The 144,179-nt window shown below is 42.9% G+C and overlaps 3 protein-coding genes across 3 annotated transcripts in view; 1 reads left to right on the top strand and 2 right to left on the bottom strand.

The window, feature by feature from the left end:
* The first annotated feature begins 14,665 nt into the window (after positions 1-14,665).
* Positions 14,666-14,995, top strand: LOC120056489 (fasciculation and elongation protein zeta-1-like). The gene has a single exon (XM_039004664.1). It carries the CDS (start codon positions 14,666-14,668, stop codon positions 14,993-14,995), a length of 330 nt encoding a protein of 109 aa, XP_038860592.1.
* A 24,248-nt stretch (positions 14,996-39,243) lies between these two features.
* LOC120056488 (endothelial cell-selective adhesion molecule-like) lies at positions 39,244-114,885 on the bottom strand. The gene is made up of 7 exons (XM_039004662.1): positions 114,670-114,885; positions 52,721-52,866; positions 50,489-50,690; positions 47,652-47,807; positions 43,182-43,304; positions 41,234-41,363; positions 39,244-41,026 (listed from the first exon to the last, which is right to left on the bottom strand). Exons 1-7 carry the CDS (start codon positions 114,734-114,736, stop codon positions 40,528-40,530), a joined length of 1,323 nt encoding a protein of 440 aa, XP_038860590.1. The 5' UTR covers positions 114,737-114,885; the 3' UTR covers positions 39,244-40,527.
* A 24,464-nt stretch (positions 114,886-139,349) lies between these two features.
* The window catches only part of LOC120056487 (myb/SANT-like DNA-binding domain-containing protein 2), a 10,227-nt gene continuing 5,397 nt past the window's right edge, over positions 139,350-144,179 (bottom strand). The window contains exons 2-4 of the mRNA XM_039004661.1: positions 141,556-141,811; positions 141,146-141,212; positions 139,350-140,942 (exon numbers count right to left, since the gene is read on the bottom strand). Of these exons, the coding sequence (XP_038860589.1) occupies positions 139,991-140,942; positions 141,146-141,212; positions 141,556-141,811 (1,275 nt within the window). The 3' untranslated portion in view covers positions 139,350-139,990. The remainder of the gene's footprint in view (positions 140,943-141,145; positions 141,213-141,555; positions 141,812-144,179) is intronic.

Genomic DNA, 144,179 nt, shown 5'->3' with positions numbered 1-144,179 from the left:
GATGCAGTTGGTTGCCCATGCAAAAAAACATATCTCTAGCTTAAAATGACAGATTTTGATGGGAATATTTTTGTGGGGCCACGGACATCGACTGTAGTTTTTTTAAATATATAACCTCCCAGGAAAACGTTCAGGGAACCATAGTAGAGTGTTCCCAGAACCTTCTTGAGACCTCTAGAACAGGCCAAATTTTCACTTCCTTTCTCAGAACATTTAAAAAACATTCGGTTTTACCGGTCAGGAAACTTTGGCTTCGTTCCCAGCACCAATGGGAAACCAAAAACTTACATTCCCACAACTTCCAAGGAACCAAATGTGCTAGCTGGGAGGTCTCTGACCTCCTCTCTGTACGCCGTCTCATCACCGTCGGTGATCAGGCCTATCACTTTCATGTCGTCAGCAAACTTGATGATGGTGTTGGGGTTGTCCGTGGCCATGCAGTCGTGGGTAAACAGGGAGTACAGGAGAGGACTAAGTACACACCCCTGAGGGGCTCCCGTATTCAGGGTCCGCGTGGTGGAGGTGTTGTTGCCTACCCTGACCACCTGGGGGCGGCCAGTCAGGAAGTCCAGCATCCAGTTGCAGAGGGAGATGGGGTTCCAAGCTTGGTGATGAGCTTGGAACAGGACTATGTTGGTGAATGCTTAGCTGTAGTCAATGAACATCATTCTCACATAGGTATTCCTCTTGTCCAGGTGGGAGAGAGCAGTGTGAAGTGCAATTGAGATTGTCTCATCTGTGAATTGTTGGGGCGGTATGCAAATTGGAGTGGGTCCAGGGTCTCTGGAATAATGGTGTTGATGTGTGCCATGACCAGCCTTTCAAAGCATTTCATGATTACAGATGTGAGTGCTGTGGGACGATAGTCATTTAGGCAGGTTACCATGGAGTTCATGGGAACAGAGACAATGGTGATCAGCTTGAAACATGTTGAAATTACAGACTGTTACAGATGTTTTTTCCATTTCGTTTTATTTTATTAAAAACCAAGCATTGCCTCCCCTCTTCTCAATTAAGGCTTATTTTTTTGTCTGCCCAATGCAATTGTGAAGTAGTCAAGACTGTCGATAACGGATTTGGCTCATGAGAACGCTTGTAGGAGAACAATCAACATTATGTTCAAAGGAAGTGTTAAGTCAAGATACACCTTAGTTTAAGGAGAATCTCAATTGCATTTACTTGATTCCTCGAAGGGTTGCAAAATTCCATTAACTTTCCTTAAATTCCCTAGTTTTCCACAAATCCCAGTTGGAAGATTCCCGGAATCGTGAGGGAATAAGCAAGGAAATCCGACATTTTCCGACCAGGATTTCTGGGAAAATGTATTGGATTTTCCAACACTTATTCCTTGTATCGTCTCCTCTCTGTTCTCTCCTCGCCTCCTTTTGAAAAATGTAAAAGCTAAACGAGGAGAGGAGGCGAGGAGAGGAAACGTGGAATCAAATGTATTCGTATGAAATTAGATTCTCCTTCTCCACTAGCGTTATCAGGCAAATTACGTTTACAGAGGAGGGTCCCAAAATGCAAAAGAAGTGTAGTTAGTTGTGCTAGATATTTTATAGATAGAAGGATAAGTAGCGTATCGTTTTTAAATGTGTGCATGCTTTCCTCCGACAAAACCACAGCTGATTCAAAGGGGGTGTGGCGGATTTCAAAACTCTTCTGTGGTAGGATACATCTGTGAATCCTCCGCCGGAGGAGGCAATCGAGAAGAGGAGCCAACTCCTTTGTTCACCTATTAACAAATGTATTGTCACGATCGTCTTGATATGAGAGATTGGACCAAGGCGCAGCATGATATGAATACATCTTCTTTTTTTATTATACGAAGACGTAACACGAAACACTTATACAAACTAACAAAAACAACAAACGACCGTGAAGCTACAAACGCAAGTGCACACACAAACTACTTACGTTCAACATAGACTAGACATAAACAATGACCCACAAACAGCTAAAGCCTATGGCTGCCTTAAATATGGCTCCCAATCAGAGACAACAATAACCAGCTGTCTCTAATTGAGACCCAATTCAGGCAACCATAGACTTTCCTAGACACCTACACTGAACACTAAACCATCTATTCTACTAAACCCCCTAAACCAAACAACACCCTAGACAATACAAAAATACATACTTCACCATGTCACACCCTGACCTAACTAAAATAATAATGAAAACAAAGATAACTAAGGCCAGGGTGTGACATAACCCCCCCCTTAAGGTGCGAACTCCGGGCGCACCAGCATAAAGTCTAGGGGAGGGTCTGGGTGGGCGTCTGTCCACGGTGGCGGCTCTGGCACTGGTCGTAGTCCCCACCCCACCATAGTCACTACCCGCTTACGTAGCCTCCTCCAAATGGCCACCCTCCACATTAACCCCACTGGATTAAGGGGCAGCACCGGACTAAGGGGCAGCACCGGACTAAGGGGCAGCACCGGACTAAGGGGCAGCACCGGACTAAGGGGCAGCACCGGACTAAGGGGCAGCACCAGGATAAGGGGCAGCACCAGGATAAGGGGCAGCACCAGGATAAGGGGCAGCACCATGATAAGGGGCAGCACCAGGATAAGGGGTAGCTCCGGACTGAGGGACGGCAGCCCCGGACTGAGGGACGGATCCTGGCTGGATGACTGCTCTGGCGGATCTTGGCTGGACGGCTCTGGCGGATCCTGGCTGGACAGCTCATGGCTGGCTGACGGATCTGGCTGCTCATGGCTGGCTGACGGATCTGGCTGCTCATGGCTGGCTGACGGATCTGGCTGCTCATGGCTGGCTGACGGATCTGGCTGCTCATGGCTGGTTGGCGGCTCTGGCAGATCCTGTCTGGTTGGCGGCTCTGGCAGATCCTGTCTGGTTGGCGGCTCTGGCAGATCCTGTCTGGTTGGCGGCTCTGGCAGATCCTGTCTGGTTGGCGGCTCTGGCAGATCCTGTCTGGTTGGCGGCTCTGGCAGATCCTGTCTGGTTGGCGGCTCTGGCAGATCCTGACTGACGAATGGCTCTAGCGGCTCCTGACTGACTAACGGCTCTGACGGCTCGGGACAGACGGGCGGCTCTAATGGCTCGGGACAGACGGATGGCTCAGACGGCACTGGGCAGACGGATGGCTCAGATGGCGCTGGGGAGACGGATGGCTCAGATGGCGCTGGGGAGACGGATGGCTCAGATGGCGCTGGGGAGACGGATGGCTCAGATGGCACTGGGCAGACGGATGGCTCTGGCCGGAATAGGCGCACTGTAGGCCTGGTGCGTGGTGCCGGAACTGGAGGCACCGGGCTAAGGACACACACCTTCAGGCTAGTGCGGGGAGAAGGAACAGGGCATACTGGACCCTGGGGACGCACATTAGGCCTAGTGCGTGGTGCCGGAACTGGTGGTACCGGGCTGGGAACACGCATCTCAGGGCTAATGCGGGGAGCAGCAACAGGATGCACAGGACTCTGGAGACGCACAGGAGGCTTGGTGCGTGGTGCCGGAATTGGTGGTACCGGGCTGGAGACACGCACCATAGGACGAGTGCGTGGAGGAGGAACAGGGCTCTGGAGACACACTGGAAGCCTGGTGCGTGGTGTAGGCACTGGTGGAACTGGACTGGGGCGGGGAGGTGGCGCCGGAAATACCGGACCGTGCAGGCGTACTGGTTCCCTTGAACACCGAGCCTGCCCAACCTTACCTGGTTGAATGCTCCCCGTCGCCCGACCAGTGCGGGGAGGTGGAATAACCCGCACCGGGCTATGTAGGCGAACCGGGGACACCATGCGTAAGGCTGGTGCCATGTATGCCGGCCCGAGGAGACGCACTGGAGACCAGACGAAAACAAAGATAACTAAGGCCAGGGTGTGACATGTATCCTCTTCTACAGTGACCAGGGTCAGGGAGGAAAGGAGAACGGAGGAGTCAAGGAGAGGACAGACTTTTTCACAATTGAGAAAAAGCCATAGCTTTCAGATGAATTTGGATTGATGTTTGGGTGTCATGGCGTTTGGAAATATATTTGAACTTTCCTTCCTTCCTTTTGAAACAAAGTATATTTCATATGTTCTGGGGTGTATTCATTAGTGAACATCGTAGTAAAATGTTTTGCAACAAAAATTAGAGTTTCTTATTGGACAAATTCAGGAAGGTTCCTCTCCGTTTTGGTCCATTTGTTTCTGTTTGTTTCCTAGTGAAAACACCCCAAGTCATATCAGGGAAAGAAACTAAGATATATATTTTGCTCATATTTGTCTAGTGTCAAATAAGCACACTAAATCACACAATAAGAGCTCATTATCACTTGTATGACTTTGCCACAGTGGGTAGGGGAACATTGGAACTGTGTAACCTAAGTACCGGACCGACCATAACCAGGTTCTGATCGATACGTTAAGGTGATGATGTTACGCTTAGACACTCAACTCCATAACATTACATCAAGTCATCCACAAAACGCACTGCATTAGCCCCATAATAGATTTATGCTAATCTGCTATGCGAAACCTGCTAGCGCAGCTAGCGGAAGAGTATAGCCCAACTGTACCAGGGAGAGATCATGGCATGGCCATATGTGTCTGTATCACTATCTGTGCTGCCATGGTGTTATAATAGTGCGTGAAGCCGTTACATGAGCACGTGTTTATATTCCTATGTTGGCTATGAGCCTTCCAAAGGGGATTTCACCTCCACTACAGAATCAGATTAAACCCAGTCAGGGATTAGGGACAGGAAGCAGGCCAGGGACTGACGAGGAGCTGAGTGGGTTTACGTTGTGTGGGTGTGTGTAAAGCCATCTGTAACTCACAGGGTGACAAAAACCAAGTTGGCAGCAATCCCTCTACAACCGTCTTCTGGCATGGTGAAATAGAGGTGTATTGCTGCCTGTTTGGCATTCTCTCAATCTGTCACTCCCTTTCAGTCTCTACCTCCCTCTGTCACTCTCTGTCGCTCTGTCTCTCTCAATATTTCTATCACAGGACCTATGATAAATACATATATACACTAAGTGTACAAAATATTAAGAACACCGTCCTAATATTGAGTTGCACTCCCCCCGGGGCATGGACTCTACAAGGTATCAAAAGCGTTCCACAGGGATGCTGGCCCATGTTGATTAAATTGCTTCCCACAGTTGTGTCAAGTTGGCTGGATGTCCTTTGGGTGGTAGACCATTCTTGATACACACGGGAAACTGTTGAGCGTGAAAAACTCAGCAACGTTGCAGTTCTTGACACAAACCGGTGCGCCTGGCACCTACCACCATAGCACCTTACCCATCGGGGTGGCAGGTAGCTTAGTGGTTAGAGCGTTGGATTAGTAACCGAAAGGTTGCAAGATCGAATCCCCGAGCTGACAAGGTAAAAATCTGTCATTCTCCCCCTGAACAAGGCAGTTAACCCACTGTTCCTAGGCTGTCATTGAAAATAAGAATTTGTTCTTAACTGACTTGCCTAGTTAAATAAAATAAAAAAAACACACATCTTTTGTCTTGCCCATTCACCCTCTGAATGGCACACATATACAATCCATGTCTCAATTGTCTCAAGGCTTAAAAAGCCTTCTTGAACCTGTCTCCTCCCCTTCATCTACACTGATTAAAAAGTGTATTTAACAAGTGACATCAATAAGGTTAGTAATAACCTTCTTCCTTCACAGGCTAGCAAGCAAGCTAACCACCACCACCAATCTCAAGGTACCTCCTTTCAGCTCTTTTCCGTTCCAGCAGCATTCTGTCCCTGTCAAAATGCTAATCAGCCTAGCTAACATATTCACAGGCTCTGGTCAATGAAGCTAGTTTTCCTGCCATTCTACACATAGAATGATAAGTAGCAGGTTCCAGGACAATCTAATAATGTAGCCATTGCGGACACAGTTAGCCTGGTCTCTACAGTACACACATGGTGCAGCTGCTTCTCCCTTCACCTCCTCACCTTCCCCCCGCCCTTTTCCTCATTAATATTGAGGGCTTTGAGCCTTGGAAGGAGGGAGGAAGGGAGGTATGGACAAAGGGAGAGAAGGAGGAGGGGAGGGGGGATGATGATTCCGTTAGGCAGGCAGGTGATGTAGCGAGCGAGCAATGCACAGGCTCTCTCTCTTTCTCTCTCTGTGGCTGAGGCTGCTTACTAATTCGAAAACAACACGCTGCTAGCAGCAGAAAGAGATAAGTGAGGGGGCTGTGTGTTAGTGGAGTAGAACGGATGGACAGAACAGCACCGGACATTGTCATGGTTCTTTCTCTCTCATTCTCTTTTTCTCTCCAGTCTCTGTAATGACTGTAATTGCTGTTGGTTGGTCAGTGTTGGGATTTGCAGAGGAAGGTGCCGTAGTGCAGATCTGCGTTGCCTAGGACAAGGAGGGACCGTCTCTCTGTTTCTAAGCCATATTACAGGAGGCACAGTTACTGCAGGTAATCTATCATTCTATCTATCCTTCTCTACCTCCACCTCTCCCTCCATCATTGTTTTCCATCATCTCCCTCCCTCTTATGTAACCATGGTCTTGTCTTCCATCTCTTCGTCCCCTCATCCTCTCCCTCTCTCTGCTCTTCCTTCCCCAAATCCATTTTCTTCCATAATGGCTATGGGAACTGACAAGCATGTTCTCATGTAGCCAATGAAAGTACTAGATGTAAACATATTAATATTCATGTTTACCACAGAGAGAGACTTTGGCAGGCAGCCACACAGCCATATGAATATGAATAGCAGAAGACGTGTTTGTATTGTTCTGAGATAAATGCAGCCATATGATCCACCCATCGCTATATCGATTGAATTGTCCCAAATATGTCCAAAAATGATTATATATTTTTATTTTATAGCCATAAGATCTTATGGAATGCAATTATGGCAATGGATTTGGCATAACAACAAATATTGATTTATTCTCTAGTCACTGTGCTAGCGTTTGTTTTTGCCAGTGTAAAATGGGGACAGCTATTTGGTTACATTGTATTAAATGACATCTGATGAGATTCTGCGATAGTTTTTTTTGGTCTTGGTGGTGTGTGGGTGTTTTGGCCCTAGGCAAGGAGCAAAACATTGGTAGGTTAACACCACCATTACCTGGGTCCATTGGTTAACGTGAAGGTCAAATGTCCCATTCACACACACATGCGTGCATACCATTACACTCACTGCATATACATTCACATGGGCATACACATACAAACATACACAAACACGCAAACAAACTCATATTGTCACTCTAAGCCGTGATTTCACGGCAGCCTACCAGAACAAAATAATGTTCTGCTATTTTCAGTCTTTTCTTTGTATCTACCTGCAAGATGTTCATTAGCACATGGACTAAGAACTAACAAAAGTTCAAAGCTTCTCATGTAGCCATGAAAAGCTGCAAATATCTCTTACTATATTTAATGTATCTCCCATACGCCGCCTCCAATGTCATTTTAGAGAACTTGGTAGTACATCCAAACTGGCCTACACAACCGCAGACCACGTGTAACCACACCAAACCAGGACCCCCACATCCGGCTTCTTTATCTGCGGGATGGTCTGAGACCAGACACCCGGACAGCTAATTCAATTGTGGGTTTGCACAACTGAAGAATTTCTGCACAAACTGTCAGAAACCGTCTCAGGGAAGCTCATCTGCATGCTCATCGTCAGAGATGTAACCGACTTCAGTGGGCAAATACTCACCTTCGATGGCCACTGGCACACTGGAGAAGTGTGCTCTTGACGGATGAATCCCGGTTTCAACTGTACTGGGTAGATGGCAGGTAGCGTGTATGAAGTCGTGTGTGCGATCCGTTTGTGTATGTAAACCCCATGGTGGTAGTGGGGTTATGGTATGTGCATGCACTACGAACACAATTGTATTTTATCGATGGCAATTTGAATGCACATAGATACCATGACGAGATCCTGAGGCTCATTGTTAATGCACAGCCCCATGTCGCAAGGATATGTTCAAAATTCCTGGAAGCTGAAAATGTCCCAGTTCTTCCAGCCTGCATACTTACCAGACGTCATCCATTGAGCATGTTTGGAATGCTCTAGGTCGACGTGTATGAAAAGGCCAAACTTATCCTACATCAGCATTCCAACTTTGAGATGCTATATGAATACATACTCAGAGGCTTCTCTGCAGAAAATAAGGGTGGGTATGATGGGAGAAAGAGACAGAGAGACAAAGAGAGAGAGGAGGGGCTAAAGATTAATATCTGTCTTTTGATTAATCAAATCAAATCAAGTTTATTTTATATAGCCCTTCGTACATCAGCTAATATCTTGAAGTGCTGTACAGAAACCCAGCCTAAAACCCCAAACAGCAAGCAATGCAGGTGTAGAAGCACAGTGGCTAGGAAAAACTCCCTAGAAAGGCCAAAACCTAGGAAGAAACCTAGAGAGGAACCAGGCTATGAGGGGTGGCCAGTCCTCTTCTGGCTGTGCCTGGTGGAGATTATAACAGAACATGGCCAAGATGTTCAAATGTTCATAAATGACCAGCATGGTCAAATAATAATAATCACAGTAGTTATCGAGGGTGTAGCAAGTCAGCACCTCAGGAGTAAATGTCAGTTAGCTTTTCATAGCCGATCATTAAGAGTGTCTCTACCGCTCCTGCGGTCTCTAGAGAGTTGAAAACAGCAGGTCTGGGACAGGTAGCACGTCCGGTGGACAGGTCAGGGTTCCATAGCCGCAGGCAGAACAGTTGAAACTGGAACAGCAGCAAGGCCAGGCGGACTGGGGACAGCAAGGAGTCATCATGCCAGGTAGTCCTGACGCATGGTCCTAGGGCTCAGGTCCTCCGAGAGAGAGAAAGAAAGAGAGAAGGAGAGAATTAGAGAGAGCATACTAAAATTCACACAGGACACCGGATAAGACAGGAGAAGTACTCCAGATATAACCAACTGACCCTAGCCCCCCGAGACATAAACTACTGCAGCATAAATACTGGAGGCTGAGACAGGAGGGGTCAGGAGACACTGTGGCCCCATCCGATGATACCCCCGGACAGGGCCAAACACGAAGGATATAACCCCACCCACTTCACCAAAGCACATCCCCCGCACCACTAGAGGGATATCTTCAATCACCAACTTACAATCCTGAGACAAGGCCGAGTATAGCCCACAAAGATCTCCACCACAGCACAAACCAAGGGGGGGCGCCAACCCAGACAGGAAGATCACGTCAGTAACTCAACCCACTCAAGTGACGCACCCCTCCTAGGGACGGCATGAAAGAGCACCAGTAAGCCAGTGACTCAGCCCCTGTAATAGGGTTAGAGGCAGAGAATCCCCGTGGAGAGAGGGAAACCGGCCAGGCAGAGACAGCAAGGGCGGTTCGTTGCTCCAGAGCCTTTCCGTTCACCTTCACACTCCTGGGCCAGACTACACTCAATCATATGACCTACTGAAGAGATGAGTCTTCAGTAAAGACTTAAAGGTTGAGACCGAGTCTGCGTCTCTCACATGGGTAGGCAGACCATTCCATAAAAATGGAGATCTATAGGAGAACAGCTGTTTGCTTAGAAATTCTAGGGACAATTAGGAGGCCTGCGTCTTGTGACCGTAGCGTACGTGTAGGTATGTACGGCAGGACCAACTCGGAAAGATAGGTAGGAGCAAGCCCATGTAACGCTTTATAGGTTAACATTAAAACCTTGAAATCAGCCCTTGCCTTAACAGGAAGCCAGTGTAGGGAAGCTAGCACTGGAGTAATATGATAAAATTTCTTGGTTCTAGTCAGGATTCTAGCAGCCGTATTTAGCACTAACTGAAGTTTATTTAGTGCTTTATCCGGGTAGCCGGAAAGTAAAGCATTGCAGTAGTCTAACCTAGAAGTAACAAAAGCATGGATTAATTTTTCTGCATCATTTTTGAACAGAAAATTTCAGATTTTTGCAATGTTACGTAGATGGAAAAAAGCTGTCCTTGAAACAGTCTTGATATGTTCGTCAAAAGAGAGATCATGGTCCAGAGTAACGCTGAGGTCCTTCACAGTTTTATTTGAGACGACTTTACAACCATCAAGGTTAATTGTCAGATTTAACAGAATATCTCTTTGTTTCTTGGGACCTAGAACAAGCATCTCTGTTTTGTCCGAGTTTAAAAGTAGAAAGTTTTCAGCCATCCACTTCCTTATGTCTGAAACACAGGCTTCTAGCAAGGGAAATTTTGGGGCTTCACCATGTTTCATTGAAATGTACAGCTGTGTGTCATCCGCATAGCAGTGAAAGTTAACATTATGTTTTCGAATGACATCCCCAAGAGGTAAAATATATAGTGAAAACAATAGTGGTCCTAAAACGGAACCTTGAGGAACACCGTAATGTACAGTTGATTTGTCAGAGGACAAACCATTCACAGAGACAAACTGATATCTTTCCGACAGATAAGATCTAAACCAGGCCAGAACTTGTCCGTGTAGACCAATTTGGGTTTCCAGTCTCACCAAAATAATGTGGTGATCGATGCTATCAAAAGCAGCACTAAGGTCTAGTAGCACGAGGACAGATGCAGAGCCTCGGTCTGACGCCATTAAAAGGTCATTTACCACCTTCACAAGTGCAGTCTCAGTGCTATGATGGGGTCTAAAACCAGACTGAAGCATTTCGTATACATTGTTTGTCTTCAGGAAGGCAGTGAGTTGCTGCGCAACAGCTTTTTCTAAAATTTTTGAGAGGAATGGAAGATTCGATATAGGCCGATAGTTTTTTATATTTTCTGGGTCAAGGTTGGGCTTTTTCAAGAGAGGCTTTATTACTGCCACTTTTAGTGAGTTTGGTACACATCTGGTGGATAGAGAGCCGTTTATTATGTTCAACATAGGAGGGCCAAGCACATGAAGCAGCTCTTTCAGTAGTTTAGTTGGAATAGGATCCAGTATGCAGCTTGAAGGTTTAGAGGCCATGATTATTTTCATCATTGTGTCAAGAGATATAGTACTAAAACACTTAAGTGTCTCTCTTGATCCTAGGTCCTGGCAGAGTTGTGCAGACTCAGGACAGCTGAGCTTTGGAGGAATACGCAGATTTAAAGAGGAGTCCGTAATTTGCTTTCTAATGATCATGATCTTTTCCTCAAAGAAGTTCATGAATTTATTACTGCTGAAGTGAAAGCCATCCTCACTTGGGGAATGCTGCTTTTTAGTTAGCTTTGCAACAGTATCAAAAATAAATTTTGGATTGTTCTTATTTTCCTCAATTAAGTTGGAAAAATAGGATGATCGAGCAGCAGTGAGGGCTCTTCGATATTGCACGGTACTGTCTTTCCAAGCTAGTCGGAAGACCTCCAGTTTGGTGTGGCGCCATTTCCGTTCCAATTTTCTGGAAGCTTGCTTCAGAGCTCGGGTATTTTCTGTATACCAGGGAGCTAGTTTCTTATGACAAATGTTTTTAGTTTTTAGGGGTGCAACTGCATCTAGGGTATTGCGCAAGGTTAAATTGAGTTCCTCAGTTAGGTGGTTAACTGATTTTTGTCCTCTGACGTCCTTGGGTAGGCAGAAGGAGTCTGGAAGGGCATCAAGGAATCTTTGTGTTGTCTGAGAATTTATAGCACGACTTTTGATGCTCCTTGGTTGGGGTCTGAGCAGATTATTTGTTGCGATTGCAAACGTAATAAAATGGTGGTCCGATAGTCCAGGATTATGAGGAAAAACATTAAGATCTACAACATTTATTCCATGGGACAAAACTAGGTCCAGAGTATGACTGTGGCAGTGAGTAGGTCCAGAGACATGTTGGACAAAACACACTGAGTCAATTATGGCTCCAAAAGCCTTTTGGAGTGGGTCTGTGGACTTTTCCAAATGAATATTAAAATCACCAAAAATTTGAATATTATCTGCTATGACTACAAGGTCCGATAGGAATTCAGGGAACTCAGTGAGGAACGCTGTATATGGCCCAGGAGGCCTGTAAACAGTAGCTATAAAAAGTGATTGAGTAGGCTGCATAGATTTCATGACTAGAAGCTCAAAAGACAAAAACGTCATTTTTTTTTTTGTAAATTGAAATTTGCTATCGTAAATGTTAGCAACACCTCCGCCTTTGCGGGATGCACGGGGGATATGGTCACTAGTGTAACCAGGAGGTGAGGCCTCATTTAACACAGTAAATTCATCAGGCTTAAGCCATGTTTCAGTCAGGCCAATCACATCAAGATTATGATCAGTGATTAGTTCATTGACTATAACTGCCTTTGAAGTGAGGGATCTAACATTAAGTAGCCCTATTTTGAGATGTGAGGTATCACGATCTCTTTCAATAATGGCAGGAATGGAGGAGGTCTTTATCCTAATGAGATTGCTAAGGCGAACACCGCCATGTTTAGTTTTGCCCAACCTAGGTCGAGGCACAGACACAGTCTCAATGGGGATAGCTGAGCTGACTACACTGACTATGCTAGTGGCAGACTCCACTAAGCTGGCAGGCTGGCTAACAGCCTGCTGCCTGGCCTGCACCCTATTTCATTGTGGAGCTAGAGGAGTTAGAGCCCTGTCTATGTTGGTAGATAAGATGAGAGCACCCCTCCAGCTAGGATGGAGTCCGTCACTCCTCAGCAGGTCAGGCTTGGTCCTGTTTGTGGGTGAGTCCCAGAAAGAGGGCCAATTATCTACAAATTCTATCTTTTGGGAGGGGCAGAAAACAGTTTTCAACCAGCGATTGAGTTGTGAGACTCTGCTGTAGAGCTCATCACTCCCCCTAACTAGGAGGGGGCCAGAGACAATTACTCGATGCCGACACATCTTTCTAGCTGATTTACACGCTGAAGCTATGTTGCGCTTGGTGACCTCTGACTGTTTCATCCTAACATCGTTGGTGCCGACGTGGATAACAATATCTCTATACTCTCTACACTCGACAGTTTTAGCTTTAGCCAGCACCATCTTCAGATTAGCCTTAACATCGGTAGCCCTGCCCCCTGGTAAACAGTGTATGATCGCTGGGTGATTCGTTTTAAGTCTAATACTGCGGGTAATGGAGTCGCCAATGACTAGGGTTTTCAATTTGTCAGAGCTAATGGTGGGAAGCTTCGGCGTCTCTGACCCCGTAACGGGAGGAGTAGAGACAAGAGAAGACTCGGCCTCAGACTCCGACTCGCTACTTAATGGGGAAAACCGGTTGAAAGTTTCTGTCGGCTGAATGAGCAACACCAGTTGAGCATTCCTACAGCATTTCCCTCCAGAAGCCATGAGAAAGTTGTCCGGCTGCGGGGACTGTGCGGGGGGATTTATACTACTATCTGTACTTACTGGTGGCACAGACGCTGTTTCATCCTTTCCTACACTGAAATTACCCTTGCCTAACGATTGCGTCGGAAGCTGGGCTTGCAGCACAGCTATCCTCGCCATAAGGTGATCGTTCTCCTGTATATTATGAGTACAGCGACTGCAATTAGAAGGCATCTTGTTAATGTTACTACTTAGCTTCGGCTGTTGAAGGTGCTGACGAACCATGTCCAGATAAAGCGTCCCTAGTGAAAAAGTTGAATGAGGGAAAAAAGTTGTGAGGGAAAAACTAAAAATATAAACGGTAATTAAAAAGTAAAAAGTAAAAAACATAAAGTTGTCAGCTTACTTGGCACTTTGCTAAGTAATGTGATGAGAGAAAGGAAGAGGCTTACACAATCTTGTTTTAAATGAATTCCTTTCCACGACACTCCCTGACTATATGCAAAGATCCAGGAAAAACGTTAGTACATTTAGCTCTCACTCCTGTAATTGCACTACATCAGAACTTGGACTGAAACACAACTTTCATCCAACAGTCTTCCACAAGAATCAACTGTTGTTGTTAATTTCGTACAGATCACTCCATACTTACCAGGATAGTAATAACAAGAATTACATACAGAGTAATTCATCATTGAGGATGTCTGATAATTATAGCTATATGACCTCATATACTGTAGTTTTAAGTGTTTAGGATTTGCACTTAAGTTGGTTAGTGTCCATCTTGAACAATGTTTCCCACATTTCATGGTGCTTAGTACAATCTTGCTGTGAAACAGAATTTGCCACAGCGATAAAATCTATAATTAGCACATTGTCTAAATTTAGGGCTAGCTATGCCCTTTCTTTTGTTGAGTATCGCTCTTAAGACATAATGGGTGGACACTGTAGTGTCTTTATAATGACTGTCAGCCCCTGAATCCCTTTCCTCATCAATGAAATCCCACCAATATTGCTTAATTAACCATTTTGGCTCCCTGGGGGACTGGGTCTTTCCTGGTCCAGCTGAGTCCCTTCCTCTTTGTCTGGGAGGGACTTTGTCATTCCAGACTTGCTACAAAATTTCTATGTGTATTTTATTGGTAAATATCCATTTGAAATTACTCTAGATAACTGATGTGTGAATGTATCATGTAATCAGGTATTTTTACTCCAGCCCAGCACTAACACACCTGATTCAACTAACCACCAAGCCTTTGTTTGTTGAATCAGATGTGCTACTGCTGATGTAGCAGATGGCCGAATTAGCATCGCTACTGTCTTCCTGAGACCTGAAGTACTGGTGCCGGTGCTGGGACCCAGAAATTCTTAGTCTTTTCTGGGTCAGTGGTATTGACAGTGTTTCTGGAGTATGATCTAATGACACAAATTGAAAAAAGCAACCCCCTGTAAAGTCCATGTTGTTTTCTAATTTTGGTCTCTTCCTTCCCTATGCTAGGGCTTCTTTCTCTGTCATTGACTTGTGATTGGGGACACCCACCATGGAGGCCCCGCTTGTGTGCCTGGATGAGGAGTTTGAGGACCTCAGGCCCTGCCGGGTAGAGGACATGCCCCTCAGCCGAACCCCTTACAGCACCGTCCCCCTGGCCCCCATGGCCCCCCTGGTCCCCATCACCCGTGAGGACTTCTCCGAACTGGAGAACTTCTCTGAGATGATGAGTTTCAAGTCCATGGAGGACCTGGTCAACGAGTTTGACGAGAAGCTGAATGTCTGTTTCCACAACTACAACACCAAGACGGAGGGCCTGGCCCCCGTGCGCAACCAGTCTCACACCGAGGAGGACGAGGAGCGGCTGCAGGATGAAGAGTAAGTGTCGGCCACCACCTTTGTGGTTTTTAAGCTTAAGTCTGACCTCAGCATAAAGGGTCTGTGCTTTTGTGATAAGAGTTTAAGATACAAATGGTGTATCACGGGGGAAGTGATTTTTCACTTCAGCGGCTTACCTTTTGGGTTGTACAATGCACCCCAGTAATCTTTTTGATAATATGGCACATTCTTTGCAGCAATCTTTTGAACAAAGCATTGGTCAATGCTTACTTGTTTAGGTAGTCCATCATGTCTGATGATGTCTTCCTCTTCTGTCTTCATACTGCATACTTTTGTGACTATACAATCCTATTCATAAGGCACACTATTTACTGCAAACAGAGCATGTAAAGTCTGGGTATGGTGTGAAAGGAGCAGCTATGAACACTACACCTATGCATTCATTACAGTTTAGATATAATACCACAAGTCATCACAGCTATCAGCTAAACAGAGCATTGGCTGATATACCACTACTATAGCTCATGACTCAGCACTCAGATCCTGATACTCAGCTCACCTCACAGCGACCAAATCACCCTTCAGCAGAAAAACACAAAAACACAAACCACCCGTGTGACCCTGCCCACCCCAGCAGTCCACAGCCGGTATAGGCCTTGAATTATTAAATGTATTTTTGAATGCTCTTTTGGTCTGTCGCCGCCTCTACCAGCAGGCAGCTAGCACTCCCATTCGCCAACAGCCTCTGAAGCAGAAACACAGACATTCTTGTATTGGGTGGAAATAAACCCTCTTGCTAAAAATAGCTTGGTTGTAGGTGCCCTTGGGTATGCCTATTGATCCATATTCAGAGTACATAGGACCGAAGGACAAAGTATTGATGATATACAATGATATACAAATTTGTATGTTGGGGATGCTGTTGTTAGCATGTGGGGGTGCATTAATGACCTTGTTTTGCATTTGATGATCTACTGTATTCTACATTACACTGCAGAGTTAGAAACTGCATCATATGATGTTTCTGATTTGAATGTTTTGAAATTGGTTCCCCTATCCTTATCCTTGTAGTGATGCAAGGAATATATACACATTTATCCAAGCATTATTTTATCTAGCCAAAAGTGATACATAATCTATAAACTATGTTATGCAACACAGTTGATGGAATGATCGGTTCAATCTAAAGGCCAGATTAACTAAAGGTTTGCAAACATATGGGACGGTGCTGTACCAGCTAGTTCCTGTTTGGCAGATGGAGAGATGGCTGGTGTGTGGGTGTTTGTGTGTGTGTGGGACAACACAACAGGCATGACCTCTAAGGTCATGAGTCCTGATGAATGGCTGCTTGTTTCCTGCATGGTGAATGGCTGGGCAGTGCCACTAAGAGGATGGTAGGGTGTGGGTGCCATGCCAAGCTGGGGGGAAAACACGGAAAGGGGAAACAAAGGGAGAGTTCTACTCTGGTCATTTTCACAAGGCTAAAGCCTTGATTGGACCGAGGATCTTATAGTTCGAGGAGGACCTGCACAATGCTGTAAGGGGCTGTTTTAATCTATACTTATTCACATTGGACACCTGTAAAAAAATTGTAAACTGTGAGTTTAGATTTTATTGTTAGTTGACTGTGTGCAATGCAGCCTGGACTGCAATAGGGAGGATTTTGATGTGCATTTTGATTTGATTAATTATGTTGACAAGTTCAGGGACATCATTTTTGAGAGACCGCCCAAAACAGAGTGAAATAAAAGAGCAACAAATGAGAATGAAGCAAAATAATGTGGTGTGAACATCTCTTCCTCTGCATTCACTGTCTGCAAATGTTCAACGGAACACTGATAGAAGAAAATGTCTGCAGATATACAATTGACAATTTCTATCAAATGTGATTTGGGTAGAGGAGGGTCATCAAGGGAGGAAGAGAAGGATGGTCCTCTTCATGATGTAATCCATCCTCCTCCTCAATTTGTTTTAATCACAAACCAACACTGAATTTGGGAATATTATTGAATTACCATTCTATGCCCCCCCAAAAGAGCCTGTTTCCTGATAGTTACAGCCTTGAGGACTGATAGTGTTTTGTGCTGTGTTGTGTGTGTGTGTGTGTGGGATGTCCTGACTGTTCCAACATTGGTGACTGAGTGTTTGTCTTGTGTTGGAGTATATGAGATGTCCTGTTACAATGTTGGTGGCTAAGTGTGTTTGCATCTCCCTTTTTTTGTTTGTTGCATTTTTACAGTGTATTTTTGTTGTGTTGCAGTGTTGGTGACTGAATGTGTGTTTGTTTATGTCCGTGTTTCAGTGTGTGGGATGCGCTGATGGATAACTACGTCCCTTCCTCTGTCTCCAGCTGGGACAACCCCAACTCAGAAGGATTCAACGGCAACCTCTCCGAACAGGAGGTAACGCCCTCCAATATACTCCAAAATACTTTAAGGTCATCGGAAGAATCATGTTTCTCCATTTTCCAACCCCCTTTCTTCTCAACTGGAAAGACAACATTCTGAGACAACATCTTGGAAGTACATTTTTTCATTAGATCTTTAGACTTTTATTTTATTTATTTTTTATTTTTATTTCACCTTTATTTAACCAGGTAGGCAAGTTGAGAACAAGTTCTCATTTACAATTGCGACCTGGCCAAGATAAAGCAAAGCAGTTCGACACATACAACAACACAGAGTTACACATGGAGTAAAACAAACATACAGTCAATAATACAGTAGAAAAATAAGTCTATATACAATGTGAGCAAATGAGGTGCGATAAGGGAGGTAAAGGCAAAAAAAGGCCATGGTGGCGAAGTAAATACAATATAGCAAGTAAAACACTGGAATGGTAGATTTGCAGTGGAAGAATGTGCAAAGTAGAAATAGAAATAATGGGGTGCAAGGGAGCAAAATAAATAAATAAATACAGTAGGGGAAGTGGTAGTTGTTTGGGCTAAATTATAGATGGGCTATGTACAGGTGCAGTAATCTGTGAGCTGCTCTGACAGCTGGTGCTTAAAGCTAGTGACGGAGATAAGTGTTTCCAGTTTCAGATATTTTTGTAGTTCGTTCCAGTCATTGGCAGCAGAGAACTGGAAGGAGAGGCGGCCAAAAGAGGAATTGGCTTTGGGTGTAAGCAGAGAGATATACCTGCTGGAGCGCGTGCTACAGGTGGGTGCTGCTATGGTGACCAGCGAGCTGAGATAAGGGGGGACTTTACCTAGCAGGGTCTTGTAGATGACCTGGAGCCAGTGGGTTTGGCGACGAGTATGAAGAGAGGGCCAGCCAACGAGAGCGTACAGGTCGCAGTGGTGGGTAGTATATGGGGGTTTGGTGACAAAACGGATGGCACTGTGATAGACTGCATCCAATTAATTGAGTAGGGTATCGGAGGCTATTTTGTAAATGACATCGCCGAAGTCGAGGATCGGTAGGATGGTCAGTTTTACGAGGGTATGTTTGGCAGCATGAGTGAAGGATGCTTTGTTGTGAAATAGGAAGCCAATTCTAGATTTAACTTTGGATTGGAGATGTTTGATGTGAGACTGGAAGGAGAGTTTACAGTCTAACCAGACACCTAGGTATTTGTAGTTGTCCACATATTCTAAGTCAGAACCGTCCAGAGTAGTGATGCTAATCCATTTGAATGGATATGTTTCCTGATCCATTTGAATGGATATGTTTAACTGACTGCAGTGGGTTCTTTAGTGAGGCAATGTGGGAGAACATGCTGTAAGAGATCAATGTTTTAGCAAACATGCTAGCTAGAGTGTGTTGTGCTTGTGGTGCTAACGTCACCTGACCTGACACCAAATATCAAGGCTGAGCTGCCTTGACTGCATGCTACTTAGTATCTATCAATCAACCACCCTCCTCCTACACCTTCTCTCCCTCTCCTCCTGTAGTCTGCTCTCACATGCAACTGCAGGCACTGGGTCAGGGCCAAGGCACAGGGCTGGGTCAGGGCCAATACGCAGACAGACAGTCCCCAGCAGGAAGCTACTGTATAAGTGACTCTCCAAACAGTGGAAAGCATTCCATCAGCATTTACCCTTCCATGCCCCCGGTTTAGTTTATTACTGATTGCTATCCTTGTAGTGATTAACTGGGGTGAGGCCAATGGCATAACAACAATGAGCAACAAAAGCAATCAAGTAGAAAATAGACAGTCAATGGACAATAGATAGATTTGGGGCAATTTGAGTCTGACTAAGCACAACCCAAACACTTTAAAATTGGCTTCTAAACTCGAGGGTAATAAATTGTATTTTCAGATGAAGAGCAGAGAGGGCTATAATGGGGTCATATTTGGGCCATGTTCACTGCTCCCTAAATGCCAATGCTAATAATCTAAAGATAAATCCAATATAGGTGAATGGCTTTTCTGTACTCTTATTTATAAACCTTGTTTCCATGGTTTCTGTTTCCAATACTAAGAAGTTAAGCTACTGTAGCACTAATGTGGCTGAATGGGTTTCCATGGTTTCATTCGTTCCCTCTTGTATTCTACAGATTCATGAAAAAGAGGAGGAGGAGATGAACGAGAAGAATGACAATGCAAACTGCCTGAGCGAGGAGCCTCTCCTCACTGCTGATCAGGTGACTACAGACACATGTACTTCCTATTAAAAAAAAACATTAAAAAAAAACATGTACTTCCTGTTATCCAAAGGACTTGGTAGGACTTCCAGTTAGGTACTGTATATTACTGGGTTTAGTTAAAGTAACTGTCCAGTGTTTCCAGTTTTCTATGAAATATGACCTATAATTATTTACAACACAAGTTAAAAAGTTTTCCTTAAAAGAAAATTGTAATAAGTATGTTAAAAGCAGCTTTTCTGTGTTGGAATGGTGTGTGCGTACCCCAACAATAGAATGGTGTTGGCGTATACCGGTCATTAAAAATATTAATGCAAGTAGACCGCTTATTGACCATCATCCTCTATGAGGAAGTAGCAAACATTTTTGAAATGGTCTGTTTGAGATATAAGTCAGAGGTGGGGTGTTCTCCAAGTTATGCTTTGGCCACAAATATGAATAAAAGATGAGTCAACAACATTATTTGGGTATGAGTTAACAGAATATTCACTTTTAAATGTGAGATTCTCTCTGGACAGTTACTTTAATCTAATTTAGACAGTTTAAAACATACAAAAGTAGAATACATTAACTCCCCCATATACTATAATAATAGTGGTTAGAAAGGCCAAGGCAATTTAGGCCAAGGCTAAATGTATAGCAAGACTATTTATCTCAAGTAGCTCCCTTCTGCATTATAGCATAGGCTACTGTACATTCATCTACCTTCCCTCCATCTCTCTCTCTCCAAGGTCATTGAGGAGATAGTTGAGATGATGGAGAACTCTCCGGACCCTGGTGAGACAGAGGAGGACGACGAGGAGGAGAGTGGACACTCCTCACCCAAGACCAACCCATCCCTTCTGGAAGAGATCAGACAGCTGTCCCAGGCCTCCAATAACAACATGCCTTCTTATGAAGGTAAGTGTACACAAACTAAGGTTGCCTGAAGGGTTAAACACCAAGTCACATATACCAAAGAGTCAAATGAAAATTTTAGCAATTCAAGGTCCAATTGAGATTTTCATTGGAGTTGTGGACAGACACCTTTTCCAAAATCTATTTCCTGTTCATAGAAGTGTGTAAAAAGAAAGTGACCTTTGACCGATCTTGTAGTGGTTAAAGATGTGCTCTATGAGCTGTGACTGTGTCACTGAGTAACCTTGTCCGAGACAAAAATATTGTTTGTTTGAGTTAATGGCTAGGGTTTAGCTCAGTAGGCTAACGCCCTGCTTATAGGACTTTGATTGGGTGAGGGTTCATAGTTCAGACAATATGGTTGTCTTATCAGTTTACCTGAGTAAACATCTGGAACTTTCATCAGTCTTCAGCCTCTATGGTGAATAAAGGATGAATAACTAGACAAACCTGCAGGAGGCATTTTTCGTATGAGTCGATCATTTCAGAGGGCCATGTCACACACTCAATATGGTTCCCTGTGGAAAGACATTGTGTGACCATGTGGCTCTCCAGATACTCACTGGCTTCCCTTGCATTCAATGCTACGGGCGGCAACAATGTCATGCTCGTTTGGACCAGACAGCATCAGCTTGATGGCCTACATGTAGAGAGACAGAGGGGCACTGTTTCGCTCGCTTGGATGCTTTCTCCTTTAAGATACATTCAGCCTCTTGTGATTTGAAGTACAATTATGAAACACAGAGAGACAAAATAAATATTTTTATTATTGGTCAAAAGAATTGTGAAGCCTGGCTTCCCATGGCTTCCATGAATACACATCACTGACTGTATGTATACAGCAGGACTATTCAATTCCTGCCCTTGAGGCCTGAAGTGGTACTGGGCTCATATTCATAAAGTGTCTCAATGTATGTGTCTCAAAGTATGCTGATCTAGGATCAGTATTTCCTTTTATATCACAATGAATATGATTATATTGACAGGGGGAACCTGATCCTACATTAGCACTCCTACTCTGAGATGTTTTATGAATACAGGCCCAGGTTTTCTTTTTCCCAATCAGTTTATGTCATTGTGTTTTGTCCCTCAAGGAAAGCAATTTGATATCCCTTCTACAGTATATAACATTATGCATATTGAATCTCTGTTCACCTCTATGTACAGTTAGCCTGGTCCTAGATCTATTAGTAACAATGACCATAAGAGTTGGCTATACAGCATCTGGAATCAACAGGCTAATGTAGCGTAGCTCCATACCCGATTACAACCATCGTCTCCTCCCCTCCTCCCTTCAGACCTATGTCAGTTTGCCTGGGTTCAGATCTGTCTGTTTGTGACAATGACCATAGGATTTGGCTATTCAGCTCATGCAGAGCGGGGCTCCAGGCTAATGTAGCTCTATACCTGACCTCCATGCCTCTCTCCCTCCAGGCTTGAGTGTGATGCCCAGCTCGGCCCTGGTGGAGCTGCTGTGCCGGGTGGAGGCGGCCATCAGGGAGTACTCCGAGGAGCTGGTCACCCAGCTGGCACGCCGTGACGAGCTGGAGTTTGAGAAGGAGGTGAAGAACACGTTCATCACGGCCCTTATGGAGGTGCAGAACCGCCAGAAGGAGCAGCGGGACATGGGCAAGCGCAGGCGCCGGGTCGACAAGAGCCTCAGTCTGCAGGGTAACGCGATAACCATGACCGTGATTGGTGGTACACCTACTATGATCAACGCCTGCACAGACTCCAAGCCCGCCTCCATGCCTACGAAGGTTAGCACTGAGGGATTGACACATACCAATGTTGTATGATGATGATGGTGTGTGTATCAAAATCAAATCAAATTTTATTAGTCACATGTGCCTTACAGTGAAATGCTTACTTACAAGCCCCTAACCAACAATGCAGTTAAAAAATACGAATAAGAAATAAAAAGAACAAGTAATTAAAGAGCAGCAGTAAAATAACAACAGCAAGACTATATACAGGGGTACCAGTACAGAGTCAATGTGTGGGTTAGTGGTTAGTGCCCTCAGACGAACCATCAAACAAGCAAAGCATCAATATAGGATTAAGATTGAATCTTACTACACCGGCTCTGACGCTCGTCGGATGTGGCAGAGCTTGAAAACTATTACGGACTACAAAGGGAAACCCAGACGCGAGCTGCCCAGTGACTCGAGCCTACCAGACGAGCTAAATGCCTTTTATGCTCGCTTCGAGGCAAGCAACACTGAAGCATGCACGAGAGCACCAGCTGTTCTGGATGACTGTGTGATAACGCTCTCGGTAGCCGATGTGACCAAGACCTTTAAACATTCACAAAGCCCCGGTGCAAGATGGATTACCAGGACGTGTACTCAAAGCGTGCGCGGACCAACTGGCAAGTGTCTTCACTGACATTTTCAACCTCCCACTGACTGAGTCTAATACCTACGTGTTTCAAGCAGACCACCATAGTCCCTGTGCCCAAGGGAGCGAAGGTAACCTGCCTAAATGATTACCGCCCTGTAGCACTCACATCGGTAGCCATGAAGTGCTTAGAAATGCTGGTCATGGCTCACATCAACAGCATGCTCCCGGATACCATAGAACCACTCCAATTCACATACCGCCCCAACAGATCCACAGATGACGCACTGCACACTGCCCTTTCCCACCTGGACAAAAGGAACACCTATGTGAGAATGCTGTTCATTGACTACAGCTCAGTGTTCAACACCAAAGTGCCCACGAAGCTCATCACTAAGCTTAGGACCCTGGGACAAAACACCTCCCTCTGCAACTGGATCCTGGACTTCCTGATGGGCCGCCCCCAGGTGGTGAGGGTAGGTAGGAATACGTCTGCCACGCTGATCCTCAACACTGGGGCCCCTCAGGGCTGTGTACTTAGTCCCCTCCTGTACTCCCTGTTCACCCACGACTGCGTGGTCAAACACGTCTCCAACACCATTATTAAGTTCCGTAGAGGATCCCGTCAGTAGAGGATGCCTGGTCTTTGTATAAAAGTAATTTCTTCACCATCTTAAATAACTTGCCCCTTTCAAAAAAATGTAGAACTAAGAACAAATAAGGTCCTTGGTTCACTTCAGACCTGACTGCCCTCGACCAGAACAAAAACATCCTGTGGCGGACTGCACTAGCATCGAATAGTCCCCGCGATATGCAACTTTTCAGAGAAGTCAGGAACCAATACACACAGTCAGTTAGGAAAGCAAAGGCTAGATTTTTCAAACAGAAATTTGCATCTTGTAGCTCTAACTCCAAAAGGTTTTGGGACACTCTAAAGTCCATGGAGAACAAGAGCACCTCCTCCCAGCTGTCCACTGCACTGAGGCTAGGAAACACTGTCACTACTGATAAATCCACGATAATCGGGAATTTCAATAAGCATTTCTCTACGGCTGGCCATGCTTTCCTCCTGGCTACCCCAAACCCGGCCAACAGCTCCGCACCCCCCGCAGCTACTTGCCCAAGCCTCCCCAGCTTCTCCATCACCCAAATCCAGATAGTAGATGTTATGAAAGAGCTGCAAAACCTGGACCCCTACAAATCAGTTGGGCTAGACTATCTGGACCTTCTCTTTCTAAAATTATCTGCCGCCATTGTTGCAACCCCGATTACCAGTCTGTTCAACCTCTCTTTCGTATCATCCTAGATCCCTAGAGATTGGAAAGCTGCCGCGGTGATCCCCCTCTTCAAAAGGGGTGACACTCTAGACCCAAACTGTTATAGACCTATATCCATCCTGCCCTGCCTTTCTAAAGTCTTCGAAAGCCAAGTTAACAAACAGATCACTGACCATTTCGAATCCCACCGTACTTTCTCCGCTGTGCAATTCGGTTTCGGAGCTGGTCACTGGTCACCTCAGCCACGCTCAAGGTACTAAACGATATCATAACCGCCATCGATAAAAGACGACTCTTTTCTCTGTATATATCAGCGATGTCGCTCTTGCTGCGGGTGATTCTTCGATCCACCTCTACGCAGACGACACCATTCTGTATACATCTGGCCCTTCTTTGGGTACTGTTAACAAACCTCCAAACGAGCTTCAATGCCATAAAACACTCCTTCCGTGGCCTCCAACTGCTCCTAAACGGTAGTAAAACTATGCTTTTTAACCGATCGCTGCCCGCACCTGCCCGCCCGACTAGCATCACTACTCTGGACGGTTCTGACTTAGAATATGTGGACAACAACAAATACCTAGGTGTCTCACTAGACTGTAAACTCTCCTTCCAGACTCATATTAAACATCTCCAATCCAAAATTAAATCTAGAGTCTGCTCCTATTTCGCAACAAAGCCTCCTTCACTCACGCTGCCAAAAATACCCTTGTAAAACTGACTATCCTACCGATCCTCGACTTCGGCGATGTCATTTACAAAATAGCCTCCAACACTCTACTCAGCAAACTGGATGCAGTCTATCACAGTGCCATCCGTTTTGTCACTAAAGCCCGATATACCACCCACTACTGCGACCTGTATGCTCTCGTCGGCTGGCCCTTGCTACATATTTGTCGCCAGACCCACTGGCTCCAGGTCATCTATAAGTCTTTGCTAGGTAAAGCTCCGCCTTATCTCAGCTCACTGGTCACCATAACAACACTCCAGCAGGTATATCTCACTGGTCATCCCCAAAGCCAACACCTCATTTGGCTGCCTTTCCTTCCAGTTCTCTGCTGCCAATGACTGTAACGAATTGCAAAAATCGCTGAAGTTGGAGACTTATATCTCCCTCACAAACTTTAAGCATCAGCTATCTGAGCAGCTTACCGATCGCTGCAGCTGTACACAGCCCATCTGTAAATAGCCCATCCAATCTACCTACCTCATCCCGATATAGTTTTTATTTACTTTTTTGCTCTTTTGCACACCAATATTTCTTCTTCCACATTATCATCTATCACTCCAGTGTTAATTTGCTAAATTGTGTCGCACTGCTTTGCTTTATCTTGGCCAGGTCACAGTTGTAAATGAGAACTTGTTCTCAACTGGCCTAGCTTGCTTGAGCCTGCTAACTGAGGAGTGTTAATTCACCTGTTTCATCTTAAAACATTTATCTTACAAAGGAGTTGTTTAATCTAAGTGCCTAACTATTTATCTGTACATATTTGTTTTTTTTTACTCATTTTTTTCTAATCTTTACAGGAAAATGCCACGGGCACTATCTGATGTGTGGAGACATTTCACTGCAGCTAATATAGAAGGAAAAGCTGTGTACATTTGCAAATACTGTGACAAATAATATGTGAAGAACACCTTATCGATAGCAACAGCTCATGGTCCTCCTGGAATGAGAAATGTCTTTGACTCAACGGAGGAACGTAGTCAGAGAAATGCTGTTGAATGTCTTGCTCGAGCTTTGTATGCAACTGGTTCACCTCTGATGCTCACAGGCAATGTGTATTGGAAGAGATTTCTGAATGTTCTTCGCCCAGCATACACCCCTCCAACCAGACATGCTTTGTCTACTAATTTGCTGGATGCAGAGTTCAACAGAGTTCAAGTGAAGGTCAAGCAAATCATAGAGAAAGCAGACTGTATTGCAATCATCTCTGATGGGTGGTCAAATGTTCGTGGGCAAGGAATAATTAACGACATCATCTTCACCCCTCAACCAGTATTCTGTAAGATCACAGACACAAGGAACAACAGACACACCTGTCTCTACATTGCAGATGAGCTGAAGGCAGTCATCAATGACCTTGGACCACAGAAGGTATTTGCACTGGTGACAGACAATGCTGCGAACATGAAAGCTGCTTGGTGTAAAGTGGAGGCGTCCTACCCTCACATCACACATCACACCAATTGGCTGTGCTGCTCATGCATTGAATCTGCTCCTCAAGAACATCATGGCACTGAAAACAATGGATACACTCTACAAGAGAGCCAAGGAAATTGTTAAGTATGTGAAGGGTCATCAAGTTATAGCAGCAATCTACCTCACCAAGCAAAGTGGGAAGAATAAGAGCACCACATTGAAGCTGCCCAGCAGTTGGGGTGGTGTTGTCATCATGTTTGACAGTCTCCTGGGGGGGGAGGAGGCTCTCCGGGAAATGGCCATATCACCCTCTGCTGATATGGACAGCCCCATCAAGAGGATCCTCCTGGATGATGTATTTTGGGAGAGAGTGGTAAGCAGTCTGAAACTCCTGAAACCTATAGCAGTAGCCATTGCACGGATCGAGGGAGACAATGCCATCCTGTCTAATGTACAGACTCTGCTTGCAGATGTAACAGAAGAAATTCGTACTGCCCTGCCCACTTCACTGTTGCTCCAAGCAGAGGAAACTGCAGTTCTGAAATACATCAAAAAGCGACTTCTGCCTGAAGAAGACTTCTGCCTGAAGCCCATTACACGTCACAGCGTACATGTTGGACCCCAAGTATGCTGGCAAGAGCATCCTGTCTGGTGCAGAGATCAACAAGGCCTATGGTGTCATCACTACCGTGTCTCGCCATCTTGGCCTGGATGAGGGCAAGGTTCTTGGCAGTCTGGCGAAGTACACTTCCAAGCAAGGGCTTTGGGATGGCAGTCGTGCCAACATATCTCACAACCACCTGGTGGAAGGGACTTTGTGGATCTGAGGCCCTTTCCTCTGTTGCCTTCATCATCCTCCAAATCCCACCAACATCAGACGCCTCAGAGCGCAACTGGTCTTTGTTTGGGAACACGCACACCAAAGCACGCAACAGGCTGACCAATACAAGGGTTTAAAAATTGGTGGCCATCAGGGAAAATTTGAGGCTTTTTGAGCCTGACAACGAGCCTTTCTCAACAAGGTTGGAAAGTGACAGTGAAGATGAGGCCTCAGAGTCTGATGTTCAAGAGGTGGACATTGAGGAGGTCCAGGGAGAAGACATGGAAGCCTGAGAGGAAGACAACCAAAGCTTTCGTTTCTAGACTAACATTTTACAGATGTATGTTGCAAACATTTTTGGGAGATGCGATGGATCATTGGGGATCATTCAGTATTCCCTTTCTTGTGTTGTTCAGTGAAATCATCCTATGTGAAGAGTCAACTCAATTAAAGTTCAATTTGTAACTAAATCGTTTTTTAAATTTCTATTGGAAGGATTTAATCATTTGCAAATGATGTCTACTTATGATAAGGTAAAAGGTTTCTGTCTTCATATGATACGGTAAATATATCCAATGCAAAAAACATCTACATTTAAATGGTATTAATATTCATTTGCATATATTTCCATAAATTCCCATATATTCCGACGGAAAGTTTCCACCTCTGAATATTCCCCAAAATGTGCAACCCTAGAAACAGCATAGACCAGCCCGTCCATATCCAGGAACAGATTATCAACAACGAACATACAGTCAAAAGTTTGGACACACAAGTTTGGAAACATTCAATGGTTTTTCTTTATTTTTACTATTTTTTACATTGTAGAATAACAGTGAAGACATCAAAACTATGAAATAACACATATGGAATCATGTAGTAAACAAAAAAGGGTTAAACAAATCAAAGTATAATTTATATTTTAGATTCTTGAAAGTAGACACCCTTTGTCTTGACAGGTTTGCACACTCTTGGTATTCTCTCAACCAGCTTCCTGAGGTAGTCACCTGGAATGCATTTCAATTAACAGCTGTGCCTTGTTAAAAGTTAATTTGTGGAATTTCTTTCCTTCTTAATGCATTTGAGCCAATCAGTTGTGTTGTGACAAGGTAGGGGTAATATGCAGAAGATGGTCTTTTACCAAATAGGGCTAAGTCCATATTATGGCAAGAACAGCTCAAATAAGCAAAGAGAAACGACAGTCCATCCTTACTTTAAGACATGAAGGTCAGTCAATCCGGAAAAATTCAACAACTTTGAAAGTTTCTTCAAGTGCAGTCGCAAAAACCATAAAGCACTATGATGAATGAGATCCGCCACAGGAAAGGATGACCCAGAGTTAACTCTGCTGCAGAGGATAAGTTCATTAGCGAGTTCCCAGCCTTAGAAATTGCAGCCCAAATAAATGCTCCACAGAGTTCAAGTAACAGACACGACTCAACATCAACTGTTCAGAGGAGACTGTGTGAATCAGGTCTTCATGATCGAATTGCTGCAAAACCACAAATAAAGGACACCAATAAGAAGAAGAGACTTGCTTGGCCAAGAAACACGAGCAATGAACTTTAGACCAGTGGAAATCTGTCCTTTGGTCTGATGAGTCCAAATTTCTGATTTTTGGTTCCAACCTCCATGTCTTTGTGAGACACATTGTATTTTTATTTGTCGTTACTACATGATTCCATATGTGTTATTTCATAGTTTTGATGTCTTTACTATTATTCTACAATGTAGAAAATAGTAAAAATAAAGAAATACCCTTGAATGAGTAGGTGTGTCCAAACATTTGACTGGTAATGTACCTGTCCAATACCATGGTAGTTCTATCTATTTAGTAATGACAATGTAAGAATGGAGGCTAGAGTCAATTACTGTAGCCCTCATCATATTGTACAACCAGTCAATATACCATTGACCTGTGGTGATGTTTGATTTTAATATCATAAGCATTCATAACTGCTCCTTTTAAATTAACAGCCTTCATTAAATGCTGTTGGGTTCAAATCAAATCAAAGTTTATTTGTCACGTGCGCTGAATAAACAGGTGTAGACCATACAGTGAAATGCTTACTTACAGGCTCTAACCAATAGTGCAAAAAAGGTATTAGGTGAACAATAGGTAGGTAAAGAAATAAAACAACAGTAAAAAGACAGGCTATATACAGTAGCGAGGCTATAAAAGTAGCGAGGCTACATACAGACACCGGTTAGTCAGGCTGATTGAGGTAGTATTTACATGTAGATATGGTTAAAGTGACTATGCATATATGATGAACAGAGAGTAGCAGTAGCGTAAAAGAGGGGTTGGCGGGTGGGACACAATGCAGATAGCCCGGTTAGCCAATGTGCGGGAGCACTGGTTGGTCGGCACAATTGAGGTAGTATGTACATGAATGTATAGTTAAAGTGACTATGCATATATGATAAACAGAGAGTAGCAGCAGCGTAAAAAGAGGGGTTGGGGGAGGGGCACAATGCAAATAGTCCAGGTAGCCATTTGATTACCTGTTCAGGAGTCTTATGGTAAAAACTGTTGAGAAGCCTTTTTGTCCTAGACTTGGCACTCCGGTACCGCTTGCCATGCGGTAGTAGAGAGAACAGTCTATGACTGGGGTGGCTGGGGTCTTTGACAATTTTTAGGGCCTTCCTCTGACACCGCCTGGTGTAGAGGTCCTGGAAGGCAGGCAGCTTAGCCCCAGTGATGTAAGGGCCGTATGCACTACCCTCTGTAGTGCCTTGCGGTCAGAGGCCGAGCAATTGCCGTACCAGGCAGTGATGCAACCAGTCAGGATGCTCTCGATGGTGCAGCTGTAGAACCTTTTGAGGATCTCAGGACCCATGCCAAATCTTTTCAGTCTCCTGAGGGGGAGTAGGCTTTGTCATGCCCTCTTCACGACTGTCTTGGTGTGTTTGGACCATTCTAGTTTGTTGTTGATGTAGACACCAAGGAACTTGAAACAGGGAGTACAGCAGGGGAATGAGCACGCACCCCTGGGGAGCTCCAGTGTTAAGGATCAGCGTGGCAGATGTGTTGCTACCTACCCTCACCACCTGGGGGCGGCCCGTCAGGAAGTCCAGGATCCAGTTGTAGAGGGAGGTGTTTAGTCCCAGCTTAGTGATGAGCTTTGAGGGAACTATGGTGTTGAACGCTGAGCTGTAGTCAATGAATAGCATTCTCACATAAGTGTTCCTTTTGTCCAGGTGGGAAAGGGCAGTGTGGAGTGCAATAGAGATTGCATCATCTGTGGATCTGTTTGGGCGGTATGCAAATTGGAGTGGGTCTAGAGTTTCTGGGATAATGGTGTTGATGTGAGCCATTACCAACCTTTCAAAGCACTTCGTGGCTACGGACGTGAGTGCTACGGGTCTGCAGTCATTTAGGCAGGTTGCCTTTGTGTTCTTGGGCACAGGGACTATGGTGGTCTGCTTGAAACATGTTGATATTACAGACTTAATCAGGGACATGTTGAAAATGTAAGTGAAGACACCTTCCAGTTGGTCAGCACATGCCCGGAGCACACGTCATGGTAATCTGTCTGGCCCCGCAGCCTTGTGTATGTTGACCTGTTTAAAGGTCTTACTCACGTCGGCTACGGAGAGCGTGATCACACAGTCATCCGGAACAGCTGATGCTCTCCTGCATGCCTCAGTGTTGCTTGCCTCGAAGCGAGCATAGAAGTGATTTAGCTCGTCTGGTTGGCTTGTGTCACTGGGCAGCTCCCAGCTGTGCTTCCCTTTGTAGTCTGTAATAGTTTGCAAGCCCTGCCACATAAGACAAGCGTCGGAGCCGGTGTAGTATGATTCAATCTTAGCCCTGTATTGACGCTTTACCTGTTTGATGGTTCGTCGCAGGGCATAGCAGGATTTCTTGTAAGCTTCCGGGTTAGAGTCCCGCACCTTGAAAGCGGCAGCTATACCCTTTAGCTCAGTGCGAATGTTGCCTGTAATCCATGGCTTCTGGTTGGGGTATGTACGTACAGTCACTGTGGGGACGATGTCCTCGATGCACTTATTGATAAAGCCAGTGACTGATGTGGTGTACTCCTCAATGCCATCGGAAGAATCCCAGAACATGTTCCAGTCTTTGGTAGCAAAACAGTCCTGTAGTTTAGCATCTGCTTCATCTGACCACTTTTTTATAGACCGAGTCACTGGTGCTTCCTGCTTTAATTTTTCCTTGTAAGCAGGAATCAGTAGGATAGAGTTGTGGTTAGATTTACCAAATGGAGGGCGAGGGAGAGCTTTGTACGCATCTCTGTGTGTGGAGTACAGGTTATCTAGATTTTTTTCCCTCTGGTTGCACATTTAACATGTTGATGGAAATTTGCTAGAACTGATTTAAGTTTCCCTGCATTAAAGTCTCCGGCCACTAGGAGCGCCGCCTCTGGGTGAGTGGTTTTCTGTTTGCTTATTTCCTTATACAGCTGACTGAGTGCGGTCTTAGTGCCAGCATCTGTCTGTGGTGGTAAATAAACAGCCACGAAAAGTATAGCTGAAAACTGTGGCCTGCAATTCATCACAATATACTCTACTTCAGGCGAGCAAAATCTAGAGACTTCCTTAGATTTCGTGCACCAGCTGTTGTTTACAAATATGCACAGACCCCCCCCCCCCCGTCTTACCGGAGTGTGCTATTCTATCTTGCCGGTGCAGCGTGTATCCCGCTAGCTGAATATCCATGTCGTCATTCAGCCACGATTCCGTGAAACATAGGATATTACAGTTTTTGATGTCCCGTTGGTAGGATATTCGTGATTGTACCTCGTCTAGATTATTGTCCAATGATTGCACGTTGGCGAGTAGTATTCACGGTAACGGCAGCTTTCCCACTCGCCTTTTCCCGGGTCCTGACCAGGCATCCGGCTCTTTGTCCTCTGTACCTGCGTCGCTTCCTCTTGCAAATAACGGGGATGTCAGCCCTGCCGGGTGTTTGGAGAATGTCTTGTGCGTCTTGTTTGTTGAAGAAAAAATCTTTGTCTAATCCGAGGTGAGTGATCGCTGTCCTGATATCCAGAAGCTCTTTTTTGCCGTAAGATACAGTTGCTGAAACATTATGTACAAAATAAGTTACAAATAAAACGGAAAAAAACACATAATAGCACAATTGGTTGGGCGCCCGTAAAATGGCTGCCATTTCTTCCGGCGCCATTTTCACTCATTACAAAACAAGCTAATATACTATATTCATAATAACTCTGTATAAGCTGTATGAATGCATAGAGAAATGTTATAATGTATTTAGAATGCATCACAAGAAAGCTGTCTCATAGAAAATGTTACTAAATCTGTGTTGTGATGACAGAGGGTTGTTGTTACTCACCGCTAGTGATTGTCTGTGTTCCAGCGTTTCAGTATGGAGGGTCTCTCCAACATCCTGCAGACAGGCATCAGACAGACATTTGGCAGCACAGGGATGGACAAACTGGTCAGACACTTAAACATTTACAGCTCTTAGCCACCAAGTATATCAGTGTGTTAAATCTACAATGAAGCATGTGGGTTCAACACTGCTACATTTCTTCCGTAACTGTCTCTCTTTGTCTTCATTGTTCAGTATCTAAACACGGTAATTCCATATGAGAAGAAAGCAACTCGTCCAACTGTGGACGACCTTCAGATGATCACTAATAGTAAGTAGGCAGGGAAATAAAATGCTAAGCTAATGGGTCGTTTTCCTAGTTTTGTTTTTTGCCCAAGCACTACACATCTGATTCAAATAATCAAAGCTTGATGAAGAGTTCATTATTTGAATCAGCTGTGTAGTGCTAGAGTAAAAACCAAAACGTGCACTCCTTGGGGTCCCCAGGACCGAGTTTGGGAAACGCTGTCTTAAACACACAAATTTACCCTCAAAGTTAGTTTTGTTCAGATAGTCTAGTACAAACCTAATTTTCTATTTGGTTAGTCTGTGTCCCATCTGTTAGGTAACTTGTATGTCAATACCTACAATGTTCAAATAACTCCAAAAGTGTGTCAATCCCCAGCAGTGCTATACTCAGTGCTAAGAGCCACCTTGCTTTGTTTTTCTCCCCACAGTTCTTTATGCCATGAAGGAGGACAGTGAGAAGGTGCCTACACTGCTAACTGACTACATATTAAAAGGTAACTAATGCTTCATTAGGTTTAGAAACACTTAACATTACATAGGTATTACTCTAAGTGTAAGGGAATAACTAATTGAAAAGCATTTACAGTATATTGTCCCAGTAAGGGTCAACAAAAGTGGAAAGTACAACATAACCTGATACATGGTACCTAAAGGGGCTATACTGGTATAATAATTAAGTGAAGCCAGTTCAGATGGGGAACTCGAGTGTTTACATAGTGTGTTTGATAGCATCAGCTGAAATCGTACCAATCGGATTCAAACAACACTTCCTACCTTAATATGGAGGTCTATAGAGTACCACAGTATGAGTCATAATACCCATAATACCTAGCCGTCAAACAGGGAAATTGTTCCAATCGCTTTTCCACCATTCATTTTTTCCCGTCGTTTTTTTTTTTTTTTTAGAAACACTGAAATTATTAAGGGCTGTGTTTCGTGTATGCTTACTCTGGCATGACATTTTGATAACTGTGTAAATCTCTCTAGGACAAGGTGACTTTTATCCATATATTCGCCTGTATTTACCCTCCAAAAATGAAATGCTAATTATCTGCTAAGGTAGTTATCATAAAGAACTACAAATGCCATGATGATCTGGACGAGACATCAGAATCGAGGCAAAGGTAAGAATCTCTGGATTAACGATCTAATGTTAGCTACATTTAGTAATGAATAAATTGGCCACATTTCTTTAAAAAATGACAATACTGTGAACTGTCTTACACAGTTATCAAAAGGTTATGCCAGGGTAAGCCTACAAGAAACAGAGCCCTTATTTTATGTGTTTGGTGGAAAAACAATTGGAACAATTTCCCTGTTTGACCGCTAAGTGTTATGGGTATTATGACACCTCCACTGTGGGGCTCTATTTGAGTTGATCAGTTCTTCACACACATCATCTCCTGCTGTGCTAATCTATATGATTGGCTTCTCTTTGCTGCTTAATATTGCTGCTGCTGCAGCCATTGTTCCCACCTGCTATTTATTGTCTGTTTTTTGCTAGCCTACTTACTACCACCCCAGCCTCCAGCTGTATGGTTCTGCTTTTGTTCCCGTCAGGGAGATTGGTATATCTCGCTCACTGCCTGTATTCTAATGGCACTAATGGACACATGGCTCTGGCAGTGATCTCCCCTGAAGGAGCAGAGCCTAACGCCAAGACCACATGTGTTGTCATCTATTTTCTAATAAATGGTTAAATGAATGTGAGTTTCCTGTCTGAACTTATGTCATGTGAAATGGGGCTGTACAGGGTAATGATAACGTTTAGCTAATTTGATAGTTGACAAAGCATATCATTATTATAACGATGATTGAAGTATCCCTAATTAACAACAACAAAAAAATTCTCCAGTGCTGTGTCCTACTTAAAGAATTCAAGCCATGGGCTGCTGTCTGACGGAGACTTCGGAGGGGACTCTCCAATCTGGCAACCCTCCACCCGTCCAAGCTGCATGAGCTCCCCCCGCTTTCATTGTCAGCCATGGATCGTTACCATCTAAAACACTGTACCTTACTCATCTAATAAAACTACTCCTTTTTGCTGAGCTCACCTTGTCCTTCCTGCACACTAAGATCCATCCAGAGCCAAAATGGCTGTCTCCTGAATACTACTGTATGGGGCCACTGTACCCCCACTGACAAACTGACTAACTGATCTCTATTCAGAGCATGACAAGCAAATACTGTCCAGTGACCACACAGTTATACAGGGATGAGTTTGTTTTGTTGAACAATTTTTACAGAGATGATTGGTTGTTATCAGATATTCACACGGCTAAGTTTTACTTCACTGTACCTCAGGCCCAGAGGGGTTTGGTTCTGATGCCATTTTGTCTGTAGACCCAAATGTCACATTGTAAAGATTATAGAGGAGTTCTGGGTTCAAGTCCAGGCTCCGTCGCAGCCGGCTGCGACCGGGAGACCCATGGGGCGGCGCACAATTGGCGCAGCGTCGTCCGGGTTAGGGGAGGGTTTGGCCGGCAGGGATGTCCTTGTCCCATCACGCACTAGTGACTCCTGTGGCGGGCCGGGCGCAGTGCACACTGACACGGTCGCCAGGTGTACGGTGTTTCCTCCGACCCATCGGTGAGGCTGGCTTCCCGGGTTAAATGGGCATTGTGTCAAGAAGCAGTACGGCTTAGCAGGGTCGTGTTTCAGAGGACGCACGGCTCTCGACCTTCGCCTCTCCCGAGTCCGTACGGGAGTTGCAGCGATGAGACAAGACACTAACTACCAATTGGATACCACAAAACTGGGGAGAAAAAGGGGTAAAGTTTAAAAAAATGTTTTTAAAAAGATTGAGGAGTGATGGGTTTCACTTACATGTAGGAAATTTGGACTGAACAGTTCTCTCATTATTCAACAAACTTAACTCATTTGAATAAAAAAGCTATTGATCTTTTCTGCCATGGTAGCACTGTAGCTTATTACAGGTGCTGTATATTTGAATGTTTTTGTTATTTCAGCCAATGATGTTTGAATATCCAGTGCTCTTTTGACCATTTATTTTTTACTGTGATCTTATATTTGATATAGGTCATGATACTGTTTTGTTAATTTTATACTTTTATTTAATGAATAGAGTATGTGTCACCCCATTCTGCCACATGGAGTTATATCATGGAGTTTGTCAATGATAAGATGGGCTCATTTTATGAATTCCTTTGAGCCATGTAGGAGAATACTACACTGCTAATCACAAGTTCAAATAAACATGCTACCCTAAAACTGTGAGCCAGAAGTGCTTTTTTTGTCCCTCCCCTCTCTGCTGACTGAATCAAGGCAACACAATGCAATGAAGGTCTGTTTCCCAGACACTGATTCGTTCTGGACTCAAAACCTCTGCAATGAACACAAACTGCAAAGTTATTTAGGCCACAGGGTGGTGACATAGTGACTCACTTTCGATTAATAAAATCATGCATCAATGTCAAGATTAAGGCCATAATTTTGTAAGCCTTCACACAACTGGGATCTGCATACAATATATTGTTAACTCTTCCTGTTTGAGATGTTATTGGATCATACAATTGTAATGCTTCTCCAGGAGGTAAAATAAAACAATTATACAAATGTTTTACACACAATTAATCTTTTAATAAAATTGATACAATTATTTTCCATATACATAAAAGTATAAGAAACTCAAGAAACTCATGCACATAGTGGTCTATGGTTGAGCTTATATGCACAAATTTGCACCACCTTGGGCATCAGTGTGTCTGTTCCATAATCAGTTAAAACTAAGCTAGTATTTAAAAACTATTCTGTAACATTCAACGTTTATATAATTAATTTCTCTTTTTGAATTCTATTCCTGTGTTACAATGCATATACATTACAATATCACAAAATAAGAGGCCAGTATTCATATTTTCCCTTTAATACAAAATAATTTGCCGTTGATGATTACTACTACATACACTTATTTTGAGTCTGAGCAAGTCGCCATACTCAAAGTTACAGCACACACACAAACACACAATCCTTTTTGGCATATGTCTTTTTCTCCCCAAGCCCGACCTTCTGTGCTCATAAAAACAGACACAAGACAGTGTCTCTCTCTGCTCCAGTTTACTGACAATATATACTCTCAAGTGATAGAGGTTGATGTTGAGGGTAGGGTTAGAAGCAAAAATGACATGCTTCATTGAAACTGTATTAATTTCAATCCAGCCATTAATATGAACCAGTCCACCAATTTAAAAAGTGACACAAACCTCAACCTTTTCATATTTAAAGGGTAGTCTTAAGTGCAACATTTAGTTTCTTGGATCGCTTGTTCATAACCTAGGTCCTAGGCTAACCTAGGTCCTACAACATTACCTTGCTACACATAAACATGTCTGAATACATCAATCAAGACAGAGTAAAAACTGGACAGTAGTCTTGCAAAAGTAAATGGTATCAAATTACACCAGATTGACTCGAGGGTAGTTTGATCAGCGACATAGCCAAATCACTTTATCAAATCGAATTGCAAGGTCAGGTTGGTAGCAGTCAATAATATCTACAAAACAGAACCTAATCATCGTTGAACAATAAGGGAGAGTTGGATGTTCAAGAAAAGGGGTACGGTAAATTGAGCCAACGTTGATTCTAGGAAATCATACACAACATATACCATTTGACCAAATATTTAAGAGGTCATCATTTCATGGAGTCTGAAGAAACCACATGGAAAAAGTGGTAAGTTAGGTCCAATTTATTGTGTTAGAGGGGTCATAATTCTTGTATCGAAACCATAGGTCATTTTTATATTGTTCTATAAATTAGCTGGAGTCTCTATAATCTTCAATATGAGATCCTAAACTTTGTATGAAAGTACATCCTTGAAGCAGTGTGGGCTAATTTAGTCAAAATGTTTGCATTGGGGTAAGTTGAGCCAATGGCAAGTTTAAGTGTCTCCTTCCGAGGCGCAAAGCAAGGCATTATCGCTGGGATATGAGGTGACAGCACCTAACAAACGTTGTACTAAGTCAGTGATAAAAGATTAAAATAAAACAACGCTATTGTGATTGTGTTGAATTCAGTTTGGGATATAAAGATAGACATGGTTTTAAAAAGGTTGTGGTATTATTTCATTAAGTACACATTTGTATGCGGATTAATTTACCCTGTCCCGCAGCTTCACTTACCCCAGGGATACACAACATCCGGAAATATACAGTACCAGTCAAAAGTTTGGACACCTACTCATTCAAGGGTTTTTCTTTATTTTTACTATTTTCTACATTGTAGAATAATAGTGAAGAAATCAACACTATGAAATAACATATGGAATCCTGTAACCAAAAAAAGTGTTAAACATCTTATATGTTCAATTCTTCAAAGTAGCCACCCTTTGCCTTGACCACTTTGCACACTCTTGGCATTATCTCAACCAGCTTCATGAGGAATGCTTTTCCAACAGTCTTGAAGGAGTTCCCACATATGCTGAGCACTTGTTGGCTGCATTTCCTTCACTCTGTGGTCTAACTCATCTAACCATCTCAATTAGGTTGAGGTTGGGTGATTGTGGAGGACAGGTCATCTGATGCAGCACTCCATCACTCTCCTTTGTCAAATAACCCTTACACCACCTGGAGGTGTGTTTTGGGTAATTGTCCTGTTGAAAAACAAATGATAGTGGGACTAAGCGCAAACTAGATGGGATGGTGTACCGCTGCAGAATGCTATGGTAACCATGCTGTTTAAGTGTGCCTTGAATTCTAAATAAATCACAGTGTCACCAGCAAAGCACCCCCACACCTCCTCCTCCATGCCTCACGTTGGGAACCACACATGCAGAGAACATCCCTTCACCTACTCTGTGTCTCACAAAGACACGGCAGTTGGAACCAAAAATCTCACATTTGGACTCATCAGACCAAAGGACAGATTTCCACCAGTCTAATGTTCATTGCTTGTGTTCCTTGGCCAAAGCAAGTCTTTTCTTCTTATTGGTGTCCTTTAGTAGTGGTTTCTTTGCAGCAATTTTCCATGAAGGCCTGATTCACACATTCTCCTCTGAACAGTTGATGTTGAGATGTGTCTGTTACTTGAACTCTGTGAAGCATTTATTTGGGCTGCAATCTGAGGTACAGTTAACTCTAATGAACTTATCCTCTACAGCAGAGGTAACTCTGGGTCTTCCTTTCCTGTGGCGGTCCTCACAAGAGCCAGTTTCATCATAGCGTTTGATGGTTTTTGTGACTGCATGTCTTAAAGTAATGATGGGCTGTCATTTCTCTTTGCTTATTTGAGCTGTTTGTGCCATAATATGGACTTGCTATTTTACCAAATAGGGTTATCTTCTGTATACCCCCCCCCCCCTTTTAACAATACAACTGATTGGCTCATACGCATTAAGGAAAGAAATTCCACAAATTAACTTTTAAGGAAAACCTGTTAATTGAAATGCATTCCAGGTGACTAACTCATGAAGCTGGTTGAGAGTATACAAAGCTGTCATCAAGGCAAAGGGTGGCTACTTTGAAGAATCTCAAATATATTTTGATTTGTTTAACACTTTTTTGGTTACTACATCATTCCATATGTGTTATTTCATAGTGTTGATGTCTTCACTATTATTCTACAATGTAGAACATAGTAAAATAAAGAAAAACCCTGGCATGAGTAGATGTCGAAACTTTTGACTGGTACTGTATGTAGATGTCTTTGTTAGAAAGAATACCTTATTTCCTTTGACAGATTTATGCTGAATGTAAAAAATGGATAAATTTTACATTTTGTCTTTTATGCCTCGTTTCAAACAAGTGCCTCATCTTACTCATTTGATATGACGCCATTTGGGTCTATATCCATCAATTCACTTGTTGTCGGCTTGGGATGTTGACAAGTAGAAACTCTGCTTTTGTATCCAGTCAGTCACAAGTGTTAATGAACAGCCTCAATACAATTGAAAGCAAACCTTATTTACAATTTCCTTGCAGAGAGCAATCCAAAATCATTACAGCTCGATGGTGTAACCATATAACCACCATCTTAGTCGCTAAATTCCATGTAATTGACAAAATGTGTCAAATTGTATTTTATATAATATGAAAAGCTATTCCTATGTGGCAAAAGACCTACGTTTTAAGAGCTGTGTCTAAAGAGAATTGTCATGAAGTTTGAAACAAGTTACATGAAAAAGGCAAAAAGTGTACTTTGCATTTAGAAAATGTAGTAACAAATGTTCAATCTAGTATGCCCAGTCATTTTCTTCACTGCATGATGCTAGGCAGGTATTCAGCAGTAGTCCACCATATTTTTACACTAATATACTCATTTGAGAAGTTAAAATAGATAGAATAAAATTAATAATATGCTGTTCTTCAAACTAATTTGGTCCTTCATAATCTACATTGTCATATCCATCTGCAGGAAGTAAAATCAGGGGATCTAAGGCCAGTGTGCCATGACATCTTGTCACTTTCAAAACGGGGACTTGACATCATACAATGGCCTTGGTAGGACGTGATAGATAGAGTGAATACAATCTTGTCAAAGAAAGACCGATGACTTAAATAGTTGCACTGGAAAACTTTGTAAAAAAATACACTGCTTGAATGTGCAATAGAAGAAATACGAAAAACTTCCAAAATGTATGAAATCCAGATCTGTACATATTTTGTATACATACGAAGTATAAAAAACATTTTAATAAAATGTACTTCTGTATGCTTCATTAAATAAATTAGCCTTGTTTAGCAACACAGTCCATCTCTTAAGGTCTTACCAATGATCTCACTGCATTTTGAGCAGGTCAAACGCTCCATCTTCGATGGCCAATTCAAGCTTTAATCCTCGAGTTAGCTTATCTCTTTGTGGCAGCTGAATCTTTTCCTTATGAAAATCTATGTGAGTAAGTACAGTTGAAGGGTAAAAGGACACCGTACCATGACAGACTGGCACTACACCAGCGAGCCGGCCTGGTTCTGAGCTGGCACCATGATGGGAACCCCTCCCATGCGGGAAATGTTGGACGCGGTCACGACAGTGGGCAGAGGTGGCGAGCGTGGGGCCGGACGTGCTGTCTGGGGCTGGGTATAGGTCTGTGGGTGCTGGGTTCTGGGACTACCATTGGCACTGGGGGCTGCAGAATTAGCCAGTTGTCCTCGGGTCAGGGTTGTATCAGTGTTGTAGCTGTAGCCTGGCAGGGAGTGGCCATGTGTGGGTGTGGAGGCTCCATGGCACGGCCCGAGGCGGTAGCCAGAGACGCTGCCTGTGGCAGTGATGTTGGAGGCGGTGTCAGAGGGAGGGCGCTGGGGACACAGCTGGGAAGAAGGCTCCCTCTGGTGGGGCCTGTTGGCGGTGGTGATGGAGGAGAGTGTGCCATTTTTGGAGACCACGTCCGAGCCAGAGCCGCCGCTCTTGGCCCACGAGACGCGCTTGGGCGCCTGAGCATCCTCCCTGGGGGTGGAGAGGAGGAAAAGAAGGGGTGAGAGACTGGCTGACATCCATTTGGCATACACGCACCTTCATGTCACAGGTATATAACAGTATACATACGGTATGTTCTTTGTATAGTATACTAATATGTGCACACACACACACACACACACACACACACACACACACACACACACACACACACACACGCGTGAAGGTGAATCTAACTTGATGTCATTGGCCAGGTCCTCCTCAGAGTCTCTCCTTCTCCTCAGGAGACCAACGAGGAAGAGGATGATGAAGATTAAGCCCAGCACCGAGCCCACCGTGGCCCCAGCAATCATCCCTGCGTTGGTCGCTGGGGAAACACACAACATTAAAACACACTTGCACTACAGATCTGTGGTATAGTACCTTCACTCTCCAGGGAAAATGAAATAAATACACTGTTTAGATGCTGTAGTAATTTACCCTTTGCGGTCCAAAAGATAAAACTACAGCAGCATCATGTTATTTGTACATTAGTACAACAGTACAAGTACAGCAGCCTGTGACCGTTCAGTGTTTTTCAATGACTAGGCAGAGATCTGTCTTTGTGGCAATGTAAAGATAAGAACGTACAGACAGAAAAGACAATTAACCCTCTAAATTAAATTGACATTTAATTTACAGAGTAGCACCAACCAATGTCCCTTTTCCACCAAATTTAAAGAAGCTTAATTGCATTTTTTGTCCTATTTTATACACTGTAGTCTCCCAGAAAACTTTAAGGAAAGAAATGTTAGGTGGTAATAGATAACAGAAAGAGATAGCTACCAAGTGTAGGAATTGACACATACAGACACACCGTGTGTGGTGTGTGTATACAGTACCAGTCAAAAGTTGACACACCTACTCATTCAAGGGTTTATTTTTACTATTTTCTACATTGTAGACATCAAAACTATGTAATAACACATATGGAATCATGTAGTAACCAAAAAGTCTTAAATCAAAATGCATTTCATATTTTAGATACTTCCAAGTACACCACCCTGCCTTGACAGCTTTGTACACTCTTGGCATTCTCTCAACCAGCTTCATGAGGTAGTCACCAGGAAAGCATTTCAATTAACAGGTGTGCCTTGTTAAAAGTTAATTTGTGGAATTTCTTTCCTTCTTAATGCGTTTGAGCCAATCAGTTGTGACAAGGTAGGGGTGGTATACAGAAGATAGCCCTATTTGGTAAAATAGCAAGTCCATATCATGGCAAGAACAGCTCAAATAAGCAAAGAGAAAAGACAGACCATCATTACTTTAAGACATGAAGGTCAGTCAATCCAGAAGATTTCAACATCTTTGAAAGTTTCAAGTGCAGTGTCAAAAAACATCAAGCACTATGATGAAACTGGCTCTCAGGACCGCCACAGGAAAGGAAGACCCAGAGTTCCTTCTGCTGCAGAGGATAAGTTCATTAGAGAGTTACCAGCCTCAGAAATTGCAGCACAAATAAACGCTTCACAGAGTTCAAGTAACAGACACAACATCCACTGTTCAGAAGAGACTGCGTGAATCAGACCTTCGTGGTCGAATTGCTGCAAAGAAACCACTACTAAAGGACACCAATAAGAAGAAGAGACTTGCTTTGGCCACAAAACACGAGCAATGGACATTAGACCAGTGGAAATCTGTCCTTTGGTCTGATGAGTCCAAATTTGAGATTTTTGGTTCCAACCGCCGTGTCTTTGTGAGACGCAGAGTAGGTGACCGGATCTCCGCATGTGTGGTTCCTACTGTGAAGCATGGAGGAGGTGGTGTGATGGTGCTTGCTGGTGACACTGTCTGGTGACACTGTCTGATTTATTTAGAATTCAAGGCACACTTACCCAGCATGGCTACCACAGTGTTCTGCAGCGATACGCCATCCCATCTGGTTTGCATTTAGTGGTTTGCACATTTGTTTTTTAAGTGCACATTAGATGAAGGAAAACTCAATATAAGTGAGGGCAGTGAATCAGTCCCAATTAAAATGCATTCTTAATTACTTACTCTGGATATCTGCATGCTCTGGTTATCAAAGCCGTTTCACGCACCAGGTGCCAACTGTTTTAGGAAGCACATTTCTCTACATTCTGACTGGCCCACATAGTGTACAGTGAGTCGTGTGTGTCCAGTGTTGCACTATAAAAGTACTTACAGGTGATGACCTCCAGGTTGATGTAGCATCTCTCTGTGCCGGCTGTGTTGCTGGCCAAACACACGTACTTCCCCGACATGTTGGTGCTCAGGTTGCTCAGCTTCAGGGTGCCTGTCTTCTCATCTGTAACACAAACACACCCATCAGTGGTGGTCGTGCCGTTTAGGGAGGATGATTATTTGTATAAGCATGGCCTTATTTCTATTACAGCATATTGGATGACTGTCATTCATATTCCATTCACCTAGCTCAACGTAACATCGATAGGTTTAGGCTTCTACATGACACTCATTTTCCCTATACCTATCATGAGGTTGCTACAACCTAGCTTATGAATTAAAGTTTACAACATAGGTAGGGGCACAGGTCGAGGTACATTTGAGCAATCAAGGTGACAGACATTGACTCATTCAAAACCACCTTGCACTCTTCCCTGCATCTAGCTGATCTAGGGTGTGCAAACTAGATTTTCTATTGGACAAATTCAGGTATGTTAATCCCCGTTTCGGTAGGTAAATGTTTTTTTTAAAAATCAACAGAATCGGCAGAATGAATACACCCCTGATCACACGCAAATACAGTTGACTTTCATAGCAGTCACATAACAGCATAATCCCTTTGGTCGTTTTATTCCTTCTCTCACCTTTTCAATTCGCTTGTGGACTTCAGTGCACAACACATCAGCTTTCTGTGACCAGCCGGAAAAAAAACTTTTCCAAGCCAAACCGTCATATTATAACCTCTATAAACCGCCTACATCGTTGTCACCATATTAACGTCAGTCAACATAGCTACTAAAACTAATGCTCTAGTAAACCACATACAATCATGCAGTACAGTGTACAGTCAGCAGCAAGCAGTTACACAGGTGGGTCTCGTGGCAATAAATTAATAAAACCAAAAGCTTACTTGGAAGAGTTCCAGTATTGGATAGCCATAGCCAGCTAGCTAACATAGCATCCTTCACTCCAGAACTTTGAGTAGGCGAAATTAGCTCCCTGAATTCGCTAGCTAAGTGAAAGTGTAAAAGCAAATCTCGCTTCTCCTTCATTTTTGAATAAATGTAATTTGTTCAAAACTGTTAAACTATTGTCTTCTCTCTCTGAGTCAACTACTCACATTTTATGCACTGCAATGCTAGCTAGCTGTAGCTTATGCTTTCAGCACTACATTCATTCTGATCCTTTAAAAATTGGGCAGACAACATGTCAGTTATGCTGCAAGAGCTCTGATAGGTTGAAGGATGTCCTCCGGAAGTTGTCATAATTACTGTGTGAGTCTATGGAAGGGGGTGAGAACCATGAGCCTCCTAGGATGTCACAGGAAGGCCATAAAGATCATCAAGGACAACAACCACCCGAGCCACTACCTGTTCACCCCGCTATCATCCAGAAGGCGAGGTCAGTACAGGTGCATCAAAGCAGGGACCGAGAGACTGAAAAACAGCTTCTATCTCAAGGCCATCAGACTGTTAAACAGCCACCACTAACATTTAGCGGCCGCTGCCAACATACTGACTCAACTCCAGCCACTTTAATAATGGGAATTGATGGAAATTTATGTAAAAATGTATCACTAGCCACTTTAAACAATGCCACTTAATATAATGTTTACATACCCTACATTACTCATCTCATATGTATATGTATATACTGTACTCTATATCATCTACTGCATCTTGCCATCTTTATGTAATACATGTATCACTAGCCACTTTATGTTTATATACCCTACATTACTCATCTCATATGTATATACTGTACTCTATACCATCTACTGCATCTTGCCTATGCCGTTCTGTACCATCACTCATTCATATATCTTTATGTACATATTCTTTATCCCTTTACACGTGTGTGTATAAGGTAGTAGTTGTGGAATTGTTAGGTTAGATTACTCGTTGGTTATTACTGCATTGTCGGAACTAGAAGCACAAGCAATTCGCTACACTCGCATTAACATCTGCTAACCATGTGTATGTGACAAATAAAATTTGATTTATTGAAGTCAATGTACTCAGAGGACAGAAAGGAGCTGTCCTCTGGCTACACCATGGTGCTACCCTACAGAGTGATGTTGAAGCTACTATAGGCCTTCATTGCAAAACAGTGTGTTTTAATCAATTATTTGGTGACGTGAAAATATGTAGTATAGTGTTATCTAAAAAGGGTAACTTAATGTTTCATTATTTTTATGAAATTCACTGAGGATGGTCCTTCCCTTCCTCCTCTGAGGAGCCTCCACTGACACCCATACAGTGTCCATATTAGGACAGCATTGTCAGTCCTGCCACTTCTGCGGCTGTCCTTATATGGACACTGTGCATTGATTATATGCGCTTTTTCCCTCATCATTAAATCACTACTAACCAGAAAATGTAAATATACCAAACAATGTGGGATACTTATCCAATTCTTGCACCCCACAAATGAGAGGAAATACATTATCTAAGTATGGGAACACTGACTATGGGTTTGGGAAAAAATAGTGGATTTGAGCAGAGTCACATTAGGATGCAACCTTGTGTGCTTTAATCTAGTCCCAAACAGATTAGCCCCTAAATCTCCATGTCAAAACAAAAACAGAATAATCACACGGCTATGCCTACTGAAACTGATTTGTTTATGCACAATTCTTTTGATTTGCCTGTTCCATTTCACATTAAGAGTCCTTAAATCCACATAGATACAGTTGAAGTCGGAAGTTTACACACACCTTAGCCAAATATATTAAAACTCAGTTTCACAATTCCTGACATTTAATCCTAGTAAAAATCCCCTGTCTTATATCAGTTAGGATCACCAGTTTATTTTAAGAAAGTGAAATGTCAGAATAATAGTAGAGGATTTATTTCAGCTTTTATTTCTTTCATCACATTCCCAGTGTGTCAGAAGTTTACATACACAGTATTTGGTAGCATTGCCTTTAAAATTGTTTAACTTGGGTCAAACGTTTTGGGTAGCCTTCCACAACAAGTTGGGTGAATGTTGGTCCATTCCTCCTGACAGATCTGGTGTAACTGAGTCAGATTTGTAGGCTTCCATGCTCGCACACGCTTTTTCAGTTCTGCCCACAAATTGTCTACAGGATTGAGGTCAGGGCTTTGTGATGGCCACTCCAATACCTTGACTTCGTTGTCCTGAAGCCATTTTGCCACAACTTTGGAAGTATGCTTGGGATCATTATCCATTTGGAAGACCCATTTGCGACCAAGCTTTAACTTCCTGACTGATGTCTTGATGTTGCTTCAATATATCCATTGTTTTGCTCCTCATGATGCCATCTATTTTGTGAAGTGCACCAGTCCCTTCTGCAGCAAAGCACCCCCACAACATGATGCTTCCACCCGCGTGCTTCACGGTTGGGATGGTGTTCTTCAGCTTGAAAGCCTCCCCCTTTTTCCTCCAAACATAACAATGGTCATTATGGCCAAACAGTTATTTTTTTGTTTCATCAGACCAAAGGACATTTCTCCAAAAAGTATGATCTTTGTCCCCATGTGCTGTTGCAAACCGTATTCTGGCTTTTTATGGAGGTTTTGGAGCAGTGGCTTCTTCCTTGCTGAGCGTCCTTTCAAGATATGTCGATATAGGACTTGTTTTACTGTGGATATAGATACTTTGTACCCATTTCCTCCAGCATCTTCACAAGGTCCTTTGCTGTTGTTCTGAAATTGATTTGCACTTTTCGCACCAAAGTACATTCATCTCCAGGAGACAGAACACGTCTCCTTCCTGAGCGGTATGATGGCTGCGTGGTCCCATGGTGTTTATACTTGTGTACTATTGTTTCAGGCATTTGGAAATTGCTCCCAAGGATGAACCAGACTTGGAGGTCTAAAACAAATTCTGAGGTCTTGGCTGATTTCTTTAGATTTTTTCATGATGTCAAGCAAAGAGGCACTGAGTTTTAAGGTAGGCCAAATACATCTCCAATTGACTCAAATGATGTCAATAGCCTATCAGAAGCTTCTAAAGCCAAGAGATAATTTTCTGGAATTTTCCAAGCTGTTTAAAGGCACAGTGTACTTAGTGTATGTAAACTTCTGACCCACTGGAATTGTGATACAGTGAGTTCTAAGTGAAATAATACCTGTAACTTTAGGACACTTGACGTAAAGTGAGACCTGATTGCCTCAATTCAAATGTAACTTTTTCAAAATCCCTGGCATTGGCAAAATTATACCCTCTGCTTTGTCATTACATTTGCTTATGGTATATACTGTGTACATTTCTTATCCAGAGCAACTCACATTACGTGTGCACAACAACTTGGTTGAACGACATACTATTACAGTACTCAAAGTTCAAAGTCTTATCAAATTGCAGAAAGAGAGCAAGCTCTCCCTGAAATACAGTACATTTACAATAAATACACTATTTCTGAGTAAACAAAAGGTTTTGCTTATGATGTTGGTTAATAAAGTTAGACCTCCATGTTTCAGATGTCAGACTGCAATTAGTTACTCACTGAGCATGGGAGAGAAGAAGACTTCAGACGTGGGGCTGGTCTTCTGCCACTTGTACATGGGGATGGGCTTGCCTGACTTGGACTTACAGCTCAGCGTGACGTTGCCTTTCAGAACTGGCTTCCCCGACAGAGCGCACTCTGGGACAGCAGGAGGGACTGAGATATAGGAGAGAGGTTGAACATTTGTGATGAGATGCTAAGTTACAGTATTTGAATAATGATAGATAGAATAATGTTAAGGATTTAGGGTAGTGGCAAACAGTGAAACTATTGTGTTAAGATACATACAGGAACGTGTGTACAGGTATGCGGGTGCGCATGTACTGTATGCGGGTTTATGTGCAAGTAGAGCACATCTGTAAGTGTGTGTGTGTGTCTTATCAGCATTTGATCATATACAGTGCTTTCAGAAAGTATTCATACCCCTTGACTTATTCCACATTTTGTTGGGTTACAGACGGAATTCAAAATTGATACAAGTTAGCAAATGTATTGAAAATTACAGAGAGAAATATCTCATTTAGATAAGTATTCACACCTGAGTAAATACTTTGTAGAAGCACCTTTGGCGCCAATTACAACTTTGAATCATCTTGGGTATGTCTGTATCAGCTTTGCACATCTGTATTTTGCAATTTTCTCCCATTCTTCCTTAACAGAGCTTGAGAAAATCTGTAAGTTAGATGGGGTGTGGCGGTGAACAGCAATCTTCAAGTCTTCCACAGATTTTCAATGGGATTCAAGACTGGGCATTGTCTGGGTCAATCAAGGACTTTCACATTCTTGTTCTGAAGCCATTCCAGCATTGCTTTGGCTCTATGCTTGGGGTCATTGTCCTGTTGGAATGTAAATATTCACCCCAGTCTAAGGTAGTTTGCACTCTGAAGCAGGTTTTCATCAAGGGTTTGCCTATATTTGTCTCCATTCATTGTTCCCTCTATCCAGTCTCCCAATTCCTGCCTCTGATGAAAAGCCTTCCCATGCTTCACGGAAGGGATGGTGTTTGACAGGTGATGAGCTGTGCCTGGTTCTCAAGACATAGCCGTTTGCATTCAGGCCAAAGAGTTCAATTTTTGTCTCTTCAGACAATCTTTTGCCTTACGCTCAGGGTCTTTCACTTGCCTTTTTGCAAATTCCAGGTGTGCTGCGATATGCCATTTTCTCAGGAGTAGCTTCCGTCTGGCCACTCCCATAAAGCCCAGATTGGTGAAGTGCTGCAGATACGGTTGTCCTTCTGTCAGGTTCTCCCATCTCAGCCAAGGAACTTTGTAGTTGTTAGTGGTCATTGGGCTCTTGGTCACCTCCCTGACTAATGTTCTTCTTGCCTGGTTGCTCAGTTTGGTCGGACGGCCAGCTCTAGAACCACAGGTTCGGACGGCCAGCTCAGTTGCACCCTGAACCACAGGGTGCAACTGGCTAAAAGACATCAACAGTTCAGAGACTGCATAAATCAGGCCTTCATAGTTGAATTGCTGCAAAGAAACCACTACTAAAAGGACACCAATAATAAGAAGAGACATACTTGTGCCATGAAACACGAGCAATGAACATTAGACCGGTGGAAATCTGTCCTTTGGTCTGATGAGTCCACATTTCTGGTTCCAACCGCCGTGTCTTTGTGAGACGCAGAGTAGGTGAATGGATGATCTCCACATGTGTGGTTACCATCGTGAAGCATGGAGGAGGTGTGATGGTGCTTTGCTGGTGAAACTGTCTGATTTATTTAGAATTCAAGGCACACTTAACCAGCATGGCTACCACAGCATTCTGCAGCGATACACCATCCTATCTGGTTTGCGCTTAGCGGGACTATCATTTGTTTTTCTACAGGACAATGACCCAAAACACCCCCTCCAGGCTGTGTAAGGACTATTTGACCAAGAAGGAGAGTGATGGAGCATTATGACCTGGCCTCAGATGACCTGGCCTCCACAATCACCCGACCTCATCCCAAACCATCTCAATTAGGTTGAGTTGGACCTCGGAATGAAGGAAAAGCTCCCGACAAGTGCTCAGCATTTGTGGGAACTCCTTCAAAACTGTTGGGAAAGCATTCCAGGTGAAACTGGTTGAGATCATGCCAAAAGTGTGCAAAGCGGTCATCACCGCTACTTTGAGGAAACTCAAATATAAAATATTTAGATTTGTTTAACACTTTTTTGCTTACTACATGATTCCATGTGTGTTATTTCATAGTTTGATGTCTTCACTATATTATACAATGTAAAACATAAAGAAAAACCATTGAATGAGGTTGGTGTCCAAACTTTGACAGAATTGTGATGAGGCATACAGTACCAATCTTGGAGATCTGTGGCCAGTTCCTTGGACTTCATGGTATAGTTTCTGCTCTGACATACACTGTCAACTGTGGGACCTTATATACTGTAGAAAGGTATGTATCTTTCTAAATCATGTTCAAACAATTGAATTGGCCACAGGTGTACTCCAATCAAGTTCTAGTGACATCAAGGATGATCAAAGGAAATAGGATGCACCCGAGCTCAATATGGAGTGTCATAGCAAAGGTATGTGAATACTTATGGAAATTCAATTGCTGTATTTCACTTTCAATAAATTAGCAAACTTTCCTAAAAACATGTTTTCACTTTGCCATTATGGGGTATTGTGTGTAGATGGGTGAGCGAAAGCAGTCAGTCAATTTCATCCATTTTTAATTCAGGCTGTAACATTTTGAATAAGTCAAGGGGTATGAATACTTTGATGGCACTGTATACGTACATGCATGCCTCATTCTACATGTACAGCTCATAAGAATACACAGATGGCGTACTGCATGACTACAAGAACTACATAAGGGGTCTCCTCGTCCTTACCAATGACGTCGAGGACAAGTTCCCCGGTCAAGCCCTGGGCCCCGGGGATGATGACCTGGCAGAAGTAGCGTCCCGAGTCTGACTCCTTCGTGTTGTTGATGTACAGAGAGAGGTTGGCCGAGGGCATGGTGGCTGTGAAGCCGACTCGCTCCTCAAACTGCGGGCTGCCTAAACTAATTGAGTCTAGGGTGTAGGAGATTATCTGTGTGGGTTGGATGGAGGGGACAAGAGCCATGAAGATTGTTGAAAAGGTCCCTAGAAAATAATTTAGCTTTTTCTTTATTTTACACCATGTAGTCTACCATTACTAAGGAGGTTCTCTTAGCTAATGTTATGTTCTTAATAGAGCCATGATAAGGCAATATTGAGTACATTGGAGTATGAATAGAAGTAAAGTACTTTAAAATATCATATAGATCATTATGCAAACAAGCAAGACAGAATTATCATTTGGAGCTAAAGACGAAGTCGGATTCAGAGTTGAGATAAAGGCTCACAACTCAGACATTCCGTAGTTAAATCCGACTACCGCTCCATGACTGGGCCTTTAGCCAAAGCACCAACAACTGCAACCTCCCAATCTACTGTTGGTGAGTGCTACTGTAGTGGAATGGTAACTACTAGACTCAAACTGGATTTTTTTGTCTTTGTTTTTCCCCTTTGGGACTTGGTCCATCTGTATACTACTGTAAAACAAATCTGTGATTAGCAAATATAAGCCCATGCACGTCCCTAGATAGTACTGTCTGTGGATGCAAGTTTGAAGATCCAAGTCAGATGAGAGCCTTATGGCCAACTGCCCGCTTTCACAAGCTTCATTTGTTTTTGTTTTGTAAAGGGTTAACCCCAACCTAACCCCTAAACCACCTCTCAAGTGGTTTAGAGTCGTATCACTTGATGGCCTAATTTTCTGAAATGTTAGTCGGAAAAAGCCAAAAACAAGCTATTTTATATTTATGCATTTTCAAGCAGGGGTAAAATACATTGGAAAGATGGAGTGCTAAGCATTTTATTAGACTCATTTCTGAGGGTTTCCGAAGGAAGAGCTTTGCCAGATTAACAGCAGTCAACATCCTTCATGATAATATTCCCCCACGTTCCACCACAGATGGCCAAGCAAGAAAGATTTTCAGTTGTAGTTCAAATCAAACTTAATTTGTCACAAGCGCCGAATACAACAAGGGTAGACTTTACCGTGAAATGCTTACTTACAAGCCCTTAACCAACAGTGCAGTTCAAGAAGAGTTTAGAAAATATTCACCAAGTAGACTAAAATAAAAAGTAATAATAAAAAGTAACACAATAAGAATAACGAGGCTATATACAGGGGGCACCAGTACTGAGTCAGTGTGTAGGGGTACAGGTTAGTTGAGGTAATTGGTAGATGTAGGTGAAGTGACTATGCATAGATAATAAAAAACTGCAAGTAGCAACAGTGTACAAAATGGAGAGGGGGGGGGGGGGGGTTGTCAATGTCAATTGTCTGGTGGCAATTTTATTAATTGTTCAGCAGTCTTATGGCTTGGGGGTAGAAGCTGTTGAGGAGCCTTTTGGTCCTAGACTTGGCACTCTGGTAGTTGGGAGCTTTTGAGTAAAAATTGCACAAAACAGCAAACACATTATCTGTAATAATCAACAGACAAATGATAATTATCACAGAAGTCTGAGTTAAACATTAAAACAAACCCTAACAAAATTAAATACATTCATCATTTCAAGTTCAACTTACAAAAGTCATATTACAGATTTTATACATTTTTACAAAAAATAAACTTCCATGTATAAAGTACTTCTGGGCTCCCGAGTGGCGCAGCGGTCTAAGACACTGAATCTCAGTGCAAGAGGTGTCACTATAGTACCTGGTTTGAATCCAGGCTGTATCACATCCGGCCGTGATTGGGAGTCCCAAACCAACTTAAATAAAGGTTAAATAAAAATAATTTAAAAAAAAGTATTTAACTGGTATGCAGAGCTAATGCAGGTACCTTACTGGCCTCTGGGACATTATATTGTAGCCTTAGGATGTCACAGACTAATCATGACCACTGCATGATCAAAGGGATCTTCACACATCCCAACTTAAGATGCACAAATATGCCATTGCCTTAATGTTTGGTGAGAAAGTTCAAGTTACTGTACACGTCTCAAGTAAGAACGGCCCTAAATCGTCAGACAATCAGCACAGATGCTAAAGGCACCACACACAGAACATAACAGAGCCCAAACACTCACCAGTTGAGAGTTATTGGCTACAAAGTTCCAGAGGACGGTGTTCTTGCCGATGCTGTAGCTGGTGCTGTACCAGGCCTGCAGCACCACCTTCTGACCTTCGATCACCTTCATGATACTCTGGGGCATCTGGATCTGGGCCAGCACACCTGGAGGACGGAGAGGGGGAGGGGAAAAACAGAGTACTTACTTAAGGAACCTGTCCGAGTGTGGTTGTGATTATCTGGCTTAATAGATTGAAAAGCCCCTGCGTTTTGTAATTGTTTCTGGCAGAATGGAAAAAACAATAAGACATGCTTTTCCCAAGCTGTGTTTGAAATGATAACCTGCTAAGCTTTTGTTTCACACACTGCAAGCATGTTTATTTTTGTAGTTTCTCAAGATACAAGTTTTGATGAGGAAAAGCTGTAGCGGTTGTGGCTTGTTGACAAGCACTTAAAACATGTCATATCAAAAAGTCTTCTCTCAGATCTATTATAGGTGGACACAGAGGCAATCAATCACATTTACAGTCCACTTTCATATCAAAACAAAAAGACTGACACTTGCCAAGTCAAAATGTTGACAAGCCACATTTAATTTGATTGTCAGTGCAAAATGTGTCACCCTTCAAGAAATCTACTTCACGAGATTCCTCATACTGTAAAAAAAGAGCTATGAAAACAAAAAATGACAATGCTTAGTAGGGAAACATGGAAACAATTTGCAAAGACAAAACTTATTTGACGCTCTCTTCCAGAGCTATTGGAACCAATAATAAGCCATCACAGGCTTGCCAACCACAGCTCATGGAGACATCCACTTTGCGCACAACCCACATCATGAAACAATTGTTCCTACCAACCAAAGATGGGAAAAAATACAAACAGACAAGCACTTGGGGAGGTTCACACACACACCCCACCGCACCCCCCCCCACACACCACCGCCGCATCTCCCCCCTACATGACCGCATTTCCCCCCCACGGCCGCATCCCCCACTAAACACACACCACCGCATCCCCACCCACACACCGCCGCATCCCCACCCACACACCACAGCATTCCCTACCCGCAAACACACACCTCCGCAACCCCACCCACCACCGCATTCCCACAACCGCATCCCCCCCCCCCACACACACACAACCGCATCCCCCCCACACACCACCTGAATATATGAATGCCGAGAGCGCACTCAGTGCACCCCCAAAAATGAAAATATCAACGAAAAATAGTATTTCTACAGGTAAATGCGTTTTCATATTGCTTTCTTTGGCAACTATGGTAATGTACAGAACCAACACTAAGTCAACGTTTACCATTAGAAATAAAACTCATTTATACTGAATAAAAATATAAAAACGCAAAGTTTTTGTTAAATTACTGTCCATATAAGGAAAGTCAATTTAAATTAATTAATTAGGCCCTAATCTATGGATGTCACCTTAAAATGGGCAGGGTCGCAGCCACTGGGGAGCCAGGCCCAGCCAATCAGACGTACTGTCAAATTCTCTAAAACGATGTTGAGGCGGCTTATGGTAGAGAAATTAACATGAATTGTTTAGCAACAGCTCTGGTGGACATCAAATCATTCCTGCTGTCAGCATGCCAATTGCACGCTCCCTCAAATCTTGAGACATCTGTGGCATTGTGTTGTGACAAAACTGCACATTTTAGAGTTGCCTTCTATTGCCCCAGCACAAGGTGCACCTGTGTAATGATCAGGCCATTTGATCAGCTTATTGCTATGCCACACCTGCCAGGTGGATGGATTATCTTGACAAAATAATAAAATGCTCATTAACAGGAACGTAAACAAATTGTGCACAAAATTGAGAAATAAATATTTTTGTTCAGTGTATAAGAAAAATTCATACTCTTATATTTTGGTTGCTAGAGACGCAACCCAGTCGTTGGTTCAGTTTAGCTTGATATTCATGAACGATATTTGTTCTTTAATGTTCCGTTGTCATGCTCAATGCCAACGTTCTTATCCCTTGCTTGTGAGCCAGCTAGCTAAAACCTGGCTTTTGTTGACAATTTCGGATCCTTTTGGAAACAAAACACGTTTTAAGGAGGATGGGATCCACCCAAATCATTTGCGTTCCTGGATCCTTTCACAGCATAAGGCTGCATTGAGACAATGATTAATCAATGACCCAAGCCCAGCTCTGTTAATCTCTACCATTGTGTCGCTGAGTCATCATAATGCTTAAGCAAATGTACATTATACCAGGGGCATTGGTAGACAAAGTAAGTAACCCAATTTATGTCCCTCTAACTGCCCTGAATGCTACAAATAATTCACTAAACCTTAAACCTCAACTAAATAATGTGGAAATTGAGCAAGTTGAGGTGACTAAACTGCTTGGAGTAACCCTTGATTGTAAACTCACGGTCAAAACATATTGATACAACAGTAGCTAAGATTTGGAGAAGTCTGTCCATAATAAAGCACTGCTCTACCTTCTTGACAGCACTATCAACAAGGCAAATCCTGCAGGCTCTAGTTTTGTCACACCTGGACTACTGTTCAGTCGTGTGGTCAGGTGCCACTATTTTATTTCACCTTTATTTAACCAGGTAGGCCAGTTGAGAACAAGTTCTGATTTACAACTGCGACTTGGCCAAGATAAAGCAAAGCAGTGCGACAAAAACAGAGTTACACATGGGATAAACAAATTTACAGTCAATAACACAATAGAAAAATCTGTATACAGTGTGAGAAAATGGAGGTAAGGCAATAAATAGGCCAATAGTGGCAAAGTAATAACAATTTACACTGGAGTGATATGTGCAGATGAGGATGTGCAAGTAGACATACTGGTGTGCAAAAGAGCAGAAAAACAAATATGGGGATGAGGTAGGTAGTTGGTTGGATGGGCCATTTACAGATGGGCTGTGTACAGCTGCAGCAATTGGTAAGAAATGTGAAAGTTCCACAGAGGAACTCAGAAAAATTGCAATTGGCTCAGAACATGGCAGCACGGCTGGTCCTTGGATGTACACAGAGAGCAAACAACATGAATGTCAATCTCTCCTGGCTCAAAGTGGAGGAGAAATTGACTTCATCACTAATTGTAAATCAAATAGAAGAGAAGCTCTATCAATGTTACTAGTTTTGAGTAATCATTTCATATTATGGTACTGCAATATCCTTGTTGTCTTTCAATAAAATTACATTTCCAATTTTAAAGAGTTGTGTGCAATCTTCATTTCTCGCAATCCAGTGTGTCACTGCATGCATGTGTGCCTGCATATGGGGCCTGCTTGTGTGCATGGGGGTTTAACTATCACATGGGAGTGTGTAAGCTTCTCAGTGCGTGTCTGTTGAGCGTCCATGTGGTATGAAATGTAATGTGTGTGTCTGTATAGGACTTCTGATCTTCCCACTCCCAAATTATTGTTCATATTCTTTTAGCCATACTCCAAATTCTTAGCCCAGGGTTATCAGAACACGAGGATACCAGTATAATTTTGATTATTCAATAGATTAAACTCCTAATCTTATTCTCAAACACAGAAGCAATCTCTCACATAACTGACATGATAAAAATGACTAAAACAAACCGGCTACATTTTTGTAAAATGCCCAATCACCAATCAGCCCAGTCCACTGCCTGTTCTGACTGAGTGGAGATTTACTCAATAACAACCACATGGCCAGAGACAGACTGCAATGTGTCCAAATGACCAGGTGGAAGCAGCAGATACCTGCCACTGAGCACCAATGAGCTTAAAACAACAATGACCATGTTTGCATGCACACCAATATCAAGTATTCTGTTTTCAAGTTGACACATACACATCAAATCCCGTTTACAATAACATGAAAACGCTTGTATCACGGTTATGAGAAACCTGGATAAGATGCCTGGGATATCTTGATCAAAGACTGGTTACTGTGGCATGTAAAAATCTTATCCCGTTTACTGTTGTTTTTACGGTCTGTGCAGATCATGGGTGTTGTGTGATTGTAGTTCATCTGATTGTCAAACATCACTTCAAAAAAAGTAGGCTACCTGCGCAGTTCGATCCACTATAATTCCATAATTTAGCCTACTATAATTAATTTACTACTGGCTACCTTCACCCTTAATTTAGACACGTTTCTGCTTATAATTTCCAACATTTGGTAGGCCATACTATACATTTCCGACATTCGGTTTATCATAACTTGTAGCCCCAGAAGACTAAAAATAAAGTCGTGCTCACCAGAATAAATGTCTCACATCAATAGAATGAATGCATTAGCAATCTAGTTAACACCGGTAAAGTTGTCTGTTTTGTTTAGGGACCGGGGAGGAAAGGCAAGAACTCCAAAACAGTGGAAAGAGATGGCAGCATCGCGACTAGCTCTTAAGAAACTTTGTTGTGTATTATTTTTTACATTATTAGCTCAGAAAATGTGTGTCATTACTTACAGCCGGGAAGAACTATTGGATATTAGAGCGACGGTAACTCACCAGAACTACCAGCATTATGACCAGGAATATGACTTCCCTGGAGCAGATCCTTTGTTCACTCCCCCAGAGCAATTTAACTTATTCCAGAGGCTGACCCAAAACGTCGCCGGCGGAGGAGAGGCACTCGAGGCGGCCTGCTGGTTCGACGTAGGAGGAACGCACACCACCCACCGCTTCAGAGTATATTACTCGCTAATGTTCAGTCTTTGGATAACAAAGTTGATGAGCTTAGAGCAAGGATTTCTTTCCAGAGACATCGGGGCCTGTAAAATACTTTGTATCATGTAAACATGAGTCGGTAAACCCAGCAGGATTCTCAGTAAATTGCGCCTTGAGGAATAAATAGCTCCCCGGGAAGCAGAAGGGCAGACAGGTGCGTTTCATGATTAACGACTCATGGTGTAATTCTAGGAACATACAGGAACTCAAGCGCTTTGTTCACCCGACCTAGAACACCTCACAATTAAATGGCAACCATATTATCTCAAGAGAATTCTCCGTCGTCGCCACGGCCGTTTACATACCAATTCAAGCCGAAACCGACGGCCCTCAAAAGAACTTCACTGGAAACCACAGATCCTGAGGCTGCATTTATTGTAGCAGGGTATTTTAACAAAGCAAATCTGAGGACTAGGCTGCCGAAGTTATCAACAGTCCTACTCACGCTACTAAGACTTACGACTATTGCTATTCAAACTTCCAGAATGCTTACAAGGCCCTCCCCCTGCTCTCCTTTAGGCAAATCTGACCACGACTCCATCTTGCTCACCCCCCCTACAGGCAGAAACTCAAACAGGAAGTGCCCGTTCTTTGTACTAATCAACGCCGGTCTGACCAATCGGAACCCACGCTTCAGGATTGTTTTGATCACGTGGACTGGGATATGTTCTAGGTAGCTTGCGAAAATAATCTAGACACATACGGTGAATGAGTTTATAAGGAAGTGTACAGGAGATGTAGTACCCACTGTGACTATTAAAAAGTACTACCCTAACCAGAAACCGTGGATAGATGGTAGCATTCGCGCGAAACTGAAAGCGAGAACCACCGCATTTAATCATGGCAAGGATACAGGTAATAGGGCAGAATATAAAACAGTATGCTTTGTGGAGTGAATAACTAATCCAACAAGCTAAACGTCAGTATAGAGTCGCAATTCAATGGCGTGAGACGTATGTGGCAGGGACTACAGACAATCAATCAGACAATCAAGGACTACAAAAGGAAAACCAGCCATGTCGCCGAGACCGACGTCTTGCTTCCGGACAGGCTAAACACATTCTTTGCACGCTTTGAGGATAACAATGCCACCAACGCGGCCCGCTACCAAGGACGGTAGGCTCTCCTCCTCTATGGCCGATGTGAGTAAAACATTTAAATCGTGCTAACCCTCGCAAGGCTGCCGGCCCAGACAGCATCCTTAGCCACGTCCTCAGAGCATGTGCAGACCAGCTTGCTGGTGTGTTTACGGGCATATTCAATCTCTCCCTATCCCAGTTTGCTGTCCCCACATGCTTCAAGATGACCACCATTGCCTTCTTGGGTACAAGAACAAAGGTAACTTAACGACTATTGCCCCGTAGACCTCACTTCTGTCATCATGAAGGGGTTTGAGACACTAGTCAAGGATCATATCACCTTACACCCTAGACACACTTCAATTTGCTTACCGCCCCAATAGACCCACAGACGATGCAATCACCATCACTCTGCACACTGCCCTATCCCATCTGGACAAGAGAAATACCTATGTAAGAATGCTGCTTATTTTCTCAAGAGGTGAAAGAAAGAAATATTTCTCCACTCCTGTCTTAAAATGTCTAAATCCTTTAGAGTATCATTTTATTGCTCTAACAGAAGAAAAAGGCATAGTGGGTTGCAGATGTGAGAAGCAAAGGTGCTCTCTGAGTGGAGTCCATGTGTTTATATTCATGATTACAGTGTGTGTGGGTGTGTTTAGTGCATGTTTGCTATACTTAGCAGTATTTAAATAGTCTAATGAATGTATTTTGCCGCCTCTTGTAAGGCTAAGAGTGAGTGTGAGAGAGAGACCCCTCCCGCTATTTGAGAGTCTGCTACGACGCCTCAGAAAGGGGGGAATAACCCAGCAAAGGGACGTACGGCAGGGGGGAACCAGAGTCTACAACAGACTACTGTCATTAAGTAGAGAAGCTCTCTTCCATTCCTTTTTAATCATCCCTCTCTCCTCTTCTAGCCACTCTCCCTCCCTCTACAAGCTGGCCTAATGCCTTTCTTGAGATTCTCACCCTTGCGGCTGTACCTTCTAGTGGCTGTGAAGGCAGGAGTCACTTAGCAGACTCATACAGGGGTAGGTGGGGGGGGGATCCTCCAGGTTCATTGTGTTTTATAGTTTTGTTCACATACATCCACTGGTTTCTGTGTTTTTATAAGAGAACAAGGTTGTATTCCGTACACACCAAACGCTAGAAAATGTGTGTCAGACTGATAAGAGGACCCGCTGCATGTGTATATCTGCACAGCGTGACTGTGTGCTGGTCCATGCTGTGTATGATACAGCAACCTGGGTAAGGCGAGCTGCTTGGCTGTGGTATGAGGAAAGGTGAGAGAGCCTGCTACTTGCTGCTGCGTAGACAGAGACTGGAGTCCAGTGTCAGAGGTCCAGCGGGCTGCATTCTCCAACTACTGTATCTCTACATTGTATGGATATGGCTATGAATATGAATAATATGGATATGAAAACAAGCGTGTCTTATTGTACAAGTTCAGGTAGTCCCTCCGTTTGTACATTTTCTAGCATTTGGTGTGTACAGAATACAACCTTGTTCTCTTCTAAAAAACACAGAAACCATTGGATGTATGAACAAAACTATAAAACACAAGATGCAACAATTGAATGATTTTACAGTTCATAATGAAATCAGTCAAGTGAAACATTTATTTAGGCCCTAATCTATGGATTTCACATGACTAGGAATACAGACATTCATCTGTTGGTCACAGATAACTTTAAAAAAAGGTAGGGGCGTGGATGAGAAAACCAGTCAGTTTCTGGTGTGTCCACCATTTCATGCAGCACAACATCTCCTTCGCATAGAGTTGATCAGGCTGTTGATTGTGGCCTGTGGAATATTGTCCCACTCCTCTTCAACGGCTGTGCGAAGTTACTGGATATTGGCGGGAACTGGAACACGCTGTCGTACACATCAATCCAGAGCATCCCAAACATGGTCAATGGGTGACATGTCTGGTGAATATGCAGGCCATGGAAGAACTGGGACATTTTCAGCTTCCATGATATGTGTACAATTCCTTGCGACATGGGGCCATGCAATATCATGCTGAAACATGAATTGATGGCGGCAGATGAATGGCACGACAATGGGACTCAGGATTTCGTCACGGTATCTCTGTGCCTTCAAATTGCCATCAATAAAATGCAATTGTGTTCATTGTCTGTAGCTCATGCCTGCCCATACCTTAACCCCGCCACCACGGGGCACTGTTCACAACGTTGACATCAGCAAACCTCTCGCCCACACTTGGTCTGCAGGACGTACTGCCAAATTCTCTATAACAATGTTGGTGGCGGTTTATGGTAGCAAAAATGAACATTAAGTTCTCTGGCAACAGCTCTGGTGGACATTCATCCAGTCAGCATGCCAATTGCAAGCTCCCTCAACTTGAGACATCTGTGGCATTGTGTTGTGTGGAAAAACTGCTTTGTCCCCAGAACATGGTGTGCCTATGTAATGATCATGCCGTTTAATCATCTTATTGATATGCCACACCTGTCAGGTGGATGGATTATCTTGGGAAAAGATAAATGCTTACTAATTGCTGGTCATCTATGAACGTTTGAACATCTTGGCCATGTACTGTTATAATCTCAACCCAGCACAGCCAGAAGAGGACTGGCCACCCCTCAGAGCCTGGTTCCTCTTTAGGTTTTTTTCTAGGTTCCTGCCTTTCTAGGGAGTTTTTCCTAGCCACCGTGCTGCTATATCTGCATTACTTGCCGTTTGGGGTTTTATGCTGGGTTTCTGTATAGCACTTCGTGACATCGGCTGATGTCAAAAGGGCTTTATAAATTGATGTAAACAAATCAATGTGTGTATAGTAAATTTCTGGGATCTTTTATTTCAGCTCATGAATCATGTGTTAAAAAATATTGTTCAGTATAGCTATGGTAAAGACAATAATAATAAATACATGTAAAATAACACCAACGACCCAGAACAGACAATCAAAGCCATATACAGGTGTTGTCAGATCCAGAAGACATGAGAACAGAATTTGCAGAGGTCCTTGAAAGCTTTTCTCAACAGCATGGTCTTGAGCTGTGCCTTAAATGGAGGACAGTCTCTGCAGCCCTAATAGTGTCTGGAAGTGCGTATCACAGCAGTGGAGCCGCACAACTGAAAGCCCCGTCACCAATATTTTTTGTATGTGCTGCAGGGCTGCTGAAGGGAGACGGACATATAGGAACAAAGGGTGCGTGTGGGGCAGGAGGATAGAATGAGGTCAGACAGGTACTTGGGCACAGAGTTGTGGATAGCTTTGTGTGAACCAGGAATTTGTAGTTGATGCGCGAGCATATGGGGAGCCAGTTTGTGGAGGGAGTTATGGGTGAGGACACGTACAGAACAGCTGGACGTATTGTAGCCTGTTTAGGGACTTGGCAGATGCGCCAAACAAAAAGATTGTTACAATAGTCCAGACGGGATAAAGACATGGATGAGTCGCTGAGCTGCAGGTCGTGATAGCATATATCTTAACCTGGCAATGTTCCGTAGATGGAAACATTTGACTTTGGTAATAGTCCTGATGTGGGCCTCAAATGAGAGCCGACTGAAATATCAGGTTGAGAACCTCACTGGAGGGGAGGCCCTTGACACCATCAGTATCTAGTCAGTAGGTAATGTGAGAGCACCTGCATTTGGAGTGACAGGTGTCGAGAGGAAGGAAAAGGGGATACCTAGTGAGTTGCACAACAATGCATTCAAACCCCTCTGAATCAGAGGTGCGGGGGGCTGCCTTAATCAACATCAGCAGCACCCGGGAAGCAGTTGTCGTTGAGGGTTAACTGCCTTGCTCATGGGCAGAACAGCAGATTATTTTGTTATTTTTTTCACCTTGCCAGCTCTGGGATTCGAACCAGCGACCTTTCGGTTACTGGCCCAATGCTCTTAGGCTTCCTGCTGCGGTTAAGAGTGTCATGATAGATAAGTTATGATACAACATATAAATGTTCAATGAGCCTAGTTCCACTTTGATACCCAACCAGAAGCCAAAATATAAGCTACAGGTAGCTTAACTCCAATGTTTGTAAACAAAGTAAAAGTAAACTAAACACTGTATAGCCTCAAAACTATACTTTGGATATCATGGATAGTCAGTCCTTGCATACATAGCACTCGCTTTGAATTTGGTTACATTTCTCCAGGCCCCTCAAATTCTTACCAAAACACAGGAGGGTGACGTTTTGTTAGCTTCAATGAACTATTACAGCTTTAAAACTTATATTAAGTAAATTTTCTCCAACAAGGACTCATTGAGAAGCTATAGCCTTCTCGATCAGAGGTGTGGGATTAATGGATAATGAATGGGAGTAGAATGGTGTCCATATTAGGACAGCCTCAGTCTAGGGGCAGGTTTGCAGCAGTGAAGATTAATAACCCCCCCCCCCCAGGGAAGCGCAGTGCGTGTCTCATGTAAGCAGGCCCAAATGACAGGAAGGGCTGTAGCTAGGTCCTGTTTACTCACTCCAGAATCCTACAAGTAGATACATCTGTAGCTAGCTCTTTGATGGAGGTGCTGGTTAATATAGCATCCCGTCATGCTAAATGCTAAAGCTAAGTGGCGGGAGGCACCCATTTAACTTCCTCACCCGCCTTATGAACAGCACAAAGTTAAGAGGAAGTCACTTTGTAGGAATGTCTCGTCCCTGTATTATGATGGATGGATGGTGGTGATGATAACTGGGGGAAGATCTTTTATGAAAGTCCCATAAGTGATTGGGTTTGATGAAGAAATGTACTTTCAAAGAACGTACGTCATCGTGGTGGTTACGATTGTCCCCAATCTAGGGGAATATCGATAATAATCAAAGCAAGATTAACAAGATTACAAGATTACAAGATTAACAGCACATACACTGAGTGTGACAGACTGGTGGAGTGATAGAATCAGACAACTATCTGATAGACATCTGTTATTTAAACTGTGTGTGAGAGATGACTGGACTTTTATGCGATAACCATGCAGAATTGAGGCGAAAGGCAATCTACTGTAGTCTGTCCAAACACACTCCTCTCGGTGACAGAGTGAAGACTTGCTCATAATCTGATTAAGGCTCTCTCGTTCCCAGCCCCGTCTTCCAGTGTAACTAAAAGAAACAGCAGACTTGAGTACTGACTCCATCTCCCAGAAACAGTTTCTCCTGCTCCCTTCTTGGCTTATCTGTACAGCCTTCCAGTCGAGAGAGACAATAAAAAAAATGTTAGTCATTAGTTTAATTGCAGGGGCGAGGACAAAGTTTGTCGGGTGTGCACATGCATGTTTACCGCATACGTGTGCTAGTGTATTTGTAAATGTGTGTTTGTGTTTAGTGGGAGTATATTTGTGTGCATGTGTAGCGTAGTGTGTATGTGTAGCGGTGATGTGCAGGGTTGATAAAGACAGAGGCTGAGCCTGGAGGAGCTCTGAGCACAGAGACGTTGAGGTTAATTGAAGCGGTAATGACAGCTTTGAGTTGGATCTGATTGGGATGGTCTTTTGGGGGGGACAGAATGAGAGACAGGGTGGGTATTACAGAGCGCTTGTCATGTGTATTGGCGGAGGGAAATCAGGTACAGACTTCCAAAGCTTAATGGTCTTCATATAGACATAGATAACAAAAAGCCTTCATATACCCAATAGGCTATATTTATATGATGACGATAAGTAAGTATGATGATGTGGAAGCAACAGCTCTGTTTCCATTCCAAAGAATGAATGTTGCCTCAAAGACCACACAATTTTACATGATCATGTCACTCAATAGTGAGAGTGAGTTTTGCTTAGTCCTGAAAGAAGATTACTCATTTGAGAGAAAAGTGTTTTGAGTAGAGTGCTGCTGATCTACTGCAAAGCTCAGAAGTCAGCATCCTCTACACAAGGCCAAAATTAAAGAACAACCCCCTCCCTCACACACTTCCTTTACATTGTGCCGATCGAGGCGCACAGGAAAAACCTGGGCCTTCTGATAGAGATCAGGATCGGGCCGTGCTCCAGAATTAGCAGTGTCTGTCAGAGTTGCACAGGTCAAGAAGGAAGTGACAGACAGGAAGCCAGCTAGTCACACACAGCTGTGGACACCTGGCTTCAAAAACAGGCATTCTGCGATACGACTTCCTCCCAAGACCTCTGGTAACTTACCTCACATTTGTGACCTGTGATGTCATATCATGATGGGCTAAATGTATCCTGCACTGAGTCGGTGTAGGAACTGGGGGAAAAGGTAGAACTGTAAAAGCATAAATATAATAATTAAATTGACAGCTCGGTACAATACTTATAGCACTAATCCATATGATCTGTAACTACTTTTTGATTGGATCGTGTAAAAATACAATCTAGATAAAAAAATCTGCGTCTTACGCAAAATGTAAAGTAACGGAACACAATACATACTTTAGTGTCTAACACTACAGTGCATAATCCATTCATAACGCCACACAAGATAGACAACCTCAACTCTTCGAAACCCATGTGCTTCATCTTGAAACAAGCAATCATGTCTCAGTCCATGGTGATGAAAAAAAATGACATGGTGTTGTTCGGCAATGATTGGAACGTTACCCGGCCTCCACAACGCCACCTGATCTCTTCAGGGATCCGATCAGACAGACTGATGGGAAGATCAATCTGCACAATACTGAAAGGTGGCAGGTGACAATCCTCTCAGGACACATTGGATTATAGCCATGATGAAGCCTGAGCTGTGACATTTCAACACACCGGCTTCAATATCTGATTCTAGTATGCTGTGTGAGAGCAAGTGGGTGTGTGAGTTAGAGATACTGTGTATGTTTCTGTGAGTGTGCACGTGTGTCTGATAACTTTTCTACTCTAATCAAACTCTGGCTGGGATCATCTGGCAGATGTCATCAGGGCTGTCATGGTTCTCCATTGTAGTTCGGTGTCGGGTATGGGTGGTCAGCGTCAAAGTGGTCACTAGGGAAGCTGATTGTGTCTTGACAGTAATGGAGGCTTTATGGGGGACAGGAGTGGGGTTAAGGTGGAGGGGGAAAAGGTTACATTAGGTAGAGATGCAGTAGAATGGAGTTTGAGGGAGGGAAAAAAAAGTATAAATGATCACTGCTGATTATCAAACAGTGTGGTTACCAAAAGCCTATCCATTTTCAATGCTGTTCCACCAACCTCAGCCAAAATCTCTGGTTAGGAGTTTCTAGTGAGAGTTCAGTAGTGGATAGAGGCTCAGTGGAGAGCAAACAGTCTTTAGAGCGAAGGGACTATCTTGATAAAAATGGCCAGCAGCAGAAAGTTGAGTCTGATGGAGTGAAAGGTTGGCGAAAGGCTAGGCTTTGGGGCGGCAGGAGGCCTAGTGGTTAGAGCGTTGGGCCAGTAACCGAAAGGTTGCTGGATTGAATCCCCGAGCTGACAAGGTAAAAATAAAAAAAAAGTTCTCCGGTAGGCCATCATTGTAAATAAGAATTTGTTCTTAACCGACTTGCCTAGTTAAATAAATAATGTTTTGGGCAGGGAGGACCACTGAGACAGACCTCAGAGGGGGGACTCCTGTGGCTGCCAGAACAGAGTTAAAAGCAGGGTGGAACATGTGAGGACAGCCCCACTGGCGTGACATCAGCATAATCACCTTACCAAGGTGGCTAATACCTAAGGGAACACCAGACCCCAAAACACCATATGTTGTCTATGGTCTTGTCATGTCCATGTAGCCAAGTGCTTATTACTCCTAGCGCCCATCCCATAGCGCTCCTAGGAAGACAAGACACTACAGAACTAGGCTAACGAGGCTAGCACTCCATGCGCCAAACTATTTCAGGCTGATTATGGTATACTACACGTGCTATACTCTTGACAGCAGCTGCGTCAGACCTTGATTCAATCTTACAGAAACAATAATTATTATGTGTTAAAAATTTAAGAGGCTGACTTACACACCCTTGAGAAGGCGGGAGAGGAGGGATTCAATATCAAAGATAAGGCAGAGTGAGGCATTAATCTTGTTTTGACGTGGCCACTGATAACGGCTCACTCGAATGGCAGCGACTACACAGGCCTGGTGTAGCAATACTAATTGGGGCTGTTCAACATGCTAATAACACCACATAGAAGCAATCTGTGATGTCACTGTGTAAACTTTTTTTCACCCCCTCTCGAACAAAAGAAGAAACATCCTGGTTGGCCAAGATTAGAAAGTCAATGCCACTGGAACAAGTTCTCATATCCCTTACAAAAAAGTAATTGCAGAATAACTGCAGTTATATTGCAAAATTACTGCAGTAAAAAAAATACTTATTTTGGATGCAGAATTTGCAGCATACTGCAATATTTTTTTCGTAAGGGAGGAATTAGAAGGAAAGCCTCAAAATTGAGAAGCTAAATATAGACAGGTTATGGTGTTACGAGCGACTAAAATCTGCAACTGAGACAAGAGGCGAATCATTGGGGCTGGATTACATTACTTTCTCTGGAGGACTTTTTCCCCCATACCCTGTCAGATCGGTTTAGTGACGCTTTCTGTAAATATACTGGCCTGGATTTATAGCGGGATACGTGCTCTTAACCCGACACACACACACACACAGGAATGACTGCTCTTATAAAAACTAACAATTATTTTATTTAACCAGGTAGGCTAGTTGAGAACAAGTTCTCATTTGCAACTGCGACCTGTCCAAGATAAAGCAAAGCAGTTCGACACATACAGAGTTACACATGGAATAAACAAACATACAATAATACAGTAGAAAAAGTCTATATGTGTAAATGAGGTGGGAAAAGGGAGGTAAGGCAATAAATAGTCTATGGTGGTGAAATAATTACAATTAAACACTGGAATGATAGAATGTGCAGAAGATGAATGTGCAAGTAGAGATACTGGGGTGCAAAGGAGCAAGATAAATACAGTATGTGATTAGGTAGTTGGATGGGCTATTTACAGATGGGCTATGTACAGGTGCAGTGATCTGTGAGCTGCTCTGACAGCTGGTGCTTAAAGCTAGTGAGGGAGATATGAGTCTCCAGCTTTAGTGATTTTTGCAGTTCGTTCCAGTCATTGGCAGCAGAGAACTAGAAGGAGAGGCGGCCAAAGGAAGAATTGGCTTTGGGGGTGACCAGTGAGATATACCTGCTGGAGTGCGTGCTACAGGTGGGTGCTGCTACAATAACTGGCAGGGGAATTGGAAATGGCGAGTTTACAGTTCTAATGTGTTTACCAAGCCTATCGGAGGGAACACTTGAGTAATGATACCATATTTGGAACAGTCATTGATAAGGTATGGTCTCTTCCTGTCATGAAGACATGGTGTCTTAAGTTAAGGGCCTAATTAAAAGAGGTCATAAGAAACAAACAGAAGCCTGGAGGCTGCTAGTCCCATTGCATGTCTTCAGAGAGAGAACTGACTTCCTGGAAACTCTGGTCATCTTTCCTGCCTCTGAAGGTAATCGTCCACAAACTGGAAACTTCACACCCTCTGCGACTGCTGCCCCTGAGGTTGGCTGAGTGGAAAATGTTCCCCTTTCGGTGTCACCACTGGTTTATGGTGGCCCGTTCCATGTGAGAAGCCCACAGTCAATAGGCAACCATGTGTTTGTCCATCTGACTGAGAAATACATGCTTGAAAAGTAGGCCTGTTCCTATGTCTTCGCCTGGATTCAAATAGCCACTTTTTGGCGGAATCTTTGGATTGCGAGGAATTCTTTATGGAAAAATATTCAGTCGCTCAATGTCTCCAGTTTTTGGCTGACCAACAATGACAACGTGGCCAAAGATAGAAATCTGAGGTCCATGGAGTAAATAAGCAAAGAGTATGAGGAGCAAATGCATGAGTCTTCCTTACTCAGGGTCAGTTGAGTTGGACATTGTTGCATATTTTGATGGAATGTCTTAGAGGCTGGTTGATAGGAGTCATAGTAACCTGTGAAAGGTATGGATCAATTTAGAAATGCTCAATGTTTACTCTACAATCGCTTTTCTAAGCAAGTACCACTTTCCTTTGTCATGACCTCATATCAGCACTGTTCTAGCAAATATTTTGAACACGTTCCACAACGAGTAGTAAAACAAAGACTTCAAACCTGACATATTTTTACAAATCCTCAGTCGACAAGAAGGTGTGCCGATTGTTACAGAGCCTTTAAAAACAAACACGCTCCGGACATCACATTTCCACTTGGGACTCACATCTGCCTGTGAGGTTTTTGGCATGGCAAGCATTTATTTCCTTGCAGAAAAAAGTAATTTGCGCAGTAATGTAGCTCTGACCTTGAGAGAGCCGCTTTACTGGGCTGAAATGCGTAGTTGTCTGTTCACCGCCAAGCCCACCAGTAGCATTTGCTTAACCCTACTTAGGACTCTTAACAGGGCTTAGCTTTCATACACAACTCCCCTGAACATTCAGAAAAAGATAAGCAAATTTGTTGAATTTTGGTCAGCACAGCTGGAGTGGCCTTTCGATGTCTGTGGGGGATATGGGTCAAGTTTTTGCATATGAAGCGTTTGAGGCACGTCATGTAATACACAGACATTTTAGCCCATTGTTATGTTGATTGTTCAAATGTTGCGTTTTTAGACAAGGTTATAAAGGGGGGGGGGGGGGGGGGTGAAATCTGCTCGGTACGTGCAGCTTATTACAGATATACCACAAGGGAACTATGCTTGTGCCGAGTTGCTAGGAGACCTCGGTATGGCTATGGGAGATATGACTGGTCATTGCCATGTTCATATGCCTAGTCGGTCGGTTCTCACGTCAGCCACCAGACGCTGGTGGGCAAAATGAGGTGCTACAATTGTTCACTATTCTATTGTACACTATAAGAGTGGGGTGCATTTGTATCTTTCACCATTCAAAGCTCTGACTATAGTCCTATAGGACCCTTGAACCACATGCACATCTGTTTGACTAAATATACAATGACAGACTGATGCTTGCGAAATAAGCTGGATTGAGCAGGGTTGATTATTACACAGTTTGAGTAGCCTGTCGGCACCAGCAGGAGTGTGAGTATGTGTTGACTCAATACGGTCCCGAGCTGCTGTGAGAAGCCACTTTCCACTGAGGGGTCAGTGGTACAGCAGGACGTGACATAGCTAAGCATCAGGGGGAAAGAACTTGCTCAATGTGATGCTATGGAGCAAATACCACAATATGGAAATGCAGACGTCATGTAACAACAATGACAAAATCCTCCACAAAGATTGTGTGATATGAGCCAAAGAACAATCTCCATTACGTCAAAACCAGACATGTCTATACAGGCTATTCAACACATCAGTGGATGATGCACTTGATTGTCAAGTCAAGCGTGTAGTAATATGAATATGTAAGACTGTGAGCGACAGACAATGGAGAAGTCAGAGGAGTGAAACGAGACATTGGCGAAAGATGGCTCTCAGCCAACTGGGACTCACATAAGGAGGTCATATTTGTGCAAACAGGCACCACCCACAAGAACCCACAGACATACAGTGCCTTCAGGAAGTATTCATACCCCTTAACTTACTCCATATTTTGTTGTGAGCTTCCCAGATACGGTTTGACAGTTTGTGCAGACATTCTTCAGTTGTGCAAACCCACAGTCTCAGCTGTCCGGGTGGCTGTCTCAGACGATCCTGCAGGTGAAGAAGTTGGATGTGGACCTCCTGGATTGGTTACACATGTGAGACCGGTTGGATGTACTGTCAAAATCTCCAAAACGACATTGGAGGCAGCTTATGGTAGAGAAATTAACATTCAATAATTTGGCAACAGCTCTGGTGGACTTCAAATCATTCATGCAGTCAGCATGCCAATTGCACACTCCCTCAAAACTTGACATCTGTGGCATTGTGTTGTGTGACAAAACTGCACATTTTAGAGAGGCCTACTGTCCCCAGCACAAGGTGTACCTGTGTAATGATCATGCTGTTTAATCAACGTCTTAATATGCCACACGTCAGGTGGATGAATTATCTTGACAAAAGGAGTAAATTGCTCAATAACAGGGATGTTTATTTAACTAGGCAAGTCAGTTAAGAACAAATTCTTATTTACAATGACGGCCTACCGGGGAACACTGTCTTGTTCAGGGGTAGAATGACAGATTTTTACCTTGTCAGCTTGGGGATTCGATCCAGCAACCTTCCGGTTACTGGCTCAATGCTCTAACCACTAGGCTACCTGCCCCTTGGAGGGAACAGATGTGCAAAAAAAAGCTTTGTGCAAATGGAGATTTTCTGGGATCTTATTTTAGCTCATGAAACCAACACTTTACATGGTGTTTATATTTTTGTTCAGTATAATATGTAAAAAAAAAAAAAAAAAAAAATCCACTGACATTATGGGGTAAGCTAGTGTAAGCTAGCGACACCAAATCTCAATTCAATCAGTTTTAAATGATTTCACCCAGAGAGATGGGGGGGGGGGGGGGGGGGGCACAGTGGACGATTTTGCTTTGGTGAAAGATGACTAGACGCACCGAGCGAGATAAGGGGTGTGTGGGCACAGGGGTTGGTGACAGTTCCACCCTCCGCCTCCTTCCTCCTTGCACCCAGTCCTGTCCCACACTTGGAGATTGGGAGTGCTGGGCCCATGCTAAGCCTGCTCGTCACGCACTAATCCTATCAGCTTTCAAAACCATCTCTGAAGGTAAGGCCCCCAAAGACAGGCCAGAGGGAAAATATGACTTAGTGATGACTCCCATGAAAAAAATTAAATGTCTAACAAAAAAAATAATCTATACATGCATGCAGACATGAACACACATGGCTATAAATACATCATATGACTGACAGCCAACACGCCCAGAGAAAGAATTCACAAGAAGCTAGCAATATTAACACCTGCCAGTTAAGACTTAGTGGTTGGCACAGAATATGTTTTGGCTGAAGGTCTGAGGTGTTTTTGAATTGATAAAAGGAATTACATAATGTAGCCAAACAGTTAATGTTCGTTGTGCACCATTTCAGTATAACCAGGTAGGCATACATGAAGCCCACAACTACATCAAAGTCATGTCAAACATGATATCTCCTTATAAAGTAAGTCTGGGAGACAGAGCTATTCCAGAGCATTCTCTCTCTGGGTTCACTTACTGGATCTCTCTGAAATGCTTAATTGAAAAGAGATTCCTGAAGGCTCGATAGTCTAATGGGGAGCCAGATAGAAGGGGAACAGTGCTCTACTCCTATCCAGGTAAGAGTCCAGGCCCAGCTCCTGAGAGCCTGTGTGTGTGCCCCAAATGGCACCCTATTCCATATATAGTGCACTACTTTTGACCCTATGGGTCCTGGTCAACCGTAGTGCACTAATAGGAAACAAGGTGCCATTTGTGCCAGAATGTGTGACCGTGATGAATGACGATCATTGGCAGTGTCTCTGGCATCAACCAGTGCCCTTCCCACAAGACAATAGACATTGAAAGTAGGACTTGAGTTACCCCTTGCCTCACCCCACTCATCCAATTCCCCCCCAGTCACCCGATGAAAATGGATTTAACTAATGGTTTGACAGTTTGTGCAAAAATTGTTTCAGGGAAGCGCATCTATATGCTTGTCGTCCTCACCAGGGTCTGGACCGGACTGCATTTTGGAGTTGTAACCAACTTCAGTGGACATATGCTCACCTTCAAATGACACCTGGCACGCTGGAGAAGTGTGCTCTTCATGGATGAATCCCGGTTTCAACTGTACCGTGCAAAGGGCAGACAGTGAGTATGACGTTGTATGGGCGAGCAGTATTCTGATGTCAACGTTGTGAACAGAGTGCCCTATGATGGTGGGGTTATGGTACAGGCAGGCATAAGCTACGGACAACGAACAATTGCTTTTTATTGATGGCAATTTGAAGGCACACAGATACTGTGATGAGATCCTGAGGCCCCATTGTGGTGCCATTCATCCGCCGCCATCAATTCATGTTTCAGCATGATAATGCAAGGCCCCATGTCGCAAGGATCTGTACACAATTCCTGGAAGCTGAAAATGTTCCAGTCCTTCCATTGTCCTTGGCCTGCATACTCAGACATGTTGCCCATTCAACATGTTTGGGATGTTCTGGATCGACTTGTACGACAGCGTATTCCAGTTCCCGCCAATATCCAGAAACTTCGCACAGCAATTGAAAAGGAGTGGGAAAACATTCCACAGGCCACAATCAACAGCCTGATCAACTCTATGTGAAGGAGAGGTGTCACACTGCATGAGGCGGGTGGTCACACCAGATACTCACTGGTTTTCTGATCCATGCCCCTACCTATTTTTTAAAGGCATCGGTGACCAACAGTTGCATATCTGTATTCCCAGTCATGTCAAATCCATAGAAAGGCCTAATGAATTTATTTCAATTGACTGATTTCCTTATATGAACTGTAACTCAGTAAACTATGAAATTGTTGCATATTGCGTTTATATTTTGTTCAGTGTATAACTGATTAAATGAAGACTGCTGTTTGGTTTTGCGGTGCAATCGCTGACAGTCATCCTCTGTGTATGGTTCTCATCCTTGAGTTTGCTGGTTTATCATCCTTTCATAAACGATCGGCGGAATGTCATCTCTTCACGGGAATGACTAACCTACCAACAATGGTTTAGTGGTATTCTCTACTAGGAATGACTGATATGCTGTAGGAAATGTAGTTCAGAGTGAATATTTAATTCCAGTGCAACCTATGATAAAGCTGGGACACAAACTGATGGCCTTGAATTGGTAGCCTCCATCTGGGCAAAGAATACTTTATTTGTTGCTCTTCAGACCCCAATCCACACAATTACCCCTCAGATCCCAGCTTTTCAATATTTCATCATAGAAACCACCGGATGCTTTTCTCCAGCTACAATGAGGATTCACTGGTGCTTACGCTCTGGTCCAGACCAGCAGTCTCCTCTATTGAGACTGCGTTAAATTGAGAATCCAGAGATGTGTTTATTTGGGGGAAAAAGGCATTCTGTGTTATCGGGGGTGGGATCAGTGCGGATGGAATTGTGCGTGGCCGCGGAATGGAGGAATGTTCCCGGGAGTTTATCTGGGAATGCCAGGCTGCCGGGAGAGGAAGTGGAGTGTCAGGGAAGAGGAAAAGTCAGGACGCAGAGCTTTCCTGCTGATAAACAGGACCAGAGGATCGGCTTTTCTCCGGAGCATTTCACTATTCCATTTACCCCTCTCGTCCCCCCTCCCCCCTTCTGTATCTGAGGGTCCAAATTTAACTTTAAAAAAAAGAAATGCAGCCAAAAAGGCAGTGTGATTTGTTGTCCATTGGCTTGCATTCAGAATAACAAATGATGTGAAGAGAATTATTTCAATGTACATGTAGTACCAAATGGGATCTGGTTTATGACAGGTCTAACAGAATGTGAGTTTTGTTTCCATCCCTTTAACTATTCATAGGGTGGGGTGAACAAGTGGTCAATGAATCCTCTGGTAAATGGATTGCACCTTAACCCTGATTAGAATTCACTTAGCCTTCTGAACTTTCCTCGTTATAATGCAATGCACATTGCGCAAACACGTGCCATGATCATGTGATATCTAAACCTACAAATACCAGGAGTGAAATGAATTTTCTGCAGTGGAAACAGCTGGCATAACATTTTTTGGGACATGTTAGAGTTTACAGTGTAAGAGTTGCAATGTACAGTAGCCTATACTCGATAGGTGCTAAACATACACCACTCAGTGATTTTACACAACAGCGTTGAGAGAGAAGGGCATGGGACGGGCAGTAGGTAACTGATAGCTCAGCAAATCCCTAGGTATTGCTCAGCCTCACAGTTCTCTTCATCTTAACTCGGTCACTCTGACCTGCAATGAACAAATACGTGCAAATTCGGTCCCTGTGTGGATTGCAGAAGCTGGGAATTGTCAGGGTGAATATTTAAAACCTTTAAGCTACCATTTTACACCGCTGGACATGAATACAAGAAGAGTGAAGTGTCTGTCTGAAGGGCACATCGAGGTGTAAACGTTTGGATGGGAAAACAATTTCCCCGAACTGCAGACAAAATGTACCTGCAGTAATAAGAATACAACACCCTGACCCAACTAAGTGCAGTTCTTAGAAACCAAGGTGAAAATTGAATCTTTGGGCACCAGTAACCACCATCAGTCTTTTCTCTGCTGATTGCACACAGGGGGACTGTGGTCGCGTCAAAGGCATGAGAGGCTATCAGAGATGCTAGCTAGCTGAGAGGTTACGTGGCCAACCACAATTTCTGTATGGAAAGAGCAGCGAGTGGCTTGACAAGTCACTCCAGAGGGACTCTTCCCCACTTATGCTTTCTAAGCTTACAGGTATGGACATTGTATGCAACATGCCAGGCTTCTAGATCACGTGTCAAACTCATTCCACGGAGAGCCGAGTGTCTGCAGGTTCAGTCCTCCCTTTTATTGATTGATGAATTAAAGGTCACTAATTAGTAAGGAACTCCCCTCACCTGGTTGTCTAGGGCTTAATTTAAAGGAACCCCCCCCCAAAAAAAAACAGACACTAGGCTCTTCATGGAATGAATGACACCCCTGTTCTAGATCAACAACTTATCCCTCAACCACACCGACAGCGTTATTGCATTTTGGTACACCAGAAGTACATCAATTTCCAATGGAACGCTGCGTTTGCCTTGCAGCATTGCAGAGGCAGTTGCAGTGCGTTCTGTGTGGTGCATACGTTGGATTTATTGAACATATGCTTCAAACTGTATGCGTAGACTGCTTGACAGAAATGGTAGCAGAAGGTGAATGTTGAACTTTGGTATGCACACATCCATTTGCTGCAGCATACTATTTTGCACAACGATGCTAATTGGTGTGATCAAAGCGTTAGGTTGTGTTTTTGAGACCATTTTTCAGAGGTTATTGTAGTGTTGATCACAACTGCTATCGGGCGGGACTGCTCTGAGATGGGACTCTGATTGGGGAAAGTTTCCCCCGAGATCTCCGGTTCAGACCAACTAGAGTGTATCCGAATTCAATACTCAGTTCTGTATGACTGGAATCATATTGCCACATGTACAGTGCCTTCAGAAAGTAGTCAGGCCCCTTGACTTTTTCCACATTGTTACGTTACAGCCTTATTCTAAAATTGAATAAATTGCATTTTCCCCCTCAATCTACACACAATACGCCATAATGACAAAGCAAAAAGTTAATTTATTAAAAATATCACATTTACATAAGTATTTAGACCCTTTACTCAGTACCTTGTTGAAGCACCTTTGACAATGACTACAGCATTGCGTCTACTTTGGTATGATGCTACAAGCTTAGTACACCTGTATTTGGAGAGTTTCTCCCATTCTTCTCTGCAGATCCTCTCAAGTTTTGTCAGTTTGGATGGGGAACATTGCTGCACAGCTATTTGCTGGTCTTTCCTGAGATGTTCGATCGGGTTCAAGTCCGGGCTCTGGCTGGGCCACTCAAGGACATTGAGACTTGTCTCGAAGCCACTCCTGCGTTGTCTTGGCTGTGTGCTTAGGGTCATTGTCCTGGTGGTGAACCTTCGCCCCAGTCTGAGGACCTGAGCGCTATGGGGCAGGTTTTCATCAAGGATCTCTATACTTTGCTCAATTCATCTTTCCCCTTGATCCTGACTAGTATCCCAGTCCCTGCCGCTGAAAAACATCCCAACAGCATGATGCTGCCACCATTATGCTTCACCGTAGGGATGGTGCCAGGTTTACTACAGACGTGACGTTCGGCATTCAGGCCAAAGAGTTCAAGCTTGGTTACATCAGACCAGAGAATCTTGTTTCTCATGGTCTGAGAGTCTTTAAGTGCCTTTTGGCAAACTGCAAGCGGGCGGTCATGTGCCTTTTACTGAAGAGTGGCTTTCGTCTGGCCACTACCATAAAGGCCTGATTGGTGGAGTGCTGCAGAGATGGGAGAACCATCCAGAAGGACAAACATCTCCACAGAGGAACTCTGGAGCTCTGTCAGAGTGACCATCGAGCTCTTGGTCACCTCCCTGACCAAGGCCCTTAGCCCATGACTGCTCAGTTTGGCTGGGTGGCTAGTTCTACCAAGAGTCTTGGTGGTTCCAAACTTCTTCCATTTAAGAATGATGGGGGCCACTATGTTCTTGGGGACCTTCAATGCTGCAGAAAGTTTTTGGTACCCTTCCCCAGATCTGTGCCGACAATACTGTCTCAGAGCTCTACAGACAATTCCTTCAACCTCATGGCTTGGTTTTTGCTCTGACATGCATGGTTAACTGTATATAGACAGGTCTGCCTTTCCAAATCATGTCCAATCTATTGAAACATTTACCACAGGTGGACTCCAATCAAGTTTTAGAAACAAAGACGATCAATGGAAACAGGATGCACCGGAGCTCAATTTCAAGTCTTCTGGCAAAGGGTCTGAACACAAAGGTCTTTTTTTTTTTTTTTTTAATACATTTGCAAACATTTCTAAAAACCTGGTTTTCACTGTCATTATGGAGTATTGTGTATAGATATATACAAATATTTAAGCCATTTTAAAATAGAGCTGTAACGTAACAAAATGTGGAAAAAGTCAAGGGGTCTGAATACTTTCCAAGGGCACTGTAAGTCCTCTTCCCCCTGCACAAGGGAATCTAGGCTATTGGGTTGAGATGGAAATGCTATGGGCCTTCATAGTAGTTTCTCTTATGACTGAGACACACACACACCAAAAGGTGGCTAAGATGAGTACTGCAGGAGAGGGGAAAGTCAATACATATCTAGGACCCCCAGTAAAAGTCTGTAAAATGTGTGAGCACACACACACACACACACTTCTTCCACACCCTGGTGTCTGTTCAAAGTTCTGCTCGTGTGTGGTGCGGTCACTAAGCATGGGGCTCCTCCCTTCCCTTCCCTTCAGATGTGGGAGTAGCATGGATCTGCCCTCCTATGTCCCGTGGAGATTTGGGGCCTTGCCCCGCAAGCCAATACACAAAAACAAACAAATCCATGATTGAGAGGAACTGGTCGAGCAAAGAAAACAAAGTTTACACAGCCTAGTTACACCACACCAACCCCTTTATACACCTTCAAAATGATGGTCACATTATATAATATGTACGAGAGCAGTGGTCAAAAGTTTGCTATGATGCTCGGCTTATGGGGAAATTGTATCAGTGCAGGAAATCAAAAAATGTGAATGTTGTCTGAATAGTCCACATTTGAACTGGATGGGTCGCCTGTCTTATTACATATTATTCCTAAAGAATCAAAGATGAATAACCTATCCATTCAACAATACAGTAGGATATGTGAATAAATATGTTCACCACAAACCTATAGGGAGTCCATTAGGAAACCAACGCAAATTGCCTGCCATCGCATTACCTCAAATCTTAAGATAGTAAATAGAGTATAATATACCTTGAGTGTGTCGGTTACATAAAAAAGTTATTTGGTGTCCTAGTTAAGAGTTCTAATACACTGGCAACTACACAGAGGTTTCTGGTGCAGAGTGAAGCATGGCATGGGCAAATGTAAGACGGGCTAACCGGCTGCAGACAGACCTACATCCAGCAGAGCAGGCAGAAAATGCATATGCCTATTCCTCCAATTGAACAGTGATTGCAATAGACACACAGGAGGATTTTGTTTTTTTAAATGTGCTAGATTCAGTACGTTGTAAACGAGTTGGGTAAGCAACTGGCTTCCCGTCTGCACATCTTCGAGGCATAAGGTTGTGTGTCAGAGGTTTTCATTTTTTTTCTTGTTGGAGAGGTGCAGTCATGTGAATGGCATGAGATGTACCTTATTTTTCTGTTTCTGGTTGCAAAATGTATGGTAGGTGTTCGGTTGGCTGACGGGGCCACCTCCACTCTTCATGGGTCTGTGACTTATCTGCACCGAGCAGGGTTCAGAAGGGCTGCTGCTCACTACTGGAAGTATCACAGTCAGTACTGAGGTGGTCCCGCTTTCACTTCAAAACGGCAAAAATAGGTATTTGACGTAATTTATGTGGCCGTTCATTTCTCAAAATGGTATTCATGAGGCATTGCTCCGGTGGTAAGGCTTATTAGTCTAATTTTGTTCCATTTTCAGCAGTCATATCCATGGTGTTCCTTTTTTCTGGTAATGTCCTACACACATCTTTCACCGGTCTCTAGGTGATTCTGGACTAGAGAGTCTTCCTGTATCTGTACTTTAGAACATGTGTGGCTCGGGCTGCTAAAGCACACTATCCTCATTGCGTTGGGAGGTCATTTCAATGTAATTTTTAATTGGAGAGTTCATTTTATGTTGACTTAAGTGTAACAGCTGTAAAATATTAGATGTGTTTAAGTGTCTGAGGATGAAAGACTTGGCTAGTGATATAAAGTCAAAACAATGTTAAGACACAAAATAAAGTATAAACTGGGCGAGTCAGTGAGTCTCATCCACCATAAGATTACAGTAGACACTACCCATCCTCCTAATATTATATCATTACACCTAATATTATACCCCCCCCCCCCCCCCCCCCACAATGCGGTCCACTCGAGTGGCCCAGCTTTGACCGGTTCTCAGATTAAAGCCCAGCGAGCTAATTTGCTGATACGCCACAATTCCTGCATAATCCCAGGCTAATCCTCACAGGCTCGATTAAAAACAGGCAAATTTCCAGCTCAGTATCTCAGCGCATCTTCTGCGCACGTGCACACACACACACACCTCTGCAAGTCCACCCTCTCACCAGCTCCTCTCTAGGTTTCTCAGCTCCAGTGTGAACTAGCTACTGTATTGCAGGACCTTGGACACTGTCAGTGTAGGTTCTCGTCTCTCCTCAACTCTGAAGACTTTTACTGTTCACTTTGGGACAATACTACAGTATAACGTCGATGAATACACAGATACGGTGACTGAGCTCATCAGGAAGTGTATACAGTGTCTACAGACAATCATGGACTACAAAGGGAACAAAATCAGCCACATCGCGGACACCAACGTCTTGCTTCCAGACAAGCTAAACGCATTCTTTGCCTGCTTTGAGGATAACAGTCCCAACGACCCAGCCCACAACCAGGGACTGTGGGCTTTCCTTTGTGGCCGACGAGAGTAGGACATTTAAGTGTGTTAACATACCTTAAGGGACATCTGAGACGGGAGCCGTATGGTCGGTGAAGAAAGTCCCATTGCAAATGTACGGTCCCTTACCTGACGTCCGGCGACGTTTCAGAAAATCGCGGACGGCGTCGGGCCGCGGGCGGCGGAGAGCTCTTTCAGGAAGTCACCGAAAAAACCGTCTCGGACTTTCGTTTTCCGTTTTATAAAAATGACAAATTTTTGACTTTTTTCCGCATTCTCGAAAATTCCCACAAGGGGGAAAATAAATCATATTGCAAGCGCACGAGCACGTGGCAAACGAGCGCGGCCTTTTCTCCAAAACTGAAAATATTTCGAAGACGAAACTCGGCGAGCGTAGGTTTGGAGTAATGGGCAGTTGGCCCCGAACGAGATGGCGTCGAGACCTCGGCGCTTTTTGAGTTATGGCCATTTTTCTGGGATTAAAGGGTTAAAACGCAAGTAGGGTGCTAATTTGACCGCTTCATGTCAAAGTACATAAGCATACGGTGTCAGGAAAAAAAGAACCAGCCATTTATCTATCGTAATTTAAGAGAAATCGTACATTGACCATTTGGTGATGTTCACAAAAAGGAATTTTTTTTTCAAAAAATTCACAGATCCAGTTGCAGTTTGTTCAGACGAACATTTTTAAAGTGGGTCTCGAAGCTCTGCGAGAATTCTGTGATTTTATGTGATTTTATGAAATAACACACACTCATTTAACCCTCTTTAAATAAGTCAGTTCTTAACATAAAGACTTAAAACTCAATATTATATAAGAGCCTACCCCAAGGAGGGTATGTGTTCACTTTCAGCTTCCTATGTCAACTGGAAGTACCTTAAAATGGTGCCATAGGGTCATGTTTGAAGGGTAATAAGGTCAGGTCTTTTCAAAACTTCACTTGTGTGATTAGACAACCCTCATGAACTGTAATCAGTCATTTTTCCCAACAGATGTCAAAGAAAAGCTCTCTCACACAAACACACACACACAAAAAGGAAGGATGGAGTGAAAAAGTACGGTGCTTAAAGACACACAAAGCCTGCAATGGCATTACTATTATCTCCAGGCCGTGCCGAGTTCAACGAGATGCCCCGCTTGACCGTAGCTCGCTCGGTCTGAGCGCAGCGACCGTTACAAGAAGACGGACACGAATGACCCTTTGACCTCAATATCAATTTTATTTGCTTTTGGGAGACAGAGAGAGAACCGTTAAGGTTAGAAGCACAATTTCACCTCAGGAACAATCCTAAGGTCCTCCCGATCTGTGCAAGCCTAACCTTGACCTTGTGGCATTAACCCTTCACAGTTAAAAGAAGGTGTTTACATCAAACAGTTTACAATGACATGTCTCCCCATTGGAATACATTGACTGCACCTCTAAATTCAACCTGAAGCCTATGTGGGTTATGAATGTCTTATGAACCTGTCTTTGATGTCAGTCCATCAGGCCACCATGAGGTCTACCTGTGTCGATTCTAAGCTTCCTGGAGCAACCGGAAGTGGTTAAAATCACCCTAAAAGTGTGCAATACCCAACCTGCAGTTTGAGAGAAATAGTGCATTCAACCCTCTGTAAATCAGTCAATTTTTAACATACAGACTTAAAACTCATTTTAAGGCACTTCCGGTTGGCACAGGAAGCTATAGGTAAACACATATCTTGATTGGGGTATGCTGTTACAGAATCCTGAGTTTTAAGTCTATACGTTAAGAATTGACTGATCTACATAGGGTTGAATGCAGTGATTTTCAAAATTGCAAGTCATGTATATCTGGACACTTTTTAGGGTGATTTTAACCACTTCCGGTTGGTCTAGGTAGCTTAAAATCAACACAGGTAGACCTCATAGTGGCCTGATGGATTGTTATCAAAGACAGGTTCATAAGACATTCATAACCCACATAGGCTTCAGGTTGAATTTAGGGGAGCAGTCAATGTATTCCTATGGGGCGAAATGTCATTGTAAACTGTTTGATGTAAACACCTTTTAACTGTCAAGGGTTAATGCCACAAGGTCAAGGTTAGGCTTGCACAGATCGGGAGGACCTTAGGATTGTTCCTGAGGTGAAATTGTGCTTCTAACCTTAACGGTTCTCTCTCTGTCTCCCAAAAGCAAATAAAATTGACATTGAGGTCAAAGGGTCATTTGTGTCCGTTTTCTTGTAATGGTCGCTGCGCTCAGACCGAGCGAGCTACGGTCAAGCGGGGCATCCCGTTGAACTCGGCACGGCCTGGAGAATATGGTGATGTCATTTTAGTGGTGATTTCAGAATGCTATTTTGGTGCATTCATGGAAGGCGCTGTGAATTTCGGGCCTGCTCTGAAATATGTGATAGTTGGCTTCTAAAGGAGTTGGAAAATGTGAGTTTGGAGTCAGATGGTATCAGTTTGGTGTCTGAAAATATCCAATTGACTGATGGACACTTGCTAGTTGACTTTTGTTGACACTTGCTAGTTGACTTGCTAGTCGACTTTTGTGCATTTGCAATATGTTTCAACGGGAGGGTACCATCACCAAAATCGACATGATGAAATTTCACGCAACGAGCGATGGAGAGGAACCACTATCACTGCCCGGCCATCCTGAGGTCATCAGGACGTTGACTTTTGTATTTCTAAAGTATTTAAAGAATGCACGTTACATTTGCAATATGAAAAACATCACATCATATTGCAAATGTAACGTGCATTTGCAATGTGCTTCAACAGTGAAAAACATCACATCATATTGCAAATGTAACGTGCATTCTCTTAAATACTTTAGAAATGCAAAAGTGAACGGCCTGATGACCTCAGGATGGCCGGGCAGTGATAGTGGTTCCTCTCCATTGCTCGTTGCGTGAAATTTCATCATGTCGATTTTGGTGATGGTACCCCCCCGTTGAAACATATTGCAAATGCACAAAAGTCAACTAGCAAGTCGGTGTCCATCAGTCAATTGGATATTTTCAGACACCAAACTGATACCATCTGACTCCAAACTCACTTTTTCCAACTCCTTTAGAAGCCAACTATAACATATTTCAGAGCAGGCCCAAAATTCACAGCGCCTTCCATTTAAACCATAATAAAACAAATAATACGTAGTTATGTTCTAGCTGCGGGTCCAGTTCTCACATTATGTTTAGCCCTATGTGAGGCGACCTCGAATCCCAAGTTTCGGCTTGATAGGTCATTCGGTGCCCGAGCAATACCTTAATTGGTGCTGAAAATCCACTTTTTTCATTGCCTTGCTACGGGGTCCTTGAATGAGCAATCAAACAGACATGTTGGGGTCTGTCTCTATGAGCCGAGCCGGTTTCAATGCACCTAGTCTTGAGACTCTGGGACTTTTCTAAATGTCGCCAGTTTCGTTGAGCTGAAAATGAATTGAACACATTGCAAATACACGAGGCTGTTTATCGGTCTGAGAACCTTCTAGAGCCACATAACTCACCGTGCACAATCAACCTGAGGTCTAGAACAGGTTTCCAAAGTTTCAGAACTCTAGGTCTGACGGTTCTTTAAAAGTTGGAACAAAAGTAACTACCACAGGCACTGTCTGCCTCTTAGCCCCTCAGTGTGTCCCTCCATCATTTCTGTTAGGGTGTGTACATTTTTCTTTGAAATCTGATGGGACTAATGACTGATTTACAGTTCAGGAGGGTTGCCTAATCACAAATATGAAGTTTTGGAAAGATTTGACATTTTTAACCCTTCAAAACAGCCCATTTGACACCAATTATGTCACTTCCGGTTGGCACAGGAAGCTGAAAGTAAGTGAGTTTGGTGTCAGATGGTATCAGTTTGGTGTCTGAAAATATCCAATTGACTGATGGACACTGACTTGCTAGTTGACTTTTGTGCATTTGCAATATGTTTCAACGAGGGGGTACCATCACAAAAAGCGACATGATGAAATTTCACGCAACGAGCGATGGAGAGGAACCACTATCACTGCCCGGCCATCCTGAGGTCATCAGGCCGTTCACTTTTGTATTTCTAAAGTATTTAAAGAATGCACGTTACATTTGCAATATGAAAAACATCACATCATATTGCAAATGTAACGTGCATTTGCAATGTGCTTCAACAGTGAAAAACATCACATCATATTGCAAATGTAACGTACATTCTCTTAAATACTTTAGAAATGCAAAAGTGAACGGCCTGATGACCTCAGGATGGCCGGGCAGTGATAGTGGTTCCTCTCCATTGCTCGTTGTGTTAAATTTCATCATGTCGCTTTTTGTGATGGTACCCCCCTGTTGAAACATATTGCAAATGCACAAAAGTCGACTAGCAAGTCGGTGTCCATCAGTCAATTAGATATATTCAGACACCAAACTGATACCATCTGACACCAAACTCACTTTTGGTGAGTTTTTTGTATTTCTAAAGTATTTAAAGAATGCACGTTACACACAACAGTGTGTGTTACATTTGCAATATGATTCAACACATCATATTGCAAACGTAACAGTGTGTGTTACATTTGCAATATGATTCAACACATCATATTGCAAACGTAACAGTGTGTGTTATGTTTGCAATATGATTCAACACATCATATTGCAAACGTAACAGTGTGTGTTATGTTTGCAATATGATTCAACAGTGTGTTATGTTTGCAATATGATGTGATGTTTTTCACTGTTGAATCATATGCAAATGTAACGTGCATTCTTTAAATAAACCCTATGTGGGTTATGAATGTCTTATGAACCTGTCTTCAATGACAATCCATCAAGCCACTATGAGGTCTACCTGTGTTGATTTTAAGCTTCCTGGAGCAACCGGAAGTGATAAAATCACCCTAAAAGGGTTTTGCCATACCCAACCAGCAGTTTGTGATATATAGTGCATTCAACCCTGTGTAAATCAGTCAGTTCTTAACGTATAGACTTAAAACTCAGGATTCTGTAAAAGCATACCCTGATCAGGATAGGTATTTACTTATAGCTTCCTGTGCCAACCGGAAGTGCCTTAAAATGGGGTCATAGGTGCTGTTTCAAAGGGTTAAAAAAGTCAGATCTTTCCAAAACTTTAAGTGTGTGATTAGGCAACCCTCATGAAGTGTAAATCAGTCATTTCTCTAAACAGATGTCAAAGAAAAGCTCACACACACACACAGACACACACAGCAAGGATGGAATGAAAAAGTATGGTGCTTAAAGACACACAGAACCTTAAATGCTTTTAGGGGGCATCCAGACTTCCATACCCGCTCTGGGAGCACTATTCTACGGCCAAAAATCAATGTGTGCTGGCCTGAGTGATTTATGGAGGTTTTCAAAAAAAGTCAGAAAATATTCTGGGGTTTTTTCTGGAAAATATTTTATGTTTTTTCTTCTCGAGTCAATGGCCTGAGTGATTTATGGAGTTTTTCCAAAAAACTCTAAAAATATTCTAAGTCCAAACTTTTCGTGCACCTGGTATTTTTTTTGGGTTACCAGGTGCCATGGTTGAAATTGCTTTTAGGGGGCATCCAGACTTCCATACCCGCTCTGGGAGCACTATTCTACGGCCAAAAATCAATGTGTGCTGGCCTGAGTGATTTATGGAGGTTTCCAAAAAAAGTCAAAAAAATATTCTATGTTTCATGTTTTGGGTTACCACGCACGATTTGCAATACAGTTTTAAATGCTTCATTTTGTCCTTTTAAAACAAAATGTTATTTTCGACTATGAAGGGGGTGATACGTTTTTTCCACATTTTTAACATTTGACTTTCGACTTTTGACTTCCTATGAAATCACATTCCAAATGCACAAAACATATTTCTTAAGTACAAATAAAAATTTCAAAAAAATTATGTTAATAAAATTTGACAAAAGTATTTTCATACAGTTCTTACACATGTGTAATTGACATAAAACTCGAAAGAATTTCGAAAAACGGTCCAGAAAGCACTTTAAGGGGGTGATAAGTTTTTGCCAAAACTTTCAAAATTTTACTCTTGGGTCTTGACTTGCGTTACAAAAGGCCTATGAAAAATTTGGATAGAACACACTCGCCCACTATAGGAATTTTGGAGTGTTACACAGCTCATTTGCAGCATGGCATTTGCCATCAACTTTGGATGAAACACCGCCAGAAATAGTGTATTTGTCCATCGTGTATATGCTGCGCCCGGTGCCAATAACTTGCCATGTTATTTTGTACAATTGGGGGGGACTTCCCTTACCTTCGCAAGGCTGCCGACCCAGACGGCATCCTTAGCCACGTCCTCAGAGCATGTGCAGACCAGCTGGCTGGAGTGTTCACGGACATCCCAGTCTGCTGTCCACCATTTCTTTCTTGGGTACAGGAACAAAGGTAACTGAACTTGACTATCGCCCCGTAGCACTCACTTATCATGAAGTGCTTTGAGAGCCAAATTAGGCTCCCATCACCGCTACCTTACCTGGCATCCTAGACCCACTTCAATTTGCTTACCGCCACAATAGATCCACAGACGATGCAATCGCCATCTCACTGCACACTGCCCTATCCCATCTGGACAAGAGGAATACTCATGTAAGAATGCTGTTGATTGACTACAGCTCAGCATTCAACACCATAGTAACCTCCAAGCTCATCATTAAGCTCAGGGCCCTAGATCTGAACCCAGCCCTGTGCAACTGGGTCCTGGACATCCTGACGGGCCATTCCCAGGTGGTGAATGTAGGGAACACCTCCACTTCGCTGATCCTCAACACAGGGGCCCCACAAGTGTGCGTGCTCAGCCCACTCCTGTACACCCATGACTGCGTGGCCACGAACGCCTCCAACTCAATCAACGACACAACAGCAGTAGGCCTGATTACCAACAATAACGATACTGTCAACAGGGAGGTGGTGAGGGCACTGGGAGCGTGGTGCCAGGAAAATAACCTCTCATTCAACGTCAACAAAATGAAGGAGCTGATCATGGACTTCAGGAAACACCAGAGGGTGCACGCCCCTATCCACATCGACGGGACCGCAGTGGAGCAGGTGGAAAGTTAAGTTCCTTGGCGTACACGTCACTGACGATCTGAAATGGTCCACCCACACAGAGTGTGGTGAAGGCGGCGCAACTGCACCACCCGCAACCACAGGGCTCTACAGAGGGTGGTGCGGCCTGCCCAACGCATCACCGGGGGCAAACTACCTGCCCTCCAGGACAACTACAGCACCCAATGTCAGAGGAAGGCCAAAAAGATCATCAAGGACAATCAGCCAAGCACTGTTCACACCGCTACCATCCAGAAGGCAAGGTCAGTACAGGTGCATCAAAGCTTCGATCTTAAGGCCATCACACTTAAATAGCCATCACTAGCTGACTTCCACTGGGCTACTCAACCCTGCTGCCCTATATACAGACTTGGAATCACTAGCCACTTTAATAAATGGAACACTAGTCACTTTAATAATGTGTACATACTGTTTTACTCATCTCATATATGTATACTATATTTTAGTCATTGCCACGCCGACGTCTCAATCTAATATTTATATATTTCTTAATTCCATTCTTTAACTTTTAGGTGTGTATTGTAAGATACTACTGCACTGTTGGAGCTAGGAACACAAGCATTTCCATACACCCGCAATAACATCTGCTAAATATGTGTATGTCACCAATAAAGCGTGATTATTAGTCTCGCCGATCAACCGAGAAGGCTCAGGAAGGATTGTCTGTGTGTGTTGACTCCGTATAATGGACACTCAGCGGGTCCTTCAGAAGCCATGTTCAAGTCCATATACATCTCCAGGGTCTGGGCTAACTAAACATTAAACTAGTAGACTGTCACAAGAACAAAGCAGACCACATAACATGTGCTCCAGAAACTAACTATACACTCAGTGTACAAATCATTAACACCTACTCTTTCCAAGACCAGGTGAAAGCTATGGTCCCTTATTAAATGCACTTCAAAAAAAAATCTGTGTAGATGAAGGGGAGGAGACGGGTTAAAGAAGGATTTCTAAGCCTTGATACAATGGAGACATTGATTGTGTATGTGTCCTTGCCATGTCTGAATCCTAGCTTAGGAAGGCCACCAAAAATTCTGAAATTCCCATCCCCAACTACAACATTTTCCAACAAGATAGAACTGCCAAAGGGGGCGGCGTTGCAATCTACAGCAGAGATAACCTGCAGAGTTCTGTCATACTATCCAGGTCTGTACCCAAACAATTCAAGCTTCTACTTTTAAAATTCCACCTTTCCAGAAACAAGTCTCTCACCGTTGCCGCTTGTTATAGACACCCCCTCAGCCCCCAGCTGTGCCCTGGACTAGAGGTTGACCGATTAATCAGAACGATTTCAAGTTTTCATAACAATCGGAAAATCTGTATTTTTGGACACCGATTTGACCGATTTTAAAATGTATTTTTTAACACCTTTATTTAACTAGGCAAGTCAGTTAACTTCTTATGGCTGCAGGGGCAGTATTGAGTAGCTTGGATGAAAGGTGCATAGAGGTGCCCATATTAAACGGCCTGCTCCTCAGTCCCAGTTGCTAATATATGCATATTATTATTCATATTGGATAGAAAACACTCTGAAGTTTCTAAAACTGTTTGAATTATATCTGTGAGTATAACATAACTCATATGGCAGGCAAAAACCTGAGAATTTCCAATTCCTGTTTGAATTTTTTCTGAGGTGGCAGATTTTCAACCAAGCTCTCAATGAAATTACAGGGAGATATGGATGAGTTTTCACTTCCCACCACTAGATGTCAGTCAACATAACTTTGTCTGATGACTCTAAAGTGAAGGGGGGCCGAAGGAGACAGGAATGAGTAATCACTGCCACGAGCTGATCACGCATTCACCATGCGCCTTCACATGAGGACATCCGTTCCACCGCTCTTCTGAAGTCAATCTAATTCTCCGGTTGGAACGTTGTTCAAGATGTATGTTAACAACATTCTAAAGATTGATTCAGTACATCGTTTGACATGTTTCTACTGACTGTTACGGAACTTTTGGACATTTCGTCACGTTAGAGTGGAGGCGCTTTGTGACTTTGGAATTGTTTACCAAAGGCGCTAACCAAAGTAGCTAATTGGACATAAATAACAGACATTATCGAACAAATCAAGCATTTATTGTGGACCTGGGATTCCTAGGACTGCATTCTGATGAAGTTCATCAAAGGTAAGGAAACATTTATCATGTATTTTCTGATTTCTGTTGACCCCAACATGGCGCCTAATTTGGCTATTGTTCAAAGCTCCGTCTCAGATTTTTGCATGATTTGCTTTTTCAGTAAAGTCTTTTTGAAATCTGACACAGCGGTTGCATTAAGGAGAGGTATATCTATAATTCCATGTGTATAACTTGTATTATCATCTACATTTATGATGAGTATTTCTGTTGAAACGATGTGGCTATGCAAAATCACTTGATGTTTTTGGAACTAGTGAATGTAACGCGCCAGTGTAAACTCAGATTTTTTGTTATAAATATGAACTTAATCAAACAAAACATGCATGTATAGTGTAACATGAAGTCCTATGAGTGTCATCTGATGAAGATAATCAAAGGTTAGCGATTAATTTTATCTCTATTTCTGCTTTTTCTGACTGCTATCTTTCGCTGGAAAAATGGCTGTGCTTATTGTGGTTTGATGGTGACCTAACATAATCATTTGTAGTGCTTTCGCTGAAAAGCATATTTCAAAAATCAGACACTTTGGTGGAATTAACAACAAGATTACCTTTAAAATGATATAAAACACATGTATGTTTGAGGAATTTTAATTATGAGATTTCTGTTGTTTGAATTTGGCGCCCTGAACTTTTTCTGGCTGCTGTCATATCGATCCCGGTAGCGGGATGCAGCCATAAGAAGTTATTAAGAACACATTCTTATTTTCAATAACGGCCTAGGAACGGTGGGTTAACTGCCTTGTTCAGGGGCAGAACGACAGATGTTTACCTTGTCAGCTTGGGAATTCAATCTTGCGGTTAACTAGTCCAACGCTCTAACCACCTGCCTCATTGCACTCCACGAGGAGCCTGCCTGTCACGCAAATGCAGTAAGAAGCCAAGGTAAGTTGCTGGCTAGCATTAACCTTCTTATAAAAAACAATCAATCATAATCACTAGTTAACTACACATGGTTGATGATATTACTAGTTTATCTAGCGTGTCCTGCGTTGCATATAATCGATGCGGTGCGCATTCGCGAAAAAGGTACCCAACCATAAACATCAATGCCTTTCTTAAAATCAATACACAAGTATATATTTTTAAACTTGCATATTTAGTTAATATTGCCTGCTAACATGAATTTCTGTGTGTCACTTCTCTTGCAACAGTCAGGGTATATGCAGCAGTTTGGGCCACCTGGCTCGTTGCGAACTGTGTGAAGACTATTTCTTCCTAACAAAGACAGCCAACTTCGCCAAACGGGGGATGATTTAACAAAAGCACAATTGGCGAAAAAAAGCACAATCATTGCACAACTGTACCTAACCATAAACATCAATGCCTTTATTAAAATCAATACACAGAAGTATATATTTTTAAACCTGCATATTTAGCTAAAAGAAATCCAGGTTAGCAGGCAATATTAACCAGGTGAAATTGTATCACTTCTCTTGCGTTCACTGCACGCAGAGTCAGGGTATATGCAACAGTTGTTTTCGAGATGATAGTTTCCGGATTCGACCATATTAATGACCTAAGGATCGTATTTCTGTGTGTTATTATGTTATAATTAAGTCTATGATTTGATAGAGCAGTCTGACTGAGCGATGGTAGGCACCAGCAGGCTCGTAAGCATTCATTCAAACAGCACTTTCGTGCGTTTTGCCAGCAGCTCTGCTGTTAATGACTTCAAGCCTATCAACTCCCGAGATTAGGCTGGTGTAACCAATGTGAAATGGCTAGCTAGTTAGCGGGGTGCACGCTAATAGCATTTCAAACGTCACTCGCTCTGAGACTTGGAGTAGTTGTTCCCCTTGCTCTGCATGGGTAACGCTGCTTCGAGGGTGGCTGTTGTCGATGTGTTCCTGGTTCGAGCCCAGATAGGGGCGAGGAGAGGGACGGAAGCTATACTGTTACACTGGCAATACTAAAGTGCCTATAAGAACATCCAATAGTCAAAGGTATATGAAATACAAATGATATAGAGAGAAATAGTATAATAACTACAACCTAAAACTTCTTACCTGGGAATATTGAAGACTCATGTTAGAAGGAATCACCAGGTTTCAAATGTTCTCATGTTCTGAGCAAGGAACTTAAACGTTAGCTTTCTTACATGGCACATTGCACTTTTACTTTCTTCTCCAACACTTTCTTTTTGCATTATTTAAACCAAATTGAACATGTTTCATTATTTACGTGAGGCTAAATTGATTTTATTGATATATTATATTAAGTTAAAATAAGTGTTCATTCAGTATTGTTGTAATTGTCATTATTACAAAAAATATATATATAATTGGTTTATTTTTATATATATATATATATATATATATATATAAATATTTGTAAAAATCGGCATCGGCTTTTTTTGGTCCTCCAATAATCGGTTTTGAAAAATCATAAATCGGTCAACCTCTACCCTGGACACCATATGTGAATTGATTGCACCCCCATCTATCTTCAGATTTCGTACTGTTAGGTGATCTAAACTGGGATATGCTTAACACCCCGGCCGTCCTACAATCTAAGCTAGAGGCCCTCAATCTCACACAAATGATCAAGGAACCTACCAGGTACAACCCTAAATCCGTAACCATGGGCACCCTCAGATATCATCCTGACCAACTTGCCCTCTAAATACACCTCTGCTTTCTTCAACCAGGATCTCAGCAATCACTGTCTGCGTCCGTAATGGGTCCGCCGTCAAACGACCTCCCCTCATCACTGACAAACGCTCCCTAAAACACTTCGCGAACAGGCCTTTCTAATCGACCTGGCCCGGGTATCCTGGAAGGATATTGACCTCATCCCGTCAGTAGAGGATGCCTGGTTGCTCGTTAAGTGCTTTCCTCACCATCTTAAATAAGCATGTGGCAATCAAAAAAAGATGGACAACTAAGAACAGATATAGCCCTTGGTTCACCCCAGACTTGACTGCCCTTGACCAGCACAAAAACATCCTGTGGCTTACTGCATTAGCGTTGAATAGCCCACACGATATTCAACTGTTCAGGGAAGTCAGGAATCAATATACACAGTCAGTTAGGAAAGCTAAGGCTAGCTTTTTCAAAACAGAAATTTGCTTCCTGTAGCACTAAAAGGTTTTGGGACACTGAAGTCCATGGAGAATAAGAGCACCTCCTCCCAGCTGCAAAACTTCACTGAGGCTAGGAAACACTGTCACCACCGATAATTCTCCGAAAATCGATAATTTCATGAATCATTTTTCTACGGCTGGCCATGCTTTCCACCTGGCTACCACTACACCGGCCAACAGCTCTGCATCCCCTCAGAAACTTGCCCAAATTCTCCTTCACCCAAATCCAGACAGCTGATGTTCTGAAAGAGCTGCAAAATCTGGATCCCCACAAGGCAGCTGGGCTAGACAATCTGGACCCTCTCTTTCTAAAAGTATCCACCGAAATTGTTGCAACCCCTATCACTAGCCTGTTCAACATCCTTCGTATCATCTGAGATCCCCAAAGATTGGAAAGCTGCCACAGTCATCCCCCTCAAAGGGGAGACACTCGAGACCCAGACTATTATAGACCTATATCCATCCTGCCCTGCCCTTATAAAATCTTTGAAAGCCAAGTTAACAAACAGATCACTGACCATTTCAAATCCCACTGTACCTTCTCCACTATGCAATCTGGTTTCCGAGCTGGTCATGGGTGCACCTCAGACACACTCAAAGTCCTAAACGCTATCGATAAAAGACAGTACTGTGCAGCAATCTTCATCGACCTGGCCAAGGCTTTCAACTCTGTCAATCACCGCATTCTTATCGGCAGACTCAACAGCCTTGGTTTCTCAAATGACTGCCTCACCTGGTTCACCAACTACTTCTCAGATAGAGTTCAGTGTGTCAAATCGGAGGGCCTGTTGTCCAGACCTCTGGCAGTCTAATGGGGTGCCACAGGGTTCAATTCTCGGGCTGACTCTTTTCTATGTATATATATATCAATGATGTCACTATTGCTGCTGGTGATTATCTGATCCACCTCTACGCAGATGACACCATTCTGTATACATCTGGCCTTTCTTTGGACACTTAACAAACGAGCTTCAATGCCATAGAACACCCCTTCCGTGGCCTCCAACTGCTTTTAAATGCATGCTCGTCAACCGATCGCTGCCCGCACCCGCCCCCCGACTAGCATCACTACTCTGGACGGTTCTGACTTAGAATATGTGGACAACTACAAATACCTAGGTGTCTGGTTAGACTAAACTTTCCTTCCAGACTCACGTTAAGTATCTCCAATCCAAAATGTAATCTAGAATCGGCATCCTATTTCGCAACAAAGCCTCCTTCACTCACGCTGCCAAACATACCCTCGTAAAACTGACTATCCTACCGATCCTTGACTTCGGCGAAGTCATTTACAAAATAGCCTCCAACACTCTACTCAGCAAACTGGACATAGTCTATCACAGTGCCATCCGTTTTGTCACCAAAGACCCATATACTACCCACCACTGCAACCTGTATGCTCTCGTTGGCTGGCCCTCGCTACATACAGTTGAAATCGGACATTTACATACACTTAGGTTGGAGTCATTAAAACTTGTTTTTCAATCACTCCACAAATATCTTGTTAAATTATATCGTTTTGGCAAGACGGTTAGGACATCTACTTCGTGCATGACACAAGTAATTTATCCAACAATTGTTTACAGCAGTGAAATAATCTAATCACAATTCCAGTGGGTCAGAAGTTGACTGCCTTCAAACAGCTTGGACAATTCCAGAAAATGTCATGGATTTAGAAGCTTCTGATTGACTCAAATGATGTCAATTAGCCTATTGGAGGTGTACCTGTGGATGTATTTCAAGGCCTACCTTCCAACTGAGGGCCTCTGTTTGACATCATTGGAAAATAAAAAATAAAATCAGCCAAGACCTCAGAATTTTTTTTTTTTGTTGACCTCCACAAGTCTGGTTCATCCTTGGGAACAATTTCCAAATGCCTGAAGGAACCATGTTCATCTGTACAAACAAAAGTATGCAAGTATAAACACCATGGGACCACGCAGCCGTCATATCGTTCAGGAAGGAGACGCGTTCTGTCTCCTAGAGATGAATGTATTTGTGCGAAAAGTGCAAATCAATCCCAGAACAACAGCAAAGGACCTTGTGAAGATGCTGGAGGGAACAGATACAAAATTATCTATATCCACAGTAAAACGAGTCCTATATCGACATAACCTGAAAGGCCGCTCAGCAAGGAAGAAGCCACTGCTCCAAAACCACCATAAAAAAAGCCAGACTACGGTGTGCAACAGCACATGGGGACAAAGATTGTACTTTTTGGAGAAATGTCCTCTGGTCTGATGAAACAAAAATAGAACTGTTTGGCCATAATGACCATCGTTATGTTTGGAGGAAAAAGGGGGAGGCTTGCAAGCCAAAGAACACCATTCCAACCGTGAAGCATGGGGTTGGAAGCATCATGTTGTAGGGGTGCTTTGCTGCAGGAGGGACTGGTGCACTTCACAAAATAGATGGCATCATGAGGTAGGAAAATTATGTGGATATATTGAAGCAACATCTCAAGACATCAGTCAGGAAGTTAAAGCTTGGTCACAAATGGGTCTTCCAAATGGACAATGACCCCAAGCATACTTCCAAAGTTGTGGCAAAATGGCTTAAGGACAACAAAGTCAAGGTATTGGAGTGGCCATCACAAAGCTATGACCTAAGACAGGGAATTGTTACTAGGATTAAATGTCAGAAATGGCAAAAAACTGAGTTTAAATGTATTTGGCTAAGGTGTATGTAAACTTCCAACTGTATTCTTCGCCAAACCCACTGGTTCCAGATCATCTATAAGTCTTTGCTAGGTAAAGCCCCGCCTTAACTCAGCTCACCATCGCAACACCCACCCGCAGCACTCACTCCAGCAGGTATATTTCACTGGTCATACCCAAAGCCAACACCTACTTTGGCCGCCTTTCCTTCCAGTTCTCTGCTGCCAATGACTGGAACAAAATTGGTGGGAAAAAATGAAACTGAAGCTGGAGACCTATATCTCCCTCTAACTTTAAGCATCAGCTGTCAGAGCAGCTTACCAATCACTGCACCTGTACACAGCCCATCTGTAAATAGCCCACCGAACTACCTCATCCCCATATTGTTATTTATTTTTGCTCTTTTGCACCCCAGTATCTCTACTTGCACATCAATCACTCCAGTGTTAATGCTAAATTGTAATTATTTTGCCTATATGGCCTATTTATTGTCATACCTCCCTAATCTTACTACATTTGCACACACTGTACATAGACTGTCTATTGTGTTATTGACTGTACGTTTGTTTATCCCATGTCTAATTCTTGTTGTCACACTGCTTTGCTTCATCTTGGCCAGGTCGCAGTGGTAAATGAGAACTTGTTCTCAACTGGCCTACCTGGTTAAATAAAGGTGAAAAAAAGAATAACAAGTGTGCCATTCAGAGGGTGAATAGGCAAGACAAAATATTTAAGTGCCTATGGTAGTAGGTGCCAGGCACACCGGCTTCAGTGTGTCAAGAACTGCAATGCTGCTGGGTTTTTCACCCGCAACAGTTTTCCATGCATATCAAGAATGGTCCACCACCCAAAGGACATCCAGCGAACTTGACAACTGTGGGAAGCATTGAAATCAACATGGGCCAGCATCCCTTTAATGCTTTTGACACCTTGTAGAGTCCACAAATTGAGGCTGTTCTGGGGCAAAAGTGGGTGCAACTCAATATTAGGAAGGTGTTCCTAATGCTTTGTACACTCAGTGTATGAACAGTTATACACTGAGTGTACAAAACATTAGGAACACCTTCCTAATATTGAGTTGCACCCACTTTTGCCCCAGAACACCAAACTCTGAAGTCGTCAGGGAAAACAATCCCAATCTCCGATAATGATAAGACTCAACATTAACAGTGGACTACCGGTTTGTCTATCGTCACGTGAAAGTAGCAACATTCTGTGCCTCTGGATCTGTGTTGCTTTTATTCAGTATTCCCAAAGAAAGACATAGTAGCCGTGTTCCCTATGATTGGCAGGTAATGGGCGAAACAGTTAATCTGAAGGAGTAGGGTCGCTTGGTCAAGTGGAGGGATAATTACACAGAATTATTGATAGCTTGTCAAGGGAAAAAAATATTGTGGGATGTCCTTGACAGCCACATGGCTATTTTTACACTGGCAGTAAAGACCGATGAGGCGATGAGCCTCCTAGCACTGTTAGGGGCCTGATAATTTCTCTTCGAGAAATGAGGCGATATCTCTTCCTTAGGTCTTCTTTGATGACAGGTAATGTTAGGGGGTAATACCGTTGCGATTTCGGAATCCGAAAATGTGTGTTATTAACTGCGATGGGGAGGTTTTTATTTTCTGTGACGAATTCAACCGCCGAGGTTGGGAGACCCAGAGTGATTAAGGAGGAGATTAAAAGGAAAAGTATGAGACAGCCAGTCGTGTCACCCGAGAGGACATGGGCAAAATGAAGAGAGATAAATGTATGACTCTGGAGTCGCTGGTGGTGAGCGGGTTGCACTGGAAGAATAAATAGCAGTAGGGTATGCAAAGAGCGTTATGGGGACTGATTAGGAGTTGGTCTCAATGTAACTTGGATGATTGCTGCATTGCATTTCTACAGTGCTTTTTAATCACATGGATCTGTGAGACTGTTAGAGTTTGTGTGCATCTGTGGATGTGTGCATACTCCTGCCCAGTTCAGGATAACAGTCAAAACCAAACAATCTTCTGGGGATTCGAGTATTACTACTTTCTGTCAAGCCTCATCTCAAAATGGGTGCAATTATGCAGCATCACAGGTCACAAAAAATGTTGTCCTGGGTAGAGGCTGAGACCAGGTCAAATACTGTGTCATGGATATATTTCAGGGCAAAGAGTTGGTGTGGAAACCCAAACAAGATCTAAACCGAGTGGCCCACTAACCTAGCTAACTGTGCTTAATGATTAGGTTAATGGACATGACTCCCATGGATCGTAACTCCCTGAGAAATCAATAGCTGTAATGAACAGTCACTAATGAAGTTTCAAAACGTCAATGACCACGTTGAGACTAACAAATGGCCGACCATCACGTTGTCTTTGCATAAACCGTTTGTCTCAGTACAACGCATTTGTAATGTACACGTTAAGCACTATTTGTGGCTGTCTAAACCTACAGTAGCAGAGCACACCCATATACCTACAGATCTTATGCATATTTTTGAATCCTCATGCTCAAGGTGGATAGCTTCCCCTCAGGGAAATGTATTATTTGTACGGCGGTTGGTTAACAGTAGCATTTACATATTTTCCTTCCACTCGCCAGAAAAACATTGAAGTCACACTAATCTAGACTGCCTCCAGACTTAATCCTAATAGATCCTGTTTAGCATTCAGTTTAAAACTTATACCCCTTCAAAAGACATGCAGAGAGATTATGGAGGCTCTCTGTGTGGTACGGTGCTGTGCCTTTGTAGGCTACTGTAGATGCATACATAAAAAGCAAGAAACCACCAAACGAGGGGAAATTCCTCAAATCGCTAGCAGAAGGGGACAAACCAAAAGGCAGAGAAAGATCTAGGGGAGGAGGAAGCATTCAAAGAGAGGTTTGGGAATCACTGCTTTATGCTAATGCAACGTCTTACAAAAGGTATAGCATAGTTTGCATTTAGTTTATATCACTTCCTAATACAGCAAGGGAAGCTACTGAAGCCAACATGGCCATTCAAAACTGAAAGGGGACACAGCAACGTTGACTAAACAGTTGGCGACAATGAAGGAAAAGTCAACCCCAGAGGCAAATAGTCCTCAAATCAATGCCTTTAGTGGCCATTTAATGCTGGTGGGGTATTGTCTACTACAAGTGATGTCAGAAAGTGACTTCTGGGCCCAAAAACAGCTTCCTTTGGCGAGGGTCATGGAAAATACATTTGAACAATACTATTTTAGTGAGAATTTTTGGGGAAACCACCAACACACTCGAGGTTCCTAATTCGATTAGCATTCCATGTTTTATCTCAAGGCTGCAGTCACTTCTGTGTAGAATTAAGTATGATTTAATTATGACAATTCTCAGACAACAATGACAGGGAGGGAGATTGACAAATTGTGAAATGGAGATATGATCTTTCATACTTTTCTGCACAAGGAGCACATTATAAAATGTGTGTACAGCACACTGACACTCTGGGGATGCCTTACATAAACAACAATTACAGTTTAAAGAGAGAAAGCTGCACCACCGAGCCCCACACACTATGACTCCAGAGGACTGTTGTGTGACCAAAAACCAGAAATCCTATAATTACACAGCACCATGGGAAGGCTGAGAGGACTGGAGGGAAGGTAAGAGCAAAAAAAAAAAAAGTAAAAGGCTTGCCTATGGATCTATATAAACACACCCACACACTACATGCTTTCACCTCATATCCCAGTTTGTTTTCAGTGTATTGAGGTGTACTTGTTCTAACCTTATGGCTGACCTGAGATGTGCTGATGAGACGCTTGAGCTCCAGCCCTCTGGGGAGGGAGAAGGAGGCTGACCTGTCCCCCTGGGGTAAAGTTCTGCTGAGCAGGCAGAGGGGCCAGCTGTGACAGGTGTGAAAGACATGCAAGATGCTACTGACTATGGAGGTGCTGGACTGAGGAATGTGCGTGGTATATAGATGTGTGGGAGGCAGAGGGGTTGAGGGTGTATAACGGGAGCGGAGCACAGCGCCGTGACCCTTGGGGTAGCTCCTAGCCCGCTTTACCCAGTGCCGCTTGATGACCTACTCCACCTCACTAGGAAAATGCAGCATCCACTCCGCCCTGGGGAGGGCTTCACTTAATAGTGTGGATATGGTGGCTAATACAGTGCTGGTGCAAAAGCTGGAGTGCAAACACACAACCCCCTCCCTCTCAAAAAATACAACATGTAAAGTGTTGGTCCCATGTTTCATGAGCTGAAATAAAAAAAGATCCCAGAAATGTTCAATACGTACAAAAGTTTGTGCACTAATTTGTTTACATCACTGCTAGTGAGCATGTCTTTTTTGCCAAGATAATCCATCCCTTTGACAGGTGTGGCATATCAAGAAGCTGATTAAACAGCATGAGCATTACACAGGTGCACCTTGTGCTGGGGACAATAAAAGGCCACTAAAATGTGAAGTTGTGTCAACATAATGCCACAGATGTCTTAAAATTGAGGCAGCGTGCAATTGTCCACCAGAGCTGTTGCCAGATAATTAGATGTTCATTTCTCTATTTTAAGCTGCCTCATTTAGAGAATTTGGCAGTATGTCCAAGCGGCTTCACAACCGTAGACCACGTGTATGAGGTTGTGTGGGCGAGCAGTTTACCGATGTCAACGTTGTGAACAGAGTGCCACAAGGTGGCAGTGGGGTTAAGGTATGGGCAGGCATAAGCTACAGACAACGAACACAATTGCATTTTAATGCAGAGATATCGTAACTACATCCTGATGGTTCTGCCATTCATACACCGCTATCAATTAATGTTTCAGCATGATAATGCACAGCCCCATGTCGTAAGGATCTGTACACAATTCCTGGAAGCTGAAAATGTCCCAGTCCTTCCATGGCCTGCATACTCAGACATGTCGCTCATTCAGCATGTTTGGGGTGCTCTAGATCGACGTGTACGACAGCGTGTTCCAGTTCCCGCAAATATCCAGCAACTTCGCACAGCCATTGAGGAGGAGTGGGACAACATAACACAATCAACAGCATGCTCAACTCTATGCGAAGGAGAGGTGTCACGCTGCATGAGGCAAATGGTGGTCACACCTGACACTCACTGGTTCTGATCCACGCCCCTATCTATTTAAAAACATATATAATAATAATAATAATAATATCTGTATTCCCAGTCATGTGAAATCCATAGATTAGGGCCTAATGAAAAACAAAAATTTCCAAGATTTTTGCTGAATTTATATTTTTTGTTTAAGAGAGATTCACCAACACTATTGCAATGCTATTCCCTCTGGCCTGTAAGGCTCTGGTCTAGCTAGCTGGGGCTTTCATAGAGGTCACCAAACATTTTTTATAACTAACCCAATATAGACAGCCTGTCGTTTCCAATAGGCGCAAATTAAATCATAGTGGGCACAACAAGCATGGATGTGGGCAGAGCCAAGCACCGGCTAGTGAGATCATATTGGCATGTATTTGCATGTTGTTCTCTGACATTTCCTGTATGCTGCAGTAGGAGGATTGGCTGATGGCGCCTGGGCCTTGATTTGCCATATGGGATTGCAGTGGATTTCAGAGGACATTAGTCATTTTATAGCAGAGGGGAGACAGTGGGGTTTTGCCCATAAAGGAAATCCAGGCATATGGCACATTTATCCAATTGCTATTAAATCGACTCAGATTCCTAGCTACATCACCTGTCCCAACTAGAATGACAAATAGGGGACAAGGGATAAGATAAACACTGGTATCTGTCCTTCATTCATCAAAACAACATGTGTTTGTTTGTAAGGGGTATAGGGGATTCAGCTTGGGGGGAGACCTACGCAGAGGTCACGATGACACTACAATTATTATTTTAAACACCAGTTTAATGGCTTTCGTCACAGTAAAAAAAAGGGACAAACCACAAAAACTTAGCTTGCACATGAAAATATATGATTATCACCATTTGATCAACTGCTCTATCATAACGGTTAATCAATTAGATGTATATAACACTTTTCCAGTAGCTCAAAGCAATTTACATAGTTTGGGGAGGAGAAATGTCAGACCCAACGATAGACCTGGATTCCATTCAATAGTAGCTACCCAAGTATCCAGATAACCCGTTATTAGTGATTAGGTGAGTGTGCACGAAACAAGTTACAGCGGGTTGTAGTGAACAGAAATCCCAGCTCATTTGACAGAATAGACAGTCTACAGAGGGGGTTAGCGCACTTGAAATAAAGACCAGAGTCCTACATTTAGTTCAATTACAACTACTGTGATGAGTCCATAAACTAGTTTAATTAACATCTGAGGTACACAACTGTCAGTATTATTAATACTAAAGCGTAATCAATCATGCTCACACACCAGTAACTCCATGTAGGCCTACTGTGCATTTAAGAGGGATTTCATAATGTTCTCGCTGCCTTCCTTCCCCCACTCCACTCAGTCCCTCAGCGTTTTTAAGGACGAGGGACAGCGTGTCAGGAGAATGTCGCAGCTGGAATCTGATGGATGACAACATCTGTCCGTGTCATCTCAGTTGATGACCTATTAGTTCTTAGGCCGCACTTCCTGTAATGCTTCCTAAAAGGCAGATCGATATGGGAGAGGCTTGACATCAGCAAGCTGTCGGGATGCGTAAACTGAGAGTCGATAACAAAGTAGCTCGACAGCCTGTCATGTCATCCGATAAGCTTGAAGGTGTGTAAATAGTCATTAGTAACCAGATTGTCACTGACCGAAATTATTCTGTGGCTTTGACATGTAATTTGAAAGACATTTCATTAGGAGTCGGAAGAGCCCTTTCAAAACCAGTATAGCCCATCTATAAATATCTCCTGGCATTTGTTTGGTGTCTTCAGAAGGATATACAATGCCATACCGAGGAACAAATCAATTGTTAGCCATAAAAACATTACAGGAGACTCAAAATAACACTGTCCTCTATTATGCAAACATACAATAACATTTTTCTCAGGAAAGATTAACACACAGCAGTCATGAATCACTGACTAATGGGGGCAATAATGTGAAAGCTATAGTAAGCACAGCCCTCTGCCCATCTATAGTGCTGGCTCAGGCCATTTCCTCTTCCAGAAAAGAAGAAGGAGAGGGATGGGCAAAGGGAGAGTGGGAGGTAGAGAGGGGGAGCAAGAAAGAAGGGAGAGTGGGTGTATCTTTAAGGGAAGCCATAGGCCAGGCTCAGTGTTGGGACTTGGGAAAGTCGCCCACTGCTTTTCTCATGACCCCTGGCCAGCGTGGAGTCTGCCGTTCCTCGTGGGACAGTGCATGCCGGGAGCCGTAGAGCAGAGCAGCAGGAAAGTGACGTCTGTCTGAGACAGTCGTCCGGGGGATGGCCTGTGTGGCAGAAGCCACTAGTTAGGCTGATTTTCATTCCAAAAGGTTGCCCCCTCCCCCTCTGCCCACATTCGTTCCCTCTGTGGATCAGAGATCACTATAGCAGGGCTCCAGACTGCAACCATTTAGGCACATTTTGTAAATCCTTTGACTTGGCTGTGCGAGTTACATTTTTAATTGGTTGCATCAGAAAGCTGCACATTCTACATTGTCACCTCATGCAAACTGTCACATTTTTGGGGAGAGACTAAAACCATGATTTGTTCAAACAGTAATGTGCATTATCCTCATAATTAAAAGTATCTGCACTGATCCTGTTCGCAGGGGCCTGCTGCTGTGATGCGCGAGCCACTCACTCCCCCTCTTCCTTCCCGCACTGGGAGAAAAAGAAAATGCACTCATTGTAGGCTATAACATTTCATAATCCAATTGACTGAGAGTTTGATGCACAAATATCACACCCCCAAGACATGCTAACCGCTCACCATTGCAATAACAGGAGAGGTTAGCATTTTTTTGGGAGGGGGTATGATGGAAGTCTTAACTTTCTCAATCACTCATTCAGAACAATCAATAATCATGGCAGTATCCACGTTAATTTAGAAGTTATTAGAAACATATTCTATTCTTATTTAGAATAAAAAAGTGACAACAAAAAAAAGATCAATAGAAACTAAGTCAATGTGACAAAATATGTACAAAAAAAAGTGCTGTAATTTCTAAATGGTTCCTCCGATATGTTTGAAAATACCCTCAAATTAAAGCTGACAGTCTGCACTTTATCCTCAGTCATTGTATCATTTCAAACCCAAAGTGCTGGATGGAGTACAGAGCCAAAAAAAAAAAAAAAAATGTGTCACTATCCCAATACCTTTAGAGCTCACTGTATATGCCAGAGGAAATACACAGGATCAGAACTGACGGTTCTCTTGGACTCCCGATTGGACAACCCTCATTTCACCTTGTAAGAACAAGTACCACAGGTTGTTGTTCTTAGTCATTACATCTGTAACAATAGTCCAGATAAATCCGCAATCCCCTGTGACAAATCAAAAGCATACCAGTTGCTCGAGTCCCACACAAGGGACCAGCGACTTCAAATTGGGCCTGTAATCCAGGCTCTAAACACAGGGCCTTTGGCAAGCCTTCAGTCAATATTATTTTAAGAAATAAGCAATTAGAGATAAGGCAAAGTTAGAACTTTGATAGATTGCATTCCAGAGTCCTCCCCTCAGTGGTCTTTGGGGTATTTTGGGATGTGGGGATTGACAGGGGAACAATTACAAATAATAAGTAGACTGCAAATTGACCACAAGAAGACCAAGCAGATATGTTTGACTAAAACAATAATTTTAAACCTTGCTTACATTTATATACGATCACATCTCTATTATGTGTGAGAATACTTTAGAACAGATTTCAATTAAAATCACTTGGAGCTGATTTCCTGGTGTTTACATTCTTATGTCTGTCCCCCCCACAACCCCCCAAAAAACAGAAATGTTAACTTTTTTTTTGCTCAGAAAGCTTTGATCTTTACTACTATATATATATACACTGCTCAAAAAAATAAAGGGAACACTTAAACAACACAATGTAACTCCAAGTCAATCACACGTCTGTGAAATCAAACTGTCCACTTAGGAAGCAACACTGATTGACAATAAATTGCACATGCTGTTGTGCAAATGGAATAGACAAAAGGTGGAAATTATAGGCAATTAGCAAGACACCCCCAATAAAGGAGTGATTCTGCAGGTGGTGACCACAGACCACTTCTCAGTTCCTATGCTTCCTGGCTGATGTTTTGGTCACTTTTGAATGCTGGCGGTGCTCTCACTCTAGTGGTAGCATGAGACAGAGTCTACAACCCACACAAGTGGCTCAGGTAGTGCAGCTCATCCAGGATGGCACATCAATGCGAGCTGTGGCAAGAAGATTTGCTGTGTCTGTCAGCGTAGTGTCCAGAGCATGGAGGCGCTACCAGGAGACAGGCCAGTACATCAGGAGACGTGGAGGAGGCCGTAGGAGGGCAACAACCCAGCAGCAGGACCGCTACCTCCGCCTTTGTGCAAGGAGCAGCACTGCCAGAGCCCTGCAAAATGACCTCCAGCAGGCCACAAATGTGCATGTGTCAGCATATGGTCTCACAAGGGCTCTGAGGATCTCATCTCGGTACCTAATGGCAGTCAGGCTACCTCTGGCGAGCACATGGAGGGCTGTGCGGCCCCACAAAGAAATGCCACCCCACACCATGACTGACCCACCGCCAAACCGGTCATGCTGGAGGATGTTGCAGGCAGCAGAACGTTCTCCACGGCGTCTCCAGACTCTGTCACGTCTGTCACATGTGCTCATGTGCTCAGTGTGAACCTGCTTTCATCTGTGAAGAGCACAGGGCGCCAGTGGCGAATTTGCCAATATTGGTGTTCTCTGGCAAATGCCAAACGTCCTGCACGGTGTTGGGCTGTAAGCACAACCCCCACCTGTGGACGTCGGGCCCTCATACCACCCTCATGGAGTCTGTTTCTGACCGTTTGAGCAGACACATGCACATTTGTGGCCTGCTGGAGGTCATTTTGCAGGGCTCTGGCAGTGCTACTCCTTGCACAAAGGCGGAAGTAGCGGTCCTGCTGCTGGGTTGTTGCCCTCCTACGACCTCCTCCACGTCTCCTGATGTACTGGCCTGTCTCCTGGTAGCGCCTCCATGCTCTGGACACTGTGGAGGTCTACAATCTTTCTTCTGAGGTCTTGGCTGATTTCTTTTGATTTTCCAATTTAATCAAGCAAAGAGGCACTGATTTTGAAGGTAGGCCTTGAAATACATCCACAGGTACACCTCCAATTGACTCAAATGATGTCAATTAGCCTATCAGAAGCTTCTAAAACCATGATATCATTTTCTGGAATTGTCCAAGCTGTTTGAAGGCACAGTCAACTTAGTGTATGTAAACTTCTTACCCACTGGAATTGTGATACAGTGAATTAATCTGTCTGTAAACAATTGTTGGAAATTTTCTCTTGTGTCATTCACAAAGTAAATGTCCTAACTGACTTGCCAAAACTATAGTTGTTAACAAGAAATTTGTGGAATGGTTGAAAAACGAGTTAACGATTCCAACATAAGTTTATGTAAACTTCCAACTTCAACTGTATATTCTCCATATACATTACTGATCCAAATTATCCAGATAACCCTGAACCACCTCTTGTGATCAGACTGAAAGAGCTAAAAGCTTTCAAGTGTAACAATACTGGTCCAGCTTTCCTTTGACCCACCTTACCCACTTCAGTAATTAGCAAAAACAAGTCCAGGGACATCAAGTTGTGGGGGGAAAAAATGAAACTCATTTATTTTTGGAATGAGATTCTGTTAAAGTGGAAACACCACAAGGTCATTTAAACAACTACAACATAATTATGTAGTCAACCAATTGAACTGAGACTAAAGGAAAATTAAAATGAGCTAAACCAAAACAACTAGCGTCTGACTTGACAATCCTATTTGATTTAGGGATCTCGGGACAATGTAACTAACACCATGTGATGGTCCTATGAAATATGATTACTGTATGTCTTATAGTGCCTGACATGGCAACATGTCCTGCTGTGTTGAGCATGCTAAAGTTCCAAATTAAACAAACCTAGATTCTAAATGACCAACTGCGCAAGAAGCTGCCATGAAAACAACAATGCTGGCGCCTGGCTTGATCGTATTTTAATGGTATGGGGTGCCACACACACGCTGTGCAGCAGTGTACTAACAATACTCATTAGTTTAATGTAGCCTACTTTAACTCCAGACTTCAGTTCCAAGACACTCGTTTTCCCAACTTCATACACAAAACTAATTTACATTACCCATTAATCATTTGATTGAAAAGGCAAAAAAAACACCACCACAGGTTATCCTGTTTTCAAGAACACAAATTCCTTACATGACTAATTATGAAACATAGCCATAGGGATGAAGGCATGCCAGGAGATGGCTACAGATTGTTACACCAGATAATGTGATTTTACCACAGAGTTTTGGTATCCAGTATTGGGAGTTACAGTTTAAGTACCGTTTGGTGTAGCACAGAATTGTAGACCAACCAAGTCACCCACACATGCATCTTCTAAAATGTACGTGTACAACAATGTTTGCGCCGCCATATTTTAAATGGAGAATCTCTCATTGATTGAGACAGGTGGTGCTGCATGTCATGATGACACTCACCTGTCTCGGTCAACGAGAGAAGATTTGAAATATACAAGATGGCGGCGTACACATTGCTGGATTACTTCATGGAGAATTTATTTTAGTAACGGAGCACTTTCTAGATTCAAAACGAACCACCTGCAACTGGACACAGACATTTTAGAAGATACATGTTTGGCCAAATCGAGAATGAAGATGTATAGCCATGTTAAAAAGGGACATTTCTAAAATGTTCAACTTCATATTCATCTTTCCAGCACCACCCCAACACAATAAAACATAAAAGTAGTGTTTCCAATGACATCAACCAATTAGTAGGCAATGCCTACTCATAATTGGTTAAAATCACAATGCACAACAATGTAATCATTGGAAAAACTTTACTACCAAACATACTCACAATTTTCACATATGTTGATGTTGGGGTGGTGCTGGAGATGATGAATATGACATTACCCTTCAAGGTTGGTCGAACATTATCTGTGCTACACCAATCAGTACCTAACCTGTAACTCCCAGTAATGGATACAAGAACCTGGTGTAACAATCTGTAGCTTGCCCAGAGAATGAGCAATCTTCCTGTTAGCAGGATGCTATTCACAACCATTTCCTCCCATGCTTTGGACCTCAGGGGACACACCTGCTGTAGAGTCAAACAGCTTAAGTAAAGGCCGAAAACTCATGTTGAGAAAGTTGTATTACAATAAGTCCGACAGGATAGAGTGTGGGTCTTTATTGTAATGTTTCATAGAACAGGAGAGCTCATTTCGGGTCACAACTTGCAGACTTGTTTACGTGTTGCTGTGCGTTTTGTTGCCAACCTTACTTTACTACCTGACAACTTTACGGTTTTTACTTTTTAATTAATGTTTATATTTTTCCCCTCACTCAACTTTTTTTTCATTCAACTTTTTCACTCCGGCCGCTTTATCTGGACATGGTTCGTCAGGACTTCCAACAGCCGAAGCTAAGTAGTAACATTAACATGATGCCTTCTAATTGCAGTCGCTGTACTCATAATATACAGGAGAACAATCGCCTTACGGCGAGGATAGCTGTGCTGCAAGCCCAGCTTCAGACGCAATCGTTAGGCAAGGGTAATTTCAGTGTAGGAAAGGATGAAACAGCATCTGTGCCACCATTAAGTACAGATAGTAACATTAGTACAAATCCCCTCGCACGGTCCCCGCAGCCGGACAACTTTCTCATGGGTTCTGGAGGGAAATGCTGTAGGAATGCTCAACCGGTGTCGCTCATTCAGCCGACAAACTTTCAACCGGTTTTGCCCATTAACCTCTACTTCCTCAGAAACCCGGGTCCGGGAGCAACCCCACCAGTAAAAAAGCTGACTAGCATAGGCTAGCATAGCGTCACAAGTAAATAGTAGCATCTAAATATCATTAAATCACAAGTCCAAGACACCAGATGAAAGATACACATCTTGGTAATCAAGCCATCATTTCTGATTTTTAAAATGTTTTACAGGGAAGACACAATATGTAAATCTATTAGCTAACCACGTTAGCAAAAGACACCAGTTTTTTTACTCCACCAGTTTTTTACTCCATCAGTAGCTATCACAAATTCGACCAAATAAAGATATAAATAGCCACTAACCAAGAAACAAATTCATCAGATGACAGTCTGATAACATATTTATTGTATAGCATATGTTTTGTTAGAAAAATGTGCATATTTCAGGTATAAATCATAGTTTACCATTGCAGCCACCATCACAACTCGACTAGAATAACTACAGAGAGCAACGTGTATTACCTAATTACTCATCATAAAACATTTCTTAAAAATACACAGCGTACAGCAATTGAAAGACACAGATCTTGTGAATCCAAACAATATTTCAGATTTTCTAAGTGTTTTACAGCGAAAACACAATATAGCGTTATATTAGCTTAGCACAGTAGCAAACCACACAACAGCATTGATTCCAGCCAAACATAGCGATAACGTATTCACCACCAAAATATATTAATTTTCACTAACCTTCTCAGAATTCTTCAGATGACAGTCCTGTAACATCATATTACACAATGCATATAGAGTTTGTTCGAAAATGTGCATATTTAGCGGCACAAATCGTGCTTATACAATGAAAATAGTGTCCAAATACTCAAGCAATCTGTCCGGCGCCATCTTGGAAAGACACCTATTCTTATCGAAAACTATTCATAAACTTGACTAAAAAAATACAGGTTGGACAGCAATTGAAAGACAAATTAGTTCTTAATGCAATCGCTGAATTACATTTTTAAAATTAACGTTACTGTGCAATACAGGGTGCAATACAGGGTGCGATAACGCAAGGCTACACGGCAAATAATGGCATCTTATGCATTTTACTTTTTCAACAGAACAACGAATTATCAGCATAAATAGTTCTTACTATTAGCTGAACTCCCATCAGAATCTTGGGAAAGGTGTCCTTTGGCCAAAAGAATCGTTGCTGGGTTGGAGAATGTTTTCTTCCACGTTGCAATTAGCAGTACACAATGGCATGCGAGAGAGAGATACCCAACTCAATACAACGGCAGAAAATGAAATGCCCGAAAATCGCAATATACTGACATAAACTGATATAAATCGGTTTAAAATAACAAGATTATGATGTCTTTAAAGCCTATATCGAATAAAAACAGAGCCGGATATAACTAGAAGCTAAAACGGGAGCTTCTAAAACGACATCCCAATGTCCTTAGTGCGTCAGCGCGAAGAAGCAAAAGAAGGGACACCTCGATTCCAATCAATTTATAGACTTTCTGAACTGCGTAGAGACTCCATTTCAAGGCCCTCTATTCGCTGACACCCAGGGGAAGGCGTATACAGTGCATCTCAACCAATAGAAGACAGGCAAAGTTATACACAGGTCTGAGAACAGGTTTGGAAAAATCTGCATTCTCAACTCCACATAGAGCAATTTCCCTAAGTCCAGTTCTGTTTCACTTACAGACATAATTCAAACGGTTTTAGAAACTAGAGTGTTTTCTATCCAATAGTAATAATAATATGCATATTGTACGAGCAAGAATTGAGTACGAGGCAGTTTAATTTGGGAACACCAAGAAAAAAATAGTGCTAACAGCTCCCCCTATTGACAAGAAGTTTTAAGCAGCGAGTCGGAGTATGAGGCCGAGCCTTCTCTGGTCTCTACTCCTCCCGTTACGGGGTCTGAGACGCCGAAGCTTCCCACCATTAGCTCTGACAAATTGAAAACCCTAGTCATTGGCGACTCCATTACCCGCAGTATTAGACTTAAAACGAATCATCCAGCGATCATACACTGTTTACCAGGGGGCAGGGCTACCGACGTTAAGGCTAATCTGAAGATGGTGCTGGCTAAAGCTAAAACTGGCGAGTGTAGAGAGTATAGAGATATTGTTATCAACGTCAGCACCAACGATGTTAGGATGAAACAGTCAGAGGTCACCAAGCGCAACATAGCTTCAGCATGTAAATCAGCTAGAAAGATGTGTCGGCATCGAGTAATTGTCTCTGGCCCCCTCCCAGTTAGGGGGAGTGATGAGCTCTACAGCGGAGTCTCAACTCAATCGCTGGTTGAAAACTGTTTTCTGCCCCTCCCAAAAGATAGAAATTGTAGATAATTGGCCCTCTTTCTGGGACTTACCTACAAACAGGACCAAGCCTGAACTGTTGAGGAGTGACGGACTCCATCCTAGCTGGAGGGGTGCTCTCATCTTATCTACCAACATAGACAGGGCTCTAACTCCTCTAGCGCTACAATGAAATAGGGTGCAGGCCAGGCAGCAGGCTGTTAGCCAGCCTGCCAGCTTAGTGGAATCTGCCACTAGCATAGTCAGTGTAGTCAGCTCAGCCATCCCCATTGAGACTGTGTCTGTGCCTCGAACTAGGTTGGGCAAAACTAAAACATGCCGGTGTTCGCCTTAGCAATCTCACTAGAATAAAGACCTCCTCCATTCCTGCCATTATTGAAAGAGATCGTGATACCTCACATCTCAAAATAGGGCTACTTAATGTTAGATCCCTCACTTCAAAGGCAGTTATAGTCAATGAACTAATCACTGATCATAATCTTAATTGGCCTGACTGAAACATGGCTTAAGCCTGATGAATTTACTGTGTTAAATGAGGCCTCACCTCCTGGTTACACTAGTGACCATATCCCCCGTGCATCCCGCAAATGCGGAGGTGTTGCTAACATTTACGATAGCAAATTTCAATTTACAAAAAAAAAAAGACGTTTTCGACTTTTGAGCTTCTAGTCATGAAGTTTATGCAGCCTACTCAATCACTTTTTATAGCTACTGTTTACAGGCATCCTGGGCCATATACAGCATTCCCTGAATGAGTTCTTGTAGTCATAGCAGATAATATTCACATTTTTTGTGATTTTAATACTCACATGGAAAAGTCCACAGACCCACTTCATAAGGCTTTCGGAGCCATCATCGACTCTGTGGGTTTTGTCCAACATGTCTCTGGACCTACTCACTGCCACAGTCATACTCTGGACCTAGTTTTGCCCCATGGAATAAATGTTGTGGATCTTAATGTTTTTCCTCATAATCCTGGACTATCGGACCACCATTTTATTACGTTTGCAATCGCAACAAATAATCTGCTCAGACCCCAACCAAGGAGCATCAAAAGTCGTGCTCTAAATTCTCAGACAACCCAAAGATTCCTTGATGCCCTTCCAGACTCCCTCTGCCCTTAACCTTGCGCAATACCCTAGATGCAGTTGCACCCCTAAAAACTAAAAACATTTGTCATAAGAAACTAGCTCCCTGGTATACAGAAAATACCGAGCTCTGAAACAAGCTTCCAGAAAATTGGAACGGAAATGGCGCCACACCAAAGTGGAAGTCTTCCGACTAGCTTGGAAAGACAGTACCGTGCAGTATCGAAGAGCCCTCACTGCTGCTCGATCATCCTATTTTTCTAACTTAATTGAGGTAAATAAGAACAATCCGAAATTTATTTTTGATACTGTCGCAAAGCTAACTAAAAAGCAGCATTCCCCAAGTGAGGATGGCTTTCACTTCAGCAGTAATAAATTCATGAACTTCTTTGAGGAAAAGATCATGATCATTAGAAAGCAAATTACAGACTCCTCTTTAAATCTGAGTATTCCTCCAAAGAGTCTGCACAACTCTGCCAGGACCTAAGATCAAGGGAGACACTCAAGTGTTTAGTACTATATCTCTTGACACAATGATGAAAATAATCATGGCCTCTAAACCTTCAAGCTGCATACTGGACCCTATTCCAACTAAACTACTGAGAGCGCTGCTTCCTGTCCTTGGCCCGCCTATGTTGAACATAATAAACGGCTCTCTATCCACCGGATGTGAACTCACTAAAAGTGGCAGTAATAAAGCCACTCTTGAAAAAGCCAAACCTTGACCCAGAAAATATAAAAAACTAACGGCCTATATCGAATCTTCCATTCCTCTCAAATTAAAAAAAAAGCTGTTGCACAGCAACTCACTGCCTTCCTGAAGACAAACAATGTATACGAAATGCTTCAGTCTGGTTTTAGACCCCATCATAGCACTGAGACTGCACTTGTGAAGGTGGTAAATGACCCTTTAATGGCGTCAGACCGAGGCTCTGCATCTGTCCTCGTGCTCCTAGACCTTAGTGCTGCTTTTGATACCATCGATCACCACATTCTTTTGGAGAGATTGGAAACCCAAATTGGTCTACACGGACAAGTTCTGGCCTGGTTTAGATCTTATCTGTCGGAAAGATATCAGTTTGTCTCTGAATGGTTTGTCCTCTGACAAATCAATTGTACATTTCGGTGTTCCTCAAGGTTCCGCTTTAGGACCACTATTGTTTTCACTATATATTTTACCTCTTGGGGATGTCATTCGAAAACATAATGTTAACTTTCCCTGCTATGCAGATGACACACAGCTGTACATTTCAATGAAACATGGTGAAGCCCCAAAATTGCCCTCGCTAGAAGCCTGTGTTTCAGACATAAGGAAGTGGATGGCTGCAAACGTTCTACTTTTAAAAACTCTGACAAAACAGAGATGCTTGTTCTAGGTCCCAAGAAACAAAGAGATCTTCTGTTGAATCTGACAATTAATCTTGATGGTTGTAAAGTCATCTCAAATAAAACTGTGAAGGACCTCGGCGTTACTCTGGACCCTGATCTCTCTTTTGACGAACATATCAATACTGTTTCAAGGACAGCTTTTTTGCATCTACATAACATTGCAAACATCTGAAACTTTCTGTCCAAAAATGCAGAAAAATCAATCCATGCTTTTGTCACCTCTAGGTTAGACTACTGCAATGCTCTACTTTCCGGCTACCCGAATAAAGCACTAAATAAACTTCAGTTAGTCAGGATTCTAGTAGCAGTAATTTAGCACTATCACCAAAAAATGTGATCATATTACTCCAGTGCTAGCCTCCCTACACTGGCTTCCTTTTAAGGCAAGGGCTGATTTCAAGGTTTTACTGCTAACCTACAAAGCATTACATGGGCTTGCTCCTACATATCTTTCCGATTTGGACCTGCCGTACACACGTACGCTATGGTCACAAGACGCAGGCCTCCTAATTGTCCCTAGAATTTCTAAGCAAACAGCTGGAGGCAGGGCTTTCTCCTATAGAGCTCCATTTTTATGGAATGGTCTGCCTACCCATGTGAGAGACGCAGACTCGGTCTCAACCTTTAAGTCTTTACTGAAGACTCATCTCTTCAGTAGGTCATATGATTGAGTGTAGTCTGGCCCAGGAGTGTGAAGGTGAACGGAAAGGCTCTGGAGCAACGAACCACCCTTGCTGTCTCTGCCTGGCCGGTTCCCCTCTCTCCACTGGGTTTCTCTGCCTAACCCTATTACAGGGGCTGAGTCACTGGCTTACTGGTGCTCTTCCATGTCGTCACTAGGAGGGGTGCGTCACTTGAGTGGGTTGAGTCACTGACGTGATCTTCCTGTCTGGGTTGGCGCCCCCCCTTGGGTTGTGCCGTGGCGGAGATCTTTGTGGGTTATACTCGGCCTTGTCTCAGGATGGTAAGTTGGTGGTTGATGATATCACTCTAGTGGTGTGGGGGCTGTGCTTTGGCAAAGTGGGTGGGGTTATATCCTGCCTGTTTGGCCCTGTCTGGGGTATCATCGGATGGGGCCACCGTGTCTCCTGACCCCTCCTGTCTCAGCCTCCAGTATTTATGCTGCAGTAGTTTATGTCTCGGGGGGCTAGGGTCAGTCTGTTATATCTGGAGTACTTCTCCTGTTTTATCCGGTGTCCTGTGTGAATTTAAGTATGCTCTCTCTAATTCTCTCTTTCTCTATCTCGGAGGACCTGAGCCCTAGGACCATGCCTCAGGACTACCTGGCATGATGACTCCTTGCTGTCCCCAGTCCACCTGGCCGTGCTGCTGCTCCAGTTTCAACTGTTCTGCCTGCGGCTATGGAACCCTGACCTGTTCACCGGATGTGCTACCTGTCCCAGACCTGCTGTTTTCAACTCTCTAGAGACAGCAGGAGCGGTAGAGATACTCTTAATGATGGGTCTGAAAAGCCAACTGACATTTACTCCTGAGGTGCTGACTTGCTGCACCCTTGACAACTACTGTGATTATTATTATTTGACCATGCTGGTCATTTATGAACATTTTAACATCTTGGCCATGTTCTGTTATAATCTCCACCCGGCACAGCCAGAAGAGGACTGGCCACCCCTCATAGCCTGGTTCCTCTCTAGGTTTCTTCCTAGGTTTTGGCCTTTCTAGGGAGTTTTTCCTAGTCACCGTGCTTCTACACCTGCATTGCTTGCGGTTTGGGGTTTTAGGCTGGGTTTCTGTACAGCACTTTGAGATATATCAGCTGATGTAAGAAGGGCTATATAAATACATTTGATTTGATTTAGCTACCTAGCAGTTTTTTTCTGCACTTCATACTCAAGACAAGAGTGAGGATAGATTGCATTAACCATGTGTCAAGGAATGAGTCCTTGTAATACTCCTTACTATTTGAAATACTATTGGCAAAGGTGAAATAAGCTAAGGGTGAGATTGCCTGCATCAGCACATGTGATTGTTTTGGAAACAAAAGGATATAAACTGAAGGAAGGATATAAACTGAAAGAAGCATAAATATTTGACAAGTGTACAATATTTAGAAAATTGTGTCCAATTCTGAAAACCATAGACAGACTTTTTTTTTTTTTTTTTTTACATGATCAATAACCACAGAATTAGTACCATAATTAGGGTTGCAAAATTCCAGTCAACTTTCCCAAAATTACAAGGATTTCTAGAAAACCTGATTGGAGGATTGCTGGATTTCCTGTTATTCCCTCTTTATTCCAGTTCTTTCAACAAGGATATCTGGGAAAACCTGAGAATGTGGGTAAAGTTACTAGAATTGTGCAACCCTAGTACCATTATCTTATTTTTTAGGTTTAATTTAAGACGTGGTTAAATTGTAAGGGTAATCTCACTAGTATGACCAATACCGTTGATGTTAGAATGCTTGACTGACGAAACACTTTGCTAAACAGTGTAAACCCACTGTTCAGGCAGTGTCTATCCATCTAATAAATAAATTATTCTTCCCTGCCTCAGCGCTCAGAATTATGCATAACACACTTGTTTCAAATCCCATGGAAAACAAACCGGTGTTTCAGATTTAAATCAGAATGTTAAATTGAGTAACATTAATCTTCCACTTCTCCATAATTCAATGATTCATTTTAGTATTACTGGCTATTAGGTCTTGTAGGTTCCTGTCATTCAGAGGCACCAAGAACATTGTTTCTATGTTGTCGGTGTTAGCTCGACAATTTTTGGTTGGTTACAAACACCTTAAAATATCCACAATAAGCTATTGAAAAACAACTACCACGTAAGAGAAGAAAATGCGTTAATTCAAACTCAAAATAACCATTGTCTTACCTGGAAAATACAAGAGAAATGCAAGTGACAGCAAGGTGCCAAATTTCCGCAAAGTATACATCTCCATAGTTCAGTATGCGCCTTCGGTCACCCCACAATCGCTGTTTCCAGTCGTAATGTATACTGTCTTCCCGTTATCTGTGCGCAATTTCACTTTGGGTACTGTGGTGGTCTTTCAATATGCTTCCTTCCGCCAGAGAAAAGACAAGGGGTAGCGCGTTTACAGTAGGCAATGTGACCTCAGCGGCAGTTGACGTGACACAGACTCGCGTTTGGCGTTCAGCATCGGGCGCGAGGAATTATTCCAGTGAACTACTTCGGCAATTGCCCAAGCCTACAAAAATGTCTTCGTCAACTTTCTCTTTTACGCTTTGGGACATTGAATATTTGGATAAAACAGTTGTCATCATGAGAAAGCTCTGCTCTGCCACCTCAACGAGCGACACCTGTGCTCATTAGAAACACCCTCTCGGAATTCCTCGCAGCGCACTACCGGTGCAGCAGTTCTATTTAAGCATTAATGCCCGAGGAGATGTGGTATATGGCCAATATACCACGGCTAAGGGCTTTTCTTGCTCTCGACGCAATGTTGAGTGCCTGGATAAAGCCATTAGCTATGGTATATTGGTCATATATAGCCTATACCACAAACTCCATAGGTGCCTTATTGCTATTATAATATGGTTACCAACTTAATTAAAACAGTAAAAAGTTATTTTTTGTCATACCCATGGTATATGGTCTGAGAACCCCTGGCTTTCAGCCAATCTGCATTCAGGGCTCAAACGACCCAGTTTATAATCCCAAATAGAACTGTGGTACATTGGTACACATGATTGCATATTGCACAGCCTACATATTATGTAAGAGATAAACTCCCATGTTCTGTACATTAACTAGGAAATACATGAAAGACAATGCAGCCAGGGCCGGCTTAATGCAGTGGCTTACCGAGGCTAAAGCCCCTGTGCCCAGGCCTGTGGGGGGCCCAAGAGGCAGCAAAAAATAAACATAAAAAGGAAATATATACAGTATATACAGTGTATTATACAGTATATATTATCTATCTATAATATATATCCTACTGTTCAAAAGTTTGGTGTTACTTATAAATGTCCTTGTTTTTGAAAGAAAAGCAAATGTTTTTATCCATTAAAATAACATCAAATTGATCAGAAGGATTTTTCATGGAATATCTAAATAGGCGTACAGAGGGCCATTATCAGCAACCATCACTCCTGTGTTCCAATGGCATGTTGTGTTAGCTAATCCAAGTGTATCATTTAAAAGGTTAATTGATCAATAGAAAACCATTTTGCAATTATGTTAGCACAGCTGAAAACTGTTGTTCTGATTAAAGAAGCAATAAAACTGATCTTCTTTAGACTTGTTGAGTATCTGGAGCATCAGCATTTGTGGGTTTGATTACAGCCTCAAAATGGCCAGAAACAAAGACCTTCTGAAACTCATCAGTCTTTTCTTGTTCTAAGAAATGAAGGCTATTCCATGCAAGAAATTGCCAAGAAACTGAAGATCTCGTACAACGCTCTGTACTACTCCCTTCACAGAACAGCGCAAACTGTCTCTAACCAGAATAGAAAGAGGAGTGGGAGGCCCCAGTGCACAACTGAGCAAGAGGACAAGTACATTGGAGTGTCTCGTTTGAGAAACAGACGCCTCACAAGTACTCAACTGGCAGCTTCATTAAATACTACACGCAAACACCAGTCTCAACGTCAATAGTGAAGAGGCGACTCCGGGATGCTGGCCTTCTAGGCAGAGTTGCAATGAAAAGCCATATCTCAGACTGGCCAATAAAAATAAAATATTAAGATGGGCAAAAGAACACAGACACTGGACAGAGGAACTCTATACAGTGCATTTGGAAAGTATTCAAACCCCTTCCCCTTTTCCACATTTTGTTATGTTACAGCCTTATTCTATAATTGATTTAATCATTTCCCCCCCCTCATCAATCTACACACAATAAGAAAGGAGGACCAAGGCACTCTTCATATAATTCATTAAAATGCCTTTATTTGTATGGCATGTTCAATGGAAACAAAGTTTAAAAACTCTGACGGGCTTCGGCTGCATGGCCTACGTTAGGGAGTACAAAGATAACAATACAATGTCTTCTTTTGAACAGCTTTTTCCAATCGACACTGATTTGAAGAGGGAGTGGTTACAGAATTCATTGGACAATGCCTAGTAAGCAAAACTATACACATTAAAAAGCGAAATACTGTAGATATGTTATCAAAAATGCATCTCTCAATGCTAGAAGCATCAGAACCCCTAGAAAGGACTCCGTATTATGAAGTTTCCAGCTAATGGCGCACAAGGTGAAACTGAATTTAGAGATAAATGGGAGGCTTTTCTCAGCAAGTGTTCTTTTGACCTAATGCTACTTCTAATAGAGGAAGCTAAAAACGACAGACAAGTAGTCCAAACAGAAATTGAAGAAGTAAAAAGAAAAATGTCAGAAAACAGTGATAATTCCAACAAAGCACAATGTGATGAGATTATGAAAGAGAAAATAGACACATTCACTCTGACATTGAAGCAAGACAAGCTGAAGAAATGTAAAAGAGATCAAAAAGACTTCAGAGATGGTAAGGTCTTTGCCTGGAGAAAACCAACCTGCAAGAATTCAGAATCACATCCGCAGAGGATGAAGCCTAGATCTGTTTCTTTCAACTTTATGAGCAGCGACGATAAGGATCGCCCCAGAGAGTCAGAGGCCGGCTCCTCCCAAGATTTTTTAGACCAGGAAGAGGAGCCACGCAGGTTCCCCAACAAGAGAGGGAGACGACACAGAAGAGGCCAACACGGAGGGTAGGTTGAAATCAGGACTATCAAACCACACGGAGCAGGACCAGAACAAGGCTGTGATCAGTATTTCTGGAGAACCCCTTTCTAATGATTGTGTAAGGGTCTTGTCTAAAGGACTGTCCTTTTCCCCACATACTCGACTAATGAATTCAATACAAAGATTGACCTATTTAGTTTCTACAGGAATCTACATCTGAAGGCCTGGTACAAGCAAAACATCTGTCCAACTACAGACGCCAGTGTCTCAGGTCAGGCAGTTTCTGTGCCCTCAAAAAAACATTTTAAGCTCAAGTCCACCTTTTGTCCCATTGTCCAGAATGCCACACTAAATATATTTGCCAAGAAGGTGAGTTTTGATGTGGAGAATCTGTTTAAGGGTAAAATTGACTCTAACCAAACACAATGTAACCTTTCTAAGTCAGAGAGGGCTGCAGTTGAATCATTGTCCAAAAATGGACGGATTGTGGTTAAAAAAGCAGACAAAGGTGGCGCTACAGTAGTGTGGAGTAAAGACAAATATGTGACAGAAGCCTACCGTCAGTTAGACAATGATGAATTATACCAATCTCCAATCTCCTCACAGAAGCTAAGGAGAGTGGCTACATTTCAGACAATGAGTTCAAATGTCTTTTCAATGGCAGTCTGCATGTGGCTTCTTTTTTTATCTTCTTCCAAAAGTCCACAAGAATCTTGAAAATCCCCCAGGCAGACCAGTCATTAGTGGTAATGAAAGTCTGACATAACCCATCTCCAAGTACATTGATTACTTTAAGTCTTTTCTGCCTTCACTCCCATCCTATCTTCAAGACACCATAGATGTGTTGAACAAAATTAAGGAATTTAACAATATAGGTACAGCGTCCTTTTTAGTCACCATGGGTGTGGAGTCTCTATACACCACCATTGAGCATGAACAAGGTTTGGCAGCTATGCACCATTTCTTGAGTACCCGGCCTGAGACTGAGATGTCTCCTACAGAATTAATTGTCTCACTGACTGAATGGACTCTTAATAATAACATTTTGTCTTTCAGGACTGTATTTTTAAACAAGCCAAAGGGTGTGCCATGGGAACTTGCTACAGCCCTTCCTACGCTGGTTTGTACTTGGGTAAATGGGAAAATGACTTCATTTTGGATCCTAAAAGACAGTTATTTGACCGGATTATATGGTGGGGACGCTATATTGATGGTGTTTGCTGTTCTGGTCTGGCTCAGAAGATTAACTTATTTCCTTCCACCAATACCTTAACAGCATTAACCCTAACATCAAACTAACTATGGAGTACAGCAAGCATAACATTCATTTTTGGACCTCGACATCAGTAAAAATGACAAAGGTTGTTTGTACTGTCATGGTAATTTCCTGTATTACTAAATGAGGAGAGTTTACAAACTACACACAAGTCAGAGTTATATTTTAAAGTCCATCTTTAATTATATGAGCTTCACCATAGCCCTTTGACTCTCAGAACAATTCAGTGTCTATAAATTAATTCTCTGAGTGTGTTTACAAAATAATACTCAGTATCTTTTATAGCCAAGATACACCCCTCTCAACTCACATGACAAACCACAGATCTTAGGAACTTCACAAAGGGCCTTTTACTTGAGAGAGGAGCATCCCATAGCCAGATAGCTATAAATTATCGTTCAGTTTGGTCTCTTAGACGAGGTTCTACTTCTCGTTCTTGGTACTTCTTAGTACCAAAACATTACCTCATCCAATGGCATATATCAATTGTAAATTCTAGATACTCCCATCTCAAATAAGTCCCCTCCTGGACAAGCTCACGGAGGAGAGTGAGCCTCTAGGTCATATACTATGAAAGATAAGTGCAACATCAGAGGGGACATACAATGGTTCCAGACACTGCCATACTCCTCCCCCCAATTGGAAAAGGAGGGAATGACTGGAGTACAGACATTGTGGAGATAACTAACTGGTTCCCCATTAATCACGCCATCCCTTCACATGGTTTAGCAGATACATTCACATATGAAGACAATATTCAAACCTGACTTCTCCCTTTCTGATATTCTGCATATTACCAGACATGTAAAAGACAAGCCTGACCTCTCCCCTCTCTGGGCCCCAAGTGACTTTTCCCTAGAGAAGAAAGGAAAATGTAACTGCCAACAGTATAGTCCAAAAGAAGACATTCTAATTACAAGTATAAAGTAAATAAAACATATTATTTATCTATGTTACCTAACTAATTCTGATTCAGCTACGACAGTACACATCAATCTTTATGAACCCTACAGATGGGAATACCATTCTGAGGGCACATACTGTAGCTTCCATCCCAAAAGACTAAAAGAGAACATTCCATATGGTCAAAGAGTTCGCAGAATTAGCGATCAGGAAACAGACAACTTTGTCAAATTTGCTGAATTGGAGAATCGCTTCTTGAATCGGGGCAACAGCACTCAGGTCCTGAAAGATGCAGGTAGAAGGGCCGGACAACTTGACAGAGAGAACTTGTTGCGAAGGGGAGCGCCTCGTGACGCACCAGAGAGAACATTAAAATAATAATTAAAAACAATTGGGGAATCATCCAAAGTGATACACTACTATGCAAAGTCTTCCCAGAGCCACCAGTCATAAGCTTTAAGAGATGTCCTAACCTAAATGACAAATTAGTTCACAGCTAACGTTACCTTCCTGGTGACTCTCAAATAACTTGGCTAGATCACAAACCCAGGGGCTCTTTTAAATGCAATCAGTGCAACCATTGCAGAAATATTGCACAGAAAAAGTATTTTGTTGACAGAATCTAAAATGGAGTATCAAGTCAAAGATTTAATTAACTGCAAAGCCACCCATGTTATCTACAGATTGGAATGTCCACAGAACAAGGTGTTCTACATTGGATGGACAAAGAGACACCTTGAAGACCGCTTAGCAGAACACAATGAAGACTACCCCATGGCAAGGCACTATAAGTAATTGCAACATTTTTTTAAACCTTTATTTAACTAGGCAAGTCATTTAAGAACAAATTCTTATTTTTAATGACGGCCTAGGAACAGTGGGATAACTGCCTTGTTCAGGGGCAGAACTACAGATTTTTATCAGTCAGTTCGGGGATTCACTCTTGCTACCTTTTGGTTACTAGTCCAACGCTCTACCCACTAGGCTACCTGCCACCCCAATGGCAACCCTGCCTCCCTACAAGCTATGGTTATTGATCATGTGCTGGCCTCAATTAGAAAAAGGGACCATCTTAAACAGCTAAACCAAAGGGAAAGTTTGGGGATTTACAAACTACAGGCCACTAAGTACCCTGGTTTAAATGAAGATATGTATTTCTCACATTTCCTGTAGGGTCGTTAGAGGTCCCATTGCTGTCATCTCGTGGATATTTTGTTCTATTGCCCTCAGCTATGTTTTAGACTGTTGTGGTTCATGTTTGCTGTGTACTAGTGTACTATAAAATAGATGGCTCTCCTATTCTTAACACTTTTCCCAGTCATATTCAAGGTTAGAACTACCTTTCTAGGGGTTCTGATGCTTCTAGCCTTGAGATGCATTTTTGATAACATATCTACAGTATTTCACTTTTAAATGTGTATAGTTTTGCTTACTAGGCATTGTCCAATGAATTATGTAACCATTCCCTCTTCAAATCAGGGTTGATTGGAAAAAGCTGTTCAAAAGAGGACATTGTATTATAATCTATTTATTTATTTTCCCCTTTAGGCAAGTCAGTTAAGAACAAATTCTATTTACAATGACGGCCTACCAAAATGAAAAAGGCCTTCTGCGGGGACAGGGGCTGGGATAAAAAAAATATATATATATATATATATATATAGGACAAAACACACATCACGACAAGAGAGACACAAAAACACTACATAAAGGGAATTCTAAGACAACAACATAGCATGGCAGCAACACATGACAACACAGCATGGTAGCAACACAACATGACAACAACATGGTAGCAACACAACATGGCAGCAGCACAACATCAGCAGCATAAAACATGGTACAAACATTATTGGGCACAGACAACAGCACACAGGGCAAGAAGGTAGAGACAACAATACATCATGCGAAGCAACAACAACTGTCAGTAAGAGTGTCCATGATTGAGTCTTTGATTGAAGAGATGGAGATACAACTGTCCAGTTTGACTGTTTGTTGCAACTCGTTCAGTCGCTAGCAGCAGCGAACTGAAAAGAGGAGCGTCCCAGTGATGTGTGTGCTTCCAGTCAAGATTCTAGCAGCCATGTTTAGTACTAACTGAAGTTTATTTAGTGCTTTACCCGGGTAGCCGGAAAGTAGAGCATTGCAGTAGTCTAACCTAGAAGTAACAAAAGCATGGATACATTTTTCTGTATCATTTTTGGACAGAAAGTTTCAGATTTTTGCAATGTTACGTAGATGGAAAAAAGCTGTCCTTGAAACAGTCTTGATATGTTCGTCAAAAGAGAGATCAGGGTCCAGAGTAACGCTGAGGTCCTTCACAGTTTTAACACAAAATCCAGGGTTGATATCCCTTTAAATGGAGGATAGGCAGGCAATGGAACAGGGATTTTTCAAAATAGAAGTCACTTCCGGGTTGGATTTCCTCAGGTTTTCGCCTGCAAAATCAGTTCTGTTATACTTACAGACAATATTTTGACAGTTTTGGAAACTTTAGAGTGTTTTCTATCCTAATCTGTCAATTAGATGCATATTCTAGCATCTGGGCATGAGAAATAGTCCGTTTACCTTGGGAACGTTATTTTTCCAAACATAAAAATAGTGCCCCCTAGCTGAAAGAGGTTAAGGGACATGGGCTGCTGGGAGGAGGAAGGTTTATTCTCCAGGTCTTTAACCGTTTTCCAGAACTTCTTGGGGTTAGACTGACATAGAGAGAACTGCTCCTTAAAGTAACTAACTTTGGCCTTCCGGATAGCCTGAGTGCACTTATTTCTCATTTGCCTGAACGAGAGCCAGTCAGCCTAAGTATGCGTGTGCCGAGCCTTTTGCCAAATGGAATTCTTGAGGTGGAGTAACTCTGCCAGATCACGGTCGAACCAGGGGCTGAACCTGTTTTTAATTCTCATTTTCTTTATGGGGGCGTGTTTGTTAACAATACCACTGAAAATATCAAAAAAGAAGGTCCAAGCGTCTTCGATAGAGGGGATCAAGCTGATTCTATACCAATTAACAGAGGCCAGGTCATGAAGGAAGGCTTGCTCATTGAAGTTTTTTAGCAAGCGTCTATGAGAAATCAGGACAGGTTGTTTCACTGAGCAGCCATTATGAACACAGGCTGAAAAATAGTGATCACTGAGGTCATTACAGAAAACACCAGACTGTTACCCATCATGATAACATGTGAGGATAACATGAAGGAGGGTAGCCTTTTATGGGTGTTTGGAGTCATACCTTGTCGGATTGGTATGCAGCCTAAAACGCGTCAAACTTTGTTTCCATTGATCATGCCATACAAATAAAGGCATTTTAATTAATTATATGAAGAGTGCCTTGGTCCTCCTTTTTTTTAATGACCAATTTACCCCTTTTACCAAAGAGCACCTTCTGTCTACCAAAATCGACTATTGTGTACCTTAGCAGCGCTTCTCTTCCTTCTTTTTTTTCTACAAATCTACACACAATACCCCATAATGACAAAGCCAAAAAAAAAAATCCCCTTCATTTTTGCAAAGGTGTGTGCCTTTCCAAATCATGTCAAATCAATTTAGAAACATCTCAAGGATGATCAATGGAAACAGGATGCACCCAGAGCTCAATTTCGAGTCTCATAGCAAAGGGTCTGAATACTTATGTAAATAAGGAATGCCAGATTTAAATTTTTTATAAATGAGCAAAAAAATCTACATACCTGTTTTCGCTTTGTCATTATGGGGTATTGTGTGTAAATTGACGAGGGAGAATTAAAAAAAAATCCATATTAGAATAAGTGTGCAACGTAACAAATTGTGGAAAAAGGGAGGGGTCTGAATACTTTCTGAATGCACTGAATACTTTCTGAACTCATCATCAATATTTGATTATTTGATTTTTCTGTGTAGTGCTGGGGCAAAAACCAAAACGTGCACCCAGGGGGGGCCCCAGGACAGGGTTTGGGAAACCCTGGGCTATAGAGTGAAGTGCTATCCCGACCTGACGCCATCCATATGAGTCTGGAGCACTGAGGGATAGGTAAGGGCAAGGGGCTGGTTTGGTATGGGGGGTGATATGTGCCAGAATTAAGCCTAGGCAACTGTACCACCGTGTGGCTGTCGCCTACCATTGAACGTCTGACTGACTAACGTCTGTGTGATGCATGCGTGTTAATGAAAGTCATAAGGTGCATAGTTTATATTTATCTTAATTAAATCTCAACCATAAATGTTAGAAACTTACCGTTTTCCCCGTGCAAGCTGACATTCCGAAGTAGCCACCTTGAGCTATAGTGTAGCCGATGGCTTGTGTATTTCCTGTTATAGCTAATTGCTTAGAAAAGATTATGTCCAATCTATAGGTAATCTGTCGTTCCCTCACCTCATGTATACAGAATGGCACCAGAGAGGATGGCTGACATTTTACGTGCTCATAACCAACTGTGTTATTTCTGGGGGTTTTTGCGTTGTTTGTAACTTCTTTTATGCCTTTTTTTGTACAAAATGTTGCTGCTACCGTCTCTTAGGACCGAAAAAAAATTCTGGACATCAGAACAGCGATTACTCCCCACGAACTGGAAGAAGCTTTTTCCTTTAACCTGTTTGGGCTGCAGGGGCAGTATTGAGTAGCCTGGATAAAAGGTGCCCATTTCAAACGGCCTCGTACTCAATTCTTGCTCGTACAATATGCATATTATTATTACTATTGGATAGAAAACACTCTCTAGTTTCTAAAACCGTTTGAATTATATCTGTGAGTAAAACAGAACTCATTTTGCAGCAAACTTCCTGTCAGGAAGTGGAAAATCTGAAATCGATGCTCTGTTCTAGGGCCTGCCTATAAATGTGCTTGATATTTATTAGTATACATGCACTTCATACGCCTTCCACTAGATGTCAACAGGCAGTGAGAGAAGAAATGGAGTGTATAACATGATCTGAGGTCGAATAAAAGTTCTTGGCATGACGTGACCCCAATTTCCTGTTTTCTGGAACGCGCGAGAAGGGACCTGGTATTGCCTTCTGTAAAGCTGTCGTTATAGACGACTAATATCTCCGGCTTTGATTTTATTTGATAAATGTGACAATATCATCGTAAAGTATGTTTTTTCAATATAGTTTTATTAGATTATTGAAATTTTTTCGGGACGTTAGGCGTGTTGCTTTGTCTGCGTTTGTTCACGAAGGAGAGCTTCGCGCCACTTTGCTAGCTTTCCGTGCTAATTGACTGGAGAAGAGGACATTCTAAAACCAAACAACAATTGTTCCCGACAAAGGACCCCTTGTACAACATTCTGATGGAAGATCATCAAAAGTAGGACTCATTTTAAGATGCTATTTCATATATCTGTCGAACATGTTGTACTAGTAGTTTGCGCCCAGATTTTGGGCACTCTCTCGCTATAACTAAGCTGGATGTCGTAATGAAGTTATTTTTAGAATTCTAACACGGCGATTGCATTAAGAACTAGTGTATCTATCATTTCCTATACAACATGTATTTTTTAGTAACGTTTATGAATAGTTATTTGGTCAGAATAGTTGAGTGTCATAAAAATATACGGACTTTCTTGGAAAAAGATGCTACGTTAGCACAATGTATAACCACTGATTTCAGCTCTAAATATGCACATTTTCGAACAAAACATAAGTGTATGTATAACCTGATGTTAAAGGACTGTCATCTGATGAAGCTTATCAAGGTTAGTCAAAAATTATATATCTTTTGCTGGTTTGTTACGATCGATAACTTTTGCTGCTGGTAAACTGCTTGTGTTTCTGGCTATTGTGGTAAGCTAATATAATGCTATATTGTGTTTTCGCTGTAAAACACTTAAGAAATCGGAAATATTGGCTGGAATCACAAGATGCTTGTCTTTCATTTGCTGTACACCATGTATTTTTCAGAAATGTTTTATGATGAGTATTTAGGTATTTCACGTTGGTGTCTGTAATTACTCTGGCTGCTTCGGTGCTATTTGTGACGGTAGCTGTGATGGTAGCTGCAATGTAAAACTGATTTATACCTCAAATATGCACATTTTTCGAACAAAACATAGATTTATTGTATAACATGTTATAAGACTGTCATCTGATGAAGTTGTTTCTTGGTTAGTTTGGTTGGTTCTTGGTTAGTTAGGTTGGTTTTGTGCATGCTACCTGTGCTGTGAAAAATGTCTGTCCTTTTTTGTATTTGGTGGTGAGCTAACATAAATATACGTGGTGTTTTCGCTGTAAAACATTTTAAAAATCGGACATGTTGGCTGGATTCACAAGATGTTTATCTTTCAAATGCTGTATTGGACTTGTTAATGTGTGAAAGTTAAATATTTCTAAAAAATATCTTTTGAATTTCGCGCCCTGCACTTGAAGTGGCTGTTGTCATATTGTGCCCGGCTTCGGGCTTGCAGCCCAAAGAAGTTAACGAGTCCAATGTGAAGGATATACTGCTTTCCTGGGAATAGGCCCAAATCCCCGTCATTTGCGTGAAGCGAAGACGGAGATAACAGGGGCGGAGGTCGGGCTGCCTTCTGAGAAATTGTAGGCGAGCGAGTAAACCCCCACTGCCATCCGTTCTATTGGCCAATGTGCAATCATTGGAAAATAAAATCGATGACCTACGAGAAAGATTAAACTACCAACGGGACATTAAAAAAAGTTGTGGCTGAACGACGACATGAATAACATACAGTGTTATACAGTGGGTTATACACTGTATCGGCAGGATAGAACAGCAGCCTCTGGTAAGACAAGGGGTGGCGGTCTATATATATTTGTAAACAGCAGCTGGTGCATGATATCTAAGGAAGTCTTGAGGTTTTGCTCTCCTGAAGTAGAGTATCTCATGATAAGCTATAGACCACACTATCTACCTATAGAGTTTTCATCTGTATTTTTCGTAGCTGTCTACATACCACCACAGACCGATGCTGGCACTAACACCGCACTCAATGAGCTGTATACCGCCATAAGCAAACAGGAAAACATTAATCTAGAGGCTGCACTCCTAGTGGCCGGGGACTTTAATGCCGGGAAACTTAAATCCGTTTTACCAAATGTATACCAGCATGTTAAATGTGCAACCAGAAGGAAAAAAACTCTAGACCACCTTTACTCCACACACAGAGACACATACAAAGCTCTCCCTCACCCTCCATTTGGCAAATCTGACCATAACACTATCCTCCTGATTCCTGCTGACAAGCACAAATTAAAGCAGGAAGCACCTGTGACTCGGTCAATAAAAAAGTGGTCAGATGAAGCAGATGCTAAGCTACAGGACTGTTTTGCTAGCACAGACTGGAATATGTTCTGGGATTCTTCCGATGGCATTGAGTACACCACATCAGTCACTGGCTTCATCAATAAGTGCATTGATGACGTCGTCCCCACAGTGACTGTACGTACAGGCAACATCCTCACTGAGCTAAAGGGTAGAGCTTCCGCTTTCAAGGAGCAGGACTCTAAACCAGAAGCTTATAAGAAATTCTGCTATGCCCTCCGGCAAACCATCAAACAGGCAAAGCGTCAATACAGGACCAAGATCGAATCGTATTACACCGGCTCCGATGCTTGTCGAATGGTGCAGAGCTTGCAAACTATTACAGACTACAAAGGGAAGCACAGCCGAGAGCTGCCCAGTGACACGAGCCTACCAGACGAGCGAAATAGTCAAGCTTCGAATAAAGTAACACTGAAACATGAATGAGAGCATCAGCTGTTCCGGACGACTGTGTGATCACGCTCTCCGCAGCCGATGTAAGATCTTTAAACAGGTCAACATTCACAAGGCCTCAGGGCCAGACGGATTACCAGGACGTGTACTGCGAGCATCCGCTGACCAACTGGCAAGTGTCTTCACTGACATTTTCAACCTCTTCCTTTCCGAGTCTGTAATACCAACATGTTTCAAGCAGACCACCATAGTCCCTGTACCCAAGAACACTAAGATAACATGACTACCGACCAGTAGCACACACGTATGTAGCCATGAAGTACTTTGAAAGGCTGGTCATGGCTCACAACAACACCATTACCCCAGAAACCCTAGACCCACTCCAATTTGCATACACGCCTAATAGATCCACAGATGATGCAATCTCTATTGCACTCCACACGGCCCTTTCCCACCTGGACAAAAGGAACACCTATGTGAGAATGCTATTCATTGACTACAGCTCAGCGTTCAACACCATAGTGCCCTCAAAGCTCATCACTAAGCTAAGGACCCTGGGACTAAACACCTCCCTCTGCAACTGGATCCTGGACTTCATGATGAGTCGCCCCCAGGTGGTAAGGGTAGGTAGCAACACATCCGCCACGCTGATCCTCAACATGGGGGCCCCTCAGGGGTGCATGCTCAGTCCCCTGCTGTACTCCCTGTTCACTCATGACTGCACGGCCAGGCACGACTCCAACACCATCATTACGTTTGCTGATGACACAACAGTGGTAGACCTGATCACCGACAATGACAAGACAGCCTATAGGGAGGAGGTCAGAGACCTGGCCATGTGGTGCCAGGACAACAACCTCTTCCACAAACGTGATCAAGACAAAGGAGATGATTGTGGACTACAGGAAAAGGAGGACCGAGCACGCCCCCATTCTCATCGACAGGGCTGTAGTGGAGCAGGTTGAGAGTTTCAAGTTCCTTGGTGTCCACATCACCAACAAACTAACATGGTCCAAGCACACCAAGACAGTCGTGAAGAGGGCACGACAAAACCTATTCCCCCTCAGGAGACTGAAAAGATTTGGCATGGGTCCTCAGATCCTCAAAAGGTTCTACAGCTGCACCATCGAGAGCATCCTGACTGGTTGCGTCACTACCTGATATGGCAACTGCTCGGCCTCCGACCGCAAGGCACTACAGAGGGTAGTGCGTACGGCCCAGTACATCACTGGGGCCAAGCTTCCTGCCATCCAGGACCTCTATACCAGGCGGTGTCAGAGGAAGGTCCTAAAAATGGTCAAAGACTCCACCCATCCTAGTCATAGACTGTTCTCTCTGCTACCGCATGGCAAGTGGTACCGGAGCGCCCAGTCTAGGTCCAAGAGGCTTCTCAACAGCTTCTACCCTCAAGCCATAAGACTCCTGAACATCTAATCAAATGGCTAAGCAGACTATTTGCATTACCCCCACCCCACCCTTTTACACTGCTGATACTCTCTGTTACTGTCTATGCAAGTCACTTTAATAACTCTACCTCGACTAACCGGTTCCCCCGCACATTGACTCTGTACCGGTACCCCCTGTATTTAGCATCGCTATTGTTATTTTACTGCTGCTCTTTATTTATTTGTTACTTACATTTCTTTGTTTTTTTCTTAGGTATTTTTTCCAAACTGCGGTGTTGGTTAAGGGCTTGTAAGCTTTTCACTGTAATTTCACTGTTGTATTCGGCGCATGTGACAAATATATATATATTTTTTGTTGATCTAAATGTTGTTAGCCAATCACAGACTGTGTTGTTACCAGTAGCCTACATCAGACAACCAGTAAGAGTTGTCTCCATAGCTTTCAGTCAAAGAGAAAAGTTAATGGGCTTTCCCAGAGGGTCCTTGCTATTCGGAATCGTTGGGATGTCCCTACCTCAATTAAGTATAAATGTAAAATGGTTAAGTTTAGTGTTATAGTTTAGGGTTTAGGGTTCAGGGCAGAGACGTCCCAAGGAATCCAGATAGCAGTGACCGTTCATAGAGTAAGAGACGGGCACGGTATTTGAGAGCTCGGTGGGGACCCAGACATTCGTTTTTTTTTTTTTTTAAGCGGCAGACGTGATTTTCAATAGTGTCTGTCCCAGATAATTTAATTGGAAAGGATGAAAAGAACTACCAAGATGTCATTGATCTGATTGAGGAGTACGTAGGCTATATTTAAGTTGTGATATCGTTAGGAAATGTTTTGGCCTACTGTTGTAATGCTCGTCTGATGAAGAAGGAGTGGACCAAAGCGCAGCGTGGTACGTGTTCATGATATTTATTTAAATCTGAACACTAGAACAAAAATAACATAGCGAGAAACGAACAGTTCTGTAAGGTAACTAAAACTATACAGAAAACAACTACCCACAAACACAGGTGGGAAAAAACTACCTGAGTATGATTCTCAATCAGAGACAACGATAGACAGCTGCCTCTGATTGAGAACCACACCCGGCCAAACACAAAGAATTGGAAAACATAGAAATAAAGAAACTAGAATGCCCACCCTAGTCACCCCACCCTAGTGACAGTACACCCCCCCCCCCCCCAAAGGGGCGGACTCCGGACGCAAAATCCGACTCTAAAGGGGAGGGTCCGGGTGGGCTTCCTTTATGGCGGCGGCTCTGGTGCGGGACGTAGACCCCCCTCCGCCTCTGGCTCCCCCCACTTTGGTGGCGCCTCTGGTGCGGGGACCCTCGCCGCCGACCCCGGACTGGGGACCCTCGTTGTGGGCCCTGGACTGGGCACCCTCGCTGCGGGCCCCGGACTGGGCACCCTCGCTGCGGGCCCCGGACTGGAGACCGTCGCTGGAGGCTCCGGACTGGAGACCGTCGTTGGAGGCTCCGGACTGGGAATCGTCGCTGGAGGCTCCGGACTGGGGACCGTCGCTGGAGGCTCCGGACTGGGGACCGTCACTAGAGGCTCCGGATTGGGGACCGTCGCTGGAGGCCTGGTCCTTGGAGGAGGCACTGGATGGACCAGGCTGGGGAGACCTACTGGAGGCCTGGTCCTTGGAGGAGGCACTGGATGGACCGGGCTGTGGGGGAGCACTGGAGATCTGGTGCGTATCCCTGGCACCACTCCTCCCGGCTGAATGCCCACTTTAGCCCGGCACTTCCAGAGCGCAGGCACAGGTCGAACCAGGCTGTGGGGGAGCACTGGAGATCTGGTGCTTACCACTTGCACCTCTCCTCTTGGCTGAATGCCCACTTTAGCCCGGCACGGGCGGAGCGCAGGCATAGGACGCACTGAGCAGTCACAGCGCACCGGAGACACAGTGCGCAGAGCCGGCGCAGGATACCCTGTGCCGAAACGGCGCACCGGAGACCAAGCGCGCTGAGCTGCCACAGCCTGCCCTGGCTGGATGCCCACTCTAGCGTGGTACTTACGGAGAGCTGGCTCCGAGCGCCCCGGGCTGTGCATGCGCACCGGAGACACTGTGCGCTTTTCCGCATAACACGGTGCCTGCCCGGTCACTCGCTCCCCGCGGTAAGCCCGGGGAGTTGGCTCAGGTCTATAACCTGCCACCGCCAATCTCCCCGTGTGCCCCCCCCAAAATCTTTTTTGGGGGCTGCCTCTCGTGCCTGCGTCGATGACCTGCCTCCTCATACCGTCTCCTCTCAGCTTTAGCTGCTTCCAGTTCCTCTTTCGGATGGCGATATTCCCCAGCCTGCCTCCAGGGTCCTTTCCCGTCCAGGATTTCCTCCCAAGTCCATGAATCCTGAACCCGCTGCTCCTCCTTACCACGCTGCTTGGTCCGCTTGTGGTGGGTAGTTCTGTAATGCTCGTCTGATGAAGAAGGAGTGGACCAAAGCGCAGCGTGGTACGTGTTCATGATATTTATTTAAATCTGAACACTAGAACAAAAATAACAAAGCGAGAAACGAACAGTTCTGTAAGGTAACTAAAACTATACAGAAAACAACTACCCACAAACACAGGTGGGAAAAAGGCTACCTAAGTATGATTCTCAATCAGAGACAACGATAGACAGCTGCCTCTGATTGAGAACCACACCCGGCCAAACACAAAGAAATAGAAAACATGGAAATAAAGAAACTAGAATGCCCACCCTAGTCACACCCTGGCCTAACCAAAATAGAGAATAAAAGCCTCTCTATGGCCAGGGCGTGACAACTGTGTTGATAAGGCAAATTTGGTTTATTTGAAAATAATATTTTTTTGTTGATAACGTATTGTTGAAAGCATGTAGGCAATATTATTTACTGTGTCGATAGAGGAGTAGGCTAGTGTACAATAATAATGTCATTTGATGTGCTAGTATTATTTATTTAATGGATGAATTAAATTGCAAATGAAAATATACACATGCGGTGCTATAGGATATATACATATTTTACATTGTAATACACTATCTCTACATTACATTGTACACTTGAGCTATGGGTTTATTTTTCCGCCGTTACTAGGCCTACAAACTCAAACTGAATTGAATGGGGGATGAATAACTACTTTTCACTGAAGGGAATGAGGTACGACATACAACTTTGATCGAAGACCTTAAAATCATGCCTGTCAAGAACAATGAAATCATAATGGTATCCTAATACAGTGTGGATACAGGAGTAGCCTATTCTACAATAATGTAACTGTATGTGCTAGTATTATTTATCTAATTGATAAATGAAATGGTAAATGTGGATGAGTACGCTACTTCATTCAATGATTACGATATTGTACAAGGTAGATAAAGGAGTAACCTATAGTCTACAATAATAATGTAATTGAATGTGCTATAGTATAATTTTTTTCATTGATGAAGGAAATTGTAAGTGGGGATGGGTAGGCTACTTCATTCAGTGAATACTGAATGTCTTGCTATCTCTGGGAGTATGTTAATGAAGGCTTTTCAGCTGTTGAACTATGGCAAGGTCAAACTAATTTATAAATCTATCTTTCTTTTAGTCAAGAAGTGATGAGCCAGAGCAACCAATCAGCATCACTGTAGCTGTTTTACCCACCACCCACACTGCTCTCCCTCCACAAGCAACCACATCCTCTTCTCCTGTTCAATTAATTTGCCGCCACACTGAAAAGCACTGTACATACATACCTCTGTGCCCATCTCATTGCAACATGATCCATCCAGGGCGAAAAGCTGGACGCCTAAAATGTGAGAAATGTAAACAATATGCTGCAGTGTGTGTGTGTGTGTGTGTGTGTGTGTGTGTGTGTGTGTGTGTGTGTGTGTGTGTGTGTGTGTGTGTGTGTGTGTGTGTGTGTGTGTGTGTGTGTGTGTATGAAGTTCCAAGAAAAGACATGAGAAGATGGCAAAGGAGATAGTGATGAAAATAAAGACCCCTTGGGATCCAAAATGAGTGTGGGGTTCCCTCTTGTGACTCCTACAGTCACCCCTGGTGGGGGTTCTTGGAACACTGCTATATAAGTCTGAGCAGAGAATGACGAAAACCTTCAAAGGTGGTGGTGCTATGTTGCGTGTGATCTTGAATACCAGGCAGATGTTTGAGTACAGAATGAAATGGTGTAAATTTAACAGGCTAAACTTGTTGAGAACACTCTTTGAGAAAGGGGTTCCAACAGGGTTCTTTGGCTGTCACCAATGGAGAACACTTTTTGGTTCCAGGTAGAAGTCTTTTCGTTTCCATGTAGAACCCTCTGTGGAATGGAGCCAAAAAGGGTTCTACCTAGACACAGAAGGGGTTCTACCTGGAACCAAAAAGGGTTATACTATGGGGACAGCGGAAGAATAATTTGAGTTTTTAGATGGCACCTTTTTATCTGAGTGTAGGCCTATATTGCAGTGGTGGTTCTGTGGTTTTCTGTTAAAAAAAATGTCATTGGTGGTGGGGAGTTAAGATAATCTATGAAACATCACCACTTTTAGCACACATTTGCAAGCAGACGAAGTAACCTTCTATGTGTGCTGAGGCATGTGTGATCACTCAACATTGACAGGACCGACAAAAAAAGACATGCTCACATGCAAACAAAAGATAATGTGTCTAACTTGCACCATTATGTAATTATTAGGAGACTAGGTACAAATTGCTCATCCTGGCTACCAATGTTCTAGCATTCATTTATTGAGGCAAGCAGATCAGAGATGTCATGGTGGTACCCAAGCATATGCCATGTGACACACAAATATGTATGGTCATATTTTTTATGTTTTATTTAGTTTGTTATTTTATGGAGCCATCCTTTGTATCATTTTATAGGCCTCCCAGGTATTTACATTTGATGTATGTATATAATTACTGCCGCTAGGGGGAGCTGTGACGTCAATGGGGAGTGTTAGTGAGATGGTGAGGTCTTGGAGATTTCTTCTTCAATCTTGGAGAATGACTACTACTAAAAACTAACGTTTCTCCATCTCATAAATTTACCCTATTAATTGCATTTATTTATATTATTAAACAAGGTGAGACTGAACATGGACAATGCGAAGGAGAAAAGGAAAGAGTGCCACCGGAGGAGAATGAAGGGGACCAAGTGCTTCGACATCCGGGCGAATGACTTGACTTGGAAGAAGGACGAAAGGAAGGCGAGACCTGGGAAACCTTGCTGCTCTTTCGCTCCTAGCTGGGGTCCCCGTTCGTTGAGGTGAATATAAAAATCTCAGATAAGTATTTGCATTTGCCTCCTCATGGTGGGCGGCATTGCCATGCTGTCAACAGTACCAAATAGTCAATCTCAAGACTAACCGCTGGGTCACGTTAAGTAACCTCCGCTTCCAGGTGGGTACTGTTAAAGTGTATGACTCCAGTGGTCATGACACCCCCCTGGAGTTTCTCTCGCTATCTTTTCCAGGGATCATCCCTTACCTCCCTCATCAACCCCACTGACATAAAACATTTGACAGGTATCCTTTATTTTCCATCTGCTATTAACATTATTGCATGTCTAATCAAACATTTAAATTAAATCATTCAATAACTGTATTTTTACATGCCTTATGGGGCGGCAGGTAGCCTAGTGGTTGGACTAGTAACCGAAAGGTTGCAAGATCGATTCCCTGAGCTGACAAGGTAAAAATCTGTTGTTCTGCCGTCATTGAAAATAATAATTTGTTCTTAACTGACTTGCCTAGTTAAATAAAGGTCAAATAAAAAACTACTCTGCTCCTGTTCTCTATGACCTAGGGGTTATGCCTAACACACAGACATGGATCCACCTGATGTCCTCCATTACTAACCACCCTCCAACTTTTCATTACATCAGCTACTGTTATTGTCATGTTGTCATTATCTGCTAAGAAAGAGCAAGAAAACTATCAAACTGGGCACAATGTGAGATGCACAGATTAGCTAAAAACACTAGCACTGCAAACACTCAGAACAAAGTAAGCAGCAGTGCCTGGACTTGCAGTCTCCCTCTTCGAGTCCCCCTTTCAAGACTGACTGCCTGTTGAATACAAGTGACAGGCAGAACCTTCATCCACACAGCACCCCCACCTCTCTATTTTCCACACACCAGAATGTAGTATTTCAGCCTGATTACCATGTGTGTACAAAAAATCTGTGAAAGTAATTTGACACACATGTACCAAAAGAATATCAACATTTATATATTTAAATCCCAAATATTTCCAGATTGGTTTTCACAGCTGTTTCATAAGGTGTTCATTATTGTAAATTGTAACATATCCCTTGATGGTATACCACAATCATTGTTGTATCATAGGACATACAATAGATATATATTCAACCACATGGTTGTACTAATGAGCTATCATTTTTTTAAATCATAATAGAGGACTAATTAAATAATATTATTGGGAAAGGGGCATACCTAGTCAGTTGTACAACTGAATGCATTCAACTGAATGCATTTTTTTATTTTTTATTTATTTATCCTTTATTTAAGTAGGCAAGTCAGTTAACTTCTGGCTGCAAGCCCGAAGCCGGGCACAATATGACAACAGCCACTTCAAGTGCAGGGCGCGAAATTCAAAAGATATTTTTTAGAAATATTTAACTTTCACACATTAACAAGTCCAATACAGCATTTGAAAGATAAACATCTTGTGAATCCAGCCAACATGTCCGATTTTTAAAATGTTTTACAGCGAAAACACCACGTATATTTATGTTAGCTCACCACCAAATACAAAAAAGGACAGACATTTTTCACAGCACAGGTAGCATGCACAAAACCAACCTAACTAACCAAGAACCAACCAAACTAACCAACTTCATCAGATGACAGTCTTATAACATGTTATTCAATAAATCTATGTTTTGTTCGAAAAATGTGCATATTTGAGGTATAAATCAGTTTTACATTGCAGCTACCATCACAGCTACCGTCAGAAATGGCACCGAAGAAGCCAGAGTAATTACAGACACCAACGTCAAATACCTAAATACTCATCATAAAACATTTCTGAAAAATACATGGTGTACAGCAAATGAAAGACAGGCATCTTGTGATTCCAGCCAATATTTCCGATTTCTTAAGTGTTTTACAGCGAAAACACAATATAGCATTATATTAGCTTACCACAATAGCCAGAAACACAAGCCATTCCCCAGTAGCAAAGGTTAGCGATCGTAACAAACCAGCAAAAGATATATAATTTTTGACTAACCTTGATAAGCTTCATCAGATGACAGTCCTATAACATCAGGTTATACATACACTTATGTTTTGTTCGAAAATGTGCATATTTAGAGCTGAAATCAGTGGTTATACATTGTGCTAACGTAGCATCTTTTTCCCACAACGTCCGGATATTTTTCTGGCACTCACATATTCTGACCAAATAACTATTCATAAACATAACTAAAAAATACATGTTGTATAGGAAATGATAGATACACTAGTTCTTAATGCAATCGCCGTGTTAGAATTCTAAAAATAACTTCATTACGATATGCAGTTTACGTTATGGCGAGAGCGTGCCCAAAACCTGGCCGCAAACTACTAGTACAACATGTTCGACAGATATATAAAATAACATCATAAAATGGGTCCTACTTTTGATGATCTTTCATCAGAATGTTGTACAGGGGGTCCTTTGTCGGGAACAATCGTTGTTTGGATTTAGAATGTCCTCTTCTCCAGTCAATTAGCACGGAAAGCTAGCAAAGTGGCGCTAAGCTCTCCTTCGTGAACAAACACAGACAACGCAACACGCCTAACGTCCCGAAAAAAATTTCAATAATCTAATAAAACTATATTGAAAAAACATACTTTACGATGATATTGTCACATGTATCAAATAAAATCAAAGCCGGAGATATTAGTCTATAACGACAGCTGTACAGAAGGCAAAACCAGGTCCCTTCACGCGCTCTCCAGAAAACAGGAAACTGGTGACACATCATACAAAGAGCATTTATTCGACCCCAGATCAAGTTATACACTCAATTTCTTCTCTCACTGCCTGTCGACATCTAGTGGAAGACGTATGAAGTGCATGTATTCTAATAAATATCAAGGACCTTTATAGGCAGGCCCTAGAACAGAGCATCGATTTCAGATTTTCCACTTCCTGTCAGGAAGTTTGCTGCAAAATGAGTTCTGTTTTACTCACAGATATAATTCAAACGGTTTTAGAAACTAGAGAGTGTTTCCTATCCAATAGTAATAATAATATGCATATTGTACGAGCAAGAATTGAGTACGAGGCCGTTTGAAATGGGCACCTTTTATCCGGCTACTCAATACTGCCCCTGCAGCCCAAACAGGTTAAAGGAACAAATTCTTATTTACAATGATGGCCTAGGAACAGTGGGTTAACTGCCTTGTTCCGGGGCAGAACACATTTTTACCTTGTCAGCTTGGGGATTCAATCTAGCAACCTTTCGGTTACTGGCACAACGCTCTAACCACTAGGCTACCTGCCGGCCCATTTAACCCAACACCTCTGAATCAGAGAGGTGTGGGGGGCTGCCATAATCAACATCCACGTATTATTGTAGTGTAGATAAGGGAAGGCCTGTTTAAAATGAAAACATGCCAGCCAGACAAGCCAGTGTATGAATCAAATGTATTTGCATATGAATGGAGTGGAAATTTGCCGACTTTGCGATCTGTATGGTAAGTTTTTTTTAAAGTATTTTTTATTTTTTGTATGGTAAGTAACATTGTGTAGGGATCATCAAAATTATATACTTTTTTCCCCCGATGCCTGTTTATTCATAAAACGTAGAAGATGATAAATAACATTAAATCGCAATGGTATGTCTATGCAAATTAATAGGAAAACAAAAGCGTATTAATAGGAATACATTTAGCCTAATTGGTAACAAATATGACATGGGGAAAAGTCAGGATACTAGTCAGGCTATTTGTCAAATCCAGGTCTTCAGGTGTATCAAATCTGTAGGTGATTGTGGGCTAAATCAATGACAAACAGCTGAAATGTTCAGGCTTCATCATGATCTGTGATCAAAACAGGCTGGGGGTGTTTTCGGTTACGTTTAGGCTAAGGTTATGTGTAAGAACGCAACTGCACTGAAATGAATAGCCTGATTCAATGGGATTCTCCAGAATAACTTTTTAAAAATCTGTTAAGATCTTTGGTCTATGCATAGACCCATACCGATTTGATCTTTTAGGTATTTTTGGTATAGCCTACCAATAATATTCTAAATTGCAGAGCATTTTAATAAAACAAGCAAATTTTCCTGTGATGTTGAGGCTGAGCAAGACCTTCGATAGGCTAGTAAACAATGCGGAAATAATCATGGAGTTAATCATTGTTATAGCCTAGATTGCTTTTTTCTAAGGCTAAGTAAACAAGGGGTAGCATGGTTTTTGCCCATCTCTATTACAAGGGTTAGGCATATATCCTCACATACCCCTTCAATTCAAGCCCTGCTTTTAACCATAAGACATGTCCACAGAAATGTATAGCCTAAGGATTGACTGTGTCTGTTAAACTGGGAACTCCGGGGGAAAAATGAGGTCAAATCATAATATCAGTGACTTTCAGGTCAGAGTTTCTGAATTGGAATTCCGAGTTGGATGACCGTTCAAAACAAAATCCCAGTCTGAGGTTGTTGGTTTTTTCCCCAGAGTTCCCAGTTGTCTTGAACGCACTGAAGTCGGAAGTCAGAGATTGCAGAGTTCCGAGTTCTTTTAAATGCGCCACTAGAGACCTAGGCTACCTCTTATTTCTGAATATGGCTACCTCCAACAAAGAGGCCCTTGTGTCTGTATTGATGTGAGAAATAGGCATATCTACACAGTAATGTTGGCTAGCTGCGATATCAACTAGCCTAAAGTTTTCTAGAGTTGATATGCCTATTTTAGCTAAATCGACAAATTAAATTGATTAGATTACTCTGCCAATGAAAAATATTTTTTCAAAATCATATACATGTAGATATTTGTAAGGCGTTCATGGTGAGATTTAAAAAAATAATCTAGACACTTAAACTAACACGTGACGCGTAACACATGTAGACGTTTATAAGGCGTTCGTGGTAAGATCTTTCATAATAAACTTACAAGCCACGACGTGAATACTACGTCTACATGACATGCACGTGTCATGTGAACGCGTCGGCTGTTTGACGCCTTAGAAGAAAAAAAAACTTGTCTTCATTTGTATTTTATAGCGCTAGGAAGACGTTAGGTGACTTTGTGAGCGGTATCAGTAGCTTCATGAGGCTTAATTCTGGAACTTACCACCCCCCATAGTTTGGGATTCACTAACCTAATGTCGCAGGCCAGGGATTCGCCTTCTGCCTGTAGCTTCTCAGCACCCTGTTATTTGCTCCCATCTAGTGACCAAAGTGGTGCATGAAGCATGGGCTTTTCTGCAAGGAAGGATAGGACCTACAGGTCATCACTAGATAGCAAACACCCAACACCCACAAATGAGCACACCGGAACCTAAAACTAATTGGTGAGTGGCAAATGACGGTCAGTGCCCCGTTTATTGTTTTTTCTAAACATGTAAACATACAAGACTGTGACCTGGAAACAATATTACTCAAAGACTGTTAACCAATAATAAAATATATATATATATATATATATATATATATATATATATATATATAATAAAACACCAAAACATTAACATACTTCTTTGAATGTCATATATTTGCAAATACTGGAATGCTTGACAACATCAATATATATTCTTAAATATATATTTCTATATAGAGATCTTCAATATTTTATATATTTATTCATATTTCCCCTTTAGGTCCTCTTTTCAATTAGTTCACATTCCTTACATGATCTTTACCCCTGGATCTTTATGTGGCAATTTAGACCTGAAGATAGACATCCAAAGTCTAAGAAATGTAAAGGCAGTTTTTAAACAAGCGCACACACAATCTTTTAATATATATCCACTGCTATATCCTCGAGGTAGGGAAATGCATCCAGCACTAGCCATTCCCTCTCACATTCCCTGATAAGATAGCGTGTATACAGACCAGGGTTCAAACACTATTTTAAATCTTTCAAATATTTTTGGGTGTTTGCTTTGTCCTGCCTGGAGTGTCAGGTCGGTGGGGTTTGCAGTTTGCGACTATTCTATTGTTTCCATTGTCCCAGGCAAGCTCAATCAAGCCCAGATTAAGTACTCAAAATTATTTCAAATAGTATTTGAACTCAGGTCTGCACTTAAATTGGGGGAAAGAGATACTGCATGTCCCTCTGGCCCTCTTTCAATCCTTCAGTCAATGGGAATCGAAACAACATACGTTACAACGTCACTTTGTTGTACTTTAAGGAGTAACCAACTGCAATTTCTAGACATTCCACCAGGGAGCCAGCGGAGAGGAAATCTAGCTCCACCTCGATAAATTTGATGTAAATGGCCGAGCGTTCAGGGCCCATGGAGAGGCCCTCTTCCCTGGCTTGCTGCCCGGTGCCCCTGCAGTTCCCCTGGAGGAAGCGTGTGACGGCCGAGGGCTGCCTGCGGCTGTAGTGCTTGCCTGAGCTCTGAAAGTGCTGGAACAGACACTGCTGTAGGGTCCTCTCCTCCGCGATGCCCAGGTAGCAGTAGGTCACTTTGGCCCCCGTCTTCTCCCCCTCCCCCACTCTCCCACCCGGGCCCACCACACTCTCGAACCCAGACCCGCCAGAGCCCGACGATCCAGAGAGAGGCAAGCTCTGGTCAGAGTCTTGGTGCTGCAGCGGAGAGTCTGGGGCCTCATCCTCCCCTATGTAGTCTGTCTCCGCTGACACCTCCTCGTAACCGATGGCATAAAGGCCATAAGTCTTAGGGATTCCCCCGGGTAGGAGGTACTGGGAGGCCCCGTTGCTACAGCCCGTCACCCTTGACTGGGCTATTGGGATCCAGTCTACCTCCATGTGCAGCTCCAGGCAGCGCGCCTCGCTAATGGTGATGTCCAGGAACTTATAATAAACGTTCTTCCAGTTCATCTTCTGCACTTTGGTCATGATGACACGGCCCTCTGCCTTCTCCGGATTGAAGTACTCGCGCAGCCGCTTTCCCAGGGGAACCTGGGAGCTGATCTCGGCGTAGTGGTAGCAGACGTCCTCGTGCCAGCGTGTGTTGTAGCCCACGCCAAAGATGGCCAGCTTGTTGGAGAGGTGCAATCTGGAGAAGTCGGTCCACGTCTGAAAGTGCTCCCATTTCACCTGTACCGACTCCAGGATGCGCACCACATTCTGCATCACTTCCTGTTTCCTGAGAGGGACAGAAATACATGAACGGTCAAGATGAGGTTGGAACCAGTGGAGGGTTGGTAATGAGAACAGATGATACATTTTTATGAAGTCTTTGTCAGTGATTTGTTTTCAATAACATATTGGCAGTAAAAAGCATTTATTTTGACCTTGTATCCATGTACTGTTATCAGGTATCATTAATTCTATGGCAAAAACACATACTGAACTTGCTCCGAGGGCTCAGGTCGAAGCTGCAGTACACTGGCATTCTTTGGCGGCTGTGTTTCCTCTGAAGAAATAAAGGAACAGTATTTTTTATCATCAAATTAACACATCAAACGCTACCCTGACAGGCATATATGCTCATTACTCCTACAGTATTCATTTTGACAGAGTGAAGGAAGAGCCTGCATACTAAATCAAATCAAATGTTATTTGTCACATGCGCCGAATACAACAGGTGTAGACCTTACAGTGAAATGCTTACTTACAAGCCCTTAACCAACAATGCAGGCATAGCTACCCCTAATAAGAACTACCAGTTCCCTGGATAGTCTACCTACAACTTTAACAAAAAAATAAGTCTGCTGACCCCTTCCCTATTGCTTGCTTTTGTCATCACCACCACTCACCAGTTTCCATCTCTCCCTCCTGGAAGGCGGAGGCCAGCACCTGGTTGCACCAGTCTTCTTGGGAGAAGTCCTCCATAGTGCTGCCGTCAGACTCCATCTCCTGGTACAGGCCACTACTGTTGATGAGGACGGGGGCACACGTCTGGGAGTCCCAGCCTCCCTGGCCAAACACCTTTTCCAGCTGCTCGATGGAGTAGCTACTCTTCCTCTTGCCGACGCCATGCTCCTTCACTCTGCTATAGCACCGGCGCAGCGTCTGCGGGTCATAATGGGTGTGTGAACGTCAGAGGAAGATCTTGAAGTTAGTGTTAGCTATTAGACTAGCTATAGGCCTATCCAATGCCACAAATACACCAGAGACGGCATAGTCACCCACAAAAGGACTGGGATCAAGATGAATGAATGGCTACATACATTTACAGAAATTATTTGCTTTGAAATGCAAATAGCTGAGGATATTTTATTCTCTACAATTGCACTAGATGCAAAATTCAGCACCCTATTGCAAACTTCCAGTCAGCTTACCTGCTAGCTATCTAGGTGCTTTTAGCAATATGGGTGTATTTACATACACTAGCGTTGCTTTCAACTGTATTGGGTTGCACAAAAATAGCCCATGGGAAGCCAGAAGTTCCATTACAACTTATTGTGCCGGTGGGCAGGACGGTTGCTCATTATGACGGGAAGAAACGGAACGGAAAAGGATGGTATTAAATATACAACAGGCGGGCCTAATCGTGGATGCTGATTGGATTAAACCGCGTTCTACCTGGTGTCAATTCCACAAGGCTATGATGTTGAAATACCTATTTACTGTTCCATCTCACTGCGCAATCCAACAACATCGACTGGTTATCATCTAGTTGTTCTCTCATGAGGAAGCTTCTTACTGTGACTAACGCCTGTAACATGACCCAGGTTATCACTCAGCCAACTAGAGTGTATACCAAAAGTGTTGGATCTGTGACATCCACTTGTATTGATCATATCTTCACCAATGCTTGCAGAGCTTTCCTCCAAAGCAATATCAGTTCCCATTGGCTGTCGTGAACATAATATTGTGGCAATAATAAGGAAAGCCAAAGTACCAAAGGCAGGGCCTAAAGTTATTTATAAGATCATACAAAATGTTTTCTCAGGACTCTTTTGTTGAAGATGTAAAATATTTATTTTGGTCTGGTGTGTATAAGGAGGAGAATCCAGATGAAGCACTTGGAGTATTTGTAAAATTATTCTTGCCAACTGTTGACAAACATTCACCCGTTAAGTAACTAATTGAGAACTGTTAGAGCCCCCACAACTAAACCAAAAAAAGAAGACATTATTTTACCAAAACAAGATAAATTACATTAAAAAAACTATGGGAAAAGACTTTGGAGCACCTCTTAGATGTAAGGGGACCTGCGTGGTTCTGGTACCGGTTCCGACCAACATTTTTGCTTATAAATCGGGCTGTGGACACTGTAGATCGAAATGGCTTGCATTGAGCGATAGCCATGGTTCCAACGGACACAGTAGTATTTTGAGCCTGTGTGACGTAGGATCTGAAACCACTTGGAGATGGGATATCCCTCCTACCATTTAGTTCACTCTTCCAACTATCCATCAACTCCTGGCTGAACCCTACATCACAGCCACTGACAAAGCACTGCAATTCAGAGATTGATTTATAGCCATCAATCAAAAATAATTAATAGTTTGTCATTGATGGACAAGATTAATATGAGGTGAAAGGCAAGTTCCTAACGAGTTCAGGAAGCCAAGCTAAGGCTCTGTGAAACGTTCACAGTGATTGGGGAAGACGTTTTGATCAAGAGAGACCTTTACAAATGTGTACTTTTCCTCTAACACTAAACATACAAATATGTGTTTTACAATTATACGGAAGGTGAAATCTTTGTTTTATAATTTCATTATGCTATATTTAGAAAGCATAAGTCATTTCAAGGCTTATTCAGTTTTGTTGAATAGTAATTACATCATGAAATATATATTTTTTATGATATTTGTACTGTGTACTTGAGCTTGTGTACTCAAAAGTGACTACCTCAGCAATTTACAGTGCATTCGGAAAGTATTCAGAACCATTGACTTTTTCCACATTTTGTTACATTACAACCTTATTCTAAAATTGACTAAATTGTTTTCCCCCCTCATCAATCTACACACAAACCCTATAATGACAAAGCAAAAACAGGTTTTTGGAAAGCTTGGCACACATGTATTTAGAGAGTTTCTACCATTCTACTCTGCAGATCCTCTCAAGCACTGTCAAGTTGGATGGGGAGTGTCATTGCACAGCTATTTTCAGGTCTCTCCAATGATGTTCGATCGGGTTCAAGTTCGTGCTCTGGATGGGCCAGTCAAGGACATTCAGAGACTTGTCCTAAAGGACTCCTGCGTTGTCTTGGCTGTGTGCTTAGGGTCGTTGTCCTGTTGGAAGGTGAACCTTCACCCCAGTCTGAGGTCCTGAGCGCTATGGAGCAGGTTTTCATCAACGATCTGTCTTTGCTCTGTTAATCTTTCCCTCAATCCTGACTGGTCTCCCAGTCCCTGCTGCTGAGAAACAGGTTTCCTCCAGACGTGACACTTGGCATTCAGGCCAAATAGTTTAATCTTGGTTT

This window comes from Salvelinus namaycush, chromosome 12, assembly GCF_016432855.1.
Source record: "Salvelinus namaycush isolate Seneca chromosome 12, SaNama_1.0, whole genome shotgun sequence".
NCBI classification, from domain to species: domain Eukaryota; kingdom Metazoa; phylum Chordata; class Actinopteri; order Salmoniformes; family Salmonidae; genus Salvelinus; species Salvelinus namaycush.
Note: the sequence above shows the minus strand (reverse complement) of the source record. Positions and strands in the feature narration are given on the sequence as shown.

Bases quoted from the DNA above. Each gene is read 5' to 3' on its own strand.
- LOC120056489 (XM_039004664.1), top strand. From the start codon at position 14,666: ATGGAGGCCCCGCTTGTGTGCCTGGATGAGGAGTTTGAGGACCTCAGG.
- LOC120056488 (XM_039004662.1), bottom strand. From the start codon at position 114,736: ATGGAGATGTATACTTTGCGGAAATTTGGCACCTTGCTGTCACTTGCA. The intron at 52,867-114,669 runs GTAAGACAATGG...TCCGTCCTCCAG, and splicing joins ATTTCTCTTGTATTTTCCAG to GTGTGCTGGCCCAGATCCAG. The intron at 47,808-50,488 runs GTAAGGACGAGG...CCTATATCTCAG, and splicing joins ACTTGTCCTCGACGTCATTG to TCCCTCCTGCTGTCCCAGAG.